Source organism: Miscanthus floridulus, chromosome 11, assembly GCF_019320115.1.
Source record: "Miscanthus floridulus cultivar M001 chromosome 11, ASM1932011v1, whole genome shotgun sequence".
Classification (NCBI taxonomy): domain Eukaryota; kingdom Viridiplantae; phylum Streptophyta; class Magnoliopsida; order Poales; family Poaceae; genus Miscanthus; species Miscanthus floridulus.
The window spans coordinates 86918859-87060129 of NC_089590.1; the positions used below are offsets into that span (position 1 = coordinate 86918859).

Consider the following 141271-nt stretch of genomic DNA (forward strand, 5'->3'; position numbering starts at 1 on the left):
CTTGTGATTAAAAAACTAAATTCATTTGAAATGCTTCCCAAAGAAAGTGCTAATGAGATGTATTCTCGTTTAAATGTTCTTATAGAGGAAGTCAATGGGCTTGGACTTACTCAAATGTCACCATCCGACGTTGTGAGAAAGATCTTGAGTGTCCTCCCCATTGACAAATATGGGCACATTGTGACCGTGCTACATCAAGGTGATCTTCTATCGCTACACCGACACAAATCTTAGGAAAGATCAATGCTCATGAGATGTACATGCACATCACGCCACAAGATGGCTCATCCTCCACAAAGAAGAAAGAGAAGGACTTAGCATTCAAAGCTAGCCAAGATAAGGGCAAAGCAAGACTTGAGTATGAGAGCTCAAGTGATGAAGATGATGAAGAAAGTCGTGCTCTCATGGTGAAGAAGACCACCAAGATGCTAAAGAAGCTAAACAAGAGTGGCATCAAGTTTGATGGCAAGAAGAAGTTCTTCACTAGCTCAAGAAGAAAGCCAATCTCCGAGATGGATTGCTACAATTATGGCGAACTTGGCCATCTTGCTCATCAATGCACAAAGCCCAAGAAAGACAAGTTCAAGAACAAGAACAAGGGCAAGAAAGATGACTCAAGCAATGAAGATGAAGATGAGAAGAAAAAGAACAAGCCATACAAGAAGAGAGATGGCAAAAAGAGGGACTTCCACAAGAAGAAGAAGAAGAAGAGTGGAAAGGCCTACATTGTCGGTGATTGGCTCACGGATATTGATTCATTAAGTGGATCATCCGATGATGATAGTGACAATGAGAAGGTGGCCGCCATTGCTATTGATCTTGCATCTTCACCGCCACTATCGCCATCATCCTCTACACACCTATGCCTTATAGCCAAGGGTGAACGCAAGGTAACTAAGAGTGATGATAGTAGTGATGATGAGCAAGCTAGTGATGATGGTAGCGATAGCGATGATGATGATTCTCTTACCTATGATGATCTTGTCAAAATACTAAGAAAATACACTAAGATCATTAGAAAGAGTAGAGCTACAAATGAAAAGCTTGATGCTAAAAATGATTCACTCTTAGCTAAGTGTGATACATTGGAAAAGGCTAATGATGAGCTTAGAGAAACTAATGATGCTATATCATCCAAACTCAAGGAGCTCAAATCTTCCAAGAAAGAGCTTAAAGATAAACATGATAAACTTGAGTGGGTGCACAATGAACTCATCACTAGCCACAACAAGCTAAAAGATGAATACACTACTCTTAAGATTAATCATAATACTCTTGTTATTGCTCAAGAATTTTTACCAAATGAGCCACATGATGCTACTAACCATGTTGTCAAGATTGATATAGCTACTTCATGTGATGATTTAATTGATGAGAACATTGAGCATGGATCTAGTAGCAAAGGCAAGCAAGTGGTTGAGTGCAATGACTATGATAAGTATGTCAAGCTCAAGAGTGATAATGAGAAGCTCAAAGAAGAAAACAAGAAGCTCAAGGAAGAAAAGAAAGATGATGCTCAAAAGGAAGAAAATAAGAAGCTCAAGTTGGAGAAAGAGCATCTCAAGATTGGGTTGAGCAAGTTTACTAGAGGCAAGCACCTGCAAAGTGAGCTACTTATGAACACCATCATGAAGATAGATAGAAGTGGCATTGGATATGTAGCAAGTGTAGAGAAGAAGAAGGCTCAAGCTCAACAACAATAATCAAAGCCAAAGCCAAAGCCAAAGAGATGTTTTGAGTGTGGACAAGAAGGCCACTTTGCTCATGAGTGTCAAACTCTACCGCCACAACCCTTGCCCAAGCATGCTAGACCCTTTACTTTCAATGCTCACTACATGCTTAGAAAAGATTCTAGTTGAAAGATGAAAGTCATGTTCTTAGGTCCCCCTAACAAGAATAGGCCTAAGAAGATTTGGGTGGCTAAGTCACTTGTTGAGAAAGTGAAGGGCCCTCAACAAGTTTGGATTCCTAAAGTTTGAATCTCATGTGTGTAGGTGAACTACAAGACCGGTGGAAGTCATTGGGTTATTGATAGTGGTTGCACTCAACATATGACCGGTGATCCTCGTATGTTCACCTCACTAGATGAAAAGGTAGATGCACAAGAGAAAATAACATTTGGAGATAATTCAAAGGGCAAGGTTAAAGGATTGGGCAAAATGGCAATATCAAATGACCATTCCATCTCCAATGTGCTATATGTTGCTTCATTGAGCTTCAACTTGCTATCCGTTGGACAATTGTGTGATCTTGGCTTCCAATGCTTGTTCACCGAGAAGGAGGTTGTGGTATCCAAGGTAGATGACAATCAAGTGATATTCAATGGATTTAGATACAACAACTTATATCTAGTGGAGTTCACCTCCGAAGATGCAAATTTGAAGACTTGCCTATTCACCAAAACAACACTTGGGTGACTATGGCATAGAAGACTTGCTCATGTTGGGATGAGCTCACTCAAGAAGCTTATGAAGAATGATTTGGTGAGAGGGTTGAAGGATGTGAAGTTTGAGAAGGACAAGCTTTGTAGTGCATGTCAAGCCGGCAAGCAAGTTGCAAATACTCATCCAACCAAAGCTTTCATGTCAACCACAAGAGTGCTAGAACTCCTACACATGGATTTATTTGGACCAACAACATACAAGAGTTTGGGAGGAAATCTCTATTGTCTTGTGATTGTGGATGACTATTCAAGGTATACATCAGTATTCTTCCTTCATGACAAATCCAAAGTTGCATCTTACTTCAAGAAGTTTGCCAAGAGAGCTCAAAATGAATTTGAAGTGAAGCTTAAGAAGATTAGAAGTGACAATGGGAAAGAATTTGACAACACAAACATTGAAGCCTATTGTGATGAAGTTGGGATCAAGCATGAAGTATCTGCAACCTATACTCCTCAACAAAATGGTGTAGTTGAGAGGAAGAACCGGACTTTGATCACTTTTGCAAAGACAATGCTAGATGAGTACAACACCCCCGAAGCTCTATGGGCGGAAGCAATCAACACCGCATGCTATGCATCAAACCGCCTATTCCTTCAAAAGTTCCTTGGCAAGACATCTTATGAGTTACTCAATGGGAAGAAACCGGACGTCTCCTTCTTTAGGGTGTTTAGTTGCAAATGCTACATCTACAAGAAGAGACAACACCTAGAGAAGTTCCAAAGACATTATGATATTGGTTTTCTTCTTGGTTACTCATCAAAGTCCAAAGCATATAGAGTATTTAATCATGCCACCGGCTTGGTTGAAGAAACATATGATGTGGAATTTGATGAATCTAATGGCTCCCAAGGAGCACATGAGAATCTTGATGATGTAGGTGATGAACCATTGAGGGAGGCTATGAAGAATATTCCGGTGGGAGACATCAAGCCAAAAGATGATGAAGATGATGTATAAGTCATTAACCAACCCTCTTCATCAAGTGCGCCACAAGATGGTGAAAAAGGTGGGAGAGTAGAAAATGAAGATACTCAAATCTCCCATGAGCAAATGGTGGTACAAGCACAAGATGTTGATGCTCCACAACCTCCTTCCCAAGTGGTCAATAGAAGAAATACACCTCTCCTACAAGATCATCCACAAGATCTCATCATAGGGAGTCCATCAAAGGGAGTAATGACTCGATCTCAAAAACTTACTTCATTTATTGCTCATCACTCTTTTGTCTCTTGCTATGAGCCTACCAAGATAGAAGAAGCTCTTAAAGATTCGGATTGGATCAATACCATGCATGAAGAGTTGAACAACTTCACTCGTAATGAAGTTTGGACTCTTGAAGAGCGACCAAAAGGTGCAAGAGTCATTGGAACAAAGTGGGTGTTCTGCAACAAGCAAGATGATCAAGGTGTTGTTGTGAGGAACAAGGCAAGACTAGTTGCAAAGGGGTTTTCTCAAGTTGAAGGTTTAGATTTTGGAGAGACCTTTGCACCGGTTGCAAGATTAGAAGCCATCCGTATCCTTCTTGCATATGCATCACATCATGAAATGAAACTATATCAAATGGATGTGAAAAGTGTATTTTTAAATGGCTTTATTAATGAACTAGTCTATGTTGATCAACCTTCGGGTTTGAAGACCCTAGATATCCTAATCATGTTTATAGGTTGTCCAAGGCACTATATGGGCTTAAGCAAGCCCCAAGAGCTTGGTATGAGCGCCTTCAGGACTTCCTCATTGAGAAGGGCTTCACCATTGGAAAGGTCGACACCACACTATTCACCAAGAAGCTTGATGGGCATATCTTCATTTGTCAAGTATATGTTGATGATATCATCTTTGGATCATCAAATGAAGACTCATGCAAAGAATTTGGTGAATTGATGTCGAAGGAGTTCGAGATGTCCATGATTGGTAAGCTTACATTCTTTCTTGGTTTTCAAGTCAAGCAAATGAAAGAAGGCATCTTCATCTCTCAAGAGAAATACACAAAAGATCTTCTCAAGAGATTCAAGATGGATGAATGTAAGCCAATCAAGACACTAATGCCTACCAATGGACATCTCAACCTAGATGAGGGAGGTAACCCGGTTGATCAAACTCTCTACCGTTCTATGATTGGTAGCTTGTTATATTTAACCGCATCTAGGTCCGACATCATGTTTAGTGTGTGTATGTGTGCTAGATTTCAAGCTAGTCCTAAGGAAACACATTTAATTTCCGTAAAAAGAATCCTTAGGTATCTTAAGCACACACCAAGCATTGGTCTTTGGTATCCCAAAGGAGCTATATTTGAATTAATTGGCTATTCCGACTCGGATTATGCCGGATGCAAAGTTGATAGAAAAAGCACATCCGGAGGGTGCTATTTGCTTGGTAGATCACTTGTGTCTTGGTCCTCCAAGAAACAAAATAGTGTGGCTTTGTCCACCGCCGAAGTGGAATACATTGCCGCGGGTGCTTGTTGTGCACAAATATTATACATGAAACAAACTTTGCTAGACTATGGTGTAGTTCTAGAAAGAGTACCTCTTTTGTGCGACAATGAAAGTGCAGTAAAACTTGCAAATAATCCGGTTCAACACTCTCGCACCAAGCACATAGATATCCGCCATCACTTTCTAAGAGATCATGTTGCTAAAAATGATATATCACTAGAAGGTGTAAGAACCGAAGATCAATTAGCGGATATCTTCACTAAACCGCTAGATGAGGCTACATTTTGTAGATTGCGGAATGAGCTCAATGTGCTTGATTTTAGTAACTTCACTAAAAATTGAGCTTGTGTTGTCCCTTGCATTCATTGTAATATACAATATGTTTAATTTTTGGCAATACATATAGGGCTTGTCTAACATGGTTAAGATAACCGCCGAAAAGCGTGTGAAGAAGCTTAACCTTGGATCAAACTTGACAAGCAACTAGATTTACTTACATAGTACTGCATATACATGGATGTTGTTTTGTCGTTTTGTTCCTTTTGCCCTCTTATTGCCTATTTTCTTAAAAAGAATTATAGCCTAAGGCAAAATATTTTGAAAAATATGAGAGTTTGAGAGAGGTCACTCATATCAGTCCCAATTGGTGTTTATTTGGATCTTATTCAAGTTGGGACTTGATTGGGAACAGGCAGCGTGAAGAAACTTTGAAGATTTGCTGGAAAAGGTGCACCGGACGCTGCTGTCCAGCATCCGGTCAGTTCACAGGAGGTGAACTGCTACTGAAGGAGTGACTGGACGCTGCGTTTGTGCATCCAGTTAGGAAGGGGTCCAGCGTCTGATCGTTTGGAGAAGGAAAAGGCTGTACTGACCGGACCCTGCCTACGTCCGGTCATGGACCACCGGACGTGTCCGGTCCCGATTCTAGAGGAATTAGACCTCTCTAGAATTGACCAGACGCTGGGTGGTAGCGTCCGGTCGCTACCACCGAAGCGTCCGGTCAGTGGATCTCGCGTGGTTTCAGGACTCTTTTCCATTTCCTTTCTTGTCGCATTGGGGATCTATTTAATCCAATCAACCGTACCTATTCCTCCATGACCTAGCCCCTACTCGAGCCATCGTCGCCGCTCTCCCATGCCCAAGCCACCGCACCACCGCAGCCGAGCCCGCAGCCGAGCACCTTGCGCCAGCCTCGCACGCCACCGCGCCTCCCCTACCTGCGCTCGCCCCTGCTCCACGCCACCGCAGCCGCGCGCCTCTCACGAATCAGCAACGCCGGAGTCAAGCCCATGAGTCCGGCGCCTCCAGTCATCCTGCTACTCCAACAAGCGCCACTCAAGCCCTAACCCTACCTCCTCGATTGGTAAGGCCCTTTTCTGCTGATTCATCAGTTTACCCAGCGTTTGCGCAGCAACCCTAACTTCGTCATTGTCACTGATCCATGGCCAATTCTTCGTAGAGCTTCGAAAACCCTAACCCTAGTCGGTTCCGAGGTTCCCCCGCATGACGTCTTTTCTTTTCTTGGATCGCTGATCATCAGGTAGCTTGCCCGTCGTCTCAATTTCATACCTACATTGCTTGCTTCCTAGGTTTTCGCATCTATTAGATATATTGTATTTATTCGTATATCCATCTATTCTATCATGCAGCGAGTCAGTGCCGTTGAGGTTCTTGTGGCAGTTGGCAGTCAACTCGGAGCCAAGCTCACGAGTAAGGATCGAGGCCAAGCCTCAGGAGTGTTAGTTTGATAGTTGATCTTCATCAGCGGCAGTCCATCCTCTTGTCAGATCAGATGGCTCGCACCAAGAACGTTGGTGGTGGCCCAGGTGATGATGACCGGAGGCCCCCACCTCGCAAGCCTATAGGACTGAAAGGCAAAGCAACAAAGCAAGTGACATCCAAGAAGCGCAAGTACCCTGACGCAAAGACAGCGAGAGCAGCTACAGTCGCTAAGGCCGCAGAGTGTGCCGAGAGAGGCGGTGCCCGCAGTGGAGTTGTCATAGCAGATCAGCTGGCACCAGACGCATAGGACAGACTGAGGGAGATTGAGCGACTTCATGGTAGTCCACCTAGGACTGTCATGATGGCAGGTCATCGTCTTGCTATTGAGGAGCCTCAGTGTCAGGGGGAGTCTCAGCAGGAGCCATAGCAGTAGCCCCCACCAGCAGAGCCTCAGCCAGCTTAGGACACTCAGGAGGGCCAGCAGGCTGAGGAGACCAAGCCGGCACCCTAGCTACGCCGCTCTGGTCGTACCAGTGCTACAGTTCCACCGAGGCTAGCTACCCAGTGTAGGGGTTCACGCTCACCTCCCAGACTACAGGGTCCACCTCCAGTGGTACACCTCGACTCGAGGGCCGCCACAGCCAGACAGGTTCGCCAGTTGAGGTTTGTTGAGTTCGATGTGTGGTTTCCTCCGAGGAGGGATGAGAGAGCAGCAGAGGGGTTCTACACGCCGCTCCAGGAGGATTTCTATAATGCCTATCTCAACAGTGGGGCAGTGTTCAGATCTTAGAGAGTCTACAGTTTAGAGTCTATTGTGGCAGCAGCTGGAGAGCACATCCGCCCCTACTTGTCATATTTGCTAGGGCTCGTAGATTTGATTGGCCGAACAGGTGTATATGTACCATCTTGGGTTTGGTAGTTCTATGCTTCACTCTATGTTGATCCGCATCATAACTTCATTCACTTTATATTCAACGGCAGAGATTACAGGGTGATGAGTTTTAGGACCTGGGAGATACTAAGACTACAGGATCAGCCTGTCAAATTGCATGAGGTATGTTATGGATAGCATGAGCCTCCTAGACGTCCTCATGGAGGGTTAGTGCCCCCTATAGATCTGGTGCGACATTGCTTCAAGGAGCCCTTTGGTGAGGGGTCGAGCAGGAACCCCAGTGACCTGACTCCTACAGCTCGTGTGCTAGAGGCCATTATCAGGAGGACACTACTTCCCAGGTTGGGATACAGAGAGGGTCTGACTCGCCTATAGCTCTGGCTCCTTAATGCCCTAATGCAGCAGACCGTGTTCGACATTTGGGACCTCCTTCTATCAGAGATGGAGGATACTATTGCTGAGGGCTTCAAGGGTCACAGATAGCTTCCTTATGCACATTAGGTCACTTTCTTGTTGCTCAAGTGTGTGCAGGTCAGGACCCCTGAGATGGTTGTAGAGTACAAGGCTACCACCATAGAGTTTCCCACATATAACATGGCACAGAGGATCAGGCACAACACTCCACAGGCACCTGCTCAGCCCAGTCATCGTCTAGATGTTCTAGAGTCAGCAGCTCAGCAGGATGAGATCATTAGAGGTATAGCCGCTACAGAGGAGGAGCAGCTTGAGGCACAGCAAGGGATGACCGAGTCCAGTGATAGTTTGGATGATGACTATCTGCCGATTCCTCAGATGCCTCCACGCAGACATGATGCAAAGGCTGGCAGTTCTAGCTCAGCTCCACCAGCACCGCAGACGGACCCCGCACTGATTGCTATTCTTGAGCGGATGCAGCAGGATCAGGCACGACAGGCATAGAAGACCGCTGCCAACTTCGCACAGTTCTAGGCTCGTCAGGACGAGTTCCAGAGGCAGCAGCAGCTTCTCTAGCAGTAGCAGCAGTAGATGCATCACTAGCAGTTACTCATGCAGTAGCAACTTATGGGATTTATGTAGCATGTAGTGATAGCACTTGGGGCCCCACTGCCACAGCCTTTGCCCCAGCTTGCTTAGCCTGCCACCACTTCGATGACTCTAGCAGTACAGCCCAGTGGGCTTTAGAGTCAGGGACAGCCTCCAGCTCAGTTTGCTTCACCTATAGTTTAGGTGTCCTAGTGGTTGTCCTCACCGGTGGTTGCCCCGTAGTTCACTCCATATCACATGGGCTTCTCACCAGAGCAGTCACCCTCGCTATTTGTGCCTGACACGTCAGTCTCCAGGAGTCTTGGAGCCTCCTTCAGCGAGTTGACCGGCATGCCTACACCGCCTCATATGCATACCATCGGTCCTTCTACAGCATCCCTAGTTGCAGTGACTACTCAGAGGCTCCCCTCGTCTGTTGCCTCGTCAGATCCTACGACAGACGTCCTAGCAGCATCACAGGCAGCACCTGCCTCAGCTCAGACCTAGACCACTTTAGCAACACTTCCTGCTACAGAGGGTTAGTCTATTCAGAGTTTAGGGTCAGATGATGATGGTGCCCAGTTCCAGCTTGCTCCACGTACTTCAGCGCCTGACTCATCCGCTGTAGCCCCGCTGACCGACCCTTAGGTTTTGGTGTTTGACGCCAAAGGGGGAGAGGGTTCGAGTATGTAGACTCAGGGGGAGCTAGTTATCTAGTATTAGCTTATTATATACATTTGGAGTTTTATCGGTGTGATACACTATTACTATTATGCATTCGTGTGTTACTTTCATGCATACTATTATATCTATGTGATAGTGCTATCTACGTGATTGTGATATATGACATGTGTGCTCGCTACTTTTACTCCGATGCAAATGAGCTTTGTTACTCGTACTCATGCTTAATTCATATCATTTGAGTACATTGTGTTGGCTTGGGTCATATAAGCTTGACTAACACTTTTGTTTTTATCGACAAAAGCTTATATGAACCAAGCCCGTCAAAAACCTCACTCTTTCACATACTTGAGGTGGTATTGTCATTAATCACCAAAAAGGGGGAGATTGAAAGCATCTAGGCCCCTAGTTGGGTTTTGGTGATTAATGACAATACAAGATTACTATGACTAACGTGTGTTTTGCAGAGGCAATTAAGTTAGGTCATGGTAATGGAGATCGATTGGGCAATCAAGGTTGTCATGCCCCTACGATGGAAATCATTTCAGTTTTCAAAGGATGGACGACAAGGTTAAGGATGACTAGTTCTAAGTGTCGATTGGAGTTGGAGTGACACTTAGAGTAGTTTAGGACTTTGTTTTTCCTTTGGCCATACTATTAAGGGGGGTATGAATGGGTAGCTGGACCTAGGTGAGTCTAGTGAGTTAGGTATGGTGCACACTTGTTAAAACTAGCTCTAGGTAGCTCCTATGAATGCCTAAGATCCTTTGGAGCAAACTTCATTCACATATGATCGAGAGTTGGAAGTGAATAGAGGGTCAAATGCTGACCAGACGCTAGCCCCGGTGCGACCAGACGCTAGCCGCAGGGTCCGATCAGTTCATTTGATCAGCAGTCTGCATTCGGTGCGACCGGACGCTGGAGAAGTCAAGTGACCGAACGCTAAAAGGCAGCGTCCGGTCGACTCTAGTAAGGTTCTAGAGAAGGGAATCTGCGACCGGACGCGTCCGGTCAGTACTGACCGGACCCTAAGGGTTCAGCGTCCGGTCGAGTCCAGTAAGGTTCCAGTAAGGGTTTAATACGACTAGACGCGTCTGGTCAGTGGTGACCGGACCCTGCCAGCGTTCGATCAACACATTTTTACTGGTTCACGGGTTGAACTGACCGGAGCGTCCGGTCAATATGACCGGAGCGTCCGGTCACCCCGCAGAAGCTCATAACGGTTCGTTTTTTAGGCTGCCTTATAAATAGAAGCTCCACTCGTGTGTGGAGTTACTTTTGCTCATTCCAACAGCTGAGAAACACGTTTGTGAGTGCCAAGAAGAGCAAGGTCCTAGTGAGGTGATTGAGATTTAAGAATCCAAGAGAGTAGCCTCATTAGTGAATCAAGAGTAGCCAAGTGTGCATCCATCTTCTCATTAGGCTTCGCGTGGTCAAGTGAGAGTTTGTGCTTGTTACTCTTGGTGATCGCCATCACCTAGACGGCTTGGTGGTGATTGGGAGCTTGGTGATCACCCGACGGAGCTTGTGGGTGACCCAACTCAAGTTGTGAGCGGCTTTGGGTGATTCGCCACGACGGAGTGTCGAAGAATCAACCCGTAGAGAGCACTTGATCCTTGCGCGGATCAAGGGGGACCTACACCCTTGCGCGGGTGCTCCAACGAGGACTAGTGGGGAGTGGCGACTCTCCAATACCTCGGCAAAACATCACCGTGTTCCTCTCTCTCTTTACTTTGAGCATTTACTTTGAGTATTTACTTTGAGCAATTCAATACTTGTCTTTACATTCATAGAATTGTCATGCTAGAGTAAGTTTGGAACATAGGTTGCAAGTCCTTTATGCGTTAGTTTGATAGAAACACTTTTCTAGGCACAAGGGGTTAATTGGGCTATCCGTAGGATTGGATTATTGCAAGAAAATTTAGAATTAGCCTAATTCACCCCCCTCCTCTTGGGCATCTTGATCCTTTCACGTCCAAGTTATCACCATCATCTGCATCCCCCTCACGTGCTTCGCCATCATTGCTGGCACCACCAGCATCATCACCACCTTGTTCATTGCCAAAGCCACCACCTTGTTGATTGCCAAAGCCACCACCTTGTTGATTGCCATAGTCACGATCCATTTGTTGCTCAAGATCGTCTGTGAATCGGGACAAGTATGCTTCGGTTTTAGCTTCATCAGCTAGATCATCGTCGCTATCATCAACAACCACTGTTTCACCATGATGAATCCACACTGTGTAGTTTGGAACAAATCATCTCCTAATCAGATGTTCTTTGATGGTACTCACATCTCGAAATGCAATAAGGTTCTTGCAATCTTTGTAGGGACAAATAATCGTGTCACTATTCTCTTTCAACGTCGCTGCATGCTTCTCTGTGGCTTTGATGAATTTGTCCACCTCATCACGGAAAAGGGCATCGTGTCTTAACGAACCATACATCCAAGAGTTCCTGTAGTCCATCTTATAGAAACAAAACAACCAAAGAAAGAATATTACTCGAGAATAATTGTATATACCTGAGACACGCACCATGGTAGTAGAGGATAGTTAATTAATTGACTATTAATGCATAAATATTTTAAAATATAAATTAATTGGTTCAAATAAACAATTTCAAAGAAAACAATTAGCAACATTTAATATTTCATCCACTACCTTTCATGCAAACTCCATTCCAATTTCATGGTAGAAGATAATTAATTAATGGCCTATTTATCCATAACTAATTAAAAACACACATTATAGAAAAGAATCAAAATAAATATTAAATGATAATTAGTAGCCATGGTAGAGGATATTTTACACATTAGCAACAATTAAAATCTTACACATTCACCTACATGCAAACCCTAGTCACATAAAGAAAAATTTGAAAAAGAAAAAAAAAACAAAATCCTAGATCTAGATCTAGATATAGGGTTTCATGACACATGCACCAAACTTCACTAATACTACACTAAAATCAACAAAGATGTACTAACAAAGGGTGCAATCTTACTTTCCTACCTAATTTACCCTAGTATAGTGAAAATTAGGGTCCAATTTCACTCATAACTAGCTCAAGCTCCATGGAAGAGAGAAAACCAAAAATCAAATTACTCACTAACTAACGAATTAAACTTCAAATAAAGAGTTGGAGAAGCATTTCCTTATATTTTAGAGCCTCTCCACCAAAGGATTTGAGATCAAAACCTCCCCCCTTAGTAGAGTAATTTTTAGAAGGAGCCTAAGGCCTCCCAACCTTTTTTGTGTAGAAGAGTGTGTCCTGAGGTGGAAGAAGGGGGTGGCTGCTATTTATTCGTGCGCCATCAGTAGGGGCGGCTGGTGATTCAGCCGCCCCTACAGTCGAACAGCAGGGGCGGCTGGTGGCAGCCGCCCCTACAAATGGGCACTATAGGGGCGGTTGGTGATTGAGCCGCCCCTACAGATCAGCCCCAACTGTAGGGGTGGCTCAGGTTACCAGCCGCCCCTACAGTGTCATCTGTAGGGGTGGCTGGGCTGCTGGGGCCTGAGGACGCCCACTATAGGGGCGTCCCCAACCCTAGCCGCCCCTACAGTAAAAATGTCTCCGTTCCTAGTGTGAGAATCTAGCGTAGTGATTGGCACCTGGAGAAAAAGAAAATAGCCTTTTTGATTTATTGCAGAGCAGCCATAGTCGAAACCAGACGATACCAATAAACGCGTGACCACTATTTTTCATAAAACCTAAAAATACAACAAACCCATATGTCTACATCAATTACATCCTGCAAAAAAGGTAATACTCTTTTCAACAACATTGTGACAAGTGTACATATTGATGCCCTACTTCCCTACTTTTGGGCTGAAACACTAACATGCCAATCATGCACTTAGATGGTCCAATCAATTGATAAATCCAGCTCCAAGTGCAATATTCCACCATTTCCAACAAGTGAGTGGAATCAGTATATAGTACTATGATGCAAGAAGATGACTAGAGACACCAAACCACTGGACTGAAGGACCACAGTTACCAATTGAATACATTGTTCAGCGGACTGAATAGAGCACTCAAGAAAACGTAAGCAAAGCATAATTTTTTTCTTGCTATGTTTTAAGGATGTAACAGCACTAAGTGTTTTTCACATCAACTCATGAGTAAAGCAAGTACAAGTAGGATAACTAAGAAATCCCTATAGGCACTGAGAATTTGATAATCTATGAAATCACCATAAGCCTTTCAATACAAGAACGCTATGGTCATTGAGAATTTGATATACTACACCATATGCAACACCAATCAGTTAAATGATATGTCAAATATGTTTATAACTAAAACAACCAGGAGATCAAAAACCTTATTCATGAAACCTTTCTGACATCACTAAATCTCATGGCCTCATTCATTAGATCGCCACATGTCAATTTAAAATCCAAAGTGATTTTTGGGAGAATGTTCCATAATGCTTCCACATCTGGCATTGCTCTATGAGACGGGCCTTCCGAACTGATGCCATAGCGTTTTTCCAGTGCCTCCAAGTTCACAAGATTTTTCTTTCCTGCAATAGAACAGAAAATCCACTTAGAACTAGATCTACTCGTGCTTCAGATATACCATAATAGGCAAACAACACAAAATTTGCAATCAAACTGAGAACTGCAAAATGATATATAGCACAAGAACCATTCAAATACTAGCACAAATATGATTAATTGAATTATGATACTGAATTCATACACATCGCAACAGAAACACTTTCTATCTACTACTATGCATGAATAGAAAGAGGTTGCGGTCTTAAAAAGTCCCAGATAGCGCCCCAGAAAGAGCTGTTAGGATTGTCTTAGCAAGGTGCAAGCAAACATTATATGATGAGAGGAACCCAGATGTACGATGGCATACCATCTATTTTCTTCCACTTTCTCGCTAAACAAAGATTGTCGACAAATAGCCAATCTGAAGGAACCTGGGCTGAACAACGGTCAAACTCATGGTTAAGGAAAGGGACATCAAAACCTTTTGCATTATGAGCAATCCACATAAATGGCTTGCTAGGAGCTTGGCGACTTCGAACATATGCTAGTAGTATTGGAAGAACATCACTGAACCTATGGTAACCAAATTAAGATAGCATATATGGGTAAGTGGAATGTTGAGCTAAGTGTTAACAAAAAGAACACACACTCAATAAATTTTTCGTTACAAAGGCTTAAAACCTTCTCTTGCACAGAAAGTTAGCAAATACTTGCTTATAATAAAACCTTTAGTAGCATGGATATTTGCCAAAGGGGGAAAATTGAATGATCAAATTCAATTTCTCACATAAATGATTACATATTATGGGTTGTGTTGACAGAGTCATGTTCAGGAATGAAAAAATTTAGGACTGAGGAGTATATCCCACAAGGCTAATGTGAGGTGATGTCATAACAGTTGTATTCGGTGCACAAGACCTTTAGTAGCATGGATTCTTATGAGCTAACTAAATGTCACTTAGATTTCAGAAAAAAGGTTTAACAACAATATCTCAAGGGAAACCAGTGAGAGGATGAATTCTTTAAAAAAACAACCATGCATTTGCAACAAATCTAAAACATGACACCACCGTGCACACGAAGGGGCAACCAAGGACGCAAGCCGCATAATAAATCAACAATTGAAAACTGTCTCTAGGTGATTAGAACAATTTGCATTAGTTACAAACAACAGGATACATTTTGTTTAGTACTTACTCAATTTATTTCAAGTTATCATGCATTCAACGTGCTGGGTAGTTATGCTATCAAGTACAAGTAGAGCATGGTGAATTTTACCTAATAATAATGCTGAAAGGATAATACATCCTATAAACTCAAGCACACCAAAATTGCATAAATCTCACTGAAAAAAAATAATAGTTGATAAATTTCTTGCTAGTTAACTAGTTTCCAAAACGAACCGCAATGGCAACAGCCCTTTGCGGTTTCACAATGACCTGACCTGAGTGGGTTTTACAGTTCCCGAGAATAACACTGTATTAATGTTCACTAGGCATTTTACGTTTTATTTTCAGTACCACAGTGTTTATAGACACATTTATAAACTAATGTGAATTCATGTGACCGAGAGATGAAGAATAGCATACATGTACAGAAGAGAAACACACCTTGGGACATCAGGCCTGTAGACCAATTTTGTGGTAATGTTATTGAGCTTGGAAGCGTATTTGGGGACATCCCGTTCAGGATTAATGAGAGTCTGAAATGTGCAATCCTTTCCTCCAGAAAGGTCACTAAGTGCAAACTCAACAATTCTATTATTTACATGGAAAAAACCAGTAGTCTCAACATCAAAGACAAGTAAAGTTGCAGGTTGATCATGTCGGAACACAATAGCCTAGGTCAGTTTTGTGCCAACTAACTGCCCTTGTAAGATTCGTAGCAAAATGTCGTTTCTCATAGCTTTTAGGTTGAAGCAATTTCCCAGATGAAAATCCAGCATGTTGCTTGAGAAACCTAACAGGACAGCTAGTCCGTATGTTGTTCCTCAGCAGATTGAAGCGAAGAACTAGTGACGACATTTTGTGCAAGATGTGTACTTGGAATCAAGGCACAGACCAATTATTCTTTGACTTAGATGAACCACGTCTCACACCTGGACAAGTATATAAATCCATCAAACATAGTGAAACTATCATATAAATCAGAGTTCAGAAAAATGATTAGACTTGGTTTAAAATTTATCCACATTCTTTTTGCAGTGAAAGTAAAAGTAACAATACTCTGAATCTATGATGATCCGAGGTTATAGGTTTAGATTGAATCAATTGGTAACATCAAGATATTAATAACACAATTAAGAAAATCATTTTTTGATGATCAAATGAAAAGTATTTCCAAACATCGAGAATCACATGATTGAATGCATAACAATGACAATGCTTTACCCCATCATTAGCCAGACTACGAGAAATCAAAAAACAAAACTCAGCCCACCAAACCTAAAGTACTGAGTACCAGTACCACAACAAAATTATACAGGAAATGCAACTCACACATACAAGCCTGCATCATCTATTTCAGCGCTCATCTCTTACAATGTGATCAGGTTGGGTATAAGGTTTAGCAATAAAACCCAGCATCGTCTCTCAGTTACCCTTGAGAACCCACAGCCCCACCATTCACGATCCTTTCTCTTGGAAACGCAAAACCTTGCGCCCAAAATACAAAGCAACTCTTGCAGAATCCTCCAAATCCCCCCTCGAAAAGCTCAGACCTTTTCCCCCAAATCATCTGGCCATAGCTCGCTCGCCCGCTGGCTCTTGTACTGATTCTGAAATGCCCCCATCCCGTCCTTAACCTAATTCACCACGCAGGGCACCACGCGTGCAGTAGCAAAAGGAAGCGGGGCGCTTGGGGCGAGTACGAACACTAGCACGCGCGCGAGTGCACCACTAAAAAAACGAAGTCACGCCCACCACTCAGACTCCCAGAGAGACGGAGGGGGAGGCAGAGGATGCGCTTACCAGGTACGAGACGCCCATCGCAAGCCCGCGCCCCTTTCTCCGTAGTCGTCGCCGCCACCGCCGGCTGCGAAAGGGTTTGGATTGATGAGGGTTTAAGCCAGGCGGTGGAGTGGCAATGGCAACCGTAGGGAGAAAATTGTAATTATAGGACACCAAACAATGCGCTTCGCAATTATAGAACTCCAATCGTCGACTTCGTTAAAATGACCCTTGAAACATTGGTTTATTATTTTAATTGATATTTAACGTATTTCTTCATTTTATTAATCAAAATACATGTATTTTCTGTGACCCTTGTGCACTACTCGGATACTCCTAACTCGCTTCCTCAGCTCCATCCCTCGCCGCACCGGCGCTTTGCTGCCGTCGTCTGCTCCTTCCATGGAGCCAGCTGCTGCGGCCGACCAGGGCCGTGGCGGGCATTGACCTCAACACCGTGGAGGAGGAGGATGAGGCGGAGGCGCTGCCTGTGGCCGCCAGGGCCGGTGGCACCGTGTGCTTGGAGCTGTGGCACGCGTGCGCGGGACCCGTCGCGCCGCTGCGGCGCAAGGGCAGGGCCGTCTTGTACCTGCCGCAGGGCCACCTCGAGCACATCGGCGGCGACGCGGAGAGGCAGGCGCGGGCGCGGGTTTGGGAGGACGAGGACGCTGGGGCGATTAGTGAGTCCCCGACATCCCATCGATGCTGACTTCCGCTTTCCCTTCGTCCTCCCTCCGCTTTCCGTCAGTTTTTTTCTTTTTTTCTTTAACATGTTTCTTTTCTTTTGTGCGAGCAGACTTTAGGCCGCACGCTGCTAGCCTCCTATCTCCTCAGGGCTCAGTCTTCTCCGCTTTTTTTCCCCTCTCCTTCTGGACGCACCTGGAAAAATTGATCCATTTCTTGGCAGCTGCGCCAGTCCACTATTGATATCCCGGCGACCCAAAGCCCCCATCCCACTCCCAGCAGCCTAAGGGGATTTTTGCTTCGTGTTCTGCTCCTGCTGTAGGCGTTGATTCGGGTGATGAGAGATGGCCTTCTTGGCGTGCTTGTGCCGATGTCCTCAGGACGAGGACGACGACAAGGAGGGGGAGCAGTTCAGAATCAATCACCAAGTCGCCTCAGGTGATGGGCGATACTCATGGCTCAAATTTTTTTCTTGCGCTCATGTTTCCTGCTTTTGTCTTCGTTGTAGTATATACTGCGTCTGGCGCCTAGAAAATACTCGTTTCTCTCGGTGCTTTTATTCTGGTACTAACTTGTTCGTAGTATGTTTACTTCTTCGTGGTATGTGAGGGTGAGGCCCTGGTACTCCGGTACCATGCTTCCTGTGAAGCTGAACGTGTTCTTGCTGACAGAGGGGCGTTTGATTCTGAGGAAGAAAATAAGATCAAGTCTACTGATTCGTGAACTTGATAGCTGCAGCGTGACCAATTTTTAGTTGTTTATTTACGGGAGTATTGTACTCATACTCAGCCATCAAGAACCTTTTAATTCTGAAAATAAATATCTCGAAGCTAATCTACGTGGTCAGTAAAATCAACTGATACTTCAATAAAAGATCAGGCAACTTGCGAACAAATGAGCTCATCTCATAAAACCATGATTGTAGCATAAACAAGTTCATCTCAGAAGACCATAATTTAGTTTCAAACGAGATCCAAGTCATATGAAATAAAGCATGAGTTTACATCTCATCACAAGTAAAATAATTCATCAAATGTGTAGCTTTCTCTTTGGAGTCATCTTTTTTGGTGTTGCCGCGGTAGGCATCCTCACGAGACTAGTGGTGTCGGTTTGTGAAGATGTGCCCTCTCCTAATAACATCGCAAGCTTGCTGCACATAAAATACGATGCGACAATTAGATGTATGGAAAGATTTAATGTACGATAAATGTGTTAATTTTCCTTACCTTCTAGTGACCCTTCCTAGCTACCCACTTCAGATTTGGAGTTATACTTATCTGCCTCATGCTAGACACACATGTATGTTTATCGACTAAGACGGTTACCTGCAAAATAAAAAATCAATGAGATTCATATTAATTTACATGAAAAGTAGAATTAATGAAAGGAAAAAGAAATTTATTCACCTCCACAGTGCCTTGGCCTTTATGTTTGGTGCCATTTATCCTCCAAGGGTAAGGGCAATCTTCATCACCAGATTTGCAATAAGCCCTATATCTCGTCTTACATGACTTCTCTGTTCCTAAATCAAACTCCTTATTGATGGCAAATTGCCGCACTGCCATCTTAAACTCCTCCATTGTTGGGTACACTGTTCCTCAATCCATGGACGGGTTGTTCTTATCATATGAAATGACCATTTCACCTGGTATGGCGTCACTAGTAGGAATGGCAGCACCATCATTATCTTGCCCAAGCTCATTATCATGCCCCTGTTCATCCATTCGGCAATCAAAGCCCTGTGCAGGTATATTTGTTGTGTCCTCTATCAAGCCTAAAAGCTCACAAATCTGATTCTCACTCATAAGTGTAATACGACCTTCGTCATCATGTGTCTCCACTATATGTATGCTATCCCAATCAAATATTTCCATATTTTCCACATAATCTACTTGGGACCTAAACAAGTGATATGGAGTTTAAATATTGTCTACTACATGTTTCAGACATTTCTTCTTATAATGAAATGATATGCTGCTCTCCTGCATATTCTAGAAAAGCTTTCTACGTAAAAGCAGACAACTCATCAAGAATTTGTTCTCTCCAACGTCGGTTGCTTGTTAACTGTTTTGGTGGGAAGTGGTTCTCATTTATCTTTATTTGGATGTCTGAACAATTGCAGTATCTCAATATTTATCTTACTCGAGTTCATGGTTTAAGACGGAGGATTTCTGATGGGTTCGATTTTCAACTGATTAGGCAGACATTAACGATACCTTATTTCTATCACCTCATCATTTACATATTTTCTTAATTCTTACTATAATTAATAATGTGATTTAATATCAGGATGCTGCAGAATTCCTCTCATCTCAACTGGATACCAAGGAGTTACTGCGCTTATATGCTTATTGGGCAAAACTAGAGCGTAGTCTTGACAAAGATCTTTCTGCAGCTCATGGATGATTATGACCTTGCTGTAAAGAAGGTATTCTTCTGTTTCGCTTGTTCACTTGGCTTTTCTGGTTGCAAACTGGATTTTTTTCTTGCGAACATAAAGTTAAACTGGCTTGGTGTGCCCTGCATGGTCCTTCAGCATGTGAGTGATTGTTTCTTCAGTTTGTCATCTACACATGAATCACTTATTTTGGTGCATTTGATAAAAAGGAGCAATACATAAGATCTGGCGTACCAATTATTGATTAATAACCATGGAACATAATTTTCTGAAGATTCCTGGTTCCTTCTGCATAAAGTTTGATTAGTCATGAAAACTTTGACATCATTGAGATTTTCATGTGATTAAATCCTATGTGCAATCATCAGCTGTTGGCCCCTTGGGTTTGTTATTGAATCTTTGCAAGGATTAAAGTTCTAGCCATGATAAGTTGATATCTATTCAACTGTTTAAAGTGTTTCTAACTGAACTGTGTACATTTGATGATAGCATGGGTTATCAACTTATCATGTCAACTATAGTCCGCCTTATTATCCTTCTATTTGACCAGGTTACGCCTCGGCTAAAGGAGCTTATGACGTTTAAGTCTCAAGAGGAGGCTAGCACTGGACATGGCGTCGGGAGAGGCCTCCACTGCCGGTGAAACACCTCCATCAGCCGCCGCGGCCAGCGTAGCCAGGCCTCAGCACGCGCGGCAAGGCCAGAGGCCGCCAGGGCTGCCGCTGCTTGGCCCTCCATGGTGATCGGGCGGCCATCATCATCTTTGGGCAGCGATCCATCCATGGGAGTTGAGGAAGGGAAGGGTACGGCGGCGTCGGGAGGAGGGGAAGGAGGAACGGCGGCGTCGGTGCTTAGGGCGGCGTCGGTCTCGGAGGGAAGGAGGAACGTCGGGTAGATGGATTGGTACGATCGATCAACGATACAAAAGCAGAAGGGCAGAAGGGTCACAAGAGGGCCAAAATACATGTATTTTGATTAACAAAGTGAAGAAATGCGCCAAATGTCATCTAAAATAAGAAGCCAATGTTTCAAGGGTCATTTTAACAAAGTCGACGATTGAAGTCCTATAATTACGAAGCGTATTGTTTGGTGTCCTATAATTGCAATTTTCTCAACCGTTGGCGGGCAACTGGCGATGCCGCGAGGGGAATCGATCGAATGAGAGGGATGAGGTCACAGGAGGATACGCTACTCATTTTGCTATTGTGGATCTATCGGCCAGCGGATAACCGATAGATACTTATTGGCCCCCGTGAGGCCAATAGGATTATCGGCCTGATATATGGCCCACTTTGCCGTACGAGCCAGCCCACTTCGGAGACTTGTCGGCTTCTGGAAGGCCGATATGGAGATGAGCCAGCCCACTTCGGAGACTTGTCGGCTTCTGGAAGGCCGATATGGAGATGTCGGCACTCCAGAAGCCGATAGTAAGAAATAAATGCTACCTTTGCAATTAATCATTAAAAAATATTATTTAAAAAAAATCGTCAGGCGCCGCGTGGTATAGGTATTGCGCCGTGACTTTAATTTCTTCAGTTATCAGCAAAGCTGAACATTTCTTGCACTCGTCTCTTATATTTCCTTCCTGTCCTACGTGAATGCGTGATGCAGCAAACCTTGGCGAGTCACGACTCACGAGGTGTCGTGTTCGCTGCGTGCGCACAAGGCTAGCTACTTGTCTACATCCACTGGCCCTGGCCGTGTCGTACCTGCCGTCGGGGATTGGGATCCCACGCATCATGTAACCTAGGTTCATCCCTTCTGAATAAAATGCGTGCGCTCTGACGACGGGTTCCTCACTGTTACTGATCACTGCAGTAATTTGACACGGGCCTTGTTAAATAATAAATGAGATGATAAGAGGTTAAAGTAATAGCATCATCATCCAATCCGACACCTCCTAGATGTGAAAGGGATATTCGGTAGAACCTTTGCCGGATGCCGGCCACTATTGCATCACACTGTATCGTGTCCGCAAAGTTCAGTGCAGAATCTCTTCTCTCTGTATTCTAGTTTTGCTTCATGTTAGAATAATGTATAGTTGATTCATTTTGGTTTCAGTCCCTCTAAGTTTCAAATCATATGGTTTCCCCAAAGTCTGGTCTGTCCAAAACGGAGAAAAGAACAAGCGGAGCTTTTGTCATGCATGGTTGTTGGATATGAGGAATTGGCCATGGTCAAGTTTGTTAGTCCTTTTCAGTTCAATCACAAAACTGGCTGCTGCTATTCTTCTGGAGAACCTGGCAAGTCCACAGTATCTACATCTAATTAAGCGCTATGCGCAGTTCAGGCTTCTCCTCAACTTTCAGGTTTAGGATCGACCTGGCGTGATTCTAGCATAAATTCTGATGAAGTGAAACCAAACCATGGAGTCCACCTGCACAGCATGCTCTGATATATTGCAGATCGTACGCGCCCAAGCTGGAAGCTGAGGAAGCCGAGGCGTGTGCGTTGCATGTATTGCAATTGAGGATTCAGCCTTTCCATTAGTTTTGTTGTGAAAACAAAACCGGAAACCGCTCAGGTACCAAAACTATGTGCTCTGAGCCTCTGACAGCGAACAAGTCTGAGACTCGCTCTACAGAGTACAGCACAGGTGACGTCAAGTATGACACGTGATGTTGCCTATTTGGCTGATGCAGAAAACACTAGTCAGGCACAGCGAAGTCCACTGTTTCTAGTTCTCACAATTCAACGAGATCAAACTAGATTAATCGGGCTCTCTAGTTGAGACACATCAACTTGTATACAACAGCTGAGATATACATATTTTAGTGGTATTATTATCACTTGGGCTGGACATAGTACAAATGTAGGCTTCTCCCATATCCTAATTTATAAAGGGTTAACGCATGCACTCAGACCAGTTCAATTCGTAGGTCCATCAGTTTAACACGGGGCTCGTTGAGCCGTTGTGTAGGAAAAATGGATGATGCTAAGTTAATACTATAACATTATCCAATCCGACATCTGACAGTCTCCAAAATTGCAATGTGAAAGGAATAGCTCACACGATCTTTGCCCATGATGCATCATTGTACGTGTTTATCTCTCAGGATCCGGTGTAGTTTCTGATTCTTGAAATCCATCTAAGAAGTGTATCAGCCTGTCCAGTTGAGACGCCACAACTTGCGTACAAGAAGCTGAGGTAGTACTTTGGACTGGACATACATAAGTTTCCAAGCACGCGCCTTGGATGCTGCGGAGAATGAAGAATTTTGTGTTCGTGCCAATTGACAGAAATGACACTGCAAAATGACAGGATGACAGGAATCTGTACAGACAATACAAGCGCGGAACTCAAAGCTCAAGTTGGCGCACGTCTGCTCTATCCTGTCCTTAGCGTGCTTGTGCGTGCACCGTGCTGCCGAACTCCCAGCGATTTTGCAATTGCAGTCCAGCGAGCCTGAACGGCTACAAAACTGCAGGGCATGTGCAGGGACCAAAACAACGTGAGACAGTATCATGCACTGCTCTGAAACATTTCTCTGAATCGCTAGTTGCTCATTCTTCTTTCCTCATTTCCTTACATGGCATGCCCACATGCAAATATGCTGCCACGTCAGATGCTCAGGACTCAACTTAGCCCTCACGGGCGGGCGCATCATAGTGACAGCAGTACAACACACCATGACACCATCTGATCTGAGTGTTTAAATACACCACGAGACCCCTGCTCCAATTCATCACTCCAAGGCCGGCGAACGGGCGTCCGTCAGAGCCTCGGCCGCTTCCGCTTCCCTTGCGCGCTCAGTGAGTTCCCCGGGAACCTTGGCATCTGATCATTTCATTTCATTCGGTCTAGTTTTTCCGGCCCGGTTTAAGTCCTTTTTCTTGTTTGGGTTCTTCTGCGCAAGGAAAGGGTAGGGGTAATCGTTCCTTTCGCCTCTCGGTCGCTGGAATCAATTGGAGGCCTCAATTGGATCGGTTCCTGTCTTTGCAGTGATGATTTATGTGATGCCCCTAGCTAGGCTACCAAAGAATGTCCCTAACTCTGAATCCGCGAATCATTCTGTTGTTGCGGTCTTGTTGCTTTGCCCCATGTTTTGATTTGTGTTTTAACCTTGCTTGATTTCTCTGTATTGAACTATACGGCAACCCCCACTTGTTCTTGTTATTTTTCATCATCAGTCTCAAAACAACATCATTATATTGTTCTGAATTCTTCTGATGGAAAGTGAATTCTTATGATGGAAAGTGGAATATGTGGTATTAGCAGATCAGAGAAGTTGTCTGAAGTCTGAACTGCCGATGAACTGGAACTAACTGTGAGGAATTGTCTGGGCAGAGACATGGAGCTGATCACAAATGTCACCGAGTATGAGAAGCTCGCTAAGGAGAAGCTGCCGAAGATGGTGTACGACTACTATGCCTCCGGCGCAGAAGATCAGTGGACGCTCAAGGAGAACAGGGAGGCCTTCTCCAGAATTCTGTAAGCCAAGCTACCTTCCAAAACAGTAGGTTTTAGCCGTATTCGATTGGTAGCACACCGCTGATTCAACTGTTCTTGTTTTTACTCACGTCAGCAGCTAATAATTCACTGAAAGTCGAGAACTTTATGGAAAACGTTCAGAACAAGTATACAAGGATGACATATATATTTTGATATCTGATAGAAACTGTCATGTATCAAGAAAACCATATACTATTATTTTAAGTTTTTGAGCGTTAGGATAATACATGAGGTGCCTCTCCAATCCTTGTGGAAAATGTATAGCTTCATGATAACAATTAGTCTGAGGTCACTTTGTCCATTTGTTTGTCTAAGCGGATAAAATCACCTTTAATTAATAAAAGTAAATGGTAGCAAAGTGGACCAATCACACATGGAGTAGAGGACAAGAGATCAGATGTGTCTTGTGACTTGTGGCCTGCATGGTCAAAAGAAGATGCCAACTTCATTAGGAACTCTCAGATACGACACATGACATTAGAAATGCATGGACATGTGCAGAATTATTTTCCTTGCAGGTTTCAGCTCTTCGGTCATGCATCTCGACTCTGAATTTTCATACAGATGACGTTGAGTATGGCATTTCGCATGTTTCTAGTAGACCTTAAATAGTTATCTCCAGGACTTTTTGCTCATTAACTCTATAACCATTCCCATGTATGACAAGAATAAGAATTAATTTATCCACAACACAAACACTGACATCAAGTCAAGTTTGAGAAAAAGGAGACAGTGCATGTGATAATCAGGAACGAAATGTACCAGTTCCTCTTGGCCTCCTTTGTTCTCTGAGAACCTCATTTTGTGCTTCCTTGTGGATATGATTACAGGTTTCGACCACGGATACTGATTGACGTCTCCCGTATCGACATGGCCACAAACGTCCTGGGCTTCAACATCTCCATGCCTATTATGATTGCTCCTACAGCCATGCAGAAAATGGCTCATCCTGATGGTTCGGACGAATGCTCAATTACGATTTTATACTCATTTTTCCAAAGGAAAGTTCTCATGGAGAAATTATATGGAATGCAGGAGAGCTTGCTACGGCAAGAGCAGCAGCCTCTGCAGGAACAATAATGGTTTCAAAGATCACACTGCTTGTGGCACCTCAGTCATGACCCAAACACTAATCCATTATATTGTGCTGATCCTATGATTGATCTTATGGTTTTTTCAGACATTGTCCTCATGGTCTACTTCCAGCGTTGAAGAGGTCAACTCAGTTGGGCCAGGGATACGTTTCTTCCAGCTCTATGTATGCATTATTATCTTCATGAACTTACAAGGAGCATTGCTTATGCTCTGTTCATCACACTGACGGACTGACCTTACCATGTATCATCGTCTCCATCAGGTCTACAAGGACAGGAATATTGTACGGCAACTCGTGAAAAGGGCTGAAATGGCTGGCTTTAAGGCTATTGCACTCACGGTAGACACTCCAATACTTGGCCGCAGGGAAGCTGATATAAAAAACAGGTGCTAATCTAAGAACTGAACCCAGTGTGCTGTACGGATGAACGTTTCGTTTTTTCTCTATTATGAGTCCTATACACACTGCATATGTACTCTGAAACCATGCAGCTTCGCCTTACCTCCACATCTGGTGTTGAAAAACTTTGAAGCGCTGGATCTTGGCACGATGGACAAGGTTATCTGAAAACTGAGCTTGACATAGGGCTATAAAAATGCATCTATTTCTTCAGGTTCTCTTACCAAATATCTCTTGATGTATCAGACAAATGATTCTGGTCTCGCTTCCTATGTTGCTGGTCAAGTTGACCGCACTCTTTCCTGGAAGGTATTATTTCTACACGACTACACCCTAGCTTCCTAGTTTCAGATAACAGCTAATCTGAAGTTTGACATAAATGGAAGATGCATTCAAAAAACACAAATGCAATAGTATTTCACTCTACTTCCATTCAAGTGTTCTAGTATGTGGCAATAAAATGCTGATAAGTAGCAATACAACAAACAGGACATCAAGTGGCTGCAGACAATTACCTCGTTGCCGATCTTAGTGAAAGGGGTCGTGACCGCAGAAGACAGTAAGTATTCAGTTTCAGACTTTCAGACTTTGAGGTGCAGCTTCAGTTTCGCATCAGCATTAAACATATACGCAATGCAGCTAGACTTGCAATTGAATATGGCGCTGCTGGGATCATTGTGTCCAATCACGGCGCACGCCAGCTAGATTATGTTCCTGCAACTATCAGCTGCCTGGAAGAGGTACGCTAACTATCCTTCTGTATTCATATTCAGAGCTTCAGAGGTTACGTTTTCCAGAAAAGCACAGACAGCTTCATTATGAATAGCCGAGTCTTCAGAAGAAGCTTTGCTTGTGCTTCCTGGCTTTCCAACTTCCATGTCTGCTGAGGTTTTTACGAGAAGGGCCACATGAATTCAGGTCGTGAGGGAAGCGAAACGCCGGCTGCCGGTGTTCCTCGACGGCGGCGTCCGCCGTGGCACGGACGTGTTCAAGGCCCTGGCGTTGGGAGCTTCAGGAGTGTTCGTAAGGACGACGCACCCACTGGATACTGCTAACATTGTTATCTCGTTCAAGCTCGACACCTGACACTGTTGCTTGGTGTTGCAGATCGGCCGCCCGGTGTTGTTCTCGCTAGCAGTGGACGGCGAGGCCGGCGTGCGGAAGGTGCTGCAGATGCTGAGGGACGAGCTGGAGCTCACCATGGCGCTCAGCGGCTGCACGTCGCTGAGGGAGATCACCCGCGCCCACGTCATCACCGACAGCGACAGGATCGGCCGCTCGCGGCTGTAGAATGTACAGTTCAGCTCAGCATGTTGGTCTCGACTGAACTGTCCTAATTCTAGATACCGCTAGCTGTTGTGCTCTCATTTTTACGTTATGCAAATAAGGAAGCTGCGTGTGTGTGTGTGCCTGTTGATGACGTTTGTTTGCACCGCAGTCGTAGTTGGCTAGTTGCCAGTGTTGATTGGCGTTGGTGGTTGTTTTTTCTTTTATAACAATTGGTGGTTGGTTTGGGTTTCGACACATGGAAAGGAGTTTATGAGATCTGGGACCGGTTTAATAATACACTAGTCCATAAATCCGTTTCGTATAAATTTATAATTTTGGGAGTCATAAGTATCGGATGCTGCGACTCCTTGCATTGGAATGATAATTATATTTTCAATAGACAAAAATTATGGAAATGCTACCTACAAGACGTTCGTCCGTCCGAACGCCACTTTGTGGGCCTGCATATTAGCTCAATAAATCTCTGGTCTGCGCCCACTCATTTTTTATTACGGTATTCATGTCCGTCTCTTCCGTTGCGTCGGTTGGATAAGGAAAGGAGGTGACGAGAGACCTACTCCGCTCTGCTCCGCACGTCACCGGTGACCCTGCCTGCTCTTGCTCCGTCGGCCGCCTTGCTGCTCCTGCTCTGTGGCCCACTCCGCCGTCAACAGTCACCCCGCGCTGCTCCTTCCCCTGCTCCACCGCGCCGCCCCGCTGCTTCCTGCCGCTGCTTCTGCTCTGCGGCCCGCTTCGCCTGATAGTCGGGCACCGCCGCGCCCATGCATGGCGACCGCTCCCTCGACCACCAGCTAGCCACTGAGGCTGCTGCGCAAGGAGAAGCGTCGAGCCCTGACGTGGAAGCCCTCCAACCTCGCCTCCTGCTATGGCTGCGGCACCTTGATGCAGACGGCGGAGGAGGCCGCACCGAGATACAATCGGCTCGTTCGACTGCTCTAGAAGCCAGCCGCTGTGGCTGCTTTTTGAGCACTGTGGCAACAGTGACTTGTGTCTGCTGACCAGCCGAGAGTGGAGCAGCCGAACGAGCCGAATGCATGTTACAAGTGTACATTTCAAATGTTTCAGATGTTTTAGAGCTATGTTGCAAGTGTTTCATAGTGATGTTGTAAAAGTAGATCGGGATATTGCACATATTGCAATGGGCTATATACGTATGTTTCAAGTGTATGTTCTAGACGTTTCATCTGTTTCAGACGTATGTTGTAATGTTTCATTTGGATATTACAAAACTAGATCGGGATGTTCCATATATATGCAAGTGTTTCAAGTGTTTTTAAACGTATGTTGCAAGTGTTTCATATTAATGTTTGCAATGGCTACACGTGTGTTTTTAAGGTTTTTCTGGTGGTTTGCAAGTGTTTCAGACGTATGTTGCAAGTGTTTCAGCTGTTTCGGACGTATTTTGCAAGTGTTTTATCTGGATGTGGCAAAGTAGATCAGGTGTTGCACATGGTGCAATGCGCGTGAGAAGCGGAGGGGGCGCGAGCGGTCCGGCGGCGCAGCCCCACGTGGGCGCGCGAAATGCAGGCTGCTAGGCTCGGGCGGGGGCCAAGGAAACAGGAGTGTAGAGCGAGCGTCTATCCGGACATCCGGGCACTGGCATTGCCGCAAAAAATAGTATTAAATATATTTTATCTCTTGATTTCTTTTATAATATGTTGCCATTTGTCGAAGAATCAATATCATTTTAGAGTCGCCTTGAAAACAATCTACTTATGCAAGTTTTAGTATTATAAACATGTATTATTTTTTTAGACAAAATAAAAATTACTATTGACTAATTGTTTATCAGAGTTTATAAAAATTGACTTTTTCCCGTACAAAACACGTTTATCATTCCACGATGGAGGATGTTTCATATCTATGACTAATAAAGTTTACCTATATCTATATTTAATTGAGCTTTCTTTTTATTTGTTCATTTTCTATATGTACTTTGTACTACCTCTATCCCAAAAAGGATGCAACTATGGGTTGCATGCCAGTTAAAGTGATTCATGTTTGACCAAATTTCTAGTAAATAATATTCACAATTATGGCTCCAAATCAATTTATTACGAAAATACATTTCGTAATTAATTTAATGATATTTATTTTATATTATAAATAATTATACTTATTTATCTATAATTGGTCAAACTTAATATACTAAAACGTGACACCGTTCCAAAATTGCATTTTTTGAGACGGAGGGAGTAATAATCACTATCAAGATGTGATAGTTATGAATTTACTGATCAACATGTTTTTTTTCCATCTATATCCCTAGTATTTTCTGTTTGCATGGGACCTAGTCTGTCTTGATATACATTTAGTTGAAATTTTAGCTTAAATTATAGTATCTCTTTCCAGGGTCGGTGGTTATATCTTTATATTTTTTGTGAAAAAATTTAGGATTTTTTTCTAGCACTTGTTGCGCAACGTGGAGATTCCGTTGGACCTTTGGTTAGAACATTGGATAAGAACTGGAAAAGTAACGTATACTTACAATCCTTCAGTGTCAAAATAGTGTTGGAAAAACCAGATCACGCCATGCATAGGGTTGGCAATGGGTCTAATACCCGAAGGATATTTGATCTATCAGGGGATTCAGGGGACGAGCATGGGATAATTTCACTCTCCGTGGTAATATAAATGCTACCCCCTCCCTTCTAAAATATAAGGATAATTTCTCTCTCCAATTATAAGTCACTTCGATTTTTTTCATCCATTTTACTATGTATCTAGACATATTATTATATTTATATCTCGATACAAAATAGATATACAAAAAATATCAAAGCGACTTTTAATTTGAAACGGAGAAAGTAGTCATTTGTACCAAACATGTCCTAAATCATGCCCAAAGGAAACCAAAGTCTAGATAGAATAAAGATGATCCAATTTGGATAAAAAAATTAATCGAACATCTCTACATCTAAAACGACTCTAAAGTAATCATATGTCCGGTGATACAAATCAAATCTGTATTTGATACGAACTCCTTCCGCATCCAATAGGACGTCACCGTCTTTGATACGAAGTCCCGATCTTCGTGTGGTGGGCGCAGCGCAGCGCAACGCTCCACCTTGAACGCATTGAGCCGTCGACCGTTTCCTCGTGCTAAGAAGATTTCCATCACGGACAACGATGAGCCATAGCGCTCCATGAGTCTCCGTTCCTGCCATTCGGGCCCGAGGCCATGTCACGCACGTGGACGAGAAGGAAGCCGCTGCCAAAGAGCCGCAAGGAGCTTCTAAAGCTGCACTCCTTAACAAGTGGACTTGACCAATGAGGCAACGGCCAAGACATGCGTGCTTGAGAAAGGAGTAGGTGTCCACTGGCCAGCTGATGACTGCCTATATAAAAAGACAACTGAACATCACTAAGTTCGACACATAAAACACAACTTGCCCAGTGAGTTAATGAGTGCACGAAAACTAGGGTAGTGTTTAGTTCCCAAAATTTTATAAATTTTTTTAAGATTTTTTGTCACATCGAATATTTAGACGCATGCATGAAGCATTAAATATAAATAAAAAATAAAACTAATTACACAGTTTAGACGAAATTCACGAGACGAATCTTTTAAGTCTAATTAGACTATAATTAGACATTAATTGTCAAATAACAACGAAAGTGCTACGGTGCCATTTCACTAAAAATTTCGCCAACTAAATCAGGCCTAACTAAGCTAGCTAAGAACCGAAATGGAGGACTATGATCTTCCATTTCTGTGCTCTACTCTGCTTATGTCTTACAAAATTCCTCGGTTTTCTTTGATTTTACATTTGATCATTTACCCGGTGCAACGCACGAGCATTAATCTAGTATAACAAAAATAAAGTTTTTGATGGTCAACAAAAGCAAAATCAGTTCAAAGTTCCGAAAAATATCCTTAGGTTCCGAAATTAACCCTGTCTGGCTGCCTCTCTCTCCGCCTCGCCCGTCCGCGGGCCGTCGCCTGCCCCCGCCTCGGCGCACGCACGGCGAGGCATCCGCTAGGCCCGACGGCTCCGCTCGAACCAGCAGTCCAGCAGCAGCGCCGATGCTGCCGCCCCTAATCCCAACTACAGCCGCCGGCCTCCGCCTCCCCCAACTGAACTGACGGAGGCATCGCATCGTTTTTCCTCGCCGGATGACCGCAGCCAGTCAGTATCCGCGTCATGCTGAACCGTCTCATCCTAGTCTATCGCTATCACAACCAACAGCTTCATCGCCTACTGGCTACTGCTGCAGGGAAGGGATGGCGAACTCGTCTCCGATAGCTACAGCTACAGAGCGTCGAATTCCACAGCCGAACAGCAGGTGCGAACAGTTTATCCACGAATTTACTTCGAGCAGAAGTGCTCCTGTCTGATACTCGAATCGAAACGCATTATTGCAGGAGATATTTTAGAAAGCCTACTTGCACTGTCGCTGTCGGTCACTGTTGATAGATCAGATATTCAGATACCAATCACACTATCCTCGTCTTTGCATATGCACGAAGAGGACGAAATTGGTTGAGTGGTTACCAAAAAGCCAAACACTTTCAGGCATAATATGCATGCAAAGGACGACGAATTGGTTACCAGTTACCAACACTTTCCAGCATATGCGCGCAAAGGACGAAATTGATTACCAAACCAACAGTTTCCAGTCCCAGCGGTAGGAACAGACCGTCACCTGCCAAAGATAATCCATTCCCTCACACAGGCACAAACGCTGAGCCTGCTCTCCGCAGTCTAGTAAGTCCTCTTGTTGATCCCTCCTGCAAAAAAACTCGAAAACTGCTTTGTTGTTAGTGCTATTTCTCCTCATCTTAGTTTGATGGATATGTGTCGAATTATTGAAAGATGCAGACTTCCATTTCAGTTCATCACACTGTGGAGTTTGTTTTGATTTATAGCTTAGCACTGATATTTCGTTTTATCTTATATATTGTTTTGATCTTCTCACATGTTTCCTCAGTTTGCCTCAGTGCAGTTCATGAATTGCCTTCATCCTTTGCTCGTGTTGTTTTTGCCCCCTTCTTGACAGATATATGTCAACCACTAAACAATTTTTTTTTCTGAGCTTCTGAATTTCCCCCAAATTTGGGCAGGGTGATGGCGTTGATCACGAATGTCTCTGACTATGAGGAGCTTGCAAGGCAGAAGCTGCCTAAAATGGTTTATGACTTCTATGCCGGGGGTGCAGAAGACCAGTGGACACTCAAGGAGAATAAGGAGGCGTTCTCCAAGATTTTGTAAGCTATCTTCCAGATTGTTAGGTCTTAGCTGTGTTTATAAGCTCAACTGGATGACCTACATCACTTCATCCATTTGTGAACTTTTTGGATTTTGTTTTAGGTTTTCAAAAGACGTTTTGTAGCCTTAACATATGAGTTCTGAACTGTAGACTAAAATGCAAAGGAACTGACAAATATTGTTGCCTAGTTTGAAGAACCACAAGCATGCAAGTTTATCTTTAGTGAATACAAACATGTTCTCCTATGCTTATTTCTTTTGCAGAAAATATATGAGTCGTGAAATGTCGCTTACATTTGTTTATCTTCTTTATTCAGTACAATCCAATTGAATTGTTCAAGTTTTGCTCTTGTGTTTGATCCAAATTAGAATCCAGAAAAGAAAAGAGATATTGAGAACCTCATTGTGTCCATCTAATGAATGGTATTAGGTTTCGACCACGGGTGCTGATTGATGTGTCTCATATTGACATGTCTACGAGTATACTGGGTTACAAAATTTCCATGCCTATTATGGTGGCTCCCACTGCTTTGCACAAACTGGCCCACCAAGAAGGTTCTATCTTGTTATAATTCACCTTTTTTCCTCTTTTGGCAACATTAAAAGGAAAGTTCTTTTACAGAGGTTCATCTGAAATGCAGGAGAGGTTGCTTCTGCCCAGGCAACAGCTGCTGCAGGAACTATAATGGTTTGCAAGATTGCACCTTTTTATCGGCTAAGTGATGACTCACATATTAATTCCTTTACTGGTTACATTTTTCAGACATTGTCTTCATGGTCATCTTGCAGCATCGAGGAAGTTAACTCAAGTGCACCAGGACTTCGTTTCTTCCAACTTTCAGTATGAAGTTCATACTCATCATTACATTTTTACCTTTTTCCCTGCTTGATTTGATCTTTCCCCTGTTTACTGTCATTGCCACATTTAGGTATTCAAGGACAGGGATATTGTGCAACAACTTGTCAGAAGGGCAGAAAATGCTGGCTATAAGGCAATTGCCATCACTGTCGATGCTCCACGGCTTGGTCGCAGGGAAGCTGATGTCAGGAACAGGTATGCATCTTGAATATATACAATGTAGTTTCAGCAGGAGTTCTGTATTTGAGCAGTACATACTTTACAACAAATTATGTATTGTTCTATGTGTCACTAGATTCACGCTGCCTGAAAATGTGGCATTGAAGTGCTTTGAAGGACTGGATCTCGGCAAAATGGACAAGGTTTTCTGAAAACTTGAGCTGGTCTAATTGCATGGGGGTTCAAATTGAGATGAATATATTTCATTTCTTTTTATTTTATTTTCATAACAGCTGTTTTGTGATATTGATATTTCAGACGAATGCTTCTGGCCTTGCTGCATATGTCACTAGTCAGATTGACAGCTCTCTTTCTTGGAAGGTAGGATTTGCAACATGCTAATCAGCTAATGCTAGTTGCTATGAATGACTTCAACCATCAGATGACAGTATCTCATGCATAAACCTCAGTGAAAATGAACTATCAACATAGTGTAATGCAGGATATCAAGTGGCTACAGATGATTACCTGGTTGCCTATCTTAGTGAAAGGAGTCATAACAGCAGAAGATGGTAAGTATTTGGTTTCAGTTATTTTAAATGCTATGCCACTCAACCTGATCTATGATCCCATAAAACATTTGCAAATTTGCAGCTCGACTTGCTATTGAATGCGGTGTTGCTGGCATTATTATGTCCAACCATGGGGGCCGCCAGCTAGACTATCTTCCTGCAACCATCAGCTGCCTTGAAGAGGTATGCAAATCAATCACAGCTGCCTAGGATATCTCTGGTTCATGGCTTTATGCTAACTTGTCTTGGCAACGAAAATTTCAGGTTGTAAGAGAAGCAAAGGGCCGTGTGCCTGTGTTCCTTGACAGCGGCATCCGCCGTGGCACTGACGTGTTCAAGGCCTTGGCACTGGGAGCCTCAGGAGTATTTGTAAGTCCTTTGCTGGATTAATCTTACTTCAATGCAGGAAGATTTCTTGACATGTACTGCATCATGCATTCATGCTTGTCCTCTGTCAGATTGGAAGGCCTGTACTGTTCGCCCTTGCTGTGGACGGCAAGGCTGGGGTGAGGAATGCACTGCGAATGCTGAGGGATGAGCTCGAGATCACCATGGCGCTGCGCGGCTGTACGTCGCTGAAAGATATCACCCGCGATCGCGTTATCACTGAGAGCGACATGATCCGTCGATGTAGGCTTTGATTCGTTTGCTGTTGTGCAGCACGGAAAGTCTGTTGCCCATTGCCCTGGCATGACTGTCTTGGCCCATCGGATTGGTTTTGACCTCTTGGCCCATGTGCTACTAGGTTCATTTGGGCTTTTTCTCATTTCTCTGCGTCTACCATTCAGATTGTTAGCCCATCAAGCCTTGAGGGCTTACAATTTCGAAGGCTGACCCAAATGAAGAGATGACATTGATATGCCGGTCACTCTATGACTTCATTATTTTCAGCCTACTTTTGCTCACCTGTGCTTGATAATATATGCTTCAATAAGTCACAAAATTGCATATCAAACAGGTCTCACTTGAGTTTCGACACCAGCCAAATGACTGATATAGGGCGGAGTGGCTAATATTAACTAGTATTGGCCTGTATAGATGCTGGGACGGGACGGAACTACTTATGTACCAAAGTGGACCTAGTCAACAGTATGAGATATATCGGACATTTTGGTTGATACTGGAATCGTACTGGAATCGAATTAATTTTCTCGAGTGGAGGAACCTTGTTCACCGACGACAAAAATATTTGAGACACAAAAAGTTATAGTTTCTGAATAATGCATCCAAATGAAATTATGATTGCACCATTATATTTCTTACGATGAAATATTTAAAACAGGACCCCCGCTTGACGCATTAGAAAATTTTCTTAGAGAATATTTTCTAATAATGTTGAAATATTTTTTTGATTGAGCTGAACAATGTCCTTGGTTTACAGCCTTACGGAAAAGTTAGTACGGGCCCGTTCGCGTGCCCTTAAACCCGGCTTGATCCGCTTATTTTTTTCATCCGGAACAGTGTTTTTCTCTCACAAATTCATCTAGCATTCCTCCAAACCATCCAGATTCCTCCAGAATTCAGACAAGCGAACAGACCCATTGGAAAATGTTGCAAGTTCAGATTCAAGAGAAAAATGTTTCAAGTTCATTAGAAAAAAAGATCCACCTTCATAAAATTAAAAATATCCCCTTTGCTAATTTGCAATGTTCCAATAAATATTATCATCACGGTTTCAACAATTTTAAACCAAAAAATATTCAGCCATCCATTTGTTCCATAAAAAGAGTAAATACAAATTATTCCTACAATAATAAAACTAAAAAACAAGAAAAGAAATAAGAAAAAACTTTAAAGAATTGTTTGAAACAATGAACGGGCCCATATATGCAGGAGAGAAGGCCCGTCCGGTTGCGCTTCCCTCGGCCGAACAGCCCCCCGAGTGGGCTATATTCGTTCTCCCGGCGTGCTCCGTCTCTCCTATCTCAGCGCGACGACTACGCTACCGCCGACGCCGACGCCGCCGCCGCCGTCGCCGCCCTACGGCCCAGATCTTCGTCGGCCTCTTCTCCGGCAACGAGCACCCGAAGATGGTACGCCCGCCCCTTCTCTTCTCTACCTGCTGTGCGAAATCGAGCAGCACCAAAGCCTAACCTAAGCTATTTGTCAATTTGTAATCGGACCTGATCTAATCGAAGCGCATACATGAATTATGCCTACTAACTTCGATTGTTTTGCGAAAACGTTATCGGGCGTAGATGCGTACACCCATATCCTTTGTTGGGTCCGCCCCCTGATCTGTGTGGCTTTGTTTAGGTGGTCCTGCAACCAGATCGGTTCCTAAGCGAGCTGACGAGCATGTACGAGCGGAGCACGGAGAAGGGATCCGTGTGGGTCACCATGAAGCGATGTGAGTGATCTCTCTGTTGCGTGTTGATTTGCAGATTGGAGCGGCTGACGAGTTGAGGTCTGACCTGATGCGGCGTTGTTGTTGGTTTTTTGGGGGGCAGCGACTCTCAAAAACAAGGCACAGTTGCAGAAGATGGAGAAGAAGGGGCAGGAGGTTGAGCACAGGTGCCTCATCCGCGCCTCTGATGGCAAGAAGAGCATCTCTACCTCGGTACTGTGACTATCCTTGTGCTGCTGCTGGGATTAGTTTTGCATAAAATTGCTGGTTTTGTGCATACTGTGTAGTGGTGATTGGTCAGCAGTTTGCTAGCAAATTCACTGCTGATTATGTGGATTCAGTTGCTATGAGTATGAATTTAGGAATTAGGATCAGACATTTTCATATATATTTCCGTATGTGCTAAAACATCATGATTATTGATTATGGACTCATAGTGGTAGGCTGTGCCATTCTGTGTTCTTTGATAGGGAATGTAGGGATGTAGAAAAAGTATATGGAAACCCTAAAACCTTTGTAAATTAAAACAGTGTCCTCAGTATCTAGAAATCATATGACGACTAGCGGAGTGAGTCAGGGTCATGGTCACATGGGGTAGAGCATATAGGTTCGGCAGTATGTGGAGCTTCTCTTCTGCAACATTCTAGCATGATGGAAAGTAGAGAGAAACTATAGAATCAGCTTCTTAGTACTGGAATCCATAGGATATCGTTGCTAATAATGTATATCATTTATACATTTGTGTTTTCTGAGTTGTACTTTCTTAACAACGAAATAGCATAAACATTGTTTGGTTTCTATTGTTGTAATTCTTGGAAACTTTGGTGCATGACATGTGTCGGTGTTTCGGAACCGGGGGTCCCTCAACCAACGAGTGAATTTGTGCTGCGTGCCCCTAATCCCGGATGGTGATGCAAAGAGACACAAGGTTTATACTGGTTCGGGCAATCGAGGCCCTACGTCCAGTCTGAGAGATCGATCTTGTATTCCTTGCACCGAAGTGCTCGTAGTAGGGGGTTACAAGCTAGGTGAGAGAGGGGGTTAGCCCCAGGTCTCGGCGAGGGTGGTGCGGGCTGTTTGAGACGTTGTTCTCAAACAGCGTAGAAGTGTGTAGTTCTATCGGTGTGTTCGTCTTTTCTGCCCGTTCCTCCCCTAGAAATGGCCCCAATCCCTCCCTTTTATACTCTAAGGGAGAAACTGGGACGTACACATATTGCTACCTAACGCTTTATTAATAGAGGTGGCGTGTTCGAGCCCTGTAGCCGGCCACTGTTCGTGGCATGGTCGATGGAGTGCCCCCGTCCTTGTCATGCAGAAGTGATGCGCCTGTCGTACTTGGTTTTGGGCATAGTGAGGCTCCCGTACAGCTTGACGCAGGGCATGGCGGGCGACGTGCTGGTCATCGCGTGACGGCGTCGTGGGGGGCCGTGGCTCTGCAGATGCCGAGGCCGAGCCATCGCGGGGGGGGGCCTGACGGGCATGGATCCTCAGGCTGCCGAGCCCCTGAGGCTAACTGCCGGGGCTCTGAAGGGAATTATTGGTCCTGGGTACTGGTTCCGAGGCCACAGTAGCCCAGACGGGGCTCCCCACGCCGCGTTGTTCTCGGAGCAGGAGCTGGCAGCACAGTGAGGCATGGGCGTCACCCACGCGCATAGTGGTTGGCACAGTGGCGGGTAACCCCTGCCCAGTACGGGCGACGTGCAGGTCATCGTGTGATGACGTCGTAGGGGGCTGCGGCTCTGCAAGTGCCGAGGCCGAGCCATCGCGGGGGGCCTGACGGACATGGATCCTCAGGCTGCCGAGCCCCCGCAGCAGACTGCCGAGGCCCTGGAGAGAATTATAGGTCCTGGTTACTGATTCCGAGGCCACAGTAGCCCAGACGTGGCTCCCCATGCTGCGTTGTTTTCGGAGCGGGAGTTGGCAGCACAGTGAGGTACGGGCGTGAAGCATGTGCATGGTGGTTAGCACAGTGGCGGGTAACCCCTGCCCAGTCCTGCCTCCTGTCCCGTCAGTCGTTCTGCTGTACTGTGCCGAGCATGCGGCTGATGTCAGGGGCAGCAGTTGGCTGAGTTAATGCGACACGACGTTTTGTCAGAGGGACGGGAGGAGGAAGAGGCAGCGGAGTGCTCCCGTGCCCGCCTCGCGCGAGACGGAGGATCGGTGGCCCAGCCGAGGCCTGCGACGAGAGAAGGGGTCGGCCGAGGCCTTCGGTGGGGGGTCGCCCGAGGCCAGCGGCGAGGGGGCCTCGGGCGAGTCGGAGAATCGATACTTCTTCTGAGGCCTTGGCGAGGGGGCCTCGGGTGAAGCGGCCTCGGCGAGGGGGCCTCGGGCGAATCGGAGATTTTTGGCTGAGACCCCGTTTGTCTTGCTAGTTTTTGTTTAGGGTCTGAGCCGTTTCTTTTTTTGGTTTCTGCTTAGGGTACCCCTTTTCACGGTATCCGACAGTAGCCCCCGAGCCGAGGGGGGAGTGGAGGCACTCCCCCTGAGGTTCTGACGAGAATCGGCCCTTGATAGTTCCTGTCGGGATGGTGTTTTCGTACTCGAGGTTTCGGTGGGTGCGCGCGAGCGCACCCGCCGGGTGTAGCCCCCGAGGCCCTGGAGGAGTGATTTCACTTCTCCAGGGGCTTTTTTCTCTTTCGAGTGAGGAGTTTACATTGTGTTTGCCGGGCCCGTGGGTGCGAGTTCGGATCGCAGGGCCTCGACGACGCTGCGGGAAGAGCCCCTTAGCCTCCGCCTGGACCGAGAGGGCCGTCAGGGGTTCACCCGGCTTTTTGTACGACCCTCGCGCTTCCTTTTCGCTCGGAAGGAGGGTTTGTATTGCCGAGCCCCCTCGTGTGCGAGCCCAAGTCGCTGGGCCTCGGCAATGTTTTGCAGGAAGAGTCCCTTAGCCTCTGCGCGGAGCAAGAGGGCCGTCAGGGATTCTCCTGACTTTTTGTTCGACCCTCGCGCTTCCTTTTCGCTCGGAAGGAGGGGTGGAAGATGCCACGCTACCCTCGGTGGGCGCGAGCGACGGCATTTCCGGTGAGCTGTTATCGGGTAAGTCCGAGTGGAGGCCCGTACCCCGTTCGCTGGGGGTCGGCTAGCGGTCCGGAGACGCGCTCCAAGAGTACCGGAGGGTTTCTCTAGTGGGTGCCGAGGCCGTTCGCTGGGCCTCGGTGGCTCGGTGCCTCCCTACGGTGGGATCCCATTCAGAGACCTCCCTGCCGGTCTCGGACACGACACAGGGCGTCCCAAGCGTTTCGCTTGCTTGGGCCTCGGCCTCGTATAGGCTCGCCCGTAGTCGTCCCTGACTCTTTTGCCCTGGGGCGGCTGTCGAAACCCCTGGGGGCCCAGCCTTCGAACCCCTGGACCGTAACGGGCTTGGTTCGCTTGTCTTTATCTCGGGTGCAGGAAGAGCCCCCGAGCCTCCGCACGGAGCGAGAGGGCGGTCAGGGGTCTTCCCGGCTTATTTGTCCGTCTCCCTCACGTCCTTTTCGTTCGGACGGGGGCTGTTTGCCGAGCCCACTCGTGTGCGAGCCTGAGCCGCTGGGTCTCGGCAAAGTTGCAGGAGGAGCCCCCGAGTCTCTCGCACGGAGCGAGAGAGCGGTCAGAGGTCCCCCTGGCTTTTGGTTCGCCCCTCGCGCGTGAGGGTCTGTCGGCCGAGGCCCCCTCGGGTGCGATCCTAGGTCGCGGGGTCTCGGCGTCTTTTGCGGAAGGAGCTCCCTATCCTCTGCACGGAGCGAGAGGACCGTCAGGAGTTCTTCCGGCTTTTTGAACGACCCTCGCGCTTCCTTTTCGCTCGGAAGGAGGGTTTGTATTGCCGAGCCCCCTCGTGTGCGAGCCCAAGTCGCTGGGCCTCGGCAATGTTTTGCAGGAAGAGTCCCTTAGCCTCTGCGCGGAGCAAGAGGGCCGTCAGGGATTCTCCTGACTTTTTGTTCGACCCTCGCGCTTCCTTTTCGCTCGGAAGGAGGGGTGGAAGATGCCACGCTACCCTCGGTGGGCGCGAGCGACGGCATTTCCGGTGAGCTGTTATCGGGTAAGTCCGAGTGGAGGCCCGTACCCCGTTCGCTGGGGGTCGGCTAGCGGTCCGGAGACGCGCTCCAAGAGTACCGGAGGGTTTCTCTAGTGGGTGCCGAGGCCGTTCGCTGGGCCTCGGTGGCTCGGTGCCTCCCTACGGTGGGATCCCATTCAGAGACCTCCCTGCCGGTCTCGGACACGACACAGGGCGTCCCAAGCGTTTCGCTTGCTTGGGCCTCGGCCTCGTATAGGCTCGCCCGTAGTCGTCCCTGACTCTTTTGCCCTGGGGCGGCTGTCGAAACCCCTGGGGGCCCAGCCTTCGAACCCCTGGACCGTAACGGGCTTGGTGCCCAGTTCCTTTGCCTGAAAGGAATCGGGTGGAGGTTACCTCTCTCCCCTGCGGTTAGCAACGGCAGGCGCGCCTTTTGAGGCAGCTTTTTCGGGGAGGTGAAACGGCGCCTGCTGCTGCTGCGGTTGGGCGCGACGTGGCGTCAGTCGACGGGACGTAACTGCACGCGCAATTAATGAGGAGGGAGTGGGCGCGTGGGCGGTAAGACCGGATCTGGGATAACCGCAGCGGATTTTTTGGGAAAACTTCCCCGATTTCGTCGCCCGGCGGTTTCGGCTCGTCCCTGCATAAATACGCAAACAGCCTCGCCCTCTCCCCTCCTTACCTTTTCTGCAGTTCGCTTTTGCTGCCTCCGTGCCGTCGTTGAGAGCATAGAGCGCGGGGAGAGAAGGGCGAGAGGAGAGAGACCGAACGAAGAGAGGAGAGAGATTACCGCTGTAGCAGCGTCCCTCCGCCGCGCAATGGCAGGTGGTCCCGTCATCCTTCCGGCGGATCCCTGGGAGCGGTCTGACGTCACCGAGGAGAAGCTGGAGTCGCTCGTGGAGGCCGGTCTTCTTCGCCCGATCACCGATCCCTGACGAGCCGGAGTGGATTGCTCCGGGGAGCGAGTCGGAGCCGAGGCCACGCGACGGTTACGTGGTGAGCTTCGTCGTCTTCCATGAGCGAGGCTTCGGGTCGCCGGCGGATAGCTTCATGCGGGCACTCCCGCACTACTATGGCGTGGAGCTGCACAATTTCAGCCCCAACTCCATCGCGCAGGCGGCCATCTTCGTCGCCGTCTGTGAGGGGTACCTGGGGATCGCTCCCCACTGGGAGTTGTGGCTCCATTTGTTCCGAGCGACGTTCACCTCCAAGCCGGGGGGGACGAGGGGGGCTCGGAAGGCGCAGAGGGCCGGCGGTTGCACCCTTCACGTGCGCCAAGACCGGCAGTCCCTCTACATCCCGGCCCAGCTGTCAACGTCCAACCGTCGTTGGTATGACGGCTGGTTCTACCTCCGCAACGACGGCGGAGGACTTCCCCCTTATACCGGGCGGGTTGTAGAGAGTCAACCGGAAAAATGGGGATACGGCGTCGTCAAGGCCGATCAGCCTAGGCTGGAACCGCTCTTGAGGGCCTTGGGGAAGCTGCGTGACCACGGCCTTTCGGCGGCCGTGGTTGTGGCGGCTTTTCACCGCCGGAGGGTGTTGCCTCTGATGGCCCGGCGGCGGCGGCTGTTCGAGATGACCCCGGGTGATTCGATCGCCGGTGTCAAGATGTCCGCCTTCGCTCTTACCGACGACGAGACCCTGCGTCGGGTGAGAGAGGCGGTAGACGGGAAGCCGAGGCTCGATGACTTGACGCCGTTCCCGATGCGCCCGTCGCGGGGGTATGTCTCGCTGGTAAGTTGGATGTTGTCGAGGCTTTCGCGGCCTTCTTGTTTTTCGCCTTTTTGGTCTGTTGTCTTACTTCGTCGTTCTCACAGGGGATAAGAGACGTGCGAGGCTCCCCGCCGCCCGTTCCCGAGGACGCCCGGCGGCGATCCGTGAACAGGGCGCGTGCCGAGGAGGAGAAGAAGAAGAAAGATGCCCAGGAGGCGAAGCGCACGAAGAAGATCCTCGCGCGCGAAAAGCTGGACGCCCGTCGCCGGCGCCAGAGGCTCGACGGTCTCCCTTTGGAGCCGTCTCCCTCGTCGTCGGTGTCGGATTCTTCGAGCGACGGCGGCGGGCGCGAGGTGGGGACGGCCTGCCTGGAACACCTCCCCGACATCAGGGAGATGGTTCCCGGGGCGCCGGCAAGGAGCCTGACGCCCCTAGGAGGAGGAGGAGGCGTCCCGGGGCCAGTGGCGGCCCGTCCCGGGGCCGAGGCCGACACACCCGAGGCGCGGGTGTCGGAGGAGCGTGCCGTCGGCCCGATGGGTTCGACGGTGGAGGTGGAGCGGGTGACGGTGGGGGCGACCCCATTATCTCCGCGAAGGGTCGAGGAGGTGCCGGGGTCCGACGGAGGCCAGCTGGCGCTGGTGGATACCGAGGCCGCGCTGCTGCCACCACCGCCGCCGTTGCAGAGGAGGCAGGCGGTGTCGAAGCGGTTGCACCCCCGTTCGCGGTAAGCGTCTTTCTGTGGAGTCCGTACTTCTTGTTCGCCCCTTGGTTGCATGCTGACCTTGGGAGTGTCCTTTCTTCCAGCCAGACGCTTCTGGTGGAAGATCCTCCCTTGGCGCCCCGTAAGGCGCTCAAGGTGAACGTTAGCTCCTCCGCCCATCAGGCAGCGGAGGCGCAGGCTGGCGTGCGACGCGGCGCGGCGTCGGTCGAGGCCGTTTCGGAGGAGGCGGCTGCCCAGGAAAAGGAGGCTGGGGCGTCTGCTATTGCCGAGGCCATTGAGGGCGAGGCCGGAGCCCCCGAGACCTCCGACGTCAGGGCGGTGGACGCCGGGGCCATCGAGGTAGAGATGGTGGAGGTCAGAGCCCCCGGGTCCGTCGAGACCGAGGCGATGGAGGTGGAGATGGGGCAAATTTTGGCGCCGCCCCTGGTTCAGACGATCTCGTCTGATGATTCCTCCCGAGGGAAGGAGGCGGCGGACGTCGAGGTGGCCAGTACCGCGGAGCAACCAGTCCCGGATCCCGCCGAGGGGAGTTCGGCTCTTGTCCGGCTACAGCCCGAGCCTCGCGGGTGGAACTTCCCGCGTGTTTTCTGGCGGAACCGGGCTGACCCCGAGGGGGAGCCCGTGTTCGCCCTTGAAGATACCGCAGAGGGGGGGCATTGGGGTACCCTCGAGCAGTACCGCCAACTGGCAGTGCGGTCGCTGCAGACAGCGATGACTATTATGGGTCAGGACTTGCCCGGTGTCACGCGGGTAAGTACTTTCCCCTCTCGTGCCGCGTTGTTTTTCTCTCCGAGCCCCCACGCAGTGTTTGACGTGTGTTTTTTGTTTTGCCTCCTTAGGAGCTCGAGACCCGATCCCTTGGGAAGTCGGTGTTCCTGCGAAATGAGAGGGATATCTGGGACCAGCTCCGGCGCCAAAAGGGCCTGCTTGCCGATGCCCAGGGGCTATTGTCGGCACGGAGTGCGGAAGTGGAGGACCTCCGCCTTCGTTGTGCTGATATTCAGGCGGAGTTGGCCGCGGCTAAGGAGCAGTCCGCCCCTCTGGTGGCCAAGATCAAGGAACTGGAGGAGGAGCGAGACTCCTTCAGGCTTTGGGCCCAAGAAGCGACGGCCTCTGCTAAGGTCACAGCCGGGCAGCTGGGTGCGGAGCAGAGCGAGCATCAGGCGACGAAAGTCGCCCTGGCAGAGGCTACCAAGGCGGCCGAGGCCTCTCGGGTCGAGGTCTCAGCCTGGAAGAGCAAGGCCGAGGGTAAGTTCCGCTGAACCATGTTCCTCGCTCCATTTGCTCTTTTTGTCCTGGTTCGCGCTTGACTCCTGACCCCTTGTTGCGGCGTAGATCTGGGGAAAGAAGCCTCCCAGGCGGCTGAGGCCTCCGTCGCGGCGCAAGCGGCGCTGGATGTCGAGGTCCGGGAGCACGAGGCGCTGCGCAGCGCTGTCCGGTCCGCCTGCGAGGCTCTAGGACGTCGAGGAGGTCCAATCAGCTAGCTCCCTTGGGAGCCGCCTGATTGCGTTGAGCGGCTACGTCCGCGAGAGACTCCGAGGGGCGTTGCACACGGGTGTCAAGCGCGCCCTGGCCGTCGTCTCCTCGCACTACGCCATCAACCTCGAGGCCGTCAGCGACGGCTATGTGTTGCCAGAAGATGACGAGGAGGCTGATGCAGAGGTCGTGAGGCTGTTGGAGGCGGCCGAGGCGCCTGGCACTGCGTTGGCCAAGCTGTTCGAAGAAGAGGTGGTCCCTCCCGCGCCAGCCGCCGATCCTTGAGCTTTGACCTGGGCCAAAAGGGGCCATGTAACCGGATTGAGTTAGTTGCCGAATCGTGACGTTTTTTTGTGGCCGTCGAGGCCCTTAAAGTATTTGCGTATGTGTGTTTCTTAACCGTTTTCCATTCTATTTCTAAGTCTGTGCCCTCTGTCTCGATCGCGAAGAAATCCCTCGGAACCTAAGCCGTCCTTCGGCGAAGGGTGGCGAGGGAGCTGCCGTAGCCCAGAGGCGTGGGCCGTTCTCACGACTCGGCCGGCCCTTTGGCCTCCAGACAAGCTTTTGGTCTCTGGGTTTCTTGCGAAGGTCCCGTCGGAGCGCGAGAGAGTTTGGCGTGGAAATTTTCGGAAAACGGTTGAGAAATGGTGTCCGGGACTTAGGGGGGTTCCCCCTTTTTAGCCCCCGAGGGAGGCTCGACTTTGCAGAGGCAGAGCCGAGTCTCCCTTATTGCGTTATAGTGACGTCGAGCCCCTATCGATAGGCAACCTCTCTGCAAAGAACTTCCTCGGAACCTAAGCTGTCCTTTGGGCGAAACGGTGGTGAGGGAGCTGCCGTAGCCCAGAGGCATAGGCCGTTCTCACGGCTCGGCCGGCCTTTTCGCCTTTGAGACGATCTTTCGGTCCTTAGGTTCTATACAATCGATTTGTCTATAAGGGGGTTCCTCGAAAGATTATAACAACTAAAGAACGCTTCTTTATTGTATTTCGAGAAACAATGTAAACAACGTTTGGAAATTTAAGGGTAGAAACGACGTAGCTGTTCTATGTTCCAAGCGTTGGTGAAGATTTCGCCCTTCTCGTTGGCTAACTTGTAGGTCCCGGGCTTCAGCACTTGAGCGACGATATACGGCCCTTCCCAGGGTGGGGTCAGCTTGTGGCGGCCCTTGTTGCTCTGCCTCAGTCTCAGCACCAGGTCGCCCACTTTCAGGTCCCGGCTTTGGACGCGCCGGGCTTGGTAGCGTCGTAGGGCTTGTTGGTACCTGGCTGAGTGTAGCAGCGCGACGTCTCGGGCTTCCTCCAGTTGGTCGAGGGCGTCTTCGCGGGCAGTGCGGTTGCTTTGTTCGTTGTACGCCTGTAGCCTCGGGGAGCCGTATTCTAAGTCAGTGGGGAGGATGGCCTCGGCTCCATAGACCAGGAAGAACGGTGTGAATCCCGTGGCTCGGCTTGGGGTATTTCTTAGGCTCCAGATGACTGACGGGAGTTCGGCAAGCCATTTCTTGCCAAACTTCTTCAACTGGTTGAATATTCTTGGCTTAAGGCCTTGTAGGATCATGCCGTTGGCACGTTCTACTTGGCCATTCGTCCTTGGGTGCCCTACGGCCGACCAGGCCACCCGGATGTGGTGGTCGTCGCAGAACGTTAGGAACTTGCGACCGGTGAATTGTGTCCCATTGTCAGTGATGATGGTGTTAGGAACCCCGAACCTGTGGATGATATCCGTAAAGAACAGCACCGCTTGCTCGGATTTGATCTGAGCGATCGGACGAGCCTCGATCCATTTGGAGAATTTGTCGATAGCTACCAGCAGATGGGTATAGCCCCCGGGTGCCTTCTGCAGAGGCCCAACCATGTCCAGTCCCCACACAGCGAATGGCCATGTGATGGGGATGGTTTGGAGGGCTTGGGCCGGGAGGTGCGTCTGTCGAGCATAGTACTGGCATCCCTCGCAGGTGCGTACTAGCTTTGTGGCGTCGGCCACCGCTGTTGGCCAATAGAAACCTTGGCGGAAGGCGTTACCCACGAGCGTCCGAGGCGCCGCGTGGTGCCCGCAGACTCCCGCGTGTAAGTCCCGAAGTAAGGATTGGCCAGCCTCGGTGGTGATGCATCGTTGGAGAATACCAGATGGGCTGCGCCTATATAACTCGCCGTCGCAGAGGACGTAAGTCTTGGCGCGTCGCGCAAGCCGTCGGGCTTCGGTTCTGTCAGCAGGAAGCTCTCCTCGGACGAGGCGATCAAGGAGAGGGACTCGCCAGTCCGTTCCTTGGTCGGCCTTGGGAGGCTCTGCGTCAATCGCCATGGCCTCGGGCTCGGCTGACGGGGTCTCGGCGGCAGAGGGGGCCTCGGGCCCTGCGGTGGGCTCGGCCGATGGGTCCTCTTCCGTCGCCGAGGCGTAGTCGACGGATGGCTTGTGGATGTCTCTGGCGAAGACGTTCGGAGGGGCCGGGGTTCGTGCCGACGCCATCTTTGCCAGTTCGTCCGCGGCCTCGTTGAACTTTCGTGCAACGTGGTTGAGTTCGAGACCGTCGAACTTGTTCTCCAGACGACGTACCATCGCGCAGTATGCCTGCATTTTGGGGTCATGGCAGCTTGACTCTTTCATCACCTGATCGACGACGAGTTGCGAATCACCACGTACGTCGAGACGTCGTACTCCAAGTTCGATGGCGATTTGCAGGCCGTTGACGAGGGCCTCGTATTCGGCGACGTTGTTGGAGGCGGCGAAGTGAAGCCGGATCATGTAGCGCATGTGTATTCCGAGAGGCGAGACTAGGAGCAGGCCCGCGCCGGCCCCAGTCTTCATCAGAGACCCGTCGAAGTACATGGTCCAGCATTCTGATGGGATTTGAACGGGTGGCAGCTGTGTGTCGGTCCACTCGGCTACAAAGTCGGCCAGGACCTGCGATTTGATCGCTTTCCGAGGCGCGAAAGACAAGGTCTCCCCCATGAGTTCGACAGCCCATTTGGCTATTCTACCCGAGGCCTCCCGGTTTTGGATTATCTCTCCCAGGGGAAAAGACGACACCACAGTCACCGGGTGGGACTCGAAGTAGTGACGCAGCTTGCGTCGGGCCAAGACTATGGCGTAAACCAACTTCTGGATGTGGGGGTAACGTGTCTTAGTCTCGGAGAGCACTTCGCTGATGAAGTAGACAGGTCGCTGGACGGGCAGAGCGTGTCCCTTCTCCTGCCTCTCGACGACTACGGCCGCGCTGACCACTTGGGTCGTCGCGGCGACGTAGAGTAAGAGGTGTTCGCCCTCGGTGGGCGGAACCAGGACGGGGGGGTTGGCGAGCAGCGCTTTGAGCCTGGCGAGGGCTTCTTCGGCCTCGGCGGTCCAAGAAAAGCGCTCGGACTTTCTCAAGAGGCGGTACAGGGGCAGGCCTTTTTCGCCGAGGCGCGAGATGAAACGGCTCAGGGCCGCAAGGCATCCCATGACCCTCTGCACGCCTTTGAGGTCTCGGATCGGGCCCATGTTGGTCACGGCCGAGACCTTCTCCGGGTTGGCCTCGATCCCACGTTCCGAGACTATGAATCCCAAGAGCATGCCTCGGGGAACCCCGAAGACACACTTCTCGGGGTTGAGCTTGATGCCCTTCTTTCTGAGACATGTGAAGGCAACCTCCAGGTCGCCGACGAGATCGCCGGCCTTACTGGACTTGACCACGATGTCATCCACGTAGGCCTCAATGGTTCGTCCGATATGTTCGCCAAAGACTTGGATCATGCACCGTTGGTAAGTAGCCCCTGCGTTTCTGAGGCCGAACGGCATGGTTATGTAGCAGTACATGCCGAATGGGGTGATGAAAGAAGTCGCGAGCTGGTCGGACTCTTTCATCTTGATTTGGTGGTAACCGGAATACGCATCAAGGAAGGAGAGGGTTTCGCATCCTGCAGTGGAGTCGACGATTTGGTCAATTCGTGGTAGTGGGAACGGGACTTTCGGGCATGCTTTATTTAGACCAGTGTAGTCCACGCACATCCTCCACTTGCCACTTTTCTTCCTGACTAGTACAGGGTTAGCCAACCACTCTGGATGGGATACTTCCTTGATGAACCCGGCTGCCACGAGCTTCTGTACTTCTTCGCCGATGGCCCTGCGCTTCTCCTCGTCAAACCGGCGCAGGCGCTGCTTTGCCGGCCTGGAGCCTGGCCGGATATCTAAGGCGTGCTCGGCGACCTCCCTTGGTATGCCTGGCATGTCCGAGGGACTCCATGCGAACATGTCGACGTTCGCACGGAGAAAGTCGACGAGCACGGCCTCCTATTTGCTGTCGAGGGTGGCGCTGATCTTCAGTCCCCGACCGTCGGGGACGGTGGGATCGACTGGGACGAACTTGACGGCCTCCGCGGGTTCGAAGGTCCCGGTGCGCCGCTTGGCGTCGGGAACCTTGCTACCAAGCTGGTCGAGATCGGCGATGAGGGTCTCGGCCTCCACGATGGCCTCGGCGTACTCGATGCACTCGACGTCGCAGTCGTATGCATGTTCGTACGTGGACTCGACGGTGATGACGCCGTTGGGGCCTGGCATCTTGAGCTTGAGGTAGGTGTAGTTGGGGATCGCCATGAACTTGGCGTAGCACGGGCGCCCCAAGATGGCGTGGTAAGCCCCCTTGAATTCAACTACCTCGAAGGTGAGGACCTCCTTACGGTAGTTGGATTGAGTGCCAAAGCAGACGGGCAAGTCAATGCGTCCGAGGGGTCGTGTGCGCTTCCCTGGCACGACGCCGTGGAAGGGCGCGGAACCACCTCGAAGCCGTGATTGGTCGAGCTCCAGGAGCTCCAGAGTGTTGGCGTAGAGGATGTTGAGGCCGCTGCCTCCGTCCATGAGTACTTTGGTGAGCCGGGTGTTGCCGACGATCGGGTCGACGACAAGCGGGTACTGCCCGGGGTTTGGAACGTAATCGGGGTGGTCATCCCGGTCAAAGGTGATTGCTTCCCGAGACCAATCGAGGTACCGGGGGGTGGCTACCCTGACCGAGAAGACCTCCCGGCGTTCCCTCTTTCGCTGGCGCGCCGTGAGGCATGCCGAGGGTCCGCCAAAGATCATGAAGGCGTTGCGTACCTCGGGAAACCCATCATCTTTATCACCGTTCCTTTCGCCGGCGCCCCTTTTCCTGGCCTCATCGTCGTCGGGGAGCCCAAGCCTGGCGTAGTAACGCCGGAGCATGGTGCACTCCTCGAGGGCATGCTTCACCGGGCCTTGATGGTAAGGACAGGGCTTCTTTAGCATGTCGTCAAATAGCCCGGGGCCGCGGGGGCCTCGGGGATTCCTGCGATCTAGTTGTGGCGACGTGAACGGCCTCGAGGACCTCCTGCTTCCCCGGGCGACCCTTCTTCTTTCTCTTAGGGACGCGGGTGGGCGAGGCCTCGGGGGCCTCGTCCTTCTGCTTCCCCTTGGCGTTGTTGTTGTTGGGGAAGATGGCCCCCACCGCCTCTTCGCCCGAGGCGAAGTTGGTGGCGATGTCGAGGAGCGCGGCGGCAGAGCGCGGGATGTTGCGTCCTAAGCTCTCGGACCAAGTCCCGACAAGTGGTGCCGGAGAGGAAAGCCTGGACGATCTCCGAGTCACCGACGCTGGGTAGCTCGGTGCACTGTTTGGAGAAGCGCCGGATGAAGTCTCGGAGAGACTCGTCCGGCTTCTGGCGGCAGCTCTTAAGATCCCAGGAATTCCCAGGGCGCACGTAAGTGCCCTGGAAGTTCCCGACGAAGATCCTAACCAAGTCGCGCCAGTCGTGGATTTGCGAGGGGGGGAGATGCTCAAGCCAGGCTCGCGCCGAGTCCGTCAAGAGCAAAGGGAGATTGCGGATGATGAGCAGATCATCGTCCGCGCCACCCAGTTGGCAGGCCAGGCGATAATCGGCGAGCCAAAGTTCCGGGTTGGTCTCGCCGCTGTACTTTGCGAGGTTGGCCGGCTGTCGGAACCGGGCGGGGAAAGGAGCAACGCGGATGGCCCTGCTGAAGACACGAGGTCCTGGCGGCTCAGGGGAAGGACTGCGGTCCTCTCCACTGTCGTAGCGACCGCCTCGGTGTGGGTGGTAGCCTCGGGCGGCTCCGTCGTCGTGGCGCCGTCGCCTGCCAACTACTTCGTGGTTGCCCTGTGCCTCGCGTTGGTCCCTAAGTCGGTCGCGCACCGAGGGGGCCCTGTCGACCGTCGGTGCGCGAGCGGCCTCGGGACGGACCGAGGCATCCTGACCCCCTCGAGGTTGCGCTGTGGGTTGCTCCGAAGTGCCTCCGCGCCGGCGGGAGGCGGAACTCTCGGCCTGCTGCACTGCTGCGGTCTCGAGGAGGTCGCGGAGCTCTCCGCGGACCCGTCGCCCTTCGGTGGTGGAGGGCTCGGGCATTGCTCGGACCAGCATCGCAGCAGCTGCGACATTCTGGCTAGCGCGGTTAAAGATCGGGGGTGGCTCTCCCCCCTCGTTGTCGTTGATGCGGTGATGGACGTCGCGGGCCCTCCCTCGGGCTCCTCCGCCCTCACCGCGCCCTCGCTGCTCCTGCTCGAGAGTGTCCCGGAGCTGTTGCAGAAGGAGTCGGTCCTGTTCGACCTTGGCCTGAAGCTCGCGGAGCTGCTCCAGGTCTGGGCGACGATGCCCCCCGCGAACGGGATTCTCGTTCCGTGCTGCCGGGGCTACGAGACGCGGAGGTGTGGCATCACCCGCCCCCGCCCGGGGCGGTGAATGGTTGCCTGTCCTTTCTTCCTCTTCGCCCGCCGTTGGCATCCCGAGCCCGACGTGGAAGCACTCACGGGATGGATCATAAGTCCCTTCGTCGTCGGAGTCGGAATAGCCGAGGCAGTAGTCGCTTGCGGCCAAGAACTGGCGCAAAGCCCCAGGGTTGTGGAGTTCGGAGAAATCCACCCCGGGCCACGCCTCGTCCTCGTCCGAGGGGTCGGAGTGGGTGCTCAGGTCGAGAGCGAAGCGCTGGCGGCGTTCCGAGGGGTGCTCGTGAGCGGCAGCGTAAGCGTAGGCATAAGAGGTGGCGGCATTTCTCAACCCAAAGGGGTATGGGGACGGGGCCGTCTCCAGATTCTGCCCCGCCGGGGTCGGCTCTTCAGGGAGTGGCGGAGCGGGGTTAGACGACTGGGCATCGCCGTAAGCCCCCGGCGATTTTCCTTTGTCCAGGCTCAGGTCAGACGGGTCCCCAGCCAGGGACCCCGTACCAACAGCTGGTCGTAGGATATCGGCGGGGAGTGGCGTGCCGCCCCGGGCTCGCGTAGCGTCGGGGTGGCCTTGCTCGCGCCGTGCCTGGCGAGCGTGGCGAGAGCGGCCGCCCGGGCGCCGCCTGCGCCTGGGCTGCCGGGGCGCGACTTCGTCGTCGGACGGTGGGGTTCGAGGAGTGAGGAGCACCATGTCGTACTCATGCCCTAGAGACATGAACTCTAGGCTGCCGAACCAAACTATGGTGCCGAGACGCAATGGTCGAATGTGGTCTGCCATCCGGAACTTGCTAGGATGACGAAGCTGACACGCAGAGGCCCCTACCTGGCGCGCCAACTGTCGGTGTTTCGGAACCGGGGGTCCCTCAACCAACGAGTGAATTTGTGCTGCGTGCCCCTAATCCCGGATGGTGATGCAAAGAGACACAAGGTTTATACTGGTTCGGGCAATCGAGGCCCTACGTCCAGTCTGAGAGATCGATCTTGTATTCCTTGCACCGAAGTGCTCGTAGTAGGGGGTTACAAGCTAGGTGAGAGAGGGGGTTAGCCCCAGGTCTCGGCGAGGGTGGTGCGGGCTGTTTGAGACGTTGTTCTCAAACAGCGTAGAAGTGTGTAGTTCTATCGGTGTGTTCGTCTTTTCTGCCCGTTCCTCCCCTAGAAATGGCCCCAATCCCTCCCTTTTATACTCTAAGGGAGAAACTGGGACGTACACATATTGCTACCTAACGCTTTATTAATAGAGGTGGCGTGTTCGAGCCCTGTAGCCGGCCACTGTTCGTGGCATGGTCGATGGAGTGCCCCCGTCCTTGTCATGCAGAAGTGATGCGCCTGTCGTACTTGGTTTTGGGCATAGTGAGGCTCCCGTACAGCTTGACGCAGGGCATGGCGGGCGACGTGCTGGTCATCGCGTGACGGCGTCGTGGGGGGCCGTGGCTCTGCAGATGCCGAGGCCGAGCCATCGCGGGGGGGGGGGGGGGGGGGGGGGCGACGGGCATGGATCCTCAGGCTGCCGAGCCCCTGAGGCTAACTGCCGGGGCTCTGAAGGGAATTATTGGTCCTGGGTACTGGTTCCGAGGCCACAGTAGCCCAGACGGGGCTCCCCACGCCGCGTTGTTCTCGGAGCAGGAGCTGGCAGCACAGTGAGGCATGGGCGTCACCCACGCGCATAGTGGTTGGCACAGTGGCGGGTAACCCCTGCCCAGTACGGGCGACGTGCAGGTCATCGTGTGATGACGTCGTAGGGGGCTGCGGCTCTGCAAGTGCCGAGGCCGAGCCATCGCGGGGGGCCTGACGGACATGGATCCTCAGGCTGCCGAGCCCCCGCAGCAGACTGCCGAGGCCCTGGAGAGAATTATAGGTCCTGGTTACTGATTCCGAGGCCACAGTAGCCCAGACGTGGCTCCCCATGCTGCGTTGTTTTCGGAGCGGGAGTTGGCAGCACAGTGAGGTACGGGCGTGAAGCATGTGCATGGTGGTTAGCACAGTGGCGGGTAACCCCTGCCCAGTCCTGCCTCCTGTCCCGTCAGTCGTTCTGCTGTACTGTGCCGAGCATGCGGCTGATGTCAGGGGCAGCAGTTGGCTGAGTTAATGCGACACGACGTTTTGTCAGAGGGACGGGAGGAGGAAGAGGCAGCGGAGTGCTCCCGTGCCCGCCTCGTGCGAGACGGAGGATCGGTGGCCCAGCCGAGGCCTGCGACGAGAGAAGGGGTCGGCCGAGGCCTTCGGTGGGGGGTCGCCCGAGGCCAGCGGCGAGGGGGCCTCGGGCGGGTCGGAGAATCGATACTTCTTCTGAGGCCTTGGCGAGGGGGCCTCGGGTGAAGCGGCCTCGGCGAGGGGGCCTCGGGCGAATCGGAGATTTTTGGCTGAGACCCCGTTTGTCTTGCTAGTTTTTGTTTAGGGTCTGAGCCGTTTCTTTTTTTGGTTTCTGCTTAGGGTACCCCTTTTCACGGTATCCGACACATGACCAAGCAATATGTTTAACATTCAGCTAGTTTGTTGATCTAAAGGAAATGCTTAAGGTTACCACATATGCTTGACAATTGTATCTGTTGTTAGTTCCTAGGTTTGTGAATCCCTTTCTAGCATTGCATCTTTTCATGCCCTCACCAAGTCTTTCTTTCATCAAGTGTGGAGTGGAGAACTTGAGATATCTCACTTGTAAGCATCAAATGTGTAAAGAATGACAGTCATTTACTTGCTCTGTTTAATTTGTAATTGCATTTAACAGTGATGACGCTCATTGGTTTCTACATTTTAGCTGTTGGTGAAATCCTTTATCAAGGTTATATGTTAATTTTCACCTCAAAACAGTGAGGCATGCAGCTTTTGTTATGTGAATAATAATATTCCTATAAACAGTCAGTTTGGACACCTTTCCAGTTACAGACAGGCATGGCATGTTTAGAGTTCCTATTCCTCTTCTAAATAAGTAATTTCCTTGGACTTGTATTTAATGATGTGATGTGATGATATAAACTATTCCATATCTAAGGATAAAAATATTGGTACTTGGATCCAGAATATTTGTGAACTCCATGTTCACATAAAAACATAATCACAAGCAATATTAGTAACTTTGCATTTTCTTCATCATGGAACTGTGACTGCAAGGCAAATTGTATTCTGGTAACACAGATTAAGTATGTGACTAGTTTTGTTCTATATTGTGCACATTACTTGTCCTTTTATCAAATTTGTGCACAGCCAATTAAGGCATCTTCCTGACCAAATGCTTCACTAGAGATTGATATGCCTGCTAGTGTTATATTTGCCTAGATGTTGACATTGGTATTTTCCATGCAATGTCTTCCAAGGTGTGCACACTCATTTGCAATTTCTTTTGTTGTCATGATGCTTAATTCATGAGAAATTCATGTATATCCTTCCTGCTCGGTAAACATTATTCCAGCTTTTTGGAACTCTATGTTTACTCTCAGGTCATTTGCATGCTTCATGGAATGAATTCACAAAACTTACTGTAATTCAACTTTTGATATCCTCCAGGTCTCTCTAAAGGAGTACGCAAAGTTCCAAGCTTCATACGCAACAGTTCTCAAGGCCCATATGCATGCTCTGAAGAAAAGGGAGAGGAAAGACAAGAAGAAGGCTGCAGATGCTGAGAAGGCAATCGAGACTGCACCCAAGAAGCAGAAGAAAGCATCTTCAAAGAAATCTTCGGGGTCCAAGTCATAAGACGCTCGCAGAACTCACTGTGTCTACCGCCAGACTAATCAGAGTGTCGTGAAGTTTTTTTGTATCTGGTTTTTATCCGAATTCGTGTCTGGGAGATGAAAGCCTGTGAATACACCTATATAGAGCCGTGCCATCGATACTAACATTTTTTTAGCAGAGTTTTGAGTGAATGTGAGGCGCTGTGGTGTCCTGATTGACATTAGCGAAGAGACGAGTTTTGAACTTTTAGGTGCTGTTTGGTTGCATAAAGGTAAAAGGCCTTTTGAACTTCTAGTGCTGTTTGGTAGAGAATATATCTTGGTCGCTGGAATGGGAAGGGAATCGATGGTTACATGTTGTGTTTGGTTCACCCATGGTAACAGGATGGATGTGAGTGCAAATGTGTATCGGTTGCTGCTCAAATCGGGCGTAATCTACTTACTGAAGCACGGGATTCATTATCCTTTGCGTGTTGAATCCTATCGATGGTGAAGCAAACAGAAAAGCGATAGATGCTTTACCATTGCTTCACCATTAGTTCACTGTGTGATCGGATAACATAGAAAAATGCTTGAATCAAATACATCTTAGACCTTATCATTGAAATCTGGTGCAATTTGCAAGGCTCATTGGTGGTACGGACCTTATCATTTTTGAAGCCTGTGAATATACCTATATAGAGCCGTGCCCGCAATACTCAATTCTAAATCATAAGTTGTTTTGTCTTTTTGAGATAGAGATTTTTTGTATACACTTAGATATATATTATATTTTGATACATAGTAAAAGCTATGTCTAAAGAAGCTAGAACGACTTATAATATAGAATGGAGGGAGTAACATTTTTTAAGCAGAGTTTTCAGGTGAACATGAGCCGTTGTGGTGTTCTTGACTGGCATCAACAAAAATGACATGAGTTTTGTACGTCTAGATCCGATTATCGAATTCTGGTGCAGTTTGCACTGTCTCATTGGTACTGACAATTTGATATGGGGTATTATTTCGAGTTTGCAGTTAGGGTTGCGGTAGACTGCAGAATCACTTTTGCTCTGATGTACTCCTCCCATTGCAAATTATAAGATCTTTTTGCTTTTTTTAGATATATATTGTTTTTTTTTGGTTGTGTACTTCCTCCTCCCCAAATTATGTCATTCTAACTTTCTTAGAGAGGCAAGACATCTCAAGTCATTCCAGCCTTGCATTTAGAAATGTCAAAACGTCTTCTAATTTGAATGGAGGCAGTTTATCTAGATGCTTTTCCGCTTATCCTTAACTGTCTGGAAAAATGTTTCACATATGGTAGTGGTCATCAGAAAATGTTTCACATATACTAGTTTCAGGATGGGTTGGTGCGTAAACTAGCGGGGACACTGACATCCCTTAGCTTATCCTCTCTGCAAACGTATGAGCCTGTGGCTTCCTTTCCTGGTCTCTTTCAGTCGTTCTGCCACCAGCCCACCATCTCTCAAGTGTGTGAACTCTCGAGCTCTCTACAAGAAGCACATAACTATGAAAACTTCGTGTATACTGCATGAACTGTTTTTTAATAGCGTCTTCCCAGCGCAGAAAGAATCCATGGACATCTTTGAATGAATTGGTCAGAATCACCCGAATACGACGATGTCATAATTTGTCTGCCATTAATAACAATAAACATTCTTATGTGCTACCAAATCAGCAACGCTGTTCTGAAGAATCTTTGATTTGTTTTACAGGACCACAACTCAACTAAAGCGCTGCAATCTTTTTATCCCGATCCGAACCCCAAAGCGTGGATGGAAACAAAACCGGACAAAACCCTGCAGTTCTGCACTGGGTGGGTGAGGTTTGGTGAGTCGAGTCGAGGAGCCGTCACGATCCACCACCAAACCGGACCAAAGACGTGCAGTTCTGATCGCTGATCACTGATCACTCACTGATCCGTCATCACCACCAAACCTGCTGCTGCCTTTTGCTACGAGCGCGCGCACCACCAGTCCACCACCCACCACACCCGATCCCGATCTCACCGAACCCCACGCCACCTGCCTGCCGTGCCGGGGCTCGCCACGATGAGGGGCCTCCTCGCGTGCGCCGCCCTCGCCCGCCGCGCCGCCTCCGCCGCGCCCGCGCGCGTCCGCCACCTGGCGGGCGCGGCGGAGGCGGCGGAGGCCGAGCTCAAGAAGACGGCGCTGTACGACTTCCACGTCGCGCACGGCGGCAAGATGGTGCCGTTCGCCGGCTGGAGCATGCCCATCCAGTACAGGGACTCTATCATGGACTCCACCGTCAACTGCCGCGCCAACGGGGGCCTCTTCGACGTCGCCCACATGTGCGGCCTCAGCCTCAGGGGCCGCGACGCCATCCCGTTCCTCGAGTCCCTCGTCATCGCCGACGTAGCGGCGCTCAGGGACGGCACCGGCACGCTCACCGTCTTCACCAACGAGAAGGGCGGCGCCATCGACGACTCCGTCGTCACCAAGGTCACTGACCAGCACATCTACCTCGTCGTCAACGCCGGGTGCAGGGACAAGGACCTCGCCCACATCGAGGCGCACATGGAGGCGTTCAACAAGAAGGGCGGAGACGTCAAGTGGCACATCCACGACGAGCGATCGCTGCTCGCATTGCAGGTCACTGCCGTTTCTTCCCCTCTTCTTGCTCTGATTCAGTTGATGACTGGGATGGGTAAATATTATATTACATTCCTGAACGGTATATGTGCTTATTTATAGGATTATTTTGGGGAATGGAGTTTTTAGGATATGGAGATATGCTGACGATAGAATGACGACAGGCCAAGCGATTCTTGTCGTTTGAAGGGAAAAAAAAGATGTGATTGATTTCAAATGTGCAGCAGGATCACTAGATAGATGGAGAGGCTTGTTTGATACATTGCAGTTCTAATCTAGTATATCAATGACTGCAATTGGAATTTATAACTGAATGTAGAATGTTCCCGAAAAAATGATTTTCTGCTTTGTGTTTCAGCTGTGGCATATATAGGATTTTTATTTCCAGTATGTACCCAGTGATGTGATGCTATGGACTATGAGTGCTAGGATGATGAATAGTGTTTGCAGTTTGTATGGGAATTCTGTGATAGTCTGTGGTGTCTGAATTTTCTGTCAATATTAAGTGTGATGACTCTTTTTAGCAAGACTGTTGTGTTTGGTCACTAGCCTACCTAATCTGTGGCATGACAGTAGTTCAATACGAAGATCAAAAGTGAAGTTTCATCTTATTTGCTTGAGAGGAAGTGAAGTTTGATCTTGATGTTATATTGATGGTAAAACACTGAATTTTGTGATGTTACGAATCTGGTGGGCTTCTTTACAATTGTTAACGATGATTTTCAGGTTGGTGAATCATAAGAGGGGCATCAATGCTATTTAGTTGTATCCACTAATTGTCTTATTTTTTTTAAATAAATATCCACTAATTGTTTTAGGTATCAGGCAATGGTGCTTGCTTGCTAGTAGCTAAATCAAATCTTGATTACTTTAGAATGCCTTCTGGGCTTCACTTGATTGGTTTATGTTAGATAGCAGTTGAGCAAGTCTGGCTGTCCTTTTCTTGGTTGGTGGAAGTAAAGCTTCCTCCATGGTCTTGCTTTTGTGGTTAAGAAATGCCTGGTGTTGATTGTCAAAAAATTCAATTCCAATGTCCTATGAAATTGTTAATGCAACACTTGGAACCTGGTTCCTGGTGAACCGTTTTTTCAACCTAACTCATGGTTCAAAAATCTTCATGGGGTAGGTAGCTAATTGTTCACACTGCTAATCATGGACAGAATCAATCTGCATGATTGGTATATGTTTTTCATGTCTAATTGCTTTGGAAGAAGGGCAGGCCTGGTGCAGTGGTGAGAGCTGTCTCACTGAGTCAACAGGTCATGGGTTCGAAGCAGCCTCTCCGCAGATTTTGCGGGGGGAAGGCTTGCCTCGGTTTTTCCCTTCCCCAGACCCCACTCGTGTGGGAGCCTCCGGCACTGGGTCTGCCTTTTTTTTTATTGCTTTGGAAGCAGTGAAGCACCAATGCAGTCTTCCAAATCTGTACTCTCCCTAAGCATACTTAATATCATCTCACAGAAGCGTTCAACTTTCACTTTAATGGCAAGTAGAAAGTTCATTTCTCGAGTCCTGTTGTGTACATTTCTCGAGTCCTGTTGTGTACCAGTTTCCGAGTTCATAAAAAGGCTGCATAACTTGTTCCTTGACATAAGCAGGGTCCTCTTGCTGCACCAACTCTCCAGTTGCTGACGAAAGATGATTTGAGCAAAATGTACTTCAGTGACTTCAAGCTGATTGACATCAATGGATATTCATGCTTTCTCACGAGAACTGGGTATTACTTTGATTCCTTACTGCCATTATTTTAAAACCCCACACCACATATGATTCTTATCCTTTCAACTAGACAAAAAAAACCCGTAGACTTATCAAAAAAAAAAAAAAACTAGACAAAAACCTTAACAACCTCAGTACTATCTTCCTCGCATAGATACATTGCTCTTCCATAATACCTAAAGAAATCTGTATCGTTTCCTATTTATTCCAGCATGCCAAAGTGACATACTTTCGTAGCAATTGCTCAACCAACTGTAGGACAGTAGATCGAATACAATACTATCTTTTATTAACTTTTGTCTTTTGACTATTGTTCAGTGTAGGATTTTACATCCACTATTATGTGAATTCCACAATTTATTGGCATAACTGTTCCTTTTCATCTTTCCAACATCCGTAGTTTGTATCTTTTGGATGATTGACGAGTTGATTTAAACTTTCCTATATTTGTTTCAGAAGAATTGAACATAGTCTCAGTATTGTAAGGATGCCTTATTTCTAATTTCAGTTACACCGGCGAAGATGGTTTCGAAATCTCTGTTCCGTCAGAGAATGCAGTTGATCTTGCAAAGGCCATCCTGGAGAAATCCGAAGGCAAGGTGCGGTTGACTGGCTTGGGCGCCCGTGACAGTCTCCGACTGGAGGCAGGCCTCTGCTTGTACGGCAACGACATGGAGCAACACATCACGCCAGTTGAAGCCGGCCTCTCATGGGCAATCGGCAAGAGGAGGAAAGCGGAAGGCGGTTTCCTGGGTGCAGATGTGATCCTGAAGCAGCTTCAGGAAGGCCCAAAGATCAGGCGTGTCGGCATGATCACGCAAGGGCCGCCTGCGCGGAGCCACAGCGAGCTCGTGAGCAGCTCGGGGGAGACCATCGGTGAGGTGACCAGCGGAGGGTTCAGCCCGTGCCTGAAGAAAAACATCGCTATGGGCTACGTAAAATCAGGAATGCACAAGGCTGGGACAGAATTCAAGGTGGTTGTTCGTGGGAAGTCCTACGACGCTGTGGTCACCAAGATGCCGTTCGTGCCCACCAAGTACTACAAGCCCTCGTAGATTGTACAAATGGGACGCTCAGTTTTCTACTGCAGTTCTCTTGTTGCGGCTTGTCCTTGACAGGTTGCTTAAGCCTGCAGCTGTAACTTGACATTTTATCTATGCCTGCCTAATAATGCCTTCTTTCCCAAAAACAAAGCATGTGCCTGTGTGAAGAATTGAATCTTGCTGGGTGAGTGGGTGTTGCATTCTCCTCCTCCGATTATAGTTGTTGGTTGGATCACGGGCTGGAAAGTCCAGTTGGGCCACAATATTACGACCCAAGTGGAACTTGCCACTACAAGCTCTCTGCTCGCCCTGAAGGCCTGAACCACGGCACCCACCTGTAGAGCTAGCCTTGAACCAGTTACTGAGGCCCTGATCCGATCCTCGCTTCCCTGCCACGCACCTCGTCTGTATCTTGACTTGTAATTTCCAAACGCCGCATGCAGTTTATCTGAATGCGAACGAAATCTTGCAGCGCTGCCACATGCATGTACTTGCAGGTTGTGCAGCTTTGGATCCTATCAGTCAGTAGTCCTACTCATTCCTAAACCCCTGACCCCTGATCCCTGAACTCGTTGCCTCATGCATGCCAGCCAAAGGAGCCTGATTACCTTCGATCTTCATGGATCGGATACTAACCGAACAAACCTTATTAAAAGAAGAAAAAAAAAGAAAAAGCCTGATAACCTGGCCTGCTTTGGTTCTGCGAAGATTGCTCTGACCTCGCCTCGTCTCACCAGGCTCGAACAACGAGACGCTTGCCCGAGCACTCAGCCAGCAATGAAAAGGCCTGCCAGCACAAAAATTGAGATCAGCTAGCTGGACATCCAAACGCCTTGCCTACTCTGGTTCCTAGCTCGGCAAGGCAGCATAGCTCTCGGCAAAGAAACCAAGCAGAGTTGCGACGCATATGGCTAATGGCTCGGAGAAAAACATACGAAATTACTAGTAGTAGCGCGGCAGTTTCCCGCGGCCAACAGTTGTTGGCTACTGCCGTTCAACGACCTTACCACCAGCATTGCATCATCTTCTGCCAGGACTGAAACGTCTCAAATGTCACCGTACCACCTACTGTGATTTCACAAGTTAGGGCCGGGGGGCAACTCAGATGTCTCGCTCTTCTGCAAGTATATATGTACGTATCCGTGTCTCTTCTTACATAAAGATAGGCGCAGGCGCAGTCCTCCTGGCTATTCTCGGAGAAATTAAAGAGTGTCGAATATTTGTAGCACAGTACTACGTACGGAGTATATTCTACCTGCACCTACCTATTTAGCACAATATATATAATGCTCATTTCATTCGTAAAATAAATAATAGAAATTGGCATTAGTCTCGTACATTCCTAGCTATTCGTTCAAAAATCATATAGGACCATGCAGGCATTAACAAACTAATGTGTTTTTCAAAGAGATTGCATATGCATGCCGATACGCAATCAGAATCTGCATGCAAGCCGCTCTACTCTACGTCCATGAAGGGCCTGGCTATATAGCAGTACTTAGGTGACCGGGCACTCATGACGACCACATCTTCGTCGGTTCCCAAAACAGCAGAGCTAGCTGAGGCACGTCACGCAATGCAATGTGGAAGTACACTATGACATACGAAATTTTATCACCGAGATATATACACAATATAATGCAGAGTTCCTCACTTCCTCAACCCCCCCCCCCCCCCCCCCCCCCCAAAAAAAAAACAATGCAGAGATAGATAAACAAGAGGTCCGTGGTTTGTTGTGACACTGGGGATCGAAACACAGTGTCTTTCTGCTGATCGATAATGAAGCAGGTCAGGGAAAGCAGATTGCAGAAACATGAGAGCTTGCTCCAACTGTCCATTCGAGATGCCCTTTCTGCACTCTGCACTTCTGCAGACCGCAAGCAGCCAAGCACCCTTTTCAAGCTACACTCTTTATGACGTACAGACCAGGGCCACTGGCACTGAGCTGACTTGCAGTGTAGTAGTAGTAGTAGATCGGTCGTCGCCGGCCTCCCTTGGGCATGTTCATGATCACCTTTCGGTTTTGCAGAAACTGCCCATGCTGTAAGCAACAAACGATGGTAAATATGCATGCATCCTTTTGTCTCTCTACATACTACTGTATATCTCTTTTGCTTCTCTAATTGATATACATTAGGCCGAAGGTCTCCAAGAGAACTGTGTCTCTAGCATTTCTTTATGCGCACTGTTAGCTATATATATGCAAAGAAAAACAAGGGAAAAGTATCGAGAAATTGTGATGTAGGGCTAAATCTCATGAGAGTGGGAAATTTTAATTCATTCTACATGTATGAAATAAATATTAAGTTGTCAACTGTCGTCGACCTATCTTCGATCAGCTTAAGAATCTAGTCAGGAATACTCTTTGACTCTCAGCAGCCTATAGTGCTAGCTACAAAAAAAATGATGCACCGTGAAGATGATATATAAGGATTAAGGAGAGAGAAGGTGCAAAAGAGTCACTCTTGCTAGACGAAGCTTTACAAAGAATCATGCTAAATATACAATGTCTTCGCCTTTTCGAGAGGAATGCTACATACCATGTAAATCATCTTATTTCACAGATAGACCGGATGAAATGATGAAGAATAACATTAGCACAGATAGAAGCGAAGGATGGGTCATGGGTAGTACACAGAAAGCATTAGAATGGGTAAGTATATATTATTAACAGAAACGCACGTGCAGGAGAAATGAGTGCTTTGAGATTCCACAAACTCTAGCATGAAGTTGTTAAGAACAACCCCACAAACACACCCAAAAAAAATCACGAGAAGATGTGATTCAGGGTATACGTAATTGGCAAAGGATTAAGAATAATGAGGATATGGGCAAAGCGAGGACGTGATATTGGCACGGCTCAATCAAAGAGTGGAGCCCCGGCCTGGGCTTTGGAGCGCAAGCTTTCTGATTGAACCGCGTCAATATCCCGTAGGTTTACTAGAGAATCGATGCAATGGATCGGTAAAGCACAGCTATCATTCTTACCGCGTACGTACGTCGTCGGAGCAGATACGGCAGCACAGCCGAATTGAAGGAGCGAGGAAGAAACCGCATCAATAGCAAGTCATCATTGCGAAAGAGAATCGAAGAACACTAATAAGACGACTAATTAACTTGCTCAATGACGACAGCTGAGCAACAACAGTAGTACGTGAAGGCACTCCTTTTGTTTCATGCGGAGGAAGGTGAAAGAAGAGCGAGAGCAGGACGAGGGGAAGGCACGGGCTTCTTTAATAGGCCTTGTTGGAGGCGATGCAAAGGAGAGCGAGTGTGGGAGGGGGGCCGGAGCTGAGGCAGGTCTCCATAAAAGTTTCAGTAGAGTTTAACACCCATTAAATAAACAACCAACTTAGCAAAAAATATGCTGACATGATATCATATAAATGAAGAGAGGGATAATCAAAGTTTCACGAGGTGAAATGACTTTTAGGAGGAGGGCGAACAAGTCTACACTGTTTTTAACGTATATGAGTATTGGGAACCGGGACATGAAACTTTCATTGAGATTGGCCTTACAATGGAACTTGTGTATTTAAGTGTGAGTCTTCGACTCAGCGTAAATATTAACATGTGTAAGTGGTACGGTAGTTTGGTGGTTGTATGTTTTGAAGGATGTGATTAACATCCAAGATGGTTTTTCGTTAAGAAGAAAATATATCTAAACTCAAATTTAGGAGGACTCAAGACCTGGTTGAATGCATGCATTATATACCACACCTCCGATCCAACTTAGAGCAAGGCTAATAATATAGCCACCTGCTTGCCGTAAGAATTTTTACAACCCATCTCTCAGCCGATCCATATAGCAGTAAGCTCTTTACTAGTAATACATGGCCCACTTGCTTCTCTCATAAAGTTTGTTGGTTCTTTTGCCTAAGCCGTCTGTAAGCTTATAACCCACTTCTGCCCTCTCTCCTTTACTTTAGCATTTAGCCAGCTTACAGCCTGTTATTATACTTGCTCTTAGATAAGATAGCTAGAGGCTACCTCCTTGTCCCATGTTTTCAAAACAAAATAAACTAAGGCCCTATTTGGATCTTATTCCTATAGTGAGATTTTGAATTCTAGCTAGACAACGAACGATATAATCTGGATTATAGATTCTAGATAGTGAGGGTTTGTTTGGAACGCGGGAATTATATTTCCTATTTCACAGGAAAAATACAGGAACAAGGAAATTTTCTCTCATTCCAAAGAGACCCTGAACATAGCCCTGTTCGTTTGAACTTATCAGCCAAATCAGCCAGCCAGCTAGCAGTGTTTTTCTCTCATAAAAAACCAGCCAGATCAGCCAGATTTCAGCCAAGCGAACAGGCTGGTAGAATCTAGAGTCGATTTGGATAAAACAATGAGTAGTGTTTGGACCTCATTTCCATAGTGATTATTGTGTTTGTACAGTGAAAATCTGTATATAGTAGGTTTTGGCACATAGTTGGATTCTATAATCTCATTCTAGAGTTCAAATATTTAGATCTCATTCTCATTTGTCTTAGGAGCTCCAAACATGGTCTAAGAGTGACGGGGAGATGGCCAGGGAGAGCATGCAAAGCACGGTTGTACCTGTGATGGATGGTGGAGGGACGTACATGGACGGACAGCAACGCCAAATTGAAGCAGCCACAGTGCGGCCTAGGGCGTCCTCAATGGTTAGCTATTTGGCTAATTAGATCTGACGTGGCAAGAAAAAAAGTAGGAGAAAGAGTAGTCACTAGCGACGAGCAAATAACTAATCTATTTCACGTAGTCTGAGAACATGTAAGAGGAGCATGTGAGTCCGATAACACATAAAAAAATAAGAATGTATAAAATAATCTTTACATTTGTCTCTCACTCCACATCAGCTAGCTATGTAGCTAGCACCACCCTTACATATAACAGGAGCAGGCCTGAGCTAGCCGGCCTAGGTGCAGGTGAGTGGTAGCCGCGATCGACGAGCGCGAGGCCGCGATCGAGTGAATGCGCCAACAACCCAACAAAGAGGAGGGCTCACCAAAATCTAAACTTTGGCACTATACAAAAAGAAGATTTCCCGTCACATCAAACTTACGGTACATGTATGGAGTACTAAATGTTGACGAAATCAAAAACTAATTGCACAGTTTGGTTGTACTTTGCAAGACGAATGTTTCGAGCCTAATTAGTCAACGATTGGACAATTATTATCAAATCCGAACGAAATACTATGATCGCTACAGTAATCTACAGTAATTTCGGCGGCGCACGAGGCCGAGGTTGGAGAATTGAAGTGGCACATTGAATTGAACTGACGACGCGCGCGGGGCCGATCAGGGCGAGTCTCGTCACACACCCAAACACCCCACACCCTCGATCGCAACGAGATGCCTCGAGCGAGAGAGAGATGGAGATGGAGATGGAGATGGACTGGTGCATGGAGCCGGGAGGCATTCAAGATGGATTCCCATAGGCGGCAGCGGCAGGAGGCACTGCTGCTGGGGGAGGAGCCGCGGTGAATGCGCTGCAGCAGCAACTTGCCATCACGCACGTCCGCCCTACTACGTACAGACTGCAGGCATGGCAATGGCATGGGATGTTTGCCTCTGCCTTGGCCGTCGCGTCGCGTCGTGTCCTCTCTCTCTGCCTGCCTCTACGTACCTTGTGCCGTTGTGCGCCATGCATGCTGGTCATCGGTCGGCACATGTGGATGCGGCGACGGACAAAAGCGTGTGCAGTGCATGCCTTGACGGAAACTACCGACTGCCGTGTGCGTGTGTGATGACACCGGCATCGGCAGCGGCGTCACACCGGCCGCCGGTGCCGCGACGCCGGCCGTTGCAGTAAACCATGCTTCCAGGCAACCAGCCGTCCAGCCGGTTTTAATTTGGCCGGGACGTTGCTGACGACGTACAGTGGCTCGATCGCCGGCTGCTGCGGTAACCGGTAAGCCATCTCACTGTCGCTGTGTCGCAGTGGCCTCCGCCCTCCGCATGCCGCTTTGGTCGATTCGACTTCGACGTGTACGTAGCTGCAGCGCGGAGTGCCGACTCGATCCAGGCCGTGCCGGAGGCAGGCCGGACCGCAGGAATAATTACATAGACTACTCCCTTCGTCGCTAGAAACGACTAAATATATATTAAAAAATATTAATATTTATGATATATAATTAGTATCATTAGATAGATATTTGAATCTAATTATTTTAATAAATTTATTTAAAGATAAAAATATTGCACATATTTTTTATAAATCGAGCTAAAGTTATCGGTACACAAATCGTAGCGACGAACATTTAGGGACAGAGGGAGTATATATGGATCCTATACTGTATGCCTTTTGATTGAGAGCTTAGCTAGATAGCGTCACGCAACATGGTCACGGACGAGGTGTACATGCCGTGAGTGAGAGAAAAAAATATACATGTTGCTTGTGCTTGGACGACCACCGGCATGTGCTTCCATTCCGTTGCGTGATTATTGCGTCTCCTAGTATACTTCTACCAGTATATATATTCCATGAACAAACGATTTGCGTGCTAGTAGTAGCCGCACGCACTGACGCACATCGCATGTGGAGCCGTTCGTAGCTGACATTCTGACAACACATGGCAAAGTCAGGGGACGGAGATGATACCCGTACAATTACTGCGTGCGTACAGTACGACGCATGGACCATGCATGCATGCATGCACGGCAGCACGGATGCACCCCGTGCAACCGTGCACAACGGCGACGACACGAGAGAAAGCAGCAGGTACCGAGGTACGCTACCTGTAGCTACTAGCTAGAGATTGGTCTCTCCCTGCGTGCATGCATGCATCTCTAGCTTTGGAATCAGAGGAGAGGAGGATGGATCCGTCACTGCTCACTGCGTACCGCCGATCGATGATGCACGGACGATGATGTCTATCTGTTTGCTCCTAATTGGAGTACTTCTTAATTGCAAGTCTTAACTAACTGAACAAGAGGCTGCGGGTGAGTAAGTACATGGCAGTACCCTCGGCTATAAGACGTTTTACTTTTTCTAACTTTTGCTATGCATTTAGATATTACCGTGTCTAGATACAATAATAATAAAATCAATGTATCTAGAAAAGCTTAAACATCTTATCATTTAATTTGAAACCCAAGGAATACATAACTTTTGTTATATATATATAATTAGACATACACTATTTTCCTCTTTTATTTTTTTTCTCTCCAACTCAACATAGCCCTTGTTTAGTTTCACTCCAACTTCCAAAAAGTTGCTACAGTACCTGTCACATCGAATGTTTGCGGCCCGTGCATGGAACATTAAATATAGACGAAAAGAAAAACTAATTGCACAGTTTGGTGGAAAATTGCGAGACGAACGTTTTGAGCCTAATTAGTCCATATTTGAACACTATTTGTCAAATAAAAACGAACGTGCTACAGTAACCCCAAAATCCAAATTCCTACAACTAAACACAGCCATAGCCTACTTACTCCTACATCATATCATATTGCTCCCATAATACTTGCTCCTACTGGCACTGTCCGGGCTACTGCCTACTGGCGGGCAACAGTGTGTCACCCACGTCTGTACAGGCATACATCGATGAGAGAATGCATAGACGTTGGATTGTCCTTTTCTCGGCCAGCAAAAGGGACCATCCAAGCGATCTGGTCTCGGTCCATCCACTCTAGCTTACCAAGCCTTAGGACGATCAAATACCTACTTCTGTGCCTAGGTGTCAATTAGCTATGAACTGTTGCTGCAATTTCAGCTAGGTCTCGAGAGGTTCAAACTTCCCATCAGCAGGTGTCGTAGGGACACGACTGTCCAGGCTGATGAGAAATGGGTTTCAAATGTGTACGCCTTCACTCACTAACCCAGTGGCAAACCTGGCAATCCTTAGCAATGAGCCATCAAAACATGCGGCCAAAATCAAAATTCCAGAAGAGCAGAACCCATGCCGTACCAACAGCCTAAATGCTAATAGCAGCAACAGACCGGCCCCAACGTCCACAGCCACAGCAGAGGCAATGGCGACGTTCTGTGTGTGATTAGTTGCTCGGCTTGCTAGTGCCTAGCTAGGAGAACTAAGCCTGGTGTATGCAATGCAAGAGGCTGGTGTTTGGTTTCACGGTACTAGTAGCTAAGCCTGCATTGTCTAGATCTTGTTTGGTTGCCTGGCTAAATTGAATGCAATCATCTTGTACATGTGTGGGTGAGTTTTAGCTGCATCACGTCACCTCTTCAGCACCTACGAAGTTCTTTCTTCTCAAGGACATTCCGTCGAACAGCTAGCCCACGCCACCACCGGCGAGCAGGAAGAAGAGCAGCAGCAACGCCACCACCACGCCATCACGGGAGAGAGAGGAGCTCTGGCGAGTGGCGGCATAGGAGGAGATGACCACGGCGATCAGGCTGGTGGTGCGCTCGTCAGCGAAAGCGGATCAGCTGGGTGCATCGGGGTAAGGCCGACGAGTCGCCGACGCTCGGTGGAGCTTGACGATGTAGCCACAGATCGTCGAGGAGGAGCAGCGGGGCAAGCTCGTGGCGACATTGCGATCCCGTAGAGGGAGACATCGAGGCCGGAGGTGGCTCAGGTAGGGAGATCGACGACCTCGACCTTGAGTCGTCCATCGGTCCATGGCGACGGTAGTGGTCATTTGGGGCCTGAGGAAGGTCACGTTAGGGCACTCGCGGCGTCCCTGGCCGGCGTCGACGTCCTCGATAGCACGCACGCAGGGCCTGGGGAAGGTCGCGCAGGGGCGACGACGCTCGCATGGTGGCCGAGGGTGGCGCGCGCAGAGTCAGACGGAGACTGACCGGGTCTGGGAATGGTGGGATGGAGCGTTCCCGGCCCTCTTTTGCATTAGTTAGGCCAAATTGGATTTAGTCTTTTGCATTAGTTAGGCCAGACTTTGGGCTTTAGACAGGCAACCGAACACAAGGAAACTGGATTAAGGAAGCATAGGCCCTTAGCCAAGCAACCAAACACACTCTGTTAACGCACCCAGGATTCCCAGCAATTCATCCTAACACCCACGCACTCGCAAGGAACCCAGGATTCCCAGCATTCATCCTGACACCCACGCCCACCACCATCTCTTACACCCCGGCGACACAAGGCCCTCGTGCCTGCCGGTGAGCTTTTCCATCAGCTGCTGCTGTCGGTAGCAGCCAGCAGCCAAGCAATAAAACGGCAACAGCAATCGGATTCAATGGCATACTGCGACCCAGATTGACCTTGTTACAGCCTTACAAGGACCAGTAACCGTAAACTGACATAGGAGATGTCACATACCGACCCAAGATTCAGGTCCAGTCAATTACTTGGTTTAAAGGACGTCCATTACATCGACGACAATCTGATAGGTAGGTTTTAGAGCAACGAGGAAACCAGAATATACACAGTTGCTTGGCAAGTCTTATTTACAGGAGGCATGCGCAGGGCATTAGTAGGGAAGCAAGGGCAAGGCGACCCAATTGCGGTGAGCTGTGGTGTGGCGCCATCCATCTAGAGCAGCCCGAAGGTGTTCTCACCACTGTAAGTCATGTAGAGGAACCCATCCTCGTCCTTGTTCTCTTCATAGATTGAAGACATCAGAGCAGCTGCACAAGGACAAGGAAGTAAGTAAAATCAAGTGAGAATGCAAGTAAAATCAAGTGAGAATGGGGATCATGTCCCCAAATGCTCAACGAATGTCATGAGTTCTTATAGGAAGCAAAATCAGAGTGAGAAGTATGTTGTTTCTGTATTTATTTTCCAGACCTGTTGGTGGAAGGGTGTTCTTCACAAAGATGAAGATAGCCTTCTCAGCACTGAGCTTGATTCTCTTCCTAACAACATACACGAACTGTCCAACTGTAAGATCAGCAGGGACGAGGTACCTGCAATGTGATGGCCATCAGAAAATCAGTACAGCTTATTGCTTACTATGGCTGACACGGCACATAACGCTTTGATGTGTGCAATAGTGCTTTAATGCTACATTTCTTTTCATACAAGAATGGTATTATGGTAATGGACCCCCTTTAATCCCAAAAATGAAACTAAAATCACCAGCCTTTCTGGACCACAAAAACATGGAGACCATAGTAAGTAGGAGTATTATAAATTCAACAGGCCTGTTTATTAGGGGTAGTGTCAATTTGTTCCAATTATCAAACAATTTCCATTACACCATACATCGTGATATAGTAATTGGGACAACAGAATTAATACATGTGCATACATGACCACAATGCAATACTGTTGCACATTTGTATTAGAGCAGACCAATATAATGCGAAATGGATGGCACCAACTACCATCAATTATCAGGAAAACAGTAGAGATCTCACTAGCATTAACTCATAACAATTAAAGATTTGAGCATAGTTGTATGGCAGTTATGGTTAACTTAGAAAAGTTGAGAACTGACTTTTTCTTGTCGATGTCAGGAATATCACTCCTCTCAGCCTTCTCAACAATCACCTGCATTACACATTGTCATAAATTGGATCAAAGCGATCATGAACAAAGAAGCAGCATACAGGAGGGTAGTAGCTTACTGGAATTCTGTCAGGGTACTTCTCCCTGATCCGGTTAGCCTCAGACTGCCTCTTCTCTGTAACACAAGGCATGACAGTTTAAGTGTTCAATTATGTAACCTGAATAAAAAGCTAAATTGCCTTGCAGGGAAATGATGGAACAAGGCCATAGCTGACTAAGAACATGTTGGAAATCATAGCTGGGACATAGAATTGTCTTTGTGCAAAGAGAACTCTAACTAACAGAGTCATCAAATGTTGTCAAGCGCAAATTTTATCTTAACTCCTTATATAAGGAAAAGAAGAAAAACCACTATTACCCAGGTCAAGTAGGGCACACATGTCAATCAATTGACGGTTACCAGCTCAACCAACTCATGTAAATTCAACAATAAAAGATAGTAGTAAAAACGTAAAAGTTCAACTAGGAAACAGTAACAACTTAGGACAAAAGAACAAAATCAGATCGCCCTGTAACTTATCAAGGGCATGACCACATTGTTAACCATCAGCAAGCTTTCCATACCAAATACAGTTATAAAAGCAAAACTGCAGCTTCCTGTTAAAGAGCATTTTACAGTTACCCAAAGTCTTGACAAGGTACAACATTCTTCTGAGTCAAATGTATTATGTGATTCATAGAAATTAGTAATTAGTAATAAATAAATTAAATCTCAAACATATGATCCTCCAGATAAGGAACCACTTCAGAAATCGCACATGACAAACCCAATGATCAGTTTGGATTTTCAAATTGACAAGCCACTTGTATCATGTACAACTACTGAATATCACCATCTAACATAAACTTGAATGGCAGAACACTAAGTCAAAGCACATAATTGCACTCACGTACTACTACCCAATCAACACCAGCACCATGATCCCATAATAATCACAACCTGCTCACCATAATCTCACGATAATCACAACCTGCTCAAAATTTTTGGCACAATATATGTATATTTTAACCTGCAGTTGCTAGGTTTTGAAGAGAGGGGAGCTTGCCCACAAGTCAAAGCAAATCACAATTGCTCACAAGTCTATTGAACTAGATGGATAACTGCTCCGTTCCTCAGAGTACTACCAATCCGCAAAATTACCCTCCTCGATTTGTACTGTAGTCAACCGTCCAAACCCCAACAAGCAAGCATCAGATATCAACGGTTTTCTACAGAATCAGAAAACCTAAAGGGGGCATGGGGGACATTATACGAACCGAGGGGGTGCTCCAGCTTGAACGAGCTTGTCTTGGCCATCACGCTCCTTCCTGCCTACAGGCACCAACCAATCCCTCAATCAAATCACCGAGAAAACCGCACATCAATCGAGCCGATCGAGCAGCAAAAACTAAGAACCAATCAAGTAAAACCTTACCAGTTGGATCGAACCGCGTTGGGGGATGCGAACGAATCGAACGAAGGCGGCGAACTGCTCCGGGACCTAGAGTTCATCCAGACCAAAAACAGAAAACAGACACCAGATCGATTAGAGAAAGCCCCCCGATCGGCGGAAACCTGGGCCGATTGATGGAAGAGCTGAGGAGGAACGCACGGGACTCACCGGATTTGGCTGGATTGGGTTGGTGGGGGAGGGTTTCTTCGTCTTCCAAGCAAGCGGCGGAGAGACGGAGCGGTGGGTAAAGAAAGGGGTAGGGGAAGGAGTGGGGGCATCGGGGTTGCTTATGTAAAGGCCCACACGCGCACGAAACGTAACGCCCAGGAAACTTTGATTGGAGAAAACACAAAACAGGCACGGCTGCTTTCGCGTAAGAAAACCCAAGTCATGATGATCCAATAATGCAAGGCAGCGTATAATACTACTCGATCATAGAAGATAGGCAATGGTATCCTCGTTGATAAATTCCTTCACAAATTACGTACAAATTCATAACTGCTACAGCTATGACCGAGAATCTTCACATATTACGTACAAATTCATAACTGCCACGGCTATGACTGAGAATGGGATCCTCGTTGATGAATTTATTCACATTAGTATTTATCAATTTTACAATAATATATAAATATAGTCACATCATTTTTCTTTGTAGAAAAACTTCTCCGAGCGTATTGTGGTGATTCTTTTGAGTACTACGTACATTTAGAAATCCCCGTCAATTCGTTAATGATATCCTTTTGAGCACAATTAATACATTCCAAAATAACTCGGATTCTAACATCTTTGCCCCGGTCTAATCTCTCAGCTGTCAGCTCGCACTTTAGCTTTGTTCCAAGTCAAAATTCTCTATTGTTGATAAAGTTTATACAAAAATTTTATCAACATCTACAGCACCAAATTAATTTCATTGTTTTTTCATCACATATGCCTTAATTGTGCATATATTTGTACTTGTATGTAATGTATTTTTATCAAATATTGTTCAAACTTAGAGAAGTTTGATTTTGGAAAACTTTGAAGCGAACCATAATTTGGAACGATAGGAGTAGAGTTTAACCAAAGCAGATTTGTACCAAACTTCAGTCAAGTTTTGAGCAAGACTTTTTCTGTTTCTATAGATTTACACACGATGGCATGTGAAATGATTATATATCTATATACATCCTACTATAAAAGAGCGGGTTTTTTTAGAAGGCTCTTCCTCTATAATAACCGTTCGATCTAGAAGTCGTGCTATATGAGTCCTCCGTCATCCGTGATCCTACATGTAAGATGTAAGACTCCTAGCGTGATACGAAAAGAAAAGATTCGGATTAGTTCATGAGTCTTCGATTTGGGACTCTGGAAAAAAACATGCCGAAAAAAAAGAAAGAAGGAAGGATACAAACAGAAACGAAAACTAAATTCCTATTGAGAAAAAAAATCCTAACAAAATAGAATTCACCTTATCTACGGTTGACACTCCATTTTCTATTTGGCCAATCAGGCTCACATGCAAACATGAGATGCACCATAATTGCTTTTCTCCTTTGGTACGTACATACATGCAACTCATCCAGTTATGTCAGATGCGTAGGATTTCCAAACTCAAGTCCCGAATTTTTCATATTTTAGCCCCTTTTTCGAAAGTTACTCACAAATATGCCCCTGACGATATCCTTTCAAAATCTAGACCCTTAGCTTGGCGCCAGCGTCGGTGGCGCCAAGGTAACATGCCACGACGCCACCAGCTTTGGCGTCAAGCCCCTTGTACACGTGGACAAGCGTTGGCTGGCCTCGTAGCGAGCTTGTCGCCATAGATCTTGGCGCGAAGCATGGCGCCGAGAACAGTGGCGCCAAGCCCTGCCTTACGAATCGGCCCTCCCTTCCTTTCTCTCTTCCTCTCTCTCCCTTCCGCTCGCTCCTCTTCCTCTGCCCCGCGCGCCAGGCGCCGCCGCAGCGCCGCGCCGACCGCCGCACCTCCGCGCCCGCGTCCCGCACCGCCGCGCCCGCCGCCGCGCCCACGCCCATGACCGCGACCGCCCGCCGCGCAGAGGCCCGGCCCCGCCTAGCCTGCGCCCGCGCCGACCCCCGCCGTGACGGCCGGCCGCGGCCCCGGCTCGCGCCCGTGCCCACGGCCGCCCGGTGCTCCTGCACCGCCCCCCGCCCATGCTTATTGCTCCCACTACTTCAACGGCTCCAGTGACAGAGGCCGTGGCAGTGACTACTACAGCTACAGCTTCAGCATTACAGTCGGCCGACCCAGTCACAGAGCTTGTTCAGCAGACCCGGACTACTTCACCACCACCTACTCAGCTAGAGGGTCAGGCAGATCAGAGTTCTCCGGACTCCGAGGCGCTAGCAGCTCAGTTTGAGATTTCACCGCGTCCCTCCGCACTCGACTCGTCTGTTCCCGCCCCGCCAGTTGACCCTTAGGTTTTGGTGCTTGACGCCAAAGGGGGAGAGAGAGCGAGTATGTTAGATTTAGGGGGAGCATGTGAGAGGGATTTGTTTCTTTTATGTGTGATACTTTCATAGCATCATATTTACTCTCATGCATTTGTGTTATACATATGTGTTGAACTCTTGTGACATGTGATCTCGTTTCTCACTTATATATATCATGTCACTTGCTCTTGCTCATATGCTTTGCTTCTGCATTTTACTCTGATTCACATGAGCTTTATATTGTACTTGAGCTTATTTCATATCTCTTAAGTACATGTTGTGGACTTGGTATGTATGAACTTGCTCTAACCCTTTTGTTCTTATTGTCACAAGTTCATGCAAACCAAGTTTGTTGAAAACCTCACTCCTCTCTTACACATACTCAAGGTTGTTGTCATCAATCACCAAAAAGGGGGAGATTGAAGGCATCTAGGCCCCTAGTGGTTTCGGTGATTAATGACAACGGAAGATTATTGTGACTAACGTGTGTTTTGCAGAAACAAGTTTGAGTTAGGTCACAATAACTGCGATTGTTTGTGCTATAATGGTTTACACGCCCCTTGATGGAATTTGTTTCGGTTTTCAAAGGATGGACTACAAGGTTAAGGACGAACTAGTTCTAAGTGCCGTTTGGTGTTGAGAGGCACTTAGAGTAGTTTAGGACTTTGTTTTTTCCTTTGATCGTACTATTAAGGGGGGTACAAACTAGTAGCTTGACCTAGGTGAGTCTAGTGGTTTAGGTGTGGTGCACACTTGTCAAACTTAGCACTAGGTAGATCAGAGATAGTTCGAGGATCAAATGGAACAAACTTCATTTTGGAAAGTTCGCGATTCGACGAAGTTTTAGGCCATTTAGATTGACCGGACACTGCATCGGACGCTGGCCGGTGCGTCCGGTCAGTTCAAGTCCGCGCAGTGAAAGCGATCGGACGCTGAGAGGAAAGTTGACCGGACACGCAGGTGCAACCGTTTATGCGTTCGGTCGATACAGAGAAGCGCAGCGTCGATCTGATGCTGCACCGGACGCATGCGTCTGTGCGTCCGGTGATAGTCCAGAGAGGTTCTAGAAAGGTTCTTCCACGATCGGACGTGACCGGTGCGTACCAATCGGACGCACGGTGCGTCCGGTCATTATTGGAACCTTGTGTCGTACAGTAGTGTCGGGTACCATAAAAAGGGATCCCCTAAGCAACAACCGAAAAAATCGATTAGACCCTGTCAAAATCAAAGCCAAGAGACAACTATTGGCTAAACCCCGGCCTCGTTCGAGGCCACCTACTCTCCGCCTCGCTAGAGGCCTCGCACGAGAGGCCTCGGACGGCCTACCGATTCTCCGCCTTGCTCAAGGCCTCGCACGTAAGGCCTCAGACAGGGAACCGATTCTCCGTCTCGCTCGAGGCTGGCTCGTAAGGCCTCGGACGGGGAACCGATTCTCCGATTCGCCCGAGGCCCCGCCCGGAAGACCTCAGACGAGTTACCGATTCTCCACCTCGCTCAAGGCCTCGCACGTAAGGCCTCAGATGGGGAACCGATTCTCCGTCTCGCTTGAGGCCGGCTCATAAGGCCTCAGATGGGGAACCAATTCTCCGATTCGCCCGAGGCCCCACCTGAAAGGCCTCAGACGAGTTATTGATTCTCCATATCGCTCAAGGCCGGCTCAGCAAACAACCCCGTCACCTCCGCCTCGACCAACTTCTCGGACAAGATGTCACATCCGACCAGCGCGTTCAACCACTCCCGCGATATCAACCGAACGATGGCTCGACACAGCGGAGTGGCCGACGAGACGTAAGTCACATCGAAGCCATGCCGTTCGAGATAGGACAGAGCTGGGGTTACCGGCCACTGTGCTTAACACTGTGCCCACGACTGACACCCATACCGCACTATGCTGCCTAACTCCAACTGCTCCGAGGACAATGTGGCATGGGGAGTTAAGTTTGGGTCCCTGTAGCATCGGAATCAGTGTACAGGACCAACTGCTCCCTCCGAGCCTCGGCAATCCACTTCAGGGTCTCGGCAGCCTTGGAATTCGTGCCCGCCGAGCCCCCCACGATGGTTCGGCCTCAGCTCTTTATGCTATCGATGAACAGTGACCAGGCATGTCGTCCGCCATGCCCTGCTTCAAGCTATCACTAGAGCTCCCACGTCGCACAGGATCGAGCGTGACCGGCACGTCGCTCCAGTACATCAAGTACAAGACCGCTCCATCGACCATGCCGCCACAGTCACAAGCTACAGGGCTCGGACATGCCACCTCTGCTTACAGGACGCTGTGTAGCGAACACATGTATCACCCCTGTCCTCCCTTCAACTATAAAAGGGAGAGACCGAGGGCTGTTTCTAGAGAGAGAGCTCACGAGATAGACGAACATACGCTCAACACTCTATAACGCGCATGCTTCCCCGTTGCCTGAGATCAACACCTCAAGCAATTCACGCCGCTCCGCGCAGAGACCTAGGACTAGCTCCCTCTCTCACCCAGCTTATAACCCCCTACTACAAGCACTTCGGTGCAAGGAATACAAGATCGACCTCTCAGACTAGACATAGGGCGCCTATTGCCTGAATCAGTATAAACCTTGTATCTCTTTGCATCACCATCCGAGATTAGGAGCACGCAGTACATTTTCACTAGTTGGTTGAGGGCTCGCCAGTCCAAAACACCGACAGTTGGTGCGCCAAGTAGGGGCCTCTACGTGTCAGCTTCATCATCCCAATGAGTTCTGGATGGCAGACCTCGTATGACCACTGCGTCTTGGCACGGTGATCTGGTTCGGGAGCCTAGAGTTCATGTCTCTAGGATGTGAGTATGATATGGTACTCCTCACACCCCAAGCCCCACCGACCGACCACAACATCACACACCAGTAGCCCAGGCGCAGACGGCACCCGGGCGGCCGCTCTCATCGCGCTCACCAAGCATGATACGAGTGGGGCCACCCCGACACCACATGAGCTCAGAGCGATGCACCGCGTTCCACCGGTCTCCCATGCCTAGCTATTGGCACAAGGTCCCTGGTTGGCGACCTGTCTAGCCTGAGCCTGGACATGGGAAAGGCGCCGGTGGCGCACGGCGGTGCCCTGTCATCAAGCTCAACTCCGCCACCTCCTGAGGAGTCAACTCTGGCGGAGCAAAGCCCAACAATGGCACCACCTCGTACCCCTTTAGGCTAAGGAATGCCGCCACCACCTATGCTTCTGCACACGTGGAGCATAGGTTAACAATGGCACCAGCGCCTCGTCCTCGACCTCGACGCCACAACCTTGACCCACACCCGCGCCGACTCCTCGGACGAGGATGAGGCATGGGCCGGAGCAGACTTTTCTAAGCTTTGCGACCCTGAAGCCATGCACTGCTTCTTGGCCGCAAGCGACTACTGCTTCGGCTACTCTGACTCCGATGATGAAGGCACTTACGACCCCACTTGCGAGTGTTTCCACATCAGGCTCGGGATGCCGAGAGCGGGCGATGAGGACGAGGGGATAGGCAACTGATCCTCGCTTCACCAGGGAGCAGGCGACACCACACCTTCACATGTTGTCCTCACCAATACTTGGAACATAGAACAACTACATCACTTTTACCCTTAAATTTCCAAGCATTGTATACATTGTTTCTTGAAATACAATTAAGAAGCGTTCTTTAGTTGTTCTAATTTTTTGAGAAACCCCTTGGGCCCATCATGGGCCTCAGCATTATGATAACACCATAAGGGAGACTCAGCTCTGCTTCTGTAGAGGCGCCCACTGCGGGGCTCGAACAAGACACGGCTCTCCCTCTATAGAACCGAGCCTCCCTTGGGGGCTAGAAGGGGGGACTCCCCCCTAAGTCCCATGTACCATTTTTAGTCATTTTTCAAAATAATTTCTATGCCTAACTCTCTAGCGCACTCTGACAAATTGGTTGTAAAAAACCTAAGGACCGAAAGTCTGTCTCAAGGCCAAAAGGTCGGTCGAGTCGCGAGACGGCCTACGCCTCCGGGCTACGGCACTCCCTCACCACCTTTCGCCCAAGGGGCAGCTTAGGCTCCGAGGAAGTTCTTTGCAAGAGATATGATCAGAGACGAGATAGAGGGCAGAGGCTCAGAAATATAGTAAAAACGATTAAGAAGCGTAGACACATAAGTACTTAAAAAAAGGCCTCGACAGGCCACAAGCATTACGGTACAAAAATAACCCTAATCTGTTTACATGGCCTCTTGGGCCTAGGTCAAGGCTCAGGGTCTCCAACATCGGTGGATGGCGTGGGAGGGACCACCTCCTCTTTGAACAGCTTGGCCAGCGCCATGCTGGGGCCCTCAGCCGCCTCCGTCAGCTTCGCGACCTCCTCATTAGCCTCCTCGTCGTCCTCAGCCAAGACATAGCCATCACTGACGGCCTCAAGGTCGATGCCGGCGTAGTGCGAGGCGACAATGACCAGGGCACGCTTGACGCTTGTGTGCAGTGCTCCCCAGAGTTGCTCGCGTACTTGGCCGCTCAACATGGTCAAGCGGCTCCTAAGGGAGCTGCCCGACTAGACCCCCTCAACCTCCAGGGCCTCGCAGACGGTATGGGCGGTGCTCTGCAGCGTGTCGTGCTCCCCGATCTCGGCCTTGAGCATTGCCTATACTGCGACAGAGGCCTCAGCTGCCCGAGAGACCTCCTTCTCCAACCCTGTGCCAAAACAAGCAGGATGGGGTTAAGCGTAAAAGAAAACAAGCCAAACAGGGGCGAAGGCCTACGGGACTCACCCTCAGCTTTCTCTTTCCAGCGCTGGACCTCGACCAGGTAGGCCTTGGCTTTCTCTTTCTAGCGCTGGACCTCAACCAGGGAGGCCTTGGCTTTCTCCTTCTAGCCCTGGACCTTGACCCGAGAAGCCTTGGCCGCCCTGGAAACCTCCTTCTCTAGCTCTGCATCATACCAGGGAGTTAGGGGTTGAACACAAGAAAAACAAGTAAAACGAGGGGAATAAGACTCACCCTCAGCCTTTCCCTTCAAGACTAGAGCCTCGGTCCGGGATGCCTTGGCCACCTCGAGGGCCTTTGCCAGGGTGCCCTTCGTTAGCAGGTGCGCACCCTGCTCCGCCCCCAGCTGCCCAGTGAGGGCCTTGGCAGAGGTCGTCGCTTCTTCAGCCCGGGACCTAAAGGTGTCCCGATCGCCGGCCGCCCGGGTCAGCTCCTCCTCCAGCTCCTTGACTCGCGCCGCCAAAGGGGCAACCTGCTCCTGAGTCGTGGCCGCCTCGGCCTTCATATCGGCACATCGAAGGTGGAGGTCCTCCACCTTCGTGCCCCGCGCTGACAGAAGCTCGTTGGCGTCGGTGAGCAAGCCCTTCTACCGCTGGAGCTGGTCCCAGACATCCCTCTCCCGTTGGAGGAACAATGACTTCCCGAGGGACTGAGTCTCAAGCTCCTAGATAGGCAAAACAGGGGTCATTCACTGCGAGAAAACTCAAAAAAAGACAGCACCACATGAGAAAAGAAGGCATGAACTTGGGCGACCCCGAGCAGATCGTCAGCCACGATGGATAGCGCTGTCCATAGTGACCGCTCCACCAGTTGGCGGTATTGCTCGAAGGTGTCCTAGCGCCCCCCTCGGCCGCATCCTCAAGGGCGAACAGAGGCTCCCCCTCAGGGTTGTCCTAGCTCTGCCACAAGACACGCGGGTGATCCCACCCGCGGGGCTCGGGTCGTACCTACATGAGGGCCGAGCTTCCCTCGCCAGAGGTCGGAGCCGGTCGCTCCACGGTGCTGGCCGCCTCGGCATCGACCACCTCCTTCACCCGGGAAGTATCGTTGGAGGAGATCGAATGGACCTCCACATTTCGGGCGCTCTCCTGCAACGGCGGTGGGCCTTGGACCGATGGTGGTATCGAGGCTTGCCCCGCCTTTGCCTCCACTTCCTAGGCTACCGACTTTGCCGCGCTCATGCTGGCTCCCGCCACCCTAGCCTCAGTGGTCTTGGGGGCTCCGGTCCCCACCACTTCGGCCTCAGTGGTCTGGGCGCCCTAGCCTCCAACGCCTTAGCCTTGGAAGTCCAAGGGGCCTCTGTCTCACCCTCAGTGGCCTCAGCAACTGAGGGCGCCTCGGCCCCATCTAACTCGCAGGCCTCGGCCTCATGGGGCGTAGGCGTTTCCTCCCCCACTCGCTCCATGGCCACCCCGGTAGCCTCCCCCTAGGCGACTAGCTCCTTCGGGTCAGCCCTCGCTGATGCCACACCACGCTGTACGGCGGCCTACGCCTCCGCCACCCATTGAGCGGTGGAGCCCGTGCTCACCTTGAGTGACTTGCGTGGCGCCAAGGCAGGCACCTCCGCCTGATGCTTCCGGCTAAAGGCAGAACACCCACTTGGTCAGCATATGACCATAAAGCGAGCAGGTGATGATACGAACTCCGCTAAAGAAACACTCACCACGAGCGGGGGTGCAACCGCTTTGGCACTGCGACCCTCCTCTACAACGGCGGTGGCAGCGGCGGTGGCACGTCCTCCGTATCCGCTGGTGCCGGCCGGCCCTCGCTGGACTCTGGCACCCCCTCGGTCCTCTATGGGGTAGTTGTGTCGCCCCTGCCACCACCTGCTCCACCTCTGTCGTCGAGCCCACCAGGATGACGGCGCGCTTTCCTAACGCCCGTGCCTCGGGCGTGTCGGCCTCGGCCTCGGGGCGGGTGGTCGCCGGCCCTGAGGCGTCCTCTCCTCCTCCTCCTAGAAGCGTCAGGCTGCTCGCCGACGCCCCAAGCGCTGTCCCCCCCTGACGTCGGGGAGATAGTCCAGGGGTCCTCGCCCCACCTCGCTCTCGTCCTCTTCGCCCAAAGAGTCCGTCGACAGCGACGGCGATGGAGACGCCTCCACCAGGAGACCGTCCTGCCTCTACTGTCGACGGTGCTTCTCTAGTCCCTTATGTTCAAGGATCTTCCTCATGCGCTTTGCCTCCTTAGCATCCTTCCACTTCTTCTGTGCCTCGGCGTGCGCCCGGTTCACCGCCCGCCGCTCCATGTCCTCGGGAACGGGCGGCGAGGAGGCTCGGACGTCTCTTATCCCCTGTAGGAACGGTGAACACAAATAAGGTTCCAGAAAATGACGAGAAACGAGGAGGCCTCGGGGGCTGTAGCGACATGTGACTTACTAGGGTGAGGTACCCCGCGATGGGCGCATTGCGATAGGGGTCAGACCACTGCTCTTTAGCTTCCCCTCCACCGTCTCCCTCACCCGACGTAGAATCTCCTCATCGAAGAGGGCGGTGGTAGACATTCAGATGCCCTTGATTGGCTCATCCGGTCTCATGTCGAACAGGCGCCGCCGCTGAGCCATCAGTGGTAGCACCCTCCGACGGTGGAAGGCCACCACGACCACAGCCGCCGTAAGGCAGCGGCTCCGTAGCCTCTATAGCCCCTCCAGGAGCGGCTGTAGCTTGGGCTGATCCTCCTTTGGGACACCATACCTCCACTTCTCCGGCTGGCTCTCCACGACCCACCTAGTATAGGGGGGAAGTCCGCCATCGTCGTTGCGGAGGTAGAACCAGCTGGTATACTAGCGGCGATTGGATGATGCGAGTTGGGCTGGGATGTAAAGGTGATGCTGGTCTTGGCGCACTTGGAGAGTGCAGCCTCCGGCCCTCACCGCCTTCCTCGTGCCCGCCGTGCCCGTCGGCTTGGTGGTGTGCCCCGCCCGGAAGAGGTGGAGCCATAGCTCCCAATGGGGGGCAATCCCTAGGTACCCCTCACAGACGGTGACGAAGATGGCCGCCTGCGTGATGGAATTGGGGTTGAAGTTGTGGAGCTCCACACCGTAGTAGTGCGGGAGCGCCCGCATGAACCGATCCGCCGGTAGGCCAAGACTGTGCTCATGGAAGGACACAAAGCTCACAACATAGCCATCGCATGGCCGCGGCTCCGGCTCGCCCCCCCTGGAGCAATCCACTCTAGTCTACTGGGGTCGGTAACCGGGTGGAGGAGGCCATCGTCGATGAGCGACTACAGCATCTCCACGGATATGTCAGACCGACCCCAAGGATCCACCTCGATGACAACAACGCCGGCCATGAGTGCGGTGGAGAATGCGACTATGGCAGTAAGCCTCTCTCCCCTTCTCCCGCTCTCTGTCCCTCTCCCTTCTCCCTTCTTCTCCCTAGCGCTATCTGTTCCCAGCAATGGCTCGAGGGTAGCAAAAGCAAAGGTAGGCAAGGTAAGGAGGAGAGGGGCAAGGCTCGTCACATATTTATGCAGGGAAGGGGCAAAATGGACGGGCGATGAAATCGGGGAAGTTTCCCACAAATCTGATACAGTTAATCCAGATCCGATTCTACCGCCCACGCACCCAACTTTCCCTTATTAATCGCATGAACAGTTATGTCCCATCCGCTGACACAGCATCGTGTCTGACCACAGCAGCGGCAGGTGCCGTTCTGCCTCCTCGAGAAAACCGCCTCAAAAGGCACGCCTACCATTGTCAGCCAAGGGGAGGGGAATATCCCCCATCTGATTCCTTTCAGACGAAGGAACTGGGCACTGAGCCCGTTACGGTCTAGGGGTTCGAAGGCTGGGCCCTCGAGGATTTCGACAGCCGCCCCAGGACAATAGAGTCAGGGATGACTATGGGCAAGCCTGTACAGGGCCAAGGCCCAAGCAAGCGAAATGCTTGGGATGCCCTAAGTCATGTCCGAGACCGGCAGGGAGGTCTTTGAATGGGATCCCACCATAGAGAGGCATCGAGCCCCCGGGGCCAATCGAATAGCCCTAGGACCCACTAGAGAAGCCCTCTGGTACTTTTGGAGTGCGTCTCTAGACCTCTAGCCAACCCCTATCGAATGGGGCACGGGCCTCCACTCGGACTTACCCGATAATAGCTCACCAGAAGTGTCACCACTTGCGCCCACCGAGGGTAGCCTGGCATATTCCACCCCTCCTTTCAAACAAAAAGGATGCACGAGGGTCGCACAAAAAGCCAGGGGAACTCCTGATTGCCCTCTCGCTCTGTGCAAGAGGCTCGGGGGCTCTTCCTGCAACCTTGCCGAGACCCAGTGACCCAGGCTCGCACTCGAGGGGGCTCGGCAAACAAACCCCTCCTTCTGAATGAAAAGGATGCGCGAGGGTCGCACAAAAAGCCAAGGGAACTCCTGATCGCCCTCTCGCTCCATGCAAGAGGCTCGGGGGCTCCTCCTACAACCTTGCCAAGACCCAACGACCTAGGCTCACACTCAAGGGGGCTCGGCAAACAAACCCCTCTGAAAGCTCTAGTTTGGTTTTGGTGAATTGATAAAACCCTAAGTGCTAACCTAGTTTATCAAGTGATCATGAGATAGGTAGCACACTTCAAGTGGAGAAGCCAATGAAGATCATAACATGACAATGGTGATGACATGGCGATGATCAAGGGCTTAAACTTGAAAAGAAGAAAGAGAAAAACAAAATGCTCAAGGCAAAGGTATAATCCATATGAGCTATTTTGTTTTGGTGATCAAGACATTTAGAGAGTATGATCACATTTAGGTTTGATAGCTGTACTAGTAAGAGGGGTGAAACTCGTATCGGAATGTGGTTATCAAAGTGCCACTAGATGCTCTAACTCATTGCATATGCATTTAGGATCTAGTGGAGTGCTAACATCCTTGAAAACAGTTGTGAAAATATGCTAACACATGTGCACAAGGTGATACACTTGATGGTTAGCACACTTGAGCAAGGGTGAAGAGAACATAGGAGATGCCAGCGTCGGTCAAGTGACCGGACGCTGGATTCAAATGCACCAGACACTAACTGCCTACGTCCGGTCACGCTGACTTGGCGGTACAGTGGCTAGGGTTTACCACCAGACGCTGGGCTGAGTCCGATCGAGGTGGACCGGACATGTCCGGTTGAAGAAAACCAGTTTTAGACCCTTACTGTACTCGACCAGATGCTGAGGCTCTAGCGTCCGGTCAGTTTTGCTGGAGCGTCCGGTCAGCTTCGTAGCCGTTGAAATCTGACGAACAGCGTTTGAAGCTAGTGACACGTGGCGTCCATCAGTGGACCGGACGCTGAGTCCAGGGTCCGGTTAGTTGGATCGGTGCATCTAGTCAGTGCGTAGTGTGCCCAGTGAAGGGGTACAATGGCTCTATTTTATGGGGGCTTCTATTTAAGCCCCATGGCCGGCTATGACTCATATCTTTGGCCATTTTCATTGACATAGCAACCTTGTGAGCCTAGCCAAAGTCCTCCCACTCATCTCCATCATTGATTCATCATCATAGTGAGATTGGGAGTGATCCAAGTGCATTGCTTGAGTGATTGCATCTAGAGGCACTTGTTGTTCATGTTTCGCTGTGGATTTCGCTTGTTACTCTTGGTGGTTACCACCACCTAGACGGCTTGGAGCAGTGAGGATCGTTGAGCGGAGGGTGGTGATTGTCTCCGGCTCCGATCGTGGTGATTGTGAGGGGTTCTTAACCTTTCCCCGGCGGAGCGCCAAAAGGTACTCTAGTGAATTGCTCGTGGCTTGTGTGATCCTCATCTTGTGTTGGTTGTGCAGCACCCTATTGAGGGTTTGGCGTGTGAAGCCAATTAGCGCGTGAACCTCCGAGTGAGTGAATCGCCACAACAAGAAGTAGCTTGCCGGCAAGCAAGTGAACCTCGGTAAAAATCTTTGTGTTCATCCTTTGATTCCGAGGTGATTGGTCTTCATTGTTATTCATCCTTGTGATTGATTGGTTCACTCCTCGACACGGCGGTATAACTATCTTGATCACTCTCTTTACTTTACCACAAACTAGTTGACATGCTCTTTAGTGTAGCTAGTTGTGAGAGCTTGCTTGCTTGGTTGGTGTGGCTCTTTAGTTAGCCTTTGAGAGCACACTAACATAGGGTAGTGTCATTGCTCTTGTGTGAATTGACACTATCTAAACTAGAATTGTGGTTGGTGGCTTGCATTTTGAGTAGGCTAGCACAACACTTGCTTCGCCTCATAATTGTCTAACCATTTGGTTAAGTGTTGTTGTAGAAATTTTTATTAGGCTATTCACCCCCCTCTAGCCATTAGGACCTTTCACAATCCTTTCGAATGAAAAGGATACGTGAGGGTCATACAAAAAGCCAGGGGAACTCCTAACGGCCCTCTCGCTCCGTGCAGAGGCTAGCGGGCTCTTTCTGCAACCTTGCCAAGACCCAGTGACCCAGACTCGCACTCAAGGGGGCTCGACAAACAAACCCCTCCTTCCGAACAAAAAGGATGCGTGAGGGTCGCACAAAAAGCTAGGGGAACTCTTGACGGCCCTCTCGCTCCATGTAGAGGCTAGGGGGCTCTTCCTGTAGCCTTGTCGAGACCCAGTGACCTAGGCTCGCACTCGAGGGCTCGGCAGACAACCCCTCCGTCTGAACAAAAAGGACGTGCGAGGGTCACACGAAAAGCCAGGGGAACCCCTGATCACCCTCTCAGAGGCTCGGGTGCTCTTCCTACACCCAAGACAAAGACAAGCAACCCGAACTCACAAGGAAAAACGTGATAAAGGGCACTAAGCCCATTACGGTCCAGGGGTTCGAAGGCTGGGCCCCCAAGGGTTTCAATAGCCGCCCCAGGGCAACAGAGTTAGGGACAACTATGGGCGAGCCCGTACATGGCCGAGGCCTGAGCAAGCGATCACTCGGGACGCCCTAAGTCGTGTCCAAGACCGATAGGGAGGTCTCCAAATGGGATCCCACCGTAGGGAGGCATCGAGCCCCCCGGGGCCAATCAAATAGCCCTGGTACCCACTAGAGAAGCCCTCTGGTACTTTTGGAGTGCATCTCTGGACCGCTAGCCGACCCCTATCGAATGGGGCATGGGCCTCCACTCGGACTTACCCGATAACAGCTCACCGGAGGTGTCACTGCTCACGCCCACTGAGGGTAGCATGGCATCCTCCACCCCTTCTTCTGAACGAAAAGGATGTGTGAGGGCCGCACGAAAAAGATAGGAAAACTCCTGATCGCCCTCTCGCTCTGTGTAGAGGCTCGGGGGCTCTTCCTGCAACTAAACCGAGGCTCAGCGACCTGAACTCACACTCAAGGACTCGGCAAACTCAATAAAACCCCTCGCACAACATGAGAAAAGACCCTGAAGGAATAAATCCACTCCTCCAGGGCCTCGGGGGCTACACCCACCGAGGCCTCGAGTACGAAACACTATCCCGCCAGGAGCTGCCGTAAGCCAAGTCTCGTTAAAACCTCAGAAAGAGCGTTCACACTCTCCCCGAGGCTCGAGGGCTACTGTTGGGTACCATAAAAAGGGGTCCCATAAGCAACAACCAAAAAATGCTTAGACCCTGTCAAAATCAAAGCCAAGAGACAACTATTGGCTAAACCCTGGCCTCGTCTGAGGCCACCTACTCTCCGCCTCGCTAGAGGCCTCGCACGAGAGGCCTCGGATGGCCTACCGATTCTCCATCTCGCTCAAGGCCTCGCACGTAAGGCCTCAGACGGGGAACCGATTCTCCGTCTCGCTCGAGGCCGGCTCGTAAGACCTCGAACGGGGAACCGATTCTCCGATTCACCCGAGGCCCCGCCCGGAAAGCCTCGGACGAGTTATCGATTCTCCGCCTCGCTCAAGGCCTCGCACATAAGGCCTCGGATGGGGAACCGATTCTCTGTCTCGCTTGAGGCCGGCTCGTAAGGCCTAGGACGGGGAACCGATTCTCTTATTTGCCCGAGGCCCCGCCCGGAAGGCCTCGGATGAGTTACCGATTCTCTGCCTCGCTCAAGGCCGGCTCAACAAACAACCCCGTCACCTCCGCCTCGACCAACTTCTCGGACAAGATGTCACATCCGACCAGCGCGTTCAACCGCTCCCACGATATCAGCCGAATGATGGCTCAACACAGCGGAGTGGCCGACGAGATGTAAGTCACATCGAAGCCATGCCGTCTGAGACAGGACAGAGCAGGGGTTATCGGCCGCTGTGCTTAACACTATGCCCACGACTGACACCCATACCACACTATGCTGCCTAACTCCAACTGCTCCGAGGACAATGCGGCATGGGGAGTTAAGTTTGGGTCCCTGTAGCCTTAGAATCAGTGTATGGGACCAACTGCTCCCTCCGAGCCTCGGCAATCCACTTCAGGGTCTCAGCAGCCTTGGGATTCACACCCGCCGAGCCCCCCACAACGGTTCGGCCTCGGCACCAACTGTGCCTCAGCTCTTTATGCTATCGACAAACAGCGACCAGGCACGTCGTCCACCATTCCCTGCTTCATGCTATCACTAGAGCTCCCACGTCGCACAGGATCGAGCGTGACTGGCATGTCGCTCCAGTACATCAAGTACAAGACCGCTCCGTCGACCATGCCACCATAGTCACAAGCTACAGGGCTCGGACATGCCACCTCTGCTTATAGGATGCCGCGTAGAGAGCACATGTATCACCCCTGTCCCCCCTTCAACTATAAAAGGGAGAGACCGGGGCCATTTCTAGAGAGAGAGCTCATGAGATAGATGAACATACGCTCAACACTCTGTAATGCGCACGCTTCCCCGTTGCCTGAGATCAACACCTCAAGCAATTCATGCCGCTCCACGCAGAGACCTAGGACTAGCTCCCTCTCTCACCCTACTTGTAACCCCCTACTACAAGCACCTCGGTGCAAGGAATACAAGATCGACCTCTCAGACTAGACGTAGGGCGCCTATTGCCTAAACTAGTATAAACCTTGTGTCTCTTTGCATCACCATCCGGGATTGGGAGCACGCAGTACATTTTCACTAGTTGGATGAGGGCCCGCCGGTCCAAAACACCGACACCATGACTTCCTCCGTCGAGGAGCATTAGGTCACCTTTGGTACAACTCAAAAATCGCGGGCCCAATCAGTGCCGCACTCTTAGGGATACCATGCCACCAGGACATTCAGGACTTTTAAACACATGCCCATGGACACTAGCAATGGCTCCCCTCTGAGGCACACTTTCACTTACCAGTTTCATCGGTCGGTTCATCGGATCCGACCAGCTAAGTGAGAGGCATGCGTTCAAAATGATAAGAAAGGCTCCATGCCTCAGTCCTTAATTGACACAAATGGGGATAGATCCACACCCAAGGCCTCCATGCCCTGTTGCTTCACTATCTACATCCCGCCCGGTCTTCGTTCATTTTATCCATGGTTCTTTTCTACGATAGCAAATATAGCCAACCATGATTCAATAGATCCCTATGTCTTGCAGGTGATAAGAAATCACCCGACTTCTACTGGTCTAAGCAAAGCTAAGCATTGACTTGATCCTTACTAAAATGGGATTCAGGGTATGTGCTCTGGACAAGGAAAGGATAATATGCAACAAGGGTTCCAACCAACTCCTACAACTTAATGCAACAATACATATATAGCATATATATACTCATTTGCTTTCATAAAGTAGGATGCTTAGAATGCTCCAGGGCTTGCCTTTTACGAATGATGTAGGCTCATGCTGTGGGCACTCAAGTAGGACCTCCTCACTGCCTTCGGGTTCTGGTGGCTGGGCCTCCTGTGCTGGCTCCTCCAACTCCTGGCACAATCCTTCGAGATCCACCAACGTTACTCCCTCCGACACACCTATTGTATGCATATGCATAGAATCAATATCATGTATGCACAAGAGAATGAGATGACATGATGACATATACGAATGACAGCAAGTTAACATAACATGATTAGCATTCGTTGACGGAGCATGTGTGGTGCTCTTTTCAAACCACTTCAAGCATAGGTGCCAATCTCCTCTCTGTAGAGCAAAAGTGCACCTCACTGAGTTTACACAATCTAAGGTATAAATGCTCATCCTTAGATAGAGGCCTAACACTTGCCTCTAAACTCATGTAACACTAGCTTAAGCACCTAACAACATCACAAGCATGCTCAAGTAGAGTAAAAGCACACTCAGGCACATTTCAGGTTTACAGGCATACAAGTAGTAGTGCAGTAATCTAATCATAGCAGAACATCCAAAAGTCCAAATGGATTGCAATAAGACATTATGGAAATCTTATGAAATTATATACATTTCATTCTTAATCACCTTAGCATGATTCCCAAGTTTAGCAGGTCGAATTTACATAAACACAGAATCAGGTCTAAACAAGACAGAGAGCAAGCAAAACTGTGATCCAACTTTGAACGACTGTAACTCCTAAACTACTTAGCCAAATGCCACCAAATTTTAACAGGAGCTAGATACATAAATTATCTACAACTTTTGTATTCACCATTTTCTCAGAAAAACAAATTATCATGATGAACTTTATAAAGTTCCCAGAACTGTCTAGAATTCTAAAAAATGCAACAATTAATTATTTACTTATGTGCCAAACATGATTTCTGACCAAACCAATTGCATCACAAGTTCATACATGATCTAAGATCACCAGAAAGTAAGGTGGCCACCACCAATTCATTTCTTTTAATGCCTTTCTTAATTTATTTAGTTATTTAAGTGGAATAATAAACATATATGAAAACTGCACCATTTAATCTACAAAAATTACAGTGGTTACTAAATGCTCCAGGTAGGCTACTATAAAACTTTCACCCAAAGTTATTAATAAAAACATCCTACACAAAAAAAACAAGACAGCACGGCTGATTTTGGCCTAAAATAGAAACCCTATTGAAAGGTGTCAAACAACAGATTTCATATTTTTCTTAGCATCCATAAGGTACCAGGAGAACCTCCAATAAATTTCATGAGCATTGGATTCATATATTAATTATTAAAATTCACCAAAGGATCACCTAATTATAAAAGGGAAAATAATAACTCAAAAACTACTCATGCACTGACTCTCAAATGTTTACCAGAGCTTCTTCATATCAAGACACGCATGCAATAAAAATGTCACATCATTTGGATCAATATAACTCTAGATATGAAATTAACAAGTTTACAAGCATACAAAAACACATTTACAAGAGCAATTTAATTCTCCTAGAAAGTTTACCACAAGTGCTCATGTTATATTTTTCCTAAATACTACACATCACCAAGATCCTCACAAAATTGGAATCACCGAATTTGGATCTACCAATTTGGAGATATGAATTTTACAAATTAGCATAAAAACTGCATTTAAAACAAATCCTAAAACACTACTGATCCAATGATAGGCGGGGCCCACAGGATCAACGGGCCCACATGGCAGCGGGAGCAGAGCAGAGGAGCGGCAGTTGACCCGCGCTTGCTCTCCGGCGGCGATGTCTCCAGCGAAACCACGGGCACCCCTATGTTCCCCACACTCTCCCGCACACGGCCATACCCTTACTTTGCTCTCTACCGGACTTGGCCACAGGTGGCGGCGCGCATGGCGGCTCAGCAGAGCGTGCGGCAGGGCAACTCGCCGAAGGTTGCTACTGGACCTAAACAAACCCTCAGTGAGCATCCTTGCACCTCATCGAACCCAACACACAAGCTAGAGAGAGGGATGGTGGCCGGAGATAGGCTGGCCACGTGTGGGTCGCGGACACGGTGGCCATGGCGCTCTCGGTCACCGGCCTTGACCGGTGATTCTCACCTATGACCAACAGACGGCTCAGCTAGAAGGTGGACGAGGTAGAGGAGATGGTGGTGAAGCTGTGGGCAAGATGGAGTGAGGCGAGACATGGTGGCGAGCGCGCATGAGCTCGACGAAGCTCACGGTGGCAATGGCGCTCCACCGTGGGGAAGAAGAAAATGTGGCCTCTACCTAGACTCTTTGGCTCAACGGCGAGGTGGACAATCTAAAGGGAATGACGGTGGAGTTGTGGGCTAGCTGGAGTGATCAATGATGCGACAGCGAGGGTGCACAGGCTCGATGGAGCAATGGCGACGGCGGCAGCTTTCGGTTTCTCAGTGCCTCAGACGCGCGTGAGGGGAGAGAGCGAATGAGAGCGAGTGGGAGGGCAGACGAACGTGGCCTCCTTGCGGTTGATAGCGAGCAGTGGCATCAGGCTAGCCACGGCACGTGGCAGCCACACGGTGGCCGTTTGCTATGGCCGGTCGGCACTGTGCCGAGCTGAAATTTCCGATTCAGTTATCCAATCAACCGACTGACAGAGGAAGTTTGGCGACCATTATCTCCCAAACTATGATGATCTGGCTCATAGTGTAGTTGACAAAGTTGGAGATCTAAGTGAGTACTACAACTTTGCCAATTGGAGCTTGAACTGGTTCAGCCTAGTTAGAGAGATACAAGGCTTCAAACATCGATACTTGAAACTAGAATTCAGTTTCCAGACTTAGAAAATTTCTAAGTCCCCAAATAGCCCCCAAAACTGACTTGTGGGCCCTTTTTGAGCATGTTCTGCACATTGTCATGAGATGGTCATTAAACAACTTTTGTTCCTTATAAAATTTTCTACAACTTTGCTGAAGGGTGCATAGTCATGCAAACACTCCAAGCTGCACTTTTTAAATAGTCAAACAAAAGAGCTCTAGGGGTCAACACAAGTCAAATTATCACTTGGAAGCATAATTAGGCAATATGGTCAACATGAACATTGTTCCTAATGACATTCTAAGTGTAGTTAAGTTGTTTAAGAAGACATTTGACACTCACTTGCATATACCACACATGAGCATACACACATACTAGCATAAAACCAAGCAAATTCAAATAGAAACACATGAAATGATAACACTCATCAAGATATGATAATTATGAATGAGATGATGATGCACATGCTCATGTGATGCAATTATTTTAGTGCAACCATAACACTAAGGTGTTACAGCCCTCCCCCCCTTATAAAAATCTCATCCTGAGATTTGGAAAGCGTACCGTTGAGCATAGAAAGTAGGATAGTTGCTCCGCAAATAATCCTCCCTCTCCCACGTTGCATCACGCTCACTATGGTTACTCCAAACCACCTTGTAAAGCTTAACCACTCAGTTTTGAGTTACTCTTTCTTTAACTTCTAACACAGACATGGGCTTTTCTTCATAAACAAGATCAGATTTCAATTTGATACGCCTTACTTCTACTCTTTCCTCAGGTAGACGAAGGCATTTCTTCAGTTGAGAAACATGAAAGACTGGAAAGATAGCTCCCAACTCAGGAGGTAACTAAAGCTTGTAAGCTACTCTTCCACTCTTATCGATGATCTGATATGGGCCTACATATTGAGGTGCGAGCTTCCGTTTCACCCCAAAACGCTTCACTCCTTTCATAGGTGATACCTTTAGATATACGTGATCACCTACTTCAAACTCAATGGGTGTTCTTCTCTTATCCACATAACTTTTCTGTCTGGACTGAGCAGCTACCATATGTTTCTGAATTCTATGGACCTGCTCCTTGGCTTCCTTAACAAAATTGATACTGTAGTATCTCCTTTCCCCAGGTTTGACCCAGTTTAAAGGAGTTCTACATTTGCAACCATACAAAGCTTTGAAAGGTGCCATTTTAATACTCTCTTAATAGCTATTGTTATAAGAGAATTTGGCTAGCTGCAACCATTTCTCCCAAGAACCTTTGGAAGAGATAACACAAGCTCTAAGCATATCTTCCAATATCTGATTAACATGTTCTGTTTGTCCAAAGGTTTGCGGATGATAAGTTGAACTACAGATTAAATGGGTGCCTAAATTTTGATGTAAGCGCTCCCAAAAGCGAGCTATAAACTGAGGTCCTCTATCAGAGACAATAAACTTGGGCACGCCATGAAGACGTATGACTTGTTGGAAATAAATGTCAGCATACAGGTGCGGATGATAGTTGGTCTTCACAGGAATGAAATGAGCAGACTTTGTCAAGCGATCGACAATCACCCAAATGGAATCAAAACCTTTCTCCGTTGTTGGTAAACTGACAATGAAGTCCATAACTATCTCTTCCCACTTCCAACCTAGGACAGATAAGGGTTGAAGCAAACCAGGTTTCATGTGAATAGCCTTGACTCTACAGCAATTATCACACCTAGCAACGTAGGCTGTGATCTCCTTCTTCATTTTGGTCCATCAAAAGTAAGGTTTTAGATCTTGGTACATTTTACTACTACCAGGATGGATGGATAATTTAGAAGAATGGGCTTCAGCCATGATTTGGTTTCTAAGTTCTTTGTCCTTAGGCACTATGAGTATGTCCTTGAACCAAAGGATACCCTTCTCATCAACTCAAAAATGCTTGGTCTCTTGTTCCTTCATCTTTCTTTTGATGTGGAAAACACCCACATCGGTCTTATGTCGCTCAATGATTCGACTTCTAAGAGAACACTCAATAGTAATATTGTGGAGTACAACAAGATGTAAGAGATGAGATAGATGGAAATCTTCGGTGACCAGAGAATTGCAATGAGATTTCTTGCTCAAAGCATCAGTAATAATGTTTGCCTTGCTAGGATGATAGTGCGCTTGAAGATTATAGTCTTTAATCAACTCTAACCATCTTATTTGGTGCATGTTCAACTCAGGTTGAGTGAAGATGTACTTGAGACTTTTGTGATCGGTATAGATATTGCACACGTTGCTAAGCAAGTAATGTCTCCAGATCTTAAGAGCATGAACAACTGTAGCTAACTCTAAATCATGAGTTGGATAATTGACCTCATGCTTTCGTAGCTGACACGAAGCATAAGCAATAACTCGGCCTTCCTGCATAAGAACACATCCCAAACTGGTACCTGATGCATCACAAAATACATCAAAAGGTTTCTCAATATCAGGTTGTGCCAAGATAGGAGCAGAGGTCAACAACATCCACAAAGTGTGAAAGGCTTCTTCACACTCTAGAGTCCAGACAAATTTCTCATCTTTCTGAAGCAGTCTAGTCATGGGCTTGGCTATTTTAGAGAAATCCGGAATGAAGTGACGATAATAACCAGCCAACCCAAGAAAACTCCGAACTTTATGAACTGAAGTCGGTGCCTTCCAGTTGAGTACCTCTTGCACTTTAGTAGGGTCAATAGAAATGCCATCCCTAGACAACACATAACCTAGAAACGGTACTTTCCTCAACTAGAACTCACATTTGCTGAACTTGGCATAAAGCTTATGTTCGCGCAATCGAGTTAAGACTACTCTCAGATGCTCGGCATGCTCATCTTCATTCTCTAAGTAGACTAGAATATCATCGATGAAGACCACCACAAACTTATTCAATTCGGGCATAAATACCAAATTTGTTAGATACATGAAGTGTAGGAGCATTTGTCAACCCAAAGGACATGACAAGATACTCATACAACCCATACCTGGTAGAGAAAGCGATCTTAGGGACATCTTCAGGATGAATCTTGATTTGATGATAACCCGACCTTAAATCAATCTTGGAGAATACTTTAGCTTTCGATAACTGATCAAACAAGATATCAATACGGGGAAGAGGATATTTGTTTTTGATGGTGACGGCATTGAGTGGATGATAATCCACGCACATGTGCAAAGATTGATCCTTCTTCTTCACAAAGATAGCAGGACAACCCCATGGAGAAGAGCTAGGACGAATCAAACCCTTCTTCAATAGCTCATTCAACTAGGTCTTGAGCTTGGCTAACTCGTTGGGTGGCATACGATAAGGTCTTCTAGAGATAGGAGCAGTACCCGGAATTAGCTCGATCTTGAATTCCACATCCCGATTCGGAGGTAATCCTAGCAAATCATCAGGAAATACATCTAGAAACTCACACACTACCAGAACATTGGCAATGGACTTTGCTAAAGCAGCATTAACCACTTTAGAGAGGGTAAGATCACGAGGAAGCTGCACTAAAAAGGCCTCATTGTTGGTAGGATCCCTCAACATAACCACATGAGTAGAGGTGTCGATAAGAACTCCATGACCACTCATCCATTTCATTCCTAGGATTACATCTATCCCCACTCCAGGTAGAACTACAAGATCGGCAGTATACTGATGATCTCCTATTTCAATATTCGTCCCCATCACTACTTGATTGGTGGCAATATTGTTTCCAGTGGTACTAATACAATACCCACCCTTGTCTAAGGTAGTGACCTTCAGATTATTCTTGTACGCAAAGGATGAGCTTATAAAGGAATGCGAGGCACCGGAGTCAAACAACACAACTGTGGTATAATTATTTACCAGAAACTTACTAGCGGTGACCACCTCTCCAGCAGGGATCTCTTCAATAGTAGTGAAGTGAGCATATCCCTGACGCACGTTGCCTTGATTAGTTTTCTTCTGAGGAAGAGGACAATTCTTGGCCCAATGACCAGGCATATTGCAATTCTAGCATGGTCTGTTAGCTGGTGGAACATTGGAACTGCCCTACCCAGAAGTATTCTTGGGAAGAGCAATAGTATAGCCCTTGTGAAAGCTAGTTTTAGCCAGATTCTTCTTTTGCGGAGGGCAATACCTGATGTTTGCAGCCGATGGACAATACTGAGTTTTGGCCACCATAGGAGCTTTAGATTGAGAAGCACCTGCCTCATAAAGTGTGCTTGTGGCTCTTGGTTGCAGCATAGATAGCATTGTTGTTCTCTTGAGTCAAAGCATTACTAATGAACTCATTAAAAGTTGCACACTTGCTATTGCCCATGGATTTCATTAATTTGGGGCAAAGTCCCCTCTTGAAGCTAGCAATCTTCTTGGCATATGTGTCCACAAATTCTGGGGCATACCTCGACAAGTTGTTAAAAGCCTGGAGGTACTCATTCAAGCTCTTGTTGCCTTGGGTCAGCTTCATGAACTCTGTATGCTTAATCACCATAAGGCTAGGAGGAATATAATGCCCCCTAAAAGCTTGCTTGAACTAATCCCAAACAACCTCAACATTTGTAGGGAAGGTGGTCCGGTGATGATTCCACCAAATACCTGCGGGTCCATGCAGCTGATGTCCAGCATATGATGCCTTCATACCTTTAGTTACCCTACTCTATGGTGTTTTAGCCACTCATTAGCTTGAAGCGGTTCTTCAGCCTCTCTGAAGATAGGAGGTTTTGTATCCATGAAATCCTTGAAAGTGCTATATTGATTTGGCTCCAGTCCCTGACGGACATGACGATAATCCTGATTAGCCATTTGGCACATAGCCTCAGCTAACATGCGTTGGCTTTCCACCACCGTCTACATAAGTTCAGCCGGTGTAGGTAGTAGTGGAGGAGGTGGCGGGTGTACCTCATCTCCATTGCCCTGACCCTGACGAAGATTGTAAGACATCTACAAAATGCATAGCCAGTGAGCACTGATGATGTAGAAATTTGTGAATGAATTGTGTAATTATGCCAAACTAATTTCATTGGAGAGAATAGACTTCATACAAGAAATAGAGGCATAATACTTCATCACAATAACACAACAACATCAATCGCATCACTTGGCGCAATAGTGCGATGTGCTTAACAAAAGACAATTTCACCGACAACAAGGACGGAATTAATGAAAGGCTCACATAACATGGAGCACAAACATGTCTGATAGGTTATATCCAAACCATCGAGGTTCCAACCTTACATTGAAGATAACATAGGGTTTGATATTACATCCCAAAGATTAGCTTACAACCAAGCTACATGTCCATGCATGAGGGTCAACAAAAGTCTAGACCTAGCATATTAGCTAAGTGCTAAGCTACACTACGCATCATCCTCTGAATTAGAATCAAAGATGGCCTCTCCATCCTCATCGCTGACAGGCTCAAACTCCTCATCCTCATCTTCTTCTACCTCAGCAGGTGCAGGAACTCTAGGACCATCAACTTCCATCCCATCATCTTCGGCTACAATCACCTGAGGACCAAGATCTGGGTAAACTGGTGGAGGGCAAGGAATTGGGTTCCTCTCATTATTGAGGTGACAAATCTCCACTAGGCCATCCTCGATGCGCTCATTGAGGTAATTATGCATTTCCATGGCATGGATGTGATCCTGAATCCAAGCTTGACGCCTTGCTTCTGCCAATTCCAGAGCTGCATCCTGGTGTCGAGTCACACGGTCCAACTCCTGTACTGCCTCATCTCGCTCTATGGTGAGGTTCATAAGCTGATCATGAAGCTCATCTCTCTCATGGGCTACTTGCCCCCACTGCTGTATGCAATAATTGGCAATGTCCCTGCTTCCTTCAAACTCTTATCGAGCTACAGCTAGCGCTCTAGTTGACTTGCGGGCGTGCTTCCTATACTTGCGCTGAGCGGCTTTTGCCCTTTGAGCCTCATCTATCACCCTTGAAAGCGTATACTGACAATCATGGTTCACCTTCAGCACTGTCATCATGGCACTCATGGCCATGTTGTCACTTTACACTCGCTCGTTGCAGTCCCGAACTAGAGCACCACGAGCATTCTGACCAACATCTTGGGCCCACTCTGCTGCTGGAGCAATACGGGGGATGGATGCTGCCGGTCCACCAACCAGCTCATCCCCAAAGTTCTGAGCAATCTCCATGATCACGTCTAAGGCAGTAACTTGCGCGGCTTCCCACGGGCTACGCCCATCAGACTCCGCACGCCAACCATGCCACAGGGGATTGGTGGGATGTGGTGGCACCACAAGCACAACCTCATACCAAGGCATGTCTCCCAATGGCTCACTCTGTGTCCAAGTATAGCGAGGTGCCTCGGTGTAGCCAACAGAGCTTAGCATTCTCCAGAGCAGGGTTGGTGTGCCAAACTGCTCCAGAAAAGTTCCACTGCGGGGAGGGAGCGTGGGTGCTGCCATCTGTAGCAAAAAGGATGCAACTTCTTATAAGAGGGTTATTTTTGAGAGGCGAAAAATTGAATAAGTGGGATAAGCAATTTATAAGGGAGGGAGTAATGCAAGCATGTAATGTATGATTGATCATGATGCATGCACGATCCGTACGTCCTCACAAACCTAAGAAAATTTAAATTCTAGCGGGATATACAATGGCATACACACGCTCTCTCGAATACGTAACTAGCTGGTCTACAACGGTGCGTTGTTAGTGTACCTGCATAAAATTTCATTGCAGCCCTAAACCCCCAAATAAAACACATAATTAAAGCAGTAAACTAAGATACTCTCCATATACATATCCCCAGATATATATACTTTGGCATCCAAAGCTACCCGATAGATATACCCACAATTAAGCACCTTCATATATACATGTGTGTAACATGTAAATATTCCAGTAACCAAAGCTAACTCTCCCCTAGATCGATGGTTGGATGGTCATGCTCTCACAACTCATGCTTACCTGAGCGTAGAGGTATTTGATACATATGTTACCACCCAAGTGGATGGCATCCATACAATAGCACGCCATATGGACGACAGAATAAAACAAGCAATCAACCCCCAAGGTTAGTACTTAACTAAGCCACCTAAAAGTCCTTATTTGGGCATAGAGGACGTGACCACTGGCATACTTAGCTTAATGTTCAGATTTTTCACAAAAGCTTTTATTTTAAATACACAAATGATCCGTTTAGTGTTGAATCTTGCTCCGATGCCAGCTGTCATGGAACCATCCAAATTATAAGAGCACAAGTACAAAAACAATCACCGAAGTGATAAAATTGTTATACTTGAACCCATATAACCCCGGTAGTCCAATGAAATCATGAGGGATTTCAAACCAACCAACATACAAGCCAAGATCGTAGTGATTCAACATAACAAGTCACCTATTACATCCATTTCATAGGTAGTCCAACATACATCAGAGTTCAAAGTAAGTTATTACAAACCAACTTAAGGTAGCGGAAGCAACATAGTTTTGAAACCACAATACCAGTTGTTCAAATACATAGTAGTTCATAGTCATATCCCACAAAAGCATTTTAGAAGAGAAGCTAACAGAGACCATGCCCACTGGTCTAGTCCTCATCCCCAGCAGGGAGAAGACAATTGTCGGATACCGTGAGAAGGGGTACCCCAAGCAAAAACCAAAAAAACTGCTTAGACCCTAAAAACAAGGACCAAAAAGACAAATGAGGTCTCAGCTAGAAATCTCCGATTCGCCCGAGGCCCCCTCGCCGAGGCCCCTTCGCCCGAGGCCCTCTCGCTGAGGCCTTAGAAGAAGTACCGATTGTCCAATTCGCCCAAGGCCTCCTCGCCAAGGTCTGCGACTCTCCTATGTCGCGCGAGGCTGACTCGCCACTAGCCCCGCGACCACCGCTTTGACCAGACTACCCCAGCTGGACATCACATCTAATCAAGGCGCTCAACCACTCCGACAATCACACGACGGCACAGAACGGCGAAGTGACAGACCAGCACGTCAGCGCCCTGCCATCCACGACGGGACTGTGCAGGGGCTACCGGCGACTATGCTGCCTAAACTCCTGCACCAAGGACGAACACGACGTGGGGAGTCAGAACTGGGTTCCTGTGACCTCGGGACCAGCGAACTGACCGAGTTCCGTCTCGCCTGAGACTCCCGATAGGGCCTCAGGCGAGCTGGCCATGCTCCGCCTCGTCCGAGGCTGGGCTCGTCCCGCGACCTCGTCGCCTCCGCCTCAAAGGTCGCTCTAGCAGGCTGTCGCATTCGATCAATGCGCCCAACTGCACCCACTACGTAAGCCACGATCGGCAGTGCACCGCGACAGGAGCGACGGGACAATGGTCAAATCGCCTTTTTACCATCCCTTGCTGACAATACAGGGTACCATATCCTGTAGACGCACGTTCTGCACTGTTCCGCCTAAATCAACTACGACGATGGCCGCCAAGACCCCGCATTGCCGTCTGTAAAGGCCTCAGCACAGCTGGTCTCGGCCTCAGCGCAGCAGGTCTCAGCACTACCGACTACAACAGCCACTAGGCCTCGGCACTTCACCAGGTCAACAAATGTACAGGAGCGCAGCATGTCGCCAGCCTAGAGACCATACCGACTAGACACCGACGGGACAGGAGACAGGACTGGGCAGGGGTTACCCACCACTGTGCCAACCACTATGCACATGGTTGTCACCCATGCCTCACTGTGCTGCCAACTCCTGCTCCGAGAACAACGCAGCGTGGGGAGCCACGTCTGGGATACTGTGGCCTCGGAATCAGTACCCAGGACGAATAATTCCCTCCAAGGCCTCGGGAGTTTGCTTCAGGGGCTCGGCAGCCTGAGGATCCATGTCCGCTGAGCCCCACGATGGCTCGGCCTCAGCATCTGCAGAGCCACGGCTCCCTACGACGTCATCGCACGATGACCAGCACGTCACCCGCCATGTCCTGCCTCAAGCTGTACTGGAGCCCCACGACGCACAAAGACCAAGAATGACTGGCGCGTCACTTCTGCACGACAAGGACGGGGCCACTCCATCGACCATACCACGACAGTGGCCGGCTACAGGGCTCGAACACGCCACCCCCATTTATAGATATAGAGCGCTATGTAGCAACATATGTACGTTCCTGGTTCTCCCTTAGAGTATAAAAGGGAGGGACCGGGGCCATTTCTAGGGGAGGGGGGAGAGGGCAACGAGCAGAAAGACGAACACACCAATAGAACTACACACTTCTACGCTGCCTGAGAACAATGCCTCAAGCAGCCCGCGCCACCCCCACCGAGACCTGGGGCTAGCTCCCTCTCTCACCTAGCTTGTAACCCCCTACTACGAGCACTCCGGTGCAAGGAATACAAGATCAATCTCTCAGACTGGACGTAGGGCCTCGATGGCCTGAACCAGTATAAACCTTGTGTCTCTTTGCATCACCATCTGGTTCGGGAGCACGCAGCACAAATTTACTCGTTGGTTGAGGACCCCCCGGTTCCAAAACACCGACAACAATACTTGCAGCAACCGTTATAGAAGATGTCATCTACAACAAGAGGGAATAAACCCTGAGTACGAGAATGTACTCAACTAGACTTACCCATCGTAAACCAGAAATAAAATGACACCAAGGGTATGCAAGGCTGATATATAGGTGGAGCTCGCTTGACAACATTTTGCATAAAAGCGTAAGTAACATAAGTAATCCTTTATTGCTTAAGCATCAAGTTAATAATTATTAACATGTCATCTAGATTAGCACCTGTTCTATAGCAACCAGTTGATTAGGGAGCAAACATTAATAATCATATCAGGTATAAGAAAGCCATCATCATTATAATCATTTCCGAACCATCAAGTGGATTAGTGTGACTACAATGGAGATACTCCCGTCAAGTTTCTCACTAACCAGGAGAGACGACGACTCAAATCGAATTACAACTCAGCTGACGGGGTATTCCTAACACAAACCCATGACTTCCTCTGTCGAGGAGCATTAGGTCACCTTTGGTACAACTCAGAAATCATAGGCCCAATCAGCACCACACTCTTAGGGATACCATGCCACCAGGACATTCATGACTTTTAAACAATTGCCCATGGACACTAGCAATGGCTCCCCTCCGAGGCGCACTTTCACTTACCGGTTTCCGACCTGAGTGGAGCTACTCGGTTTCGCGGTCGGTTCATCGGATCCAGCCAGCTAAGTGAGAGGCATGCGTTCAAAATGACAAGAAAGGCTCCATGCCTCAGTCCTTAATCAACACAGACGGGGATAGATCCACACCCAAGGCCTCCATGCCCTGTTGCTTCACTATCTACATCTCACCCGGTCTTCATTCATTTTATCCATGGTTCTTTTCCATGATAGCAAATATAGCCAACCATGATTCAATAGATCCCTATATCTTGCAGGTGATAGGAAATCACCCGACTTCTATCGGTCTAAGAAAAGCTAAGCATTGACTTGATCCTTACTAAAAAGGAATTCAGGGTATGTGCTCTGGACAAGGAAAGGATAATATGCAACAAGGGTTCCAACTAACTCCTACAACTTAATGCAACAATACATATATAGCATATATATACTCACTTGCTTTCATAAAGTAGGAGGCTTAGAATGCTCCGGGGCTTGCCTTTTATGAACGATGCATGCTCGTGCTACGAGCACTCAAGTAGGACCTCCTCGTTGCCTTTGGGTTCTGGTGGCTGGGCCTCCTGTGCTGGCTCCTCCAACTGTTGGCACGATACTTTGAGATCCACCAACGTTACTCCCTCCGGCACACCTATTGCATGCATATGCATAGAATCAATATCATGTATGCACAAGAGAATGAGATGACATGATGATGTATATGAATGAGAGCAAGTTAACATAACATGATTAGCATTCATTGGCGGAGCATGTGTGGTGCTCTATTCAAACCACTTTAAGCATAGGTGCCAATCTCCTCTGTAGAGCAAAAGTGCACCTCACCGAGTTTACACAATCTAAGGTATAAATGCTCATCCTTAGATAGAGGCCTAATACTTGCCTCTAAACTCATGTAACACTAGATTAAGCACCTAACAACATCACAAGCATGGTCAAGTAGAGTAAAAGCACACTCAGGCACATTTCAGGTTTACAGGCATACAAGTAGCAGTGCAGTAATCTAATCATAGCAGAAGATCCACAAGTCCAAATGGCTTGCAACAAGATATTCGGGAAAGCTTATGAAATTATCTAAATTTCATTCTTAATCACCTCAGCATGATTCCCAAGTTTAGCAGGTCGAATTTACATAAACACAGAATCAGGTTTAAACAAGACAGAGAGCAAGCAAAACTGTGATCCAACTTTGAATGATTGTACCTCCTAAACTACTTAGCCAAATGCTACCAAATTTTAACAGGCGATAGATACATAAATTATCTACAACTTTTGTATTCACCATTTTCCCAGAAAACTAAATTATCATGATGAACTTTGCAAAGTTACCAGAACTGTCTAGAATTCTAAAAATGCTAGAATTAATTATTTACTTATGTGCCAAACATGATTTCTGACCAAACCAATTGCATCACAAGTTCATACATGATCTAAAATCACCAGAAAGTAAGGTGTCCACCACCAATTCATTTCTTTTGATTCCTTTCTTAATTTATTTAGTTATTTAAGTGGAATAATAAACATATATTAAAACTGTACCATTTAATCTACAAAAATTATAGTGGTTACTACATGCTCCAAGCAGGCTACTGTAAAAATTTCACCCAAAGTTTTAATAGAAACATCCTACACAAAAATAACAAGACAGCATAGCTGATTTTGGCCTAAATTAGAAACCTAATTGAAAAGTGTGAAACAACAGATTTCATATTTTTCTTAGCATCCATAAGGCACCAGGATAACCTCCAATAAATTTCATGAGCACTGGATTCATATATTAATTATTAAAATTCACCAAAGGATCACCTAATTATAAAAGGGAAAATCATAACTCAAAAACTACTCATGCACTGACTCTTAAATTTTTACCAGAGCTTCTTCATATCAAGACAAGCATGCCATAAAAATGTCATAGCATTTGGATCAATGTAACTCTAGATATGAAATTAACAAATTTACAAGCATACAAAAACACATTTACAAGAGCAATTTAATTCTCCTAGAAAGTTTACCACAAGTGCTCATGTTATATTTTTCCTAAATACTACACATCGCCAAGATCCTAACAAAATTGGAATCCCCAATTTGGATTTACAAATTTGGAGATATGAATTTTACAAATCAGCATAAAAAACTGCATTTAAAACAAAACCTAAAACACTACTGATCCAATGACAGGCAGGGCCCACGGGGTCAATGGGCCCACATGGCAGCAGGAGTAGAGCAGAGGAGCGGCAGTTGACCCACGCTTGCTCGCCAGCGGCGATGTGTCCGGCGAAACCACGAGCACCCCTGTGTTCCCCACACTCCCACACACGACCATACCCTTACTTTGCTCTCTACCGGACTCGGCCACAGGTGGCGCCGCGCATGGTGGCTCGGCGGAGCACGTGGCAACACAACTCGCCAGAGGTTGCTGCTGGACCTAAACAAACCCCTCGGTGAGCATCCCTGCACCTCACCGAACCCAATGCACAAGCTAGAGAGAGGGATGCTGGCCGAAGATAGGCTCGCCACATGCAGGTCGTGGACACAGCGGCCATGGCGCTCTCGGTCGCCGGCCTTGACCGGGGATTCTCACCTATGACCAACAAACGGCTCGGCTAGAAGGTGGATGAGGTAGAGGAGATGGTGGTGAAGTTGTGGGCGAGATGGAGCGAGGCGAGACGTGGTGGCGAGCGTGCGCGAGCTCGATGGAGCTCACGGCGGTAATGGCGCTGTGCCGCGGGGAAGAAGAAAATGTGGCCTCTACCTTGACTCTCTGGCTCAACGGCGAGGTGGATGAGCTAAAGGAAATGATGGTGGAGTTGTGGGCTAGCTAGAGTGATCAACGACACGATGGCGAGGGTGCACGGGCTCGACGGAGCAATGGCGACGGTGGCGGCTTTTGGTTTCTCGGTGCCTCAGACGCGCGTAAGGGGAGAGAGCGAATGAGAGCGAGTGGGAGGGTAGACGAACGCGGCCTCCTTGTGGTTGATAGTGGGCAGCAGCGCCAGGCCAGCCACAACACGTGGTGGCCACACAGCGGCCGTTTGCTATGGCCGGTCGGCACTGTGCCAAGCTAAAATTTTCGATTAAGTTATCCAATCAACCGACTAACAGAGGAAGTTTGGCGACCATTATCTCCCAAACAATGACGATATGGCTCATGGTGTAGTTGACAAAGTTGGAGATCTAAGTGAGTACTACAACTTTGACAATTGAAGCTTGAACTAGTTCCACCTGATTAGAGAGATACAAGGCTTCAAACTTCGATACTTGAAACTAGAATTCAGTTTCCAGACTTAGAAAATTTCTAAGTCCCCAAATAGCCCCCAAAACTAACTTGTGGGCCCTTTTTGAGCATGTTCTGCACATTTTCATGAGATGGTCATTAAACAACTTTTGTTCCTTATAAAATTTTCTACAATGTTCTTAAGGGTGCATAGTCATGCAAACACTCTAAGCTGCACTTTTTAAATAGTCAAACAAAAGAGCTCTAGGGGTCAACACAAGTCAAATTATCACTTGGAAGCATAATTAGGCAATATGGTCAACATGAACATTGTGCATAATGACATTCTAAGTATAGTTAAGTTGTTTAAGAAGACATTTGACACTCACTTGCATATACCACACATGAGCATACACACATACTAGCATAAAACTAAGCAAATTCAAATATAAACACATGAAATGATAACACTCATCAAGATATGATGATTATGAATGAGATGATGATGCACATGCTCATGTGATGCAAGTGTTTTAGTGAAACCATAACACTAAGGTGTTATAGAGTTAGGCGATGAAAAGGAAGTACAAACCCAAGGGGGGTGGAGGGTGCTCACCATCTCGTTGAAGTCATCATCGGGACGCATCGGAGGGTGGAGGTCGAGGGTGGCATTAGGAGGAAGGCTCCCGAGTGCCAACTTGATGCACTTCTTGATCTCCTTGTGGTTGAGCTCCTCCCTCACGAGCACTGTACTCTTGAGGGGCACACCTGGCACCATCTCATCCAGCCAGCATACCCGCCGCATTAGCAGCAGCACCCTCCGCTCATGGAACATGGCGATGAACCCAGCCCCAGTGACATCGTGGTTCACCAGGCGCTTGACCGCCTAGAGGAGGGTGTTGATCTTCTCCTTCTCGGTGGTGATGGGACCATAGCCTTAGTGCTTCAGTGCTACCTCAAAGTAGCGACCGGTGTACGGAGGCAAGGGCGCATTGGCGTCGCTCCTGAGGTAGAACCACTTCTGGTGCCACCCCTTGTTGGACGATGACCCCTTCATGGAGATGTAACCGTCCACTCGGCTCTAGCGAAGCTAGATCACACAGCTACCGATGCGCACCGACACCTTCTCGCCGTTCTTCACCGTCTTGTAGAAGACAGTAGCGTAGAAGTAGTAATTCCATAGGGTGAAATTGGGCCTGATGCCCAAATAGCCCTCACAAAGGGCAATGAAGACCGTGATCTATAGAATCAAGTTGGGGTAGAGATTCTACAGCTCAATCCCATAGTGGTGAAGGAGCCCACAGAAGAAGTCGCTCACTGATGTTCCAAACCGCTGCTCGTGGAAGTGCGTGAAGCTAACGATGTAACCGATGGGGGGGGTTTGGCTCGTTGTCATCGACAGGGATGATCCACTCTAGCTGCACGACGTTCGTCATGGGATGGAGGAGCCCCTCCTCAACGAGCCATGATGCATTCTTTTTTATGAAGGTGGAATGTAACACCCTAGTGTTATGGTTGCACTAAAGCACTTGCATCACATGACCATGTGCATCATCATCTCATTCATAAGCATCATATCATGATGAAAGTTATCATTTCATGCTTGGTATAGACTTGTCTTGCTTAGTTATGCTAGTATATGTGTATGCTTATGTGTGACCTATGCTAGCAAGTGTCAATTATCTTCCTAAATAACTTTACTACACTTAGAATGTCATTAAGAACAATGTTCGTGAAGGTCATTAGCCCTAATTATGCTTTTAAGTGCTACTTTGAATTGTGTTGACCTATAGACCTCTTTTGTTTGACTATTTAATAAATGCAGCTTAGATTGTTTTCATGGATGTGCACCCTTAATCAAAGTTGTAGCAAATTTTATAAGGAACAAAAGCTGTTTAATGGCCATCTCATGAAAATGTGCAAAACATGCTAAAAAAGGGCCCACAAGTCAATTTTGAGGGTAGTTTGATGACTTAGAATTTTTTCTAAGTTTGAACTGAATTTTCAATTTCATCCATCGATGTTTGGAGCTTTGTATCTCACTAACCTTGCCGAACTAGTTCAAGCTCCAATTGGCAAAGTTGTAGTCCTCACTTAGATCTCCAACTTTGTCAACTACACCGTGAGCCAGATCATCATAGTTTGGGAGATAATGGTCGCCAAACTTCCTCTGTCAGTCGGTTGATAGGATAACTGAATCGGAAAATGCAGCTCGGCACAGTGCCGACTAGCCTCAGGCTATGGTCGCCGTGTGGCCGCCATGCGCTATGACTGGCCTACTGCCACTGCGTGCTATCAAGCACAAGAGGTCATGTCTGCCTGCCCATTTCGCCTGCTCGCGTGCGCTCTTTTTCTCCCTCACGCGAGCTTGAGTCACCGAGAGCCGCTGCCACCGCCACCACCACCGTGAGCTTCATCGCCGTCGCGCGTGCTCATCATAGCATCTCGCATTGCTCCATCTTGCCCATAGCTTCGCCACCATCTCCTTTAGCTCGTCCACCTCACCGTTGAGTCGAAGAGTCAAGGTTGAGGCCACATTTTCTTCTTCCTCGCGGTGGAGCGCCATTGCCGCAGTGAGCTCCGATGAGCTCTCGCATGCTCACCACCGCACCTCGCCTCGCTCCATCACTTCCACAGCACTGCTGAGACTTCCTCTAGCTCCTCATCATCTCTGCGTAGTCAATTGACCTCAGGTGAGGCCGCATTCGGTGTTTTCGCTCCGCCGCAACCTCGTCGGAGTTGGGTGCTCCGTGGCCAACCCCACCTGGAGTACCTCGTCACCTCCACTCTCTTCCTTCTCGTTCCCTAGAGCACCCTAATGCTAGAATTAGGCCTAGTTGAACCTCTACTGGTCAGAGATGGCTGGCGCACCACCAGGCTCCTCCACCGTGCCGCCATGAACATCGGCGAGCTACCTCCAGTGGCTCCGCCCTTCCATCACCCACCTCTATCGACGCGCCTTGATGAGTAGAGCATGCTGGTGCCATCCCCCTTGCCGGAGACATCACCACCAGAGAGCTAGGGGCGGTCAGCCGTCATTCCTCTGCTCTGCTCCCACTACCATGTGGGCCCGTTGACCCCGCGGGTCCCGCCTGTCAGTGGTTCAGTAGGGTTTTAGGTTTAGATTTAAATATAGTTTCTGGTGCTATTTTGTAAAATTTATATCTCCAAATTGGTAGATCCAAATTGGGTGATTCTAATTTTGTTAGGATCCTGGTGATGTGTAGTATTTAGGAAAAATATAACCTGAGCACTTGTGGTAAATTTTCTAGAAGAATTAAATTGCTCTTTTAAATATGCTTTTGAATGCTTGTAAACTTGTTAAGTTCATATCTGGAGTTCTAGAGATCCAAATGCTATGAAATTTTTGTAGCATGCTTGTCTTGATATAATGAAGCTCTAGTAAAAATTTGAGAATTAGTGCATGAGTAGTTTGTGAGTTATGATTTTCCCTTTTATAATTAGATGATTCTTTGGTGAATTTTAATGATTAATATATATATCCAATACTCATGAAATTTATTGAAGGTTACCCTGGTACTTTAAGTATGCTAAGAAAAATATGAAATCTATTGTTTGATATTTTTCAATAGGATTTCCTATTTATTCAAAAATCAGCCTTTCTACATTGTTATTTTTGTGGAAGATAATTCTTTTGGTAACTTTGGGTGAAATTTTTACAGTAGCCTAGTTGAAGCATGTACTATCCACTGTAATTTTTGTAGAGTATATGGTGCAGTTGTCATATATGTTTATTATTCCACTTAAATAACTAAATAAATTAAGAAAGGCATTAAAAGAAATGAATTGGTGGTGGACACCTTACTTTCTGGTGTTCTTTTGATATGTGTGATGAGTTAGTAAAGTGGGTTTCATCCATTTATATGTTTGCAACATAAGTTAATAATTATTTTCTTGCTTTATGCTTTTCTGGACAGTTCTGGGAACTTTGCAAAGTTCATCATGATAAATTGGTTTGCTGGGAAAGTTGTGTATACAAAAGTTGTAGATAATTTGTGTATCTAGCTCCTGTTAAAAATTGGTGGCATTTGGCCATGTATTCTAGGAGATATAGTTGTTCAAAGTTGGCTCTCTGATGTGCTTGTTCTCTGTTTGCACAACAGATTTTGTGTTTAGTTAAATTCGACATGGTAAACTTTGGAATCATGCTATGAGGTTTATAAATGATTTGTAGAGAATTTCATAATCCTTCTAAATTGTCTTGTTTCAAGTCATTTGGATTTATAAATCTCTAGGTATGAGTAAATTACTTGACTGCTATTGTATGTTTCGAGTTGCTGAAATTGCCGATGGCTTGATTTCTTGCTTAAACGTGATTGGGATGTTCTAGAGGTTTAGGTTAATGTAAACCAGTTGCGAGTTACATGTGCTAGGACTTGGTGAGTTATATTCATACTTAGAGAAGAGATATGTACTTACTCAGTAAAATGATTGGAATAGAGCTCTATTAATGTTCATTCGTTGTGATGCTATGTTAATCATTGTTCCTCATGAATGATCATCATGTCATCATACCATGCCATCTCCTATGCATCCATGATATTTATCTCATGCATCGTCATGCAATAGGTGTTCTGGAGGGGTCACTCTTCTGGATTTTGAACCAAGCCCGGAGGAGCAGCCCACAGAGCAGGAAGTGTAGGCCCCCAAAGAAGCACCAGAAGGAGACGTGGTTGATTGTCTAGACCACATCGCCGTGCAATTTCGTAAAAGGTAAGCCCCGGAGCATTATAAGCCTCCTACTTTATGAAAGCAATTGAGTCTATATGTGTTATATATATTGATGCATTAAGTTATAGGTGTTGATTGAAAACACTTGCTGCATTTATATCCAATCCTTGTCTAGAAAATATACCTTAAGCCCATGTAGGCAGGATCGAGTAGAATGCTTAGTCCTGCTTTAAACGGTAGAAGTCAGGTGATCTCCTGTCACCTGCGAGCTTTAGGGATATTTATATATGGCATGGTTGGCTATATTTGCTATCGTAGAACAGAACCTGGTTAATTGAAATGGAGACCGGACGAAGGCTTGTAGGATGGTAATGCTTATAGTGACTCCAGTCTGTGTCGATTAAGGACCGATACTTGGAGCCTTTCTCAGGTTCATGTTGAACGCATGCCAAGCACTTAGTTGGCCGAGTTCTGGTGATCGACCATGAAGCCTAGTAGCTCGACTCAGGCCGGAAGCTGGTCTGTTTGAGTGCGCCTCGGAGGGGAGTCATTGCAAATTGCTAGTGTCCAAGGGCAGGTACCTGGAGGTCTTGATCGTCCTAGTGGCATGATATCCCTGAGAAAGCGGTGCTGATCAGGCCCGTGATTCCTGAGTCGTACCAAAGGTGATCTACAGCTGCCTTTAGCGGGGTTTGCCGGGTAAGTGTTAGGAATACCCCCTCAGCTGAGTTGTAATTTGATTCGAGTCCCCATCTCTCCCGGTTAGTGAGAACTTGATGGGAGTATCTCCATTGTAGATTCACTAAATGATCTAATGGTTCAGGAATGATGATGATGATAGCCTTATTATACCTGCTATGGTTAATATTGTTTACTCTTAGTCAAATGATTGCTATAGAACAGGTGCTAATCTAGATGACAGGTAAATGGTCATTAACTTGATGTTTAAGCAATAAATGAGTACTTATCTGTACAAAGCCTTTATGCAAAATGTTGTTAAGCAAGCTCCACTATATATCAGCCTTGCATACACTTGATGTCATGTTATTTCTGGTTTACGACGGGTAAGTCTAGCTGAGTACATTCCCATACTTAGGGTTTATTTCCCACCTGTTGTAGATGACCTTTTCTATCATGGTTGCTGCAAGTATTGCCTTCTCCCTACCGGGGATGAAGACTAGACCATGGGCATGGTCTCTACTAGAAGTTCTCATCTGATATGCTTTTGCGGGACATGGCTACAAACTAGCAATGTATTTGAATTACTGAAGTTATGTCTTAAAACTATGTTGCTTCCGCTACTTGAACTTGGTTTGTAATAATTTACTTAAACTCCGATGAGGTAAGTTTTAAGCTACATGTGAAATGTTGTAACAGATGATATGTTGTGTTGAATCATGTACGATCTTGGTTTGTTGTAAGTTGTTTGAAATCCTTCGTGATTTTACGGACTACCGGGGTTATGGGGGCATAAGTATAGGAATTTGATCACTCCGGTGATTATTTTTGTACTTACGTTCTTATAATTTGGTCGGTTCTGTCACATGGAACATCCCCACGAGTCCATCGAGGAAGCAAGAATGCACTCCAGCAACAATGGTGGTGGTGGCAATGATGGCGGGGTGAGTTCCCTCTCTCTCCTCTTTCTCTCTTACTTGCTATGGCAGATGGGAAACACGAACGCAAGGGAGGTAGGGAGTAGATTTGTGCAAGGAAAGGGAAATCCATCGAGTTAAAAAGGGGGAACTAAGCGATTCAAGGCCCCAACTACCTGCATTAATTATGGCCATAGGCATGTCTCATCATGACTCTAGATATTTTGGTAACCATGCGCACGCTCCCTACAAACTCACCCCATCACCTGGCACCTTTTGCCTAGCATATCGCGCCTATCGTTATCCCACCACCGTGCAGAGCTCGGACACACCTCCGTCCCATGGGTCGACTATGGCCTCGACAGGTAAGAATAGGATACAGAGCTGTATACGCTCCTATGGCCCATTTACGGTCTAGGGGTTCAAAGGCTGGCCCATCATGGGTTCGACAGCCGCCCCAAGGCACTCAAAGTTAGGGATGGCAAGAGATGGGCACGCTAGCAGCTAGCACCCTAGCATTAGAACGCCAAGGGCATCCCGACCCATGTCCGAGTCCCAATCGGTAACTGATTCATGGTATCCCTCGACGGGAGGCTCTAAGCCCTCGGACCAGTTGGACGGTTCCGAGAACTATATGAATCAACCATTGGGAACCTAGAGTGCATCATCAGCTTGACCACAAGCCAGCACCCGGCACACGGGAACTGGGGCTCCACTCGAACGTACCTGTTAACAGCTCAACAAGCACCATGGTTCATCCAATGAGGATAGCCTGGCCTGGCTCACCCCGTCCATTCCGCAAAGGAATGCGTGAGGGACAACGAACAAAGACGGGAGGCTACCTGATCGGTCTCCCACAACACGCGAGAGCTCGGGAGCTATGCTCACACCCCGACCAAATGAACGGTCACGCCCCCACAACAAGCCTAGGCTCGAGGGCTCCATGCGCCCCTTATGGTTATGCAAAAACGGCAAGGGCCGATGCGCGCAAGAGGAACGCACTCTAGGACAGTGCCACTTGAGGATGGTCCGCTCAATTCAAGCCCTTGAAGGGGTGTCTCACCCCTCTAAAGCCTCGAGGGCTACTGTCAAGCACCAATGTCAGGGGTACCCAACCAAAAGTGGTAGACAGCGTGTCTACACTTACTTCCCGAGGCTTAGAGGTAATTTCCGCCTCGCCCGATCTTGCCTCAGACGAGGCAGACCAATCGGCCATAATCTCCACCTCACCTGATCTCGCCTTGGGCAAGTCAAAGCCCTCGGGTGTGGTCTTTGCCTCGCCTGATCTCGCCTCGGGCAAGTTGGAGCCCTCGGGTGCGGTCTCTGCCTCGCCCGATCTCACCTCGGGCAAGTCAGAGCCCTCGGGTGCGGTCTCCACCTTGTCCGATCTCACCTCAGGCAAGTCGGAGCCCTCGGGTGCGGTTTCCGCCTCGCCCAAGCCCTCATAACATTATCGCATCTTTCTGCCTCACCCGAGGGCTGCACCAGGACCTCGGGTGCAATTGGGAGTTACACGAGCCCCTACCACAGCCCCCATTCCCAATGATGGGACAGACATGACCCTGGTCATTCCACCACGGCAGTGTCCATGCCTCTATAGTAATGGGGGTAATGTCAACTGTACTGCCTAACCCCCTCTCTATGCAAATCCGGGCGCACACGCTACCCGTCCTTGATAGTACAAAAGCACACAGGACGAAGCATGGCCCCGGCACGTCACACTAGTGGATGGAGAGGCCAAAAGCTCAATGCCCATTGCATCCTTATGCTACAGAGTAAATTGCTCACACCAGATAAGGAGGAAGATGGCTACACCCGTGGCTACCTTTTTTTGTTTTTCTCTTTCTCCTTTTTACTACAATTGTAACCCGAACCCTCCCCTTAGGAAATATAAAAGGGGAGGCAGGGGCCACATTTAAAAAGGGGGACACCTGAACAAAAAGACAACACCCTACCGAGCAAGCACTCAAGCTCACACACCACCACAGAGACTTGGGACCTGCTCCCTCTCTCGAAAGATTGTAACCCCTACTACGAGCACTCTGGTGCAAGGCAACACGAGTAGCCAGCAACATCCACTAGACGTAGGGACATTTTTGCCCGAACCAGTATAAACCCTTGTGTTCGCTTTGCACACCATCCGAAACTAGACGTGCAGATACAAATTCAATCATCTTAGTGTCTAGGGCACGGTACTAGACACCGATAGAAGTGAAGCTCAAGAAGATAAGAAGTGATAACAGAAGAGAATTTGACAACACAAACATTGAAGCATATTATGATGAAGTTGGGATCAACCATGAAGTCTCTGCAACATACACTCCTCAACAAAATGGTGTAGTAGAGAGAAAGAATCGGGCACTTATCACACTTGCAAGAACAATGCTTGATGAGTACAACACACCCGAAGGTCTATGGGCAGAAGCTATCAACACCGCATGCTATGCATCCAAGCGCCTATTCCTTCAAAAGTTTCTTGGCAAGACCTCTTATGAGTTGCTCAATGGGAAGAAGCCAGACGTCTCATTCTTCTAGGTGTTTGGTTGCAAATGCTACATCTACAAGAAGCGGCAACACCTAGGGAAGTTTCAAAGACATTGTGATATTAGTTTTCTTGTTGGTTACTCATCAAAGTCCAAAGCATATAGAGTATTTAATCATGCCACCAGCTTGGTTGAAGAAACATATGATATGGAATTTGATGAATCTAACGGCTCCCAAGGAGCACTTGAGAATCTTGATGATCTAGGTGATGAACCATTGAGGGAGGCCATGAAGAACATTCCAGTTGGAGACATCAAGCCTAAGGATGATAAAGATGATGTACAAGTGATTGATCCTCTCTCTTCATCAAATGTGCCATAAGATGATGATAAAGATGAGAGAGTAGAAAATAAGGACACTCATGTCTCTCATGATCAAATGGTGGCACAAGCTCAAGATGTTGATGCTCTACAACCACCCCCCTCAAGTGGTTGATAGAAGAAATTCTCCCCTACTACAAGCACATCCACAAGATCTCATCATAGGGAGTCCTTCAAAGGGTGTAATGATTTGCTCTCAAAAACTTGCTTCATTTATTAAACATCACTCATTTGTTTCTTATATTGAGCCTAAGAATGTAGATGAAGCTCTTCAATATTTGGATTGGATAAATGCCATGCATGAAGAGTTGAACAACTTCACTCGCAATGAAGTTTGGACTCTTGAAGAGCGACCACAAGGTGCAAGAGTCATTGGAACAAAGTGGGTGTTCCACAACAAGCAAGATGATCTAGGCATTGTTGTGAGAAATAAGGCAAGACTAGTTGCAAAGAGGTTCTCTCAAGTTGAAGGGTTGGATTTTGGAGAGACCTTTGCACCCGTTGCAAGACTTGAAGCCATTCGTATTCTCCTTGCATATGCATCGTATCATGTAATGAAATTATATCAAATGGATGTGAAAAGTGTATTTCTAAATGGCTTCATAAATGAACTAGTCTACGTTGATCAACCTCCTAGGTTTGAAGATCCTAGATATCCTAATCATGTTTATAGGTTATCCAAGACACTATATGGGCTTAAGCAAGCTCCAAGAGCTTGGTATGAGCGCCTTCGGGATTTCCTCATTGAGAAGGGTTTCACCATTAGGAAGGTCGACACCACACTATTCACCAAGAAGCTTGATGGAGATATCTTTATTTATCAAGTATATGTTGATGATATCATATTTGGCTCATCAAATGAAGATTATTGCAAAGAGTTTTGTGAATTGATGTCGAAGGAGTTTGAGATGTCTATGATTTGAGAGCTTACATTCTTTCTTGGTTTTCAAGTCAAGCAAATGAGAGAAGGGATTTTCATCTCTCAAGATAAGTATACTAAGGACCTTCTCAAAAGGTTCAAAATAGATGAATGTAAGCCAATCAAGACACCCATGGCATCTAATGGACATCTCGACCTAGATGAGGGAGGTAACCCAGTTGATCAAACTCTCTACCATTCTATGATTGGTAGCTTGTTGTACTTAACCGCATCTAGGCCCGACATCATGTTTAGTGTGTGTATGTGTGCTAGATTTCAAGCTAATCCTAAGGAAGCTCATTTGATTGCCATTAAAAGAGTCCTTAGGTACCTTAAGCACAAACTAAGCATTGGTCTTTAGTATCCCAAAGGAGCTAGATTCCAACTAGTTGGCTATTATGATTCGGATTATGCCAATTGCAAAATTGATAGACAAACACATCCGGAGGGTGTCATTTGCTTGGTAGATCACTAGTGTCTTGGTCATCTAAAAAGCAAAATAGTGTGGCTTTGTCCACCGCCGAGGCGGAATACATTGCCGCCGAGGCTTGTTGTGCATAAATACTATACATGAAACAAACCTTGCTAGACTATGATGTAGTTCTAGAAAAGGTACCTCTATTGTGTGACAATGAGAGTGCGGTGAAACTTGCTAATAACCCGGTTCAACACTCTTGCACCAAGCACATAGATATCCGCCATCACTTTCTTAGAGATCATGTTGCTAAAAATAATATTTTACTAGAAGGTGTAAGGATCGAGGATCAATTGGTGAATATCTTCACCAAACCACTAGATGAGGCTATATTTTGTCGGTTGAGGAATGAGCTCAATGTGCTTGATCTTAGTAACTTTAGTAAAAAATGAGCTTGTGTTGTCTCTTGCATTGCATTGTAATATAAAACATGTTTAACTCTTAGCAATGCATTTAAGGCTTGTCTAACATGGTTAAGATAACCGCTAAAAAGCATGTAAAGAAGCTTAACCTTGGATCAAACTTGATAAGCAACTAGATTTACTTTCAAGTATTGCATTGCATATGCATGTGTGTTGCTTTATCGTTTGTTTTTAGTTATCCTTTTAGCATCCGTTGTGTTCGTCCACAAATAGGGAGAGCATTTGAAGCTCCTAATGGTTCTAAACCCTATTGGTGGCCACATGTTGCTCCTCACCCCTTTTATTGCGTATTTTCTTAAAAAAATTATAGCCTGAGGCAAAATATTTGAAAATTTTGAGGGTTTGAGAGAGATCACCCATACCAGTTCCAATTGGTGTTTATTTGGCTCTTATTTGAGTTGGAACTTGCTTGGGAGAAGTCGGCGTGAAGAAAGGTGTAGAAACTGACATTTTTTGTGCACCGAACGTAGTGACCGGACTCACCCTCCTAGCGTCTGGTCAGTTGAAGGAGCATTAGACACTATGAACAGTGTCACAGTCATGTCTGGTCATTTGGTGGAGGCAGCATCCTATTGTTTCTCTGTGTTGCACTAGACTCTAGCCACGTCCGGTCACGGTGCACCAGACATGTCCGGTCGTCTCAGAGGCGATTTTGAACCTCCCTGGACCTCCCTGGACCTCACTGGACGCTACTGTTGGTGCGTCCGGTGGTTCAAGCAGGTGCATCCTGTTGTTATGGAGATTGCATTTTAAATCTGAGTCATGAGACACATCTCATCACACCGCCCTTATGCCGCCACTGCCTTTATGAGCCCTATCCTCCATCGTGCCTTCACACCCCTCGCTATCGCCTGCATCGTCACCGTCGTTCCACCGCTCCTCTGTAGTGCCCATGCTCCTCCTTCACACCATGCTGGAGGTGTGCTCCCTCTGCCATCCTATGTAGCTGCGCCAGTGCCGCCCGCACTGCTCTCGTTCATGCCCCATGCCATCGACTCCATGCTCACGCTGTGCCTCTACCGCCATGCCCTGTGACCCTACCATGCCCAAGACAGCTCTTCATGCACTGCCATGCTCCCTCTGCCATAGTGTCATGCTCATACGTGCTGCCCCACTCTGCTACTGTAGTGCCCACAAGCGCATTGGAGTAGTGCCACGATCGATCCTCGTGACTCCTTTTCTCTGCTACTCGGTCTTCATTTCGTCGGTTCATTGTGTGTCTCAATGAGTCAGTCACTTGTGCCAAAGGTCGGTCAGTTGAGAAGTGCCGACGAACTTAGGGCCAAGCCCGTGAGTACGGAGTAGAGGCCAAGCCTCTTGAGTGTTAGAGGTAGTTGTTCTCAGTGGTAGTTTTCTAATTAGCAGTTGTTCTAGTCAAAGGCAGTGGTCTTTCATAGTTTCAGATATGGCTCATGTGAAGAATGTGGGTGGTGGTCTAGGTGATGATGATGGTGATAGGCCTCTCCCTCCTCCTTTAGCCCAAGAGAAGGGTAAGTAGAAGGTCATCAGCACTCAGAAGCGCAAGGTAGATAAGGAGGCAGAGAGAGCCAAGAGGATAGCTCGGATGCATGAGTGAGTTGAGCGTGGTGAGATCTTAGGTGGTCTTCGCATTGGAGGTACTCTAGAGTCAGCACCCAGGGCAGCTAGAGAGAGCCCTATGCCATGGGGGAGTATTGTGGTTGGTAGCCAATGAGTGTCTCTTAATGATCCACCACTAGATCCTACAGTTGAGCCAAAGACTGCAAAGGCTGAGATAGAGACTCAAGAGCAGATAGAGCAGCCACAGGAGCAGTCAGTGAGATAGTCATCTCGCTCTCATGACATAGTGTCACCCTGACCTAAGGGACCGAGATGAGGTGCTCATGCTCCTCCTAGATCATGTGGCCCTCCGCTAGTGGTTCACTTCGACTTGAGGGATGCTACAACAAAGTGAGTCTAGGAGCTTCGCTTCGTGCAGTTTGAGGAGTGGTTCCCACCTCAGAGGGACGATAGAGCTTTAGAGGGATTCTATACACCTCTCTAGGCGGATTTCTACAGGGCCTATGTGAACAGTGGAGCCTTGATTTGATCACACAATTTGTTCACTAGGCGCCATAGTGGAAGCTAGAGGCAAGCAGGTTCGCCAGTACCTCACCTACCTGCCTGGCTTGGCAGACTTGCTTGGGTGGACCAATGCCTATGTTGAGGCTTGGGTCAGAGAGATTTATGCCTCACCTTGGATTGACCTGGCTCACATGTCCATTCACTTTACATTCAGAGGCCGAGACCACCATCTATACAGCACTAGAACTCGTGAGATTCTTCGGTTGATAGAGTCACCTACCCGTTTACACTATGTTTGCTATAGGGAGATAGAGCCACCTAGACACCCTCATGGCAGAGAGGTTCCATCAACTGACCTAGTGTGTCCATGCTTTTGAGAGCCATTCGAAGAGGGCTCGAGCCGCACACCGTGTGACCTCACGCCGGCAGCCTGTCTCTTGAATGAGGTTATGAGGAGGACGTTACTGCCTAGAGTTAGCTACAGAGAGGGACTCACATGGATCCACCTATGGTTGCTTTCTTACTTGATTACTCAAACACAGTTTGATGTATGGGATGTTATCGTGTCAGAGATGGAGGATACCATTGCTGAGGGCTTCAAGGGCTACCGTCAGTTGCCCTTTGCACACTAGATTTGTTTTATTCTAATGAGGGCTATTGATAGGATGGCTGTTGGTAGTCACTATTGCACATCTAGAGCCGCCAAATCAAGTCCAAAATAGGAGAAATAAGCAAACTTATTACACATATGCATGTAATTTGACCTTGTTCCACTTATTTTTGGAACAATCATGTTTCACAGGTACAAACACAAAAACAAGTGAAAACCAATAAAAATAGAGGAGAAAGCGCCGAGCGCCACCGCTGCTGCTGCTGCCTCTGTGCCGTCTGACCTGTCGGACTCCTCCAGCTCCTCCGTGGGCTCCTCCGACTCCTATAATGGATACGATGCCCGCTGCTTCCTCCGCAAATGGAGGGAGATGCAAGCCTTGTACTCGGAGACCACCAAGGAGAACGGCCAGCTCTAGATTTGTCTGGAGGTTTAGCAGGTGGCCCTCTCCGCTACCGACGATGAGCTCACTGCCATGCGGGCTCATCTCTCCGAGGCCGACACCATGGTGGCAGGTAAGTTCACATCAGATTTCCTTTCTTCCATTGATTTTTTATTTCATACCTTCAGATGATTGTCATGCTCGATTTGCCAGCCATGACGGCTCAGATGGAGAACCTCCATCTGATCGCCGACAATGCCGTCGCCTTAGTGAATGCTAGGGGAGAGGTGGTGGAGTTCCACATGCAGGACATCCCTACCCGTGCCAGGGAGATCGCCCTCCATGGTGTCCGCCATGGCGCCGCCGTCGCCCTGGCGGCCGCCCAGCTCTAGTCTGGGCTGGACCTCCACGCCGTGGAGCCTAGATACCCAGCGACCGCCGAGCCCGGCATGCACAACAACATCATCGAGTCGTTCGCAAAGCACGCATAGGCAGTGGCCCACATAACTCCCCCAGGAACATCCTTAGCAAGGTGTTTCTTGACGATTAGTTTGTACTTAGGACAAACTAATCAAATAAAAATTTCTTGCTCTGCAATGACTTTGTTTTCTGACTGTGATTCACATTGCACTTGTCTATGTTTTGTTTTTGCACTAAAGGTGATGCATGTCGCATCGGCTATTGCTCCCCTTGGCAGGCTATTTTTTTACACTAAAGGCAATTTCAAGTAGAAATCGGCTATTAAAGCCTAATTATCGACTAATAATCGGCTATTAAGTATCAATCTGAACACTAGGATAATATTTCTTAAGAAATTTCCTATTAAGCGCTCTATCAAATTCTTCTCCTTCCAAAGTCTGTAAAATATAAGCATTATCCAGGCGCATATCGTTTAATCCGATAAGGACCCTCCCAATTTGGAGTCCATTTACCAAATTTACTATCCTTAGATCCAATCGACAAAATAACTTTCCAAACTAATTCGCCTTCGATAAACTGCTTATTCTTAACTTTCTTATTATAATATCTTACAACTCTTATTTTATTGGCTTCAATATTTTCAAGAGCCCATAACCGATGACAGTTTAAGTCTTCTAAATCATCCATCATAATATTTTTGTAATCATCGGCTGTCAAATTATTCTACAAAGTAACACGCCTTGAACCAGTCTGAATTTCCCTAGGGAAGAACAACAGCATGCCCATAAACTAACTCATAAGGAGTAGCTTTGGTCGATCCATGGCAAGACATTCGATATGCCCATAATGCATCATTAAGAGTCAAATACCACTTCCTCAGGCTATTTTTCAATTTTCTTCTTAATTAATTTGATCAGAATTTAATGAGAAGCTTCTGCCTGACCATTAGCTTGAGCATAATAAGGAGAAGAATTATACAACTTAATCCCCATGCTATCAACAAAATATCTGAATTCCTCTGAAGTAAACATTGTCCCTTGATCAGTTGTGATGGTCTAAGGGATACCAAATTGATAAATAATATATTCCTTCACAAAATCGACCATATTTTTGATGTTACTATTTTCAAAGGAATTACTTCAACCCCCTTAGTAAAGTAATCTATTGCCACCAGTATAAACTTATGCCCTTTACTCGATGAGAGAAATTTGGCCGATCAAATCGATTCCCTACCCTCTGAACGGCCATGGATTAATATGGGATTCATAGCTTAAGCAGGTGATCTCTAAACATTACCAAATCATTAACAATCCTAACACCCTTTGTAATATTCAAAACAATCTTCTAGCATTGTCGGCCAAAAGTAACCAGTTCTCCTAATAACCCACTTCATTTTATATGCCGATTGATGAGCACCACATATCCCTTCATGTACTTCACTCATCAAAACCTTTGCTCCTTCCTGGCTTAAGCACTTAAGCAAAACTTCTTTGACATTCTTATAATATAACTGATCATCGAGCAGAACATATTTAATCGATTTATACTTAAGTTTCCTTCTTACCTTCTGCGAAGGATTCTTAAGATAATCGACTATTTCAGACCTCCAGTCATTAGTCGATTTTTCATTACTGAATACTTCCTGAATCATTCAATATCCCAATGCACTCTGGGCTAACCGATTAGCCTCTTAATTTTGCGCCCTAGGAATATGCTGAAGAGAAACAAATGAGAATCCACCAAGTAAGACTCGACATTTATCATAGTATATCTTCAACATATCATCTTTACACTCATATAGGCTGATCAATTTGTTAATAACCAACTATGAATTTCCAAACACCTCAATTGAATCAGCCTTTACGTCTTGAAGAAGCTGGAAGTCCTTGTAACATAGCTTTGTATTCTGCCTGATTGTTGGTAACTAGTTGGCCCAATCTGAAAAGCAAACTCAAAACTGGCCCCTCAGGGTGAAATCAAAATAATTCCAACACCACCACCCTGCTTACAAGATGATCCATCAAAGAACATTGTCCATGGTATTATTTCTAAGTAAACCAACATTGGACTTATGATGTTGGGTGATGAAATCGGCTATCACTTGATCTTGAACTGGTTTAGCCGATTCAAACCTTAAATCGAATTCTAATAATGCAAGGATCCACTTCCCAATTCTTCCATTCAAAATTGGCATTGGCAACATATGCTTAATCACATCTGCTTTTGAAACACCCTAAAATTTTGACCTAATTTAAAAACCACTAAAAATTTGAACTTTTAAAACTTTACTAAAATATATTTAAACCTAGTTTGCTCAGGAAATAATTAATAGTCCATATAGGATATGAAAACCCTAGTGTGTTTTGATGTGTTACTTGCTTGTGAACATGTGGTGGTACACCTCTCATACTTTCCCTTTCAAATATGAATTTGAAAAGCATTCAAACATGTAGTATATGTGATCTGGGAAAAAGAAAAGGAAATAGAAAATGAGAAAAGGCTCATTCTCTTCACCCCTCCCCTTTTTGGCCCATGGTTGGCCCACTCCCCCTCACTTCCTCTCCCTGAGCTAGGCATCGGCCTCGGCCCACCTGGCCAGGTGAGCCCGCTCCTTTCCCTCCTCCTCTTCCCCCTCTCCCTCTTACCGACGAGCAAGGACCGCATGTCAGCAACGTCCTCTACCTCCCGCCATCAACGAGAATACCGTGTCCACGATGGCAGCGCCTCAGGGCCGTCACCACTGCTCACCGTGAGCACGTAAAGGGGGTGGCCAACACCACCGAAGCCACATGGATTTGCTCCCCTCCTTTCCCCCCAAATATCCCGCCGATGAGCACAACGCCATGGCCACGCGGTGAGCCGCTCCCCGCATGGCCACACCCCTAGGAACGAGCTTCCCCACTCCTCGATGAGCGCACAAACAAGATGAACACTGTGGCAAACCACTTTTGAGCTTGAGCGCGCATGTGAATGGAAGAAAAGATTGGGCGGCGGAAGAAAATATCTCGGCCAGTGAACCGACATGGCCGGCCTATAAATAGGCTCAGCCATGGGCGCTCTGGCACCACTGCCAGCTCTCTAAGCTCCACTAGGAGCTAGAACACCCGCTCTCCCCCTCCATTTCTCCCTTCTCCCTCTCGGTAGTGAGCTAGGTAGATACCCTCCAATTCAAGCTCCAACGTCACCATTGCCACTGGCATCCCCCTCCTCCCCCTCTGCTGTGTTCTGAGCCAATTGGTGAGCAGGTGAGCATCATGTGCCCCATTGCTAGCCTATGCACCCCCTAGCCCCCCTTCTCCTCCTCTGTGGTACCTTGCCGCCATGCACCACCCTCCACCGGGCCACCATGGTTGGTGACCACCAGCGGCGAGGCTCGGGTAGGAATGGCACCATCCCCACAACACTCACCGAGCACCTGCACGCACACGCGCACAAAATGTAGCCTCGTTAGGCCTTGTACCCACACACGCACATCACCGCACCACCGAGGTAACTCTGGTGAGCCGCTGCCACCGCCACAAGCCCTCTCCGTGAACCTTGTTGCCTCCAACGGGAGCAAGGTGACCCCCCAAACCCCGTCCACCTTTCACCCATCACCACCAGGGCTCGACGACGCTGGCATAACCAACTCTAGCGAGCTTGGGCCTCCCTTCCCTATTTCTATCACTGGCGTGGCCATCCCGACCGTCGCCGTCTCCCCTCACCCTCTCTCTCTCTATGAGTAGTGGGATAGCCGGCAACGGCTTGCCGTCACCGTCCCATCCATGTCCATCATCCCTCTCTCTCTTTCTCCCTCTATCACACGGGCCCATGGCCGCAACACTGTTGGCGTCATCAATGCTGATGTGGTGGCCTAGCCCACCTATCCAACACACGCACACACGTCACATAGAGCTAGGTATAGTTAGGAAAATTCTAGGTGCACCGGGTTAGTGTACACGGAAGGCTATAAAACCATTTTCCCAGTTTAGAAAAATTCCTAGAAAATTTGTAAAATAACTAGATGAAATAAGGAATATTTTCATGTAATTGGTTCATAATTTCAAGTGCTAGAAAATACATGTAAAATATTGCTTAGTAATTGAAATATAGAATAAACTTTAAAAATACATAACTAATGCATCCTAACTCCGTTTTGCATGAAACCACTTCTAAAATTCCTCAAAAATCTAGCTCTATGCATTCACCTAGTACCACCATATTGTTCTATGTTTGCTTTTGCCTCTTTATTTTGTGTGTAGTGGTAGTCTTACTCGATAGCTCTGCCCGGCAGGCAACAACCAAGAGAACGAGGACCCATACTATGTAGACATACCAGAAGGAGACAACAGCAAAGGCAAGTCCTAGCTCCCCCTTTCTACCATCTTGCTTGAATTATAATTTATGCATAACCTTGTGTATTAGATTATTGTTTTGTCTTGAGCTCGGAATTTATATTGGTATCAAGATGAAATGGTTATCTTGTTGTTTATGAGCTCTGCAATAACCTAAGATAATAATGTAGAAATTTGAGCTTGGTAAACCCAAAACCCAACAGGGGCGAGTAAATGGTAATCTATGAGGAGGTAGATTACCATGGCAGGATCGCCTGGAGAGGGATTCGGTGGGAGATACTCGCCTCGGTCACATAAGGACTGGTTCATAGTCGCTTTGTCTAGTGAGATATCTACGTACAGCCACATGTCTATATGGGTAGACTTGATCTCACACCTCATTAGATAGAAGTATAGTTCATACTTGGAGGCTGGTGTAGGCAGCAGAATATCAGGAGCAGGCATGGATACTAGGTGATCTTCTGTGGCCCAGTTGGCGTGGTTGCTAGGTGATCTTCCACGTTAAGCCCTTAGATTATTTTTGGCCGAGTTCGAGCCCATGTTACTATAAGAATGGTCAGGTTTGAGCCACTTTGTTTTTTGATTGGCCGGGTACGAGCCATATTATGTTTGGCCGGGTACGAGCCAAGTTACAATGTGAAAAGAGCTAGGTATGAGCCCACGATTATTGATTTGGCCACATTCGAGCCCACGATATGGATTATGTAGTCGGATGATCAGGCGTGGATGCTAAGTGATCTTCCATGTTGTTTAGTGTGGATGCTAAGTGATCTTCCATATTGTCTTTCCAACCCTTGAGAAGCCATAGTTGAACTATATGGACATCTAAGGTCGCGTACATTCGGGTACGGGGCCTCGTTAGGACTGTTCGATCCGCTGATCATGGAAGGGACGGTGCCTATCATGTGGGGAATCATGTACACCTCTGTAGAGTTTTCTAGAACCTATACGAATAGCCACACCCTTGGATTGGGCAGATGCTAGGAAATGACGCTATGATTAGACTCACCCTTTTAGGTGTAATGAAACTATGACAGGAAAATTTTAGTACTACCTCGGGGACTAGTGGGAATGGTAATACTCCGCTAGGACCCAACCTTTAAATATAACCACCACACTACTTCTATTTTTCACCCTATGGTTAGGGATTGCGGAGTACGTATGTACTCACCCGTTGTTGACTCATAGAAGACCAAGACTTCAACGAGGAAGCTTACTACGAGGACTAGAAGTTGCGCAAGGATCTATTCATAGGATGGCGACATCGAAGCTAGGGTTATCATCTGTGCTCAAGTTTGCCTATGGTTTAGGTTATCACTTCTTAAGGCATCACCGCGCTAGAGGCCACCATGATGTAATAAAACACAGCTTTGCGGCAGTTGTTCTTCGACAACCATGTAACTTCCCTCAGTTAGCTCTTTAGGGCTACTATTGTAACTTCCCTCAGTTATCAATAAATCTTGGATTGTTTATTATATATTATGTGTGCCATTTCAGTAAAACAAGTGTACTTATACATGATCCTGGCGCAAGTAAGGTATTTAATGGACTCTCAAAATTGAGGGGCCGATAGCTTTAGACACCATAGTGCACTTGGCTGACAACAAATAATGCCTCAACTTGGTGCATGAAAAATATAAGCATAAGCATAATTTTTCAATGGGAAAATATCTTATTTCTGGATCTAGAATCCTTCTGCTTAGATAGAAAATGACTCTTTCATTTCCTTCAAATTCTTGCATCTAGGCCAATCCAATTGTATGGTTTTCGGCCGCCACATACAACTTAAAAGGCTTACCTCACTGTGGAGGAACTAAAATTGGTGGAGACTTCATATATTCCTTTATTTCTTCAAATGCCTTTTGTTGGATGTCATCCTATTTAAACTCCTGATCATTCTTCAACTTCAAAAGAGGAGAAAATGGTAACACTTTTTCTGATAAATTTGATATAAACCTTCTGATGAAATTAATCTTCCCAAGTAAAGACTGCAATTCTATTTTATTAGTTGGGGGTACTACCTCATTGATTGCCTTCCTACTTTTCTGACCAATTTCGATTCCTCTTTCATGTACCATAAAACCCAAGAATTGTCCAGCTGACACTCCTAAGGCACACTTGTTAGGATTCATCTTCAAACCATGCTTTCTTGTGCACTCCAAAGACTCTCGTAGATTAGCTAGATGCTCCTTGTAGCCTTTGGATTTCACTACTACATCATCGATATATATTTCCACAACCCTACCGATCAACTTATAAAAAATATAATTCATTGCTCTCTGATAAGTTGCACTAGCATTTTTCAAACCAAAAGTCATCACAACCCATTCGAATAAGCCGATTGCATCTGGGCATCTAAAAGCTGTCTTGGCTATATCTTCCACAGCCATAAAATTTTGATTGTAGCCAGCATTACCATCCATGAAACTTATGACTTTATGTCTAGCTGCAGCATCTACTAACATATTGGCCACTGGCATAGGATAACCATCCATGGATGTAGCTTTATTCAAATCTCTGAAATCGACACACACCCTTAGCTTGCAATTCTTATAAACTGACACTACACTCGAAATCCACTCTGCATACCAGCATGCTTGAATAAACTTAGCTTCCAACAATCTCTCAATCTCCTTTTTAATATCATCAAGAACATTTGGATTGAACCTCCTTGGAGCTTGCTTAAATGGCCGATATCCAGGCTTAATGGGCAACCGATGTTCAACAATCAAACGATCAAGACCAGACATTTCATAATACTCTCAAGCAAAATAATCTTTATATTATTTTAACAAGTTTATCAATTCTTGTTTAAACTAAGATCTAGTTTAGCAGCTACATACGTTGGCCTTGGACTATCTCCTAGACCAATATCTACTTCTTCTAATACATCGGCCGACGTAAATCCTTGCCCTAATTTACCATCAATGCCATCTATCGGATTATCCATTAAAATAAACTCTCAGAGACGACTGCTCGGATCAGCTATTGGTCATCATCATAGATTTTGATGAAACATCCTTCCTAGGTTTTCCTAGAAAAACATTCAAAATCACCAAGCTCCCAATATGCAGTATCGGTTGTTGCTACACTGACAGAATCATCAGGAAATACCATCTCCACTTTATCACCCTACCATTGGATTAAACATTGATGCATAGTTGATGACACATTACAATTTGCATGAATCCAGTCCTGACCAATGAGCAAACTATATGATCCCTTTCCATCAATGACAAAGAAAGTAGTGAGCAAAGTTTTACTTTCAATTATCAATTCAACATTGATTGCCCCCTGGGTCTCAGATGTGTTGCCTCCAAAGTCGTTGAGCATCATATCTATCTCAATCAAATCTTCTGGTCCTTTGCCAAGCTTACGAAATGTAGTGTAAGGCATCAAATTGACAGATGCTCCTCCATCAACTAGCATCTTGGTCATCGGCTTCCCATTTATTAAACCTTTGAGATACAAAGCCTTCAAGTGCTGATGCCTGACTGGTTTATCGAATACAGCCTACGGTGTCAAAGTTAACTTGGCCACCATCTCTTTGAACTCTATCTCATCGAAATCTAAATCAACTTTAGTTTCCTAATTTGCTAGAGCCATGAACTCTGATGGTAGAAGAAAAGCCATCTAAACTTTGGTTGTCACCTTCTCTTTATCAACTGTCTGCTTGGCACGCCACACTTGAGACTTTGGAGCATTCTGTTCCAACTCCCTATTCCTCAAACATTGTACCCATCTTCTTTGGCTCCTCGTTAAACCTCCTAGGCACCATTGTCCTTCTTGCCAAGCATATTCTTCTTTATCAGCCTAATTTTGATCAACAATTCTCTTACCAAGCCGATCATTAACATTTTCATTTTTTTTATACGCCGATCCATACCATTATATGGATACCTGATTCGATCATGGATAGACCAGCGGTTGGTATAAGATTGTCTATACTCCCAATATTGATCACTGCATTCAGGGCAATTATTTTTGGTAGGCAACTTCAAACCTTCTTTCCAACAATGTCTGAAGAAGGGACAATTCCAATGAGACTCAGCCTATTCCCTTTCATATTTTTCTTATTCTTGCTGGCGCAAATACTCTTCTTCTAGCCATCTTTGATAATCATTCTCCTTCTATCCTTGCCATTTATTCAATAGAATCCGAGATGTAACTTGTGGCTTTACAACACCTGCCCTCGATGAACCTCCTTGCTCATATGGACTCTTTTTCTGTTCTCTTCTTTTCTTGATCATTTCAAATTTCTCAGCCAATATTTGCATCTCTGGATCAACTGTTCCAGCCTTTTTAGCACTAGTTGATGTTAATACCATAACTTTACCTTTAGGTAATGCAACGTCAACCATATTCTGATCTTTTGGGAAAGGATTTTCATCAAGCTTCATCTTTCAAGGAGTATCAAACTTAAGCTTTCCTTGCTGAATAGCCCTCTGAATATGTTGCCGAAAAACCTGGCAATCATTGCTATCGTGAGAAATAGCATTATGATACTTACAGAACTTCTTATTCTTCACTCCTTAGGAGGCAATTTCACATAATTGGCCGGCAACTTGATCTATCCTTTGTCAAGCAAGAAATCGAACAGTTTGTCTGCCTTAGAAACATTAAAATCATAACTCTCCTCTTTTCCCTAGGGATTCAGAACTAAAACTATCTTTCTGCCCCAATTCCATTATGCAGCTGCAACCTCTTCATCACTTGCATCTTCTTTTGACTCATAGAGATCAATTACCATTGCATTGTTTTGAAATCGATTCTCCCTTTGAGCACTCTAAAACTAGCTATGGAGGGCTAATACCTTTTGAATTACTTGACTTAAATTCTCAAATTCATGCCCAGCCATCTTCTCTCTGAGTGCAGGCAACATCCCTCTAACAGCTAACGCAGTTAACTAATCATCAGGCAAACTCATTGAAAAGCACAAATTCTTAGTCTCCTTAAATCTTCTGAGGAAATCGACTCCTGATTCATTAGTTCTCTGCCTTAAATCTGCAATGTTCTTTTCTCCTACCCTAGCATAGAAATAAGAATGAAATTTCTTCTCCAGATCTACCCAATTGGCAATAGAGTTGGCTGGCATAGCTGAAAACCAAGTGAATGCCGGCCCTGACAATGATAAGGAGAAAAATCGAACCTTGTGTGCATCCTCAACAGAAGCTTCTCCCAACTGAGTAAGATATCGACTGATATGTTCTATAGTGCTTGTGCTCTCTTGCCTAGTGAATTTGGTAAATTCAGGAATTCTGTAATTGTGTTGGAGAGCCACCAAATCATACCACTCTGGATATGGGCGCCTATAAGATACAGTCTGTCCCTTTGGTTTCAAACCAAACTGATGCTACATTATTTTAGTCATTCAACGTAATAAATCATCGGTTTGATTTCTTGGTTGTGGGGTAGCCTGTGGATTATAATTCTAAGTGCCTTGATATCCTAGATTCGAATCATATTGAGAGTATTATAATCCATGTGATAATGAAAGACTTGAGGAATATTTATATTCTAATTCCCTGACTGAGCTCCTCTTGCAAGATTTGATTATATGTATTAGGATCAGTATTCCTACTAATCCTTTGCTAAGATTGAGCTATTTTTATAGCCGACGGCGGTACATGGTCTATAGTGCCAAAATTAACAATTTGGCCAGCCGGCCGTTGTATCTAGGTAGATACTGCTGATTGATGCTGTGACAAATGAACAATACCTCCCTGTGACTGCATGGCTGAGCTTTGACCAACTTAAGCTTTAGTATTAATTGCATGTCCTCCTCCTTGCTGGCTGGAGTTAGGAAGATAAACTTCCTGATTCGATGGATCTAGAATATTGAAATAAGCTGATCCATATCGATCAAGCGATGCACTATGGAATACTTCCTTCATGATGTTTCAAAAGGTATTCAGAAAAATAGTATTGTGATTCGTCAAAGCATCATTAATAGACTGATGAACTGTCTCTATGAAGAACTGCTTGTCATCTTCATCATTTGTATATGTCTGCCCATGCAGCAACACCCTTGGCAATGGTATCTTCTGTTATACTTTGTTGTCGCGATTTTTGGAATACGACAACAAGCATTTGTCCCGAAATTCTTCTATTGCTTTGTCGATGATGTCTTTGTCTAGACTAGGCAGATCTTCATATGGCACTTTGAGAAAATGATTATCATCGATATTCACCATGATGATTGTGGGGTCCCACCGGGCGTGCCAAAAAGTGTGTTGACATAAAAATGTAGCAATGTGATCAATACACAGCAAGCCGGAAAGATCAGAAAGAAACAGAAGTCTCGCAGATCCGCTTAGCTTCAAACACCAAGGTCCAAAAGATCCTAAGAAACCCAAACGACGTGCCAGTCAATTTGACCTACAATTGATAAGGGAAGCAAATCTTATCAGTAACACAAGGTGGAACGTGTCGGTGTTGCCCCAGATAGTTCCAATAATGTATGGCTTAGTAAGCCATTAAATGAATGGCCATCGACTACACAGTCGTTATCCGATGATCATTAAATGAAGTCTTTTTGATAAGGAATAAATCGGTTGATTGTATACAAGTTAAACTTCAAATTGTGGTGCGTTTTATGATTAAGAATAAACCAAGACAAAAACAAGTACAACACACCCAAATACATATATGAATCAACATCTTCATTGTGCAAGCTCTTAGTTTAACTAGACATCCGATTTAAGGAAAAAACAAAGATCATAGCTTATATCGATTAATCATTGAATATAAACAAACTTATAAACCATCAACTCTAATCAACTATGATTAATAGTGAGGGTCGACTGGATCGATGTAGCTATATCAATCATAATGAACTTCAAGATGAAGGCTTACGAGTTTATTCACATTCAAAAACCGCACGACATAACTATTTGGACATACATGAATTTATAATTAAATCGAATCTTAATCTATCATGTTCATCAGTGAGTGCCGACCGGATCGATGCAGCTATGATGTCCATAATAAATCTTTGATGTGGATCTTTTATAAACCCATTTATATCCAAAGATCGCAATGTGCGAACTATGTATGTGGAAGCACGTAAAAATCGACTAAAGAGCTGATTCTTGCATTGGAAACAAACAAACGCATGACCTATTCATAGTTTGATTCTCCAACTACTGAGATTCGATTCATGCTTACGTTAGTGAGGTTCGACCGGATCGAGGCAGCTATGACAGCAACCACAAATCGAGATCCAATAACCATTAAACCTTTCTATAAACAACTCATGTTTTGAATGCAGCCCATGCATGATTAAAATCGAAATAAAATAGCTAATAAAATGTAATCCATCGTTTTATACTACAAAAATATCACGTTATAACAAGGTTAAACAATGGATTAAAAGGATATGAGACCGATCTAGATCGATCTTAGTCGGACAAGTTGATATTGCTGAAAATTTAATATTAATAAGAATACCAGCAAGACCGATAACTTAACGAATCTACCCAAAAGTGCTACCTTTAGATAGAGCTGATAACTTGACCTTAATCTAATTCGAGCAGTGGAGGTCAGACTTAACCGATGCAGCCGTACAAGAACTAGATAAGAATCGATAACTAATCTATACCATAACTCGCAAGATATCACTTAGCTGATGCAGCCTTACAAACAATAATATAAGATCAAACCTTATACTACAACTTGCAAGAGGTCAATCAGCTGATGCAGCCTTACAAGTTATAATACAAGGGGTGACGGGACTTACAGGCAAACCAGAGGTCAATTAACTGATACAGCCCTATTTGTTGAAGAACTCGTTGAATCTACTCTACTCGTACTCCTAAGGGTTTGGCATTTGAGCCAAAAAAGTTGTATTGATTGTATCGTGTCCTTTACAATACCCAGAGTTCAATATTTATACCTGAAACCTAAACAGAGTCCTATTCAAATACGAACTCATTACAAATCATGGAAATAAAAAGAAAACTTCCTAATCTTATTGATAACTTGAAGTCCAGTCCTTCCGCAGACTCCGATTATACCTTCCTTGACACCGTTTTGATCGTATTGCTGATGTCACCCAAAAATTTAGCCGATCTAACCTTTCTCAAAACCGGCTGATATCGACTCCCTCCAAAATCTATTGCAATACTTCTCTTTAGAGAATTTCACACTCCTGTGTATCCTCTTTCCAAATTCTGGTGTAAACACTAGTGCTCATCTTCAGAATTTTCTGAAGATTAGTAGCATAGTTGTCATCAAGGACGTTGCTCAAGATATCATACTACTCCACCTATTTCTATTCTCGTTAGTGGGAAGAGCGAAACAGTGGTTCTACACCAATAAAGATCAAATCAACACTTGGGCAAGATGTTCAAAGGCCTTCCTAGAAAAGTTCTTCCCTATAGGAAAGACGAATGTCTTATGAGGAAAGATTTCAAACTTCCAACAGCAGAAAGGAGAAACCATTTCCGAAGCATGGGAGCGTTATCAAAAATATATTTTAGATTGTCCTCATCATGGGATGGAAGATTGGTTGTTCATGCAAAGTTTTTACCATGGATTAACTCAAAAAGCCCATGAACAACTTGATGCCACTGTTGGAGGATCATTTATGTCACTCACCCCTGGAAAAGTTGAGACTCTTATGGAGGAGATAGCCTCTAATCAAGGCTGGTCATCATACAATATTCAATCATGCCATTGGAGCGAAGAAGTACCAAAGGAGGTGTGTGCATTGTCAACCAAGATGGATATATTGTTGAATTGGCTTGAACAGTGAGCCAATTTCAAGAAGAAAGCAATTTAAGATGCATTCGATGCTTAGAATGTATGTGGAGAATATTTGGGGATTGAATTCCCTAAATATCAAGAAGATGCAAACATTGTCATCAACAACTCTGCTCCACAACAGAGGCAAGGATGGAGTCAACAACAACGGTCCACTCACCCAGGTAAGTACCTAGGTGGTTACTATAATACTCCTAAACAACCATCCCTAAGAGACTTAATCTTAGAACAAGCTTGGATTAATGAGAATATTTCTAAGAAGCTTGCTTTTAATGATAAAATCCTAGAAAGTATAAATAATAAAATGGATAGTTTTTCTTCTGCTATAAAAGATCAACTTAGCTATAATAAAAAGATAGAATCACAATTAGCCCAGTTGGCTCCTGCTCTGCCTATTGCTACTAACCTTGAGAAGGTAAACGCCATAACTACAAGAGGAGGCAAGTCTACTCGTGATCCACCATATCCAACAAGGACAGGTAAGACACCATTGGCAGTGCAGGAAGAAGAGAAAACACCCGAGGAAGTTGAAGAAATTGGACCACAAGAGCGAGAATGATAACAAGATTTTCATGACACAACTCTCTTACCGTTACCACGTAGAAATCGAAAAGCCAAAGTGGATGAGCAATTTGGTAAGTTTGTAGAGGTAATCCAAAACATATATCAATATTCCATTGCTAGACGCCATACAGGTGCCTACCTACGCGAAGTATCTTAGAGACATCCTCAATAACAAAAGATCACTGTCATCTACTGAGGTAATCAAATTAACGAAGGAGTGTAGTGCGGCCATCCTAAATACTTCACCTATCAAGAAGAAGGATCCAGGATGTCCCACTATCGATTGCTCGATCAGGAACTAGAACTTCGAGAATGCATTATGCGCCAAGCCGAATGCGTATTCTAGAAAAGGCGCAAAGGAAGAAATAAAGCAAAAGCCCACCTACATTGCAAATCTGGCAGAACACTGACGTGGAAGGGGTCTAGGCCCACTTAAGAACCGACCACGCGAAGGCGGTCGAGGGCGGGGCCACCTAGGGTGTGGGCGCATCATTTGAAGCTCCACCTCTCTACCTACTCTTAGTATTTTTCATAGTTTTAGGCTAATACTAGAGCAAGGCAAAGCTATCAAGGAGAGCTTGTCTCCTTGGAAGAAGTACTCCTTGGTATGCAATCTCTTATAAAGAGTTCTTCCAAGTTTATGCTCTCATATCTATTTTATAATTATGCATATGAACTAGAGTATAGTTATGATCATGTTATAATCATGATATATGAACTAGTCTATAATCTATATATTATGATCTTGGCATGTTCATCATTGTTCATATAATTTGTATGAGTAGAAGTAGAACTAGGATTGGGATGAAGGTTCGTTGTTCTTTCGGTTTTGCCCATGTTCTAGCTCGTCAATCCATAGGGTTGGAGTCCTAAGGGGATATGGGTAGTTTCCTTGTACACGGGCGTGGTGCTCGGGTGCACAGAAACCTGCGAATATGACAGTGCTCCGCGGTTGAGGGGTAGGTAGCAGGTGGTGACAGCCCTATCCGTCCCTTGTAATCCCCCACGTTTGGGTATTCGTGTAGGAGTTCATAAATGTCTATGGCTTGGCAGACCGGGCCCAGGGATCTCCCCATCATCCTAAACATAATTTTAACTCTAGTCATATAGGTTGTATGATTATCAACTGTTCAATGCATGGCTATATTAGAATACCAGCTCTACTTAGAATTACCCATTATTCTTTTATTTATTTAGATTTCTTTTTATCCTTAGAGGTAGCTCAGATGTGTGTCCACTATCCATGTTATATCATGTTTTACCCCTGCCATGATCTATAGTCTATTATGCAAGTATGGAATCATGTTCATGTCACAGATAGATACTTGGTATAATATGCCCTCTTTGGTGAAATATAAATACGACACCCAGAATACTTCCGGGTTGAAACGCTGCAATGATAGTGCCGTGCGCTTGCGGATTTTGTTTGTATCAGTAGGACTATCACGTTGGCTTTCCTAAGAACCATTACCCAGTGATTGTAACTCCCAACATGTCAATTGGCGCCCGGCTGAGGGATTGCAACTCCTGAGTAGTGACGGTTAGGAATGCCAACCTAGCATCTCTAAGTGTCATTACCTTGAGTGGTAAAACCCTTGCCTGGCGTCGTAATTGCTAGGGAATTTACACTCCTAAGTAAGGATATTTAGGATACCAGTCGAACGTTTCTTGACGGCATTATTAAGGTTAACTCAGCTTTAGTAACGGTGTGGAGGAATACATCCCAGGTATTTCTAGCGTCGCTACTAGTGATGGAGTCAAAACCTTCTCACTTGGTAACTACGTTAAGAAATGCCAACAGACATTTCTAGTGCCATTGCTGGAGACGTACTTAAAACCTCCTTACCCAGTGATTGCGCTAAGAAATGCCAACAAAGACGTGACCCATGTGCTCTGCTGTGGGTATCCGGGGTTGTACCCCCACAGCAGTTGAATCAACGATTTGGTCAATGCACGGCAACCCAAACGGATCCTTTGGACAATGTTTGTTAAGGTCCGTGTAGTTGACGCACATGCGCCAATCGTTCGAGTCTTTCTTCCGCACTAACACGAGGTTAACAAGCCAGTCGGAATGTAGAATCTCTCGAATAAACCTGGCTGCTAAAAGCTTTGATATCTCCTTAATGGCTTCTTTCTTGTCGGGTGAAAAGCGTCGCAGTCGTTGCTTAACAGGTTTAGAACCCTCATTTATATCAATTCTGCGCTCAGCCAACTCTCTTGAGACACCTGGCATGTTGGCCGGCTTCCAAGCGAAAATATCATTGTTGTCCTGGAGAAAGTTGGTGAGCGCGAGTTCCTATTCCTGAGGAAGGTGGGCACTGATGGTTGCCGTCTTAGAGGGATCACCAGTGCCCAGATCAATCTTCATAACATCCGCCTCCATAGGCAGGGGCAAGGATGGATGACTTTTTAGCCGGTATCTCTAGATCGACCGGGTTGGCCTGGCTGGCTATGGTAGCAATTTCCTCCCTTTCTAGATCTGCCTGAACCCTGGCTACGATTCTAACAGCCTGAACATCGCAGTAATAGGAGCGCTTTAGGTCGCCTTAGAGTGATAGAATCCCGTTAGGACCCGACATCTTGAGCAAGAGGTACGGATAGTGCGGAACTGCCATGAACTTAGCTAGAGCTGGTCTCTCAAAGATGGCGTGATATGATGATTTGAAGTCTGTAACTTCAAACTTGATGAACTCGATGCGATAATTATCTGGGGTTCCAAAGGTAACTAGGAGCGTGATCTATCCGAGAGGCATGGCCTCTCTGCCAGGTACTATTCCGTAGAAAGATACGTTTGTGGGAGTAAGTAAGCCGACAAAGTCAAGACCGATTTTCCTCAGCGTCTCAGCGAAGATGATGTCAAGCCCTGCTCCGCCGTTGATAAGACCTTTGTGACAGTCATACCCACAATAGTTGGATCAAGAACCAGCGAAGATGATGCCAGGCGCTTTGCGAAACAAGGGAACCTGTCTGAAGCTTGGGCTTCCTTGTACTCAGACTCAACCCCATCCTCATCTCTGTTGTACTGTCATGGAAGATTGCGAGGGGCGGGGTAAACCGGTGGTCTTTCGTGTGCATCCCCGTCTCGTCCTCCCCGGTTGTCTCTATTTTAAACTGGGTTTGGGCCAATTCCGTCATGAAGAGAAACCCGTTGGTTGTGCCCTTGGCTTCCTGCATGGGAGGGATGTCATTCTGCAGGTGGGATCCTTCCTTGCATCTAGAGGGCAGTGGATTGCAACACGGCTTGGAGTCGTTGCTGTTCAGCAGTCGGATTTTGGATGGCTTCGTATTCTTTAGCTAGAGTGTAGATGTTCGCATGTGGAGTGTTATACACTTTATGGCCCCTGACGAGCATGAACTCTGACTCAAGGTTTTGGGATGAACTGGCAATCCGTTCTTCGTACTCGCGGCGCTCCTGACGGCGTCGTTCGTCATCACGGTGCCGATCCTCTTCCGCTTCTTAGGCCAAGCGTTGGCGGTCGTACTTGACCCTACGAGCCACATAGTCGGCCTGAGCTTGCTGACATCATTCAGCTCGCGTGCGACGCCTTGCCTTCTGCTTGTTCTTCCTCTCCCTTGCAGTCTTCTCACCCTTTGTCTCGTTCGGGGTTTCAGGTATGTCAGGGGAGATTGCTGAAGGGCTCTCATCGTCGGAGTTGACATCAGGGGGAGTCGGAGCTCGTAGCGGCGATCGGCCCCGTACCATGAACACCTCCCGGGTATGGCCGGACATCCTGTTTGTAGCCGACTCTACAGTCAGAGCTTTCAAGGACTTCTATATGGCTTTGATCATCACTAGAGAGGGAGTCTCCATCCTGGTAGGGTAAAATTTCTGCCATTGATCATCACTAGAGAGGGAGTCTCCATCCTGGTAGGGTAAAATTTCTGCCATTGCTATTACTCGGGAAGATTCCGGGTAGGATTCATCTGGACAAAACCCCGACCAATGGACAATAAAACCTTGCGGAGTTACTGACAGCACTAGGCCTTTCTAAGCTCTAATCAGGGGAATCTCCTATGTCGGGTTCCTCCGATCTTGAAGCAAATCTTGGTAGGTGAATGTTGCACTGCGGAGTCCCAGCGGATAAGAACTCGGCACTTTGGGTATGAAACCCGGATTGGGCCCCAGGTTAAACTCTTTAGTCGTAGCTGAGTCAGAGCCGAATTCTTCGAGAACTTCGAGATCTGAGTCCGGTCAGAAATCGAAAGTTGAGAGAACTGCTCAGCGAGTTGATCCATCGCAATCGCTGGAGGAGCGAGGGTATGCTGAGGCGGTGGGATCTTCATGAGTTGGCTCTGAAGCTCTCCATTGCCGTCAGCCACGCAGACCCATGAACCGAAAACGAAGGTGGATCCCGCCGGGAAGATCATGTCGTCGGAATCCATAGAGCTCTCGAGCGAGAATTCGCTGAAAGCCCCTACCTGGCGCGCCAACTGTCGGTGTTTGTTGACCGGCAACTCATCACGGGGTTACCCGGGACATTTATTCATGGGGTCGACGAACCTAGAACTCGACGGTAACGCAAGAGACAGTCGATTTATACTGGTTTGTGCCCTCGTAATCGAGTAAAAGCCTTTACGTCCAATCGGTGTTAGCCTTTGCGTTGGATTAATTGTATGATTGCTGTGTACCAGGGGTGCCCCTCGCCTCTCTTTATATATGGAGAGAAGGCTAAGGTGCAATTCTAATCCTAGCCGGGTACAAATAAGGAGTTCTGGATCTATTACAGAGTCTAACTTTCCTAATACTCCGACTAGGTCGACTGTTGGTAGCTTGAAGTCCACGCCAATTCAGTCCATGTCCTTCAATCTTGATCATGGGCCCGAGATGGGCTTTTAGGTAGAAGTTGGTCTGATACAGAACCCTGTGGATCCTGTATCGACAGACCAAGCCACATTTCCAAAGAAGACAAGAAGAAACAAGAGAAAGTGTTATAGTTGCAACGAGAGAGACATAAAATTGGCTCATGTCCTAACAAGAAAAGTGAAAGCCTTGTGTCATCAAGAAAGAGGCTTATTAGCAAGGTAGCAAACAAAAAGCAAGATAAAAAGATGTCTTACAAGATCAAGCGTCGTATTTGCTACACTTGTCGAGCAAAGGGATATCTTAGTATGGATTGTCCCATGAGTAACACTTCTAAGCTTAACTTATCAATTGATTCAAATATGCTTAGGAGGCCCAAAAATGACACTTGTGCTAGAAAGGTGATTTGTTCACCACATACTAGCACAAAGGCCATTTAGGTGCCTAAGTCTCTTGTGACTAACCTTGATGGACCCAACATGGTTTGGGTACCAAGTTGTGCTTGATTAGTGTTGTAGGTACTTGAAGGTGATATGAAGCTTCGGGATACTTGAGCAAGATGATTGAAAATATTTACTCAAGCTATCGATCAATTCATATTGTCTTTTCTTATATGGTTAACCCGAAGATGAATTAATGGATATATTTTTAACCTTCATACTCACCTCGGTAACTAGTACCTTACCATTGCTACCTAGCCACTTAACTTGTGGTTTCTAGTAGTTCATAAATATGTGTGTTTGTGAATTATTATGAGTGGTTGGAGTACTTCAAATATAAATGAATCATTTAACATATGATGCTTTTAATGGCTCTCTATTAGAGCAAGATCTTATTCATGATATAGGCAATGAGAAACCACCTTGTGAAGCAATCAAACAAATGCCCATTGATCATATAAGACCACAAGAAGTCCAGGGTACAGAGAGAGAGGATCCTCAAGTTGCAACTACTCCAAAACCGGAAGTACAGGCTACAGAGATGGAGGATCTTATTCTATACTCTACTAGATTTTTGCCCGTGTGTTGCCGCGGGAGTGAAATAAAGTCCGTACAAATAAAATATATTGTTGGTGATCCACTAAATAGAAAATATCATGCTAGTTTTCCATTGAATTAGCGAATATTGTTCGATACACAGGAATGAGTAGCTAAATTCTCATAGTACAAAGCAACAAACTCATGCAAATATCTATTAACATAAGGCAATTATGATGTATTCAAGCACAGTGCCCCTTGCCGAGAATGGCGGATAGGCAGTTCAGAGTAATGACAAATAATCATGTATCCCTGGTGTCAAGGGCGTACTGATCCCGGGTAGCAGGCCCTCGACTACGGAGCTCGTAGCCTCCGGCCAAGTCTTCCAGGGTGGAGGTTATACCTCTCACAGCCGCCTGGGCTTAAGCACGATAGAGAGAGAGAGAGAGGAGATAGGTAATTGATCTTGCTTAATTTCCAATAGTCCGAGTACAATGCATATAAGGGCCAACCGGCCAACTAATTTTGAAAACAAACCCCCCTAATTTTGTGGCCTAATCTCCTCCTAGCCACTAGGATTGGCCCTGCCATCTGTTTCGCGATAGACGCGGCAACTGCGTCGCGCGCGCGCCCCTCGCTCTCCGCGGCCCGCTCGGCTGCCCTGCGGACGTCGCGTGCCCGGCGGCGTCGCGCATACGCTGTGCCCCACATGACATCTCTCCCCTCCTCGTGAAGCAGCTCGTCCTCGAGCTGGAAGAGTGGGAACCGCTCTCGGAAGGTATCGAGGTCCTCCCAAGTTGCAGACTCCGGTGGTTCGCCACGCCAATGGACAAGCAACTGGCGTACTCCGCGCGCCAGGCGGGCACGCTCCACCCGAGCAGGCTCCGGGGTCACCGCTCCATGGTGGATGGGCGGCAAGGCTGGTGTAGTCGACGGAGGCGTGCCGACGAACTTCTTCAAGACGCTGACATGAAAGACGTCGTGGATGCGCGCCTGCGGAGGGAGAGCCAGGCGAACCGCGACGTCGTTGATCAGCTCCTCAACGCGAAACGGCCCGACGTAGCGTGGCTTCAGCTTGCCCGTGGTAGCTTGCGGCAGGGAAGACATGGTGCGCTGACGAAGTCAAAGCAGCGCCCACTCACCCACTTGGTAGGACACTTGGCGATGGCGACGGTCGTAGTGGCGCTTATGCACCTGTTGCGCCTGCTCCAGGCGGTAGTGGACGTCGGCGAGGAAGGCGGCGCGCTCCTCCAAGTTGCGCGCTAGAGCAGCCACCCGAGTTTCCCCAGGCTCGTATGAGCGAAGGGTGGGCGGGTCACGGCCGTAGACCACGCGAAACGGCGTCTCCCGGAGTGAAGTCTGGTAGGCCGTGTTGTACACGTACTCAGCCCAGGGAAGCCACCGCAGCCACTGTCGAGGTCGATCACCTATGAAACACCTGAGGTACATGACGATGACGCAGTTAGCGGACTCCGTCTGGCCGTCCGACTGGGGGTGGAAGGCAGACGACATGTGCAGCTTGGTGCCCATAAGCCGCATCAACTCGTGCCAAAACAGCGATGTGAACACCGGGTCGCGGTCGGAGACGATGGACTGCGGCATGCCGTGCAGGCGCACAATGTCGGTGAAGAACGCCTGGGCCACGGTCTCGGCGGTGTACGGGTGCGCCAGGGGGATGAAGTGGCAGTATTTGCTGAAGCGGTCGACGACGGAGAGGATCACCGATTTACCGTTTACCCGCGGCAAAGCTTCCACGAAATCGAGGCCAATGTCGGCCCAGACCGCGGTGGGAACTAGCAGCGGTAAGAGGAGGCCGGCGGGGTGGAGGTGCTCCATCTTGTACCGCTGGCAAGTGAGGCATTCCCGCACAAAGTCCTGCACACACCGACGCATATGGGGAAAGTGAAAGTCACGGCGAAGTCGATGCAGCGTGCGCTGGACCCCCTTGTGGCCGTCGTCGTGGATGGCAGCCACGATCTCCTGCAGCAGCGGTGACGACGGCGGTATGTACAGCCGGCCCTCGAAGGTGACGAGGCCGTCTGTGATCGCCCACGGCACAGTCCGGGTGCCGGCGGCGAGCTCGTCGTGCACGGCCACCAGGGCTGGGTCCGTGGCTTGTGCTTGGCGGAGATGACTGATGAAATCGAACCGGGGCCCAGAGACCGCTAGGATCGTGCCCACCGCGGCATCCTCGGTGTCCCGCCGGGATAGAGCGTCAGCCACCGTGTTCGTCACGCCGGCCTTGTACTCCACTGTGAAGTTGAAGCCCAACAGCTTGCCGACCCAGTGATGTTGTGGGATCGTGGCGAGGCACTGGTCGAGGAGGTACTTGAGGCTGTAGTGATCCGTCTTGACGCAGAAGCGACGCCCCCAGAGGTATGGTCGCCAGTGGCGGATGGCGAGGACGAGGTCGATCAGCTCCCGCTCGTAAGCGGCCAGGGAGCGATGGCGGGGAGCCACCGGCCGACTGAAGAAAGCGATTGGGTGGCCCTCCTGGATGAGCACCGCCCCGAAGCCGTACGTGGATGCATCACACTCCACGATGAAGGGCTTGGTGAAGTCTGGAAGCGCCAGTACCGGCGCCGAGGTCACGGCCCCTTTGAGGGCGAGGAACGCTGCTGCGGCGTCGTCGTTCCAAGAGAATCCTTCCTTCTTTAGGAGCACGGTGAGGGGAGCAGCGATGGAGCCGAAGTTGTGGACGAACTTCCTGTAGTAGCCTGCGAGGCCCAGGAAGCCGCGCACCGCGCGCGCCGAGCGAGGCTGCGGCCACTCATGGATGGCTTGGACCTTGGCGGGGTCCATGGCCACGCCGGACGCCGAGATGATGTGGCCGAGGTAGCTGACGGAGTCGACGCCGAACGAGCACTTGGACCTCTTGACAAAGAGGCGATGTTGGCATAGGAGGGACAGGACGACGCGGAGATGACGCAGATGGTCGGCCCAGCTCCTGCTGTAAATCAGGATGTCATCGAAGAAGACAAGGACGAACCGACG

At 47.6% G+C, this 141271-nt stretch overlaps 8 protein-coding genes, 1 long non-coding RNA gene and 1 other non-coding gene across 13 annotated transcripts; 6 read left to right on the forward strand and 4 right to left on the reverse strand.

Moving 5' to 3' along the window:
- Positions 1–13507: 13507 nt before the first annotated feature.
- LOC136492703 (exonuclease DPD1, chloroplastic/mitochondrial-like) lies at positions 13508–15763 on the reverse strand. Its single transcript, XM_066488703.1, has 4 exons — positions 15560–15763; positions 15292–15516; positions 14049–14254; positions 13508–13704 (listed from the first exon to the last, which is right to left on the reverse strand). Exons 1-4 carry the CDS (start codon positions 15703–15705, stop codon positions 13508–13510), a joined length of 774 nt encoding a protein of 257 aa, XP_066344800.1. The 5' UTR covers positions 15706–15763.
- Positions 15764–16963: 1200 nt separating this feature from the next.
- On the forward strand, positions 16964–20805 carry LOC136493748 (uncharacterized). Its single transcript, XR_010768428.1, has 4 exons — positions 16964–17309; positions 17426–17751; positions 19603–19741; positions 20262–20805. It is a non-coding gene; the product is annotated as an uncharacterized lncRNA (long non-coding RNA).
- A 2473-nt stretch (positions 20806–23278) lies between these two features.
- On the forward strand, positions 23279–27263 carry LOC136493749 (glycolate oxidase 3-like). Of its 2 annotated transcripts, none has more exons than XM_066489895.1 (12): positions 23279–23464; positions 23931–24143; positions 24995–25119; positions 25200–25246; positions 25345–25422; positions 25522–25646; positions 25752–25818; positions 25906–25968; positions 26149–26218; positions 26299–26399; positions 26578–26682; positions 26767–27263. In XM_066489895.1, exons 2-12 carry the CDS (start codon positions 24004–24006, stop codon positions 26947–26949), a joined length of 1104 nt encoding a protein of 367 aa, XP_066345992.1. In that variant the 5' UTR covers positions 23279–23464; positions 23931–24003; the 3' UTR covers positions 26950–27263. The 2 variants fall into 2 exon arrangements, with proteins under 2 accessions (XP_066345992.1, XP_066345991.1); XM_066489894.1 differs by having other exon boundaries at positions 23284–23464; positions 24000–24143; positions 26767–27261.
- A 3604-nt stretch (positions 27264–30867) lies between these two features.
- On the forward strand, positions 30868–35508 carry LOC136491472 (glycolate oxidase 2-like). 3 transcript variants are annotated; one of them, XM_066487784.1, is made up of 14 exons: positions 30868–31236; positions 31316–31658; positions 32015–32158; positions 32590–32714; positions 32801–32847; positions 32923–33000; positions 33089–33213; positions 33314–33380; positions 33496–33558; positions 33680–33749; positions 33832–33932; positions 34014–34118; positions 34208–34357; positions 34414–35507. In XM_066487784.1, the coding sequence occupies exons 3-14, from the start codon at positions 32019–32021 to the stop codon at positions 34441–34443; spliced, it is 1101 nt and encodes a 366-aa protein (XP_066343881.1). In that variant the 5' UTR covers positions 30868–31236; positions 31316–31658; positions 32015–32018; the 3' UTR covers positions 34444–35507. The 3 variants fall into 3 exon arrangements, with proteins under 3 accessions (XP_066343881.1, XP_066343880.1, XP_066343882.1); XM_066487783.1 differs by having other exon boundaries at positions 34208–35505; XM_066487785.1 differs by lacking the exons at positions 30868–31236; positions 31316–31658 and having other exon boundaries at positions 32044–32158; positions 32529–32714; positions 34208–35508.
- Positions 35509–35545: 37 nt separating this feature from the next.
- LOC136491474 (signal recognition particle 14 kDa protein-like) lies at positions 35546–54615 on the forward strand. Its single transcript, XM_066487786.1, has 4 exons — positions 35546–35782; positions 36006–36099; positions 36200–36309; positions 54154–54615. Exons 1-4 carry the CDS (start codon positions 35561–35563, stop codon positions 54340–54342), a joined length of 615 nt encoding a protein of 204 aa, XP_066343883.1. The 5' UTR covers positions 35546–35560; the 3' UTR covers positions 54343–54615.
- On the forward strand, positions 43179–43888 carry LOC136492937 (uncharacterized). The gene is made up of 2 exons (XM_066488964.1): positions 43179–43271; positions 43361–43888. Exons 1-2 carry the CDS (start codon positions 43233–43235, stop codon positions 43781–43783), a joined length of 462 nt encoding a protein of 153 aa, XP_066345061.1. The 5' UTR covers positions 43179–43232; the 3' UTR covers positions 43784–43888.
- A 1613-nt stretch (positions 54616–56228) lies between the features above and the next one.
- LOC136491475 (aminomethyltransferase, mitochondrial-like) lies at positions 56229–59841 on the forward strand. Its single transcript, XM_066487787.1, has 3 exons — positions 56229–56932; positions 58528–58646; positions 59157–59841. Exons 1-3 carry the CDS (start codon positions 56372–56374, stop codon positions 59701–59703), a joined length of 1227 nt encoding a protein of 408 aa, XP_066343884.1. The 5' UTR covers positions 56229–56371; the 3' UTR covers positions 59704–59841.
- A 9075-nt stretch (positions 59842–68916) lies between these two features.
- LOC136493751 (autophagy-related protein 8C-like) lies at positions 68917–71815 on the reverse strand. The gene is made up of 7 exons (XM_066489897.1): positions 71719–71815; positions 71533–71598; positions 71375–71429; positions 70177–70232; positions 70047–70099; positions 69395–69513; positions 68917–69234 (listed from the first exon to the last, which is right to left on the reverse strand). The coding sequence occupies exons 3-7, from the start codon at positions 71412–71414 to the stop codon at positions 69140–69142; spliced, it is 363 nt and encodes a 120-aa protein (XP_066345994.1). The 5' UTR covers positions 71415–71429; positions 71533–71598; positions 71719–71815; the 3' UTR covers positions 68917–69139.
- Positions 71816–131563: 59748 nt separating this feature from the next.
- On the reverse strand, positions 131564–131671 carry LOC136495103 (small nucleolar RNA R71). Its single transcript, XR_010768884.1, has one exon. It is a non-coding gene; the product is annotated as a small nucleolar RNA R71 (small nucleolar RNA).
- Positions 131672–138415: 6744 nt separating this feature from the next.
- Positions 138416–139384, reverse strand: LOC136492358 (uncharacterized). Its single transcript, XM_066488406.1, has 2 exons — positions 138975–139384; positions 138416–138491 (listed from the first exon to the last, which is right to left on the reverse strand). Exons 1-2 carry the CDS (start codon positions 139382–139384, stop codon positions 138416–138418), a joined length of 486 nt encoding a protein of 161 aa, XP_066344503.1.
- Between the last annotated feature and the right edge of the window lie 1887 nt (positions 139385–141271).

Excerpts from the sequence above, each read along its gene's own strand:
- LOC136493749 (XM_066489895.1), top strand. The coding sequence starts at position 24,004 with ATGGAGCTGATCACAAATGTCACCGAGTATGAGAAGCTCGCTAAGGAG. Across the intron at positions 24,144-24,994 it reads GAGGCCTTCTCCAGAATTCT|GTTTCGACCACGGATACTGA; the intron begins GTAAGCCAAGCT and ends ATATGATTACAG. Across the intron at positions 26,400-26,577 it reads CTATCAGCTGCCTGGAAGAG|GTCGTGAGGGAAGCGAAACG; the intron begins GTACGCTAACTA and ends ACATGAATTCAG.
- LOC136491475 (XM_066487787.1), top strand. The coding sequence starts at position 56,372 with ATGAGGGGCCTCCTCGCGTGCGCCGCCCTCGCCCGCCGCGCCGCCTCC. Across the intron at positions 56,933-58,527 it reads GATCGCTGCTCGCATTGCAG|GGTCCTCTTGCTGCACCAAC; the intron begins GTCACTGCCGTT and ends TGACATAAGCAG. Across the intron at positions 58,647-59,156 it reads TGCTTTCTCACGAGAACTGG|TTACACCGGCGAAGATGGTT; the intron begins GTATTACTTTGA and ends TTCTAATTTCAG.
- LOC136492703 (XM_066488703.1), bottom strand. The coding sequence starts at position 15,705 with ATGTCGTCACTAGTTCTTCGCTTCAATCTGCTGAGGAACAACATACGG. Across the intron at positions 14,255-15,291 it reads TACAGGCCTGATGTCCCAAG|GTTCAGTGATGTTCTTCCAA; the intron begins GTGTGTTTCTCT and ends TGGTTACCATAG. Across the intron at positions 13,705-14,048 it reads AAAGTGGAAGAAAATAGATG|GAAAGAAAAATCTTGTGAAC; the intron begins GTATGCCATCGT and ends GTTCTATTGCAG.
- LOC136491472 (XM_066487783.1), top strand. The coding sequence starts at position 32,019 with ATGGCGTTGATCACGAATGTCTCTGACTATGAGGAGCTTGCAAGGCAG. Across the intron at positions 32,159-32,589 it reads GAGGCGTTCTCCAAGATTTT|GTTTCGACCACGGGTGCTGA; the intron begins GTAAGCTATCTT and ends GAATGGTATTAG. Across the intron at positions 33,214-33,313 it reads GAAGCTGATGTCAGGAACAG|ATTCACGCTGCCTGAAAATG; the intron begins GTATGCATCTTG and ends ATGTGTCACTAG.
- LOC136492937 (XM_066488964.1), top strand. The coding sequence starts at position 43,233 with ATGACTATTATGGGTCAGGACTTGCCCGGTGTCACGCGG. Across the intron at positions 43,272-43,360 it reads ACTTGCCCGGTGTCACGCGG|GAGCTCGAGACCCGATCCCT; the intron begins GTAAGTACTTTC and ends TTGCCTCCTTAG.
- LOC136493751 (XM_066489897.1), bottom strand. The coding sequence starts at position 71,414 with ATGGCCAAGACAAGCTCGTTCAAGCTGGAGCACCCCCTCG. Across the intron at positions 70,233-71,374 it reads CAAGCTGGAGCACCCCCTCG|AGAAGAGGCAGTCTGAGGCT; the intron begins GTTCGTATAATG and ends CTTGTGTTACAG. Across the intron at positions 70,100-70,176 it reads AGTACCCTGACAGAATTCCA|GTGATTGTTGAGAAGGCTGA; the intron begins GTAAGCTACTAC and ends TGTGTAATGCAG.
- LOC136491474 (XM_066487786.1), top strand. The coding sequence starts at position 35,561 with ATGAACGGGCCCATATATGCAGGAGAGAAGGCCCGTCCGGTTGCGCTT. Across the intron at positions 35,783-36,005 it reads GCAACGAGCACCCGAAGATG|GTGGTCCTGCAACCAGATCG; the intron begins GTACGCCCGCCC and ends GGCTTTGTTTAG. Across the intron at positions 36,100-36,199 it reads GTGGGTCACCATGAAGCGAT|CGACTCTCAAAAACAAGGCA; the intron begins GTGAGTGATCTC and ends TTTGGGGGGCAG.
- LOC136492358 (XM_066488406.1), bottom strand. The coding sequence starts at position 139,384 with ATGTCTTCCCTGCCGCAAGCTACCACGGGCAAGCTGAAGCCACGCTAC. Across the intron at positions 138,492-138,974 it reads GATGTCATGTGGGGCACAGC|ATATTTGCATGAGTTTGTTG; the intron begins GTATGCGCGACG and ends TTATGTTAATAG.